Raw genomic sequence first — 144179 nt, 5'->3', positions numbered from 1 at the left:
CTCAGCATTCGGGGGGAAAATAATTGTGGATTCTAACTTAGAATCTCAGAATTCTGAAAAAAAAGAGTAAGAATTCTAACTTAAATCTGAGAATTCATGGGAAAATAGTCGTGAATTCTAACAAATCTAAGAATTCTGAGAAGAAGATTCAGGATTTGGACTTGAATCTTGGAATTCAGGGGAAAATAATTGTGTATTCTAACTTGAATCTAAGAATTCTGAGAAAAGGTTCAGGATTTGGACTTGAATCTCAGAATTCTTAGAAAAAGACTCAAGATTCTGACTTAAATCTCAGCATTCAGGGGAAAATAACTTTGGATTCTTACTTAAATCTCAGAATTCTGAAAAAAAGAGTAAGAATTCTAACTTAAATCTGAGAATTCATGGGAAAATAGTCGTGAATTCTAACAAGTCTAAGAATTCTGAGAAGAAGATTCAGGATTTGGACTTAAATCTTAGAATTCAGGGGGAAATTGAGTTTTATTCAGTTATTCAGAAATCGAGGCTTCTGTTCGTCCTCACTATGACTAGATAGATTATGACTATCTCACTTTTCACCATTTCTCACTTTTGTTGCTGTGTTTTTTCTGCGACTAATCTTTTTTTTGTAAATAAAGTTGTAAATAAAATACCTGCGGTTGCCAGAGTCCCGTGGTTTTATTGAATCAATTCCATTCATTGTCATTTCGGACTTTTCCTGGTTTAAAAAGCTGACGTTCCCGTCTTTGTTCTCTTGCGTCTGTGGAGGAAATCAATCTCATCTCATCTCTGCTTAAGCTCCTGCTTTCACAAACGTGAGAGCGACTCATTTTCATCTCTGAAAAACGTCGTTTTCAACAAAAGTTCACGAGGTGCCACACTTCCTGTCTGACAGCCGCGCTGTAATCCCAGGGATTATTCTTGCAGATGATCAGAGGGAACGGACCTGAAGCATGAGAATATGTTTGTCTTTGTCCTCGTCTCAGTGAGACACTCCACTTCAAGTATGATTACACTTTAAGAGTTTTTTGTTGTCATCTGCACTTGTGTGAGATTACTGTGCTCCAGGGGAAATGACTGTCAGTCTGAGTCCACTTCACGCCGTCGTCAAACTGTGAATCGTCATGGTTTTAATTTGTCTGTGCGTTTCCTTTCCGTAAACGACCGAGGCTTTTGTTAAAGTGTTTTCATGTGTTTTAATACTGCTTTGCACTTCCAGGCCACCGTAGTGGGACAGTGGTGACGTAAATAGATTTTGGAACTTTAAGTAGATTTCGGAATATAAGTAAATTTTAAGGAAGTTTAAGTAGATTTTGGAATTATAGATTTTGGAACGATAAGTAGACTTTGGATTTGTAAATAGATTTTGGAATTTTAAGTAGATGTTGGAAATTTAAGTAGATTTTGGAATATAAGTACATTTTGGAAGTTTAAGTGGATTTTGGAACTATAAGTCGATTTTGGAACGATAAATAGATTTTGGATTTGTATATAGATTTTGGAATTATACGTAGATTTTGGAACTTTAAGTAGATTTTGGAACTTTGAGTAGATTTTGGAATTATAGATTTTGGAACGATAAGTAGACTTTGGATTTGTAAATAGATTTTGGAAATTTAAGTAGATTTTGGAATACAAGTACATTTTGGAAGTTTAAGTGGATTTTGGAACTATAAGTCGATTTTGGAACGATAAATAGATTTTGGATTTGTAAATAGATTTTGGAATTTTAAGTAGATGTTGGAACTATAAGTCGATTTTGGAACTTTAAGTAGATTTTGGAATTTTAAGTAGATTTTGGAACTTTAAGTAGATTTCGGAATATAAGTAAATTTTGGAAGTTTAAGTAGATTTTGGAATTATAGATTTTGGAACTATAAGTCGATTTTGGAACTTTAGGTAGTTTTTGGAATTTTAAGGAGATTTTGGAACTATTAGATTTATAAGTTAGAATTATAAGTAGAATTTGGAATTATAAATACATTTTTGAATTTTAAATAGATTTTGGAACTTTAAGTAGATTTCAGAATATAAGTACATTTTGGAAGTTTAAGTAGATTTTGGAATTATAGATTTTGGAACGATAAGTAGATTTTGGATTTGTAAATTTAGAATAATAAGATTTTGGAATTTTAAGAAGATGTTGGAAATTTAAGTAGATTTTGGAACTATAAGTCGATTTTGGAACGATAAGTAGATTTTGGATTTGTAATTAGATTTTGGAATCGTAAGTAGATTTTGGAACTTTAAGTAGATTTTGGAATTTTAAGGAGATTTCGGAATATAAGTACATTTTGGAAATTTAAGTAGATTTTGGAATTATAGATTTTGGAACGATAAGTAGATTTTGGATTTGTAAATTTAGAATAATAAGATTTTGGAATTTTAAGTAGATGTTGGAAATTTAAGTAGATTTTGGAACTATAAGTCGATTTTGGAACGATAAGTAGATTTTGGATTTGTAATTAGATTTTGGAATCATAAGTAGATTTTGGAACTTTAAGTAGATTTTGGAATTTTAAGGAGATTTTGGAACTATTAGATTTATAAGTTAGAATTATAAGTAGAATTTGGAATTATAAATACATTTTTGAATTTTAAGTAGATTTTGCGTAGATGTCGGTGTAAAAAATGTAAACATGAACTGAAAGAAAATGGATGAAGAAGAAGAAGAAAAACATGTGAGGCTCATAGAAAATGCATGAATCACACGACCTCATGGGTCAGTAAATATTTAGAGAAGAATGTCGTCTGTATATGTTTGCGTTTTTTTTTCTCTTTCTCTTTCCTGGAAACGACTGCGTTGTCGACTCCTTTGTTACCGCGTTATTTCTGTGAATCTGAGGTTCACGAGCAAGAAGGTCAGCGAGAGGACGAGGACAAAGGGAGGAGGATGCTGAGGGTGGAGGACGGAGACAAAGGTGACACATGATTGACGGACGGATGGACGGACAGTAAACAACAGTCACGTCTGTGTGTGTGTGTGTGTGTGTGTGTGTGTGTGTGTGTGTGTGTGTGTGTGTGTGTGTGTGTGTGTGTTTGATGTGATTAATATTTGAATCACTAAACGTGGCCTTTGACGTTTCCTGTGGGAGCCGGACGCAGAGATCCTGAGAGGAGACAAAAGGTGAGTGAGTGTGTGCATGAATATGTATGAATATGTTTGTGTTCATGTGTTGACAGAGAGACTCACGTGTGAGGACATGACAGTGACAGAGACAGACAGAGATTATTACCACACAATACAAATTAGTAAATTATCTCTCACAAGTCTTTTTCTTAGGATTCTGAGATTTAATTTAAAATCTTGTCTTTTTCTTAGAATTCAAGGAAAAGGACTCAGGATTTTGACTCAAATCTCAGACTTCAGAGAAAAAGACTCAGGATTTTAACTTAAATCTCAGAATTCTAAGAAAAAGACTCAGGATTTTAACTGAAATCTCAGAATTTAGAGAAAAAAGAGTCAGGATTTTAACTGAAATCTCAGAATTTAGAGAAAAAAGAGTCAGGATTTTAACTGAAATCTCAGAATTCTGAGTCTTTTTCTTTGAATTCTGAGATTTTAACTTAAAATCCTGAGTCTTTTTCTCTGAAGTCTGAGATTTGAGTCAAAATCCTGAGTCCTTTTCCTTGAATTCTAAGAAAAAGACAAGATTTTAAATTAAATCTCAGAATCCTAAGAAAAAGACTTCTTTCTTTGAATTGTGAGATTAAAATTAAAATCCTGAGTCTTTTTTATCTGAATTCTCAGATTTAAGTTAAAATCTTGTCTTTTTCTTAAAATTCCAAAAATTAAGTTAATATCGTGAGTCTTTTTCTCTGAATTCTGAGATTTAAGTTAAAATCCTGAGTCTTTTTCTTAGGATTCTGAGATTGAAATTAAAATCCTGAGTCTTTTTCTTTAAATTCTCAGATTTAAGTTAAAATCCTGAGTCTTTTCATTATATTTTGTGACCCTAATCCTTTTTCGTACTTAAAGAAAACCAAAATAATCTCAAATTATTGTACCATAACCCATATATCAGGTATGGAATGACGAGCATTTTACATCTTAAACTAATAAACTAGATAAACTCAGTGGATCACAGAGATCCTGGTGTTTTGAGGACATATGAGGATTAACACAGTCTCTGTCCATTTATCTTCTCTCTCTCTCTCTCTCTGTGGTGTTTTGTACATCTGAATGTAAAGGGACACAGCAGAGAAGAAGAAGAAGACGAGGAGGAGGAGGACGAACCATCTGTTGCTGTTTTAAAAAGCCCACACACACACACAGAGAGAGGCACAGGTGGCACAGCTTCATGGCCAAACAAGTCTGGCGTCTCTGGCAGGAGGAGACGTGGACGCTCTCGTCCTTCACAGCGAACCACCAACATATTTCATTAGAGTGGACTTTGTCTCACATGCAGCACAAACAGCTGCTCCGCTCTCCACAGGCTCTTCACGTGTCATTTACAGAGCACTTCTTCTTTACCGAGCTGTAAATGTGGAAAATGAGATGTGCGCAAGGAGCAGAGCGAGGTGTTTTTTTTAATTCTCTGACGGATCTGAACGTCCTCCTTGAACACGCCTGCTGGCAGACGTGTTCAAGGAGGACACGGACAAAATAAAAAAACTGTCAAGTTTTGGTTGACATTGTATAGCATGAAGTTTTTTTTCAATAAAATTGTCAGATTTTGGACAAAGTCGTGTAGTATGACATTGAGGTCGACGACATAGTATAGTATGACGTTTATATCAAATTTTGGACCAAAAATTTTTTTCAAAAAAATTGTCAGATTTATAATGGAATAGTGTAGTATGACATTGAGGTCGACGACATAGTATAGTATGACGTTTTGGTCACATTTTGGGCTAAAAAATTATTAAAATAAAAAATTCCCATTTTGGACGACATAGTATAGTATGATGTTTTGGTCCAATTTTGGACCAAATTTTTTTTTCAAAAAAATGGTCAGATTTTGGACGAAGTAGTGTAGTATGACATTGAGGTCGAGGACATAGTATAGTATGACGTTTTGGTCACATTTTGGGCAAAAAAAATTTTTTTAATAAAAAATTCCCATTTTGGACGACATAGTATAGTATGATGTTTTTGTCAAATATTGGACCAAAAATTTTTTTCAAAAAAATGTTCAGATTTTGGACGAAGTAGTGTAGTATGACATTGAGGTCGACGACATAGTATAGTATGACGTTTATATCAAATTTTGGACCAAAATTTTTTTTCAAAAAAATTGTCAGATTTATAATGGAATAGTGTAGTATGACATTGAGGTCGACGACATAGTATAGTATGACGTTTTGGTCACATTTTGGGCTAAAAAATTATTAAAATAAAAAATTCCCATTTTGGACGACATAGTATAGTATGATGTTTTGGTCCAATTTTGGACCAAATTTTTTTTTTCAAAAAAATGGTCAGATTTTGGACGAAGTAGTGTAGTATGACATTGAGGTCGAGGACATAGTATAGTATGACGTTTTGGTCACATTTTGGGCAAAAAAATTTTTTTTAATAAAAAATTCCCATTTTGGACGACATAGTATAGTATGATGTTTTTGTCAAATATTGGACCAAAAATTTTTTTTCAATAAAATGTTCAGATTTTGGACGAAGTAGTGTAGTATGACATTGAGGTCGACGACATAGTATAGTATGACGTTTTGGTCACATTTTGGGCTAAAAAAATAATTAAAATAAAAAATTCCCATTTTGGACGACATAGTATAGTATGATGTTTTTGTCAAATTTTGGACCAAAAGTTTTTTTCAAAAAAATGGTCAGATTTTGGATGAAGTAGTGTAGTATGACATTGAGGTCGACGACATAGTATAGTATGACGTTTTGGACACATTTTGGGCAACATTTATTTTATTTTTTTTATATTCCGATTTTGGATGACATAGTATAGTATGATGTTTTTGTCAAATTTTGGACCAAATTTTTTTTTTCAAAAAAATTGTCAGATTTTGGACGACATAGTATAGTAGGACGTACTACATAGTATAGTATGATGTTTTTGTCAGATTTTGGACCAAAAGTTTTTTTTAAACTTAGTTAAATTTGACGACATAGTATAGTATGATGTTTTTGTCAAATATTGGACCAAAAGTTTTTTTTCAATAAAATGGTCAGATTTTGGACGAAGTAGTGTAGTATGACATTGAGGTCGACGACATAGTTTTGTATGACGTTTTGGTCACATTTTGGGCTAAAAAAATAATTAAAATGAAAAATTCCCATTTTGGACGACATAGTATAGTATGACGTTTTGGTCAAATTTTGGACCAAATTTTTTTTTTCCAAAAAATTGTCCGATTTTGGACGAAGTCGTGTAGTATGACATTGAGGTTGACGACATAGTATAGTATGACGTTTTGGTCACATTTTGGGCAAAAAAAAAAATTTAAATAAAAAATTCCCATTTTGGACGACATAGTATAGTATGATGTTTTTGTCAAATATTGGAACAAAAGTTTTTTTTCAATAAAATGGTCAGATTTTGGACGAAGTAGTGTAGTATGACATTGAGGTCGACGACATAGTATAGTATGACGTTTTGGTCACATTTTGGGCAAAAAAATTTTTTTAAATAAAAAATTCCCATTTTGGACGACATAGTATAGTATGATGTTTTTGTCAAATATTGGACCAAAAATTTTTTTTCAATAAAATGGTCAGATTTTGGACGAAGTAGTGTAGTATGACATTGAGGTCGACGACATAGTATAGTATGACGTTTTGGTCACATTTTGGGGTAAAAAAATAATTAAAATAAAAAATTCCCATTTTGGACGACATAGTATAGTATGATGTTTTGGTCAAATTTTGGACCAAATTTTTTTTTTCATAAAAATGGTCAGATTTTGGACAAAGTAGTGTAGTATGACATTGAGGTCGACGACATAGTATAGTATGACGTTTTGGTCACATTTTGGGCAACATTTATTTTATTTTTTTTATATTCCGATTTTGGATGACATAGTATAGTATGATGTTTTTGTCAAATTTTGGACCAAATTTTTTTTTTCAAAAAAATTGTCAGATTTTGGACGACATAGTATAGTAGGACGTACTACATAGTATAGTATGATGTTTTTGTCAGATTTTGGACCAAAAGTTTTTTTTAAACTTAGTTAAATTTGACGACATAGTATAGTATGATGTTTTTGTCAAATATTGGACCAAAAGTTTTTTTTCAATAAAATGGTCAGATTTTGGACGAAGTAGTGTAGTATGACATTGAGGTCGACGACATAGTTTTGTATGACGTTTTGGTCACATTTTGGGCTAAAAAAATAATTAAAATGAAAAATTCCCATTTTGGACGACATAGTATAGTATGACGTTTTGGTCAAATTTTGGACCAAATTTTTTTTTTCCAAAAAATTGTCCGATTTTGGACGAAGTCGTGTAGTATGACATTGAGGTTGACGACATAGTATAGTATGACGTTTTGGTCACATTTTGGGCAAAAAAAAAAATTTAAATAAAAAATTCCCATTTTGGACGACATAGTATAGTATGATGTTTTTGTCAAATATTGGACCAAAAGTTTTTTTTCAATAAAATGGTCAGATTTTGGACGAAGTAGTGTAGTATGACATTGAGGTCGACGACATAGTATAGTATGACGTTTTGGTCACATTTTGGGCAAAAAAAAAATTTTAAATAAAAAATTCCCATTTTGGACGACATAGTATAGTATGATGTTTTTGTCAAATATTGGACCAAAAAATTTTTTTCAATAAAATGGTCAGATTTTGGACGAAGTAGTGTAGTATGACATTGAGGTCGACGACATAGTATAGTATGACGTTTTGGTCACATTTTGGGGTAAAAAAATAATTAAAATAAAAAATTCCCATTTTGGACGACATAGTATAGTATGATGTTTTGGTCAAATTTTGGAACAAATTTTTTTTTTCATAAAAATGGTCAGATTTTGGACAAAGTAGTGTAGTATGACATTGAGGTCGACGACATAGTATAGTATGACGTTTTGGTCACATTTTGGGCTAAAAAAGAAATTTCAAAAAAAAATTCAAATTTTGGACGACATAGTATAGTATGACGTATTTGTCCAATTTTGGACCAAAACATTTTTTCAAAAAAATTGTCCGATTTTGGACGAAGTCGTGTAGTATGACATTGAGGTCGACGACACAGTATAGTATGACGTTTTGGTCACATTTTGGGCTAAAAAAAATTTTAAAATAAAAAATTCCCATTTTGGACGACATAGTATAGTATGATGTTTTGGTCAAATTTTGTACCAAATTCTTTTTTTTCAAAATAATGGTCAGATTTTGGACGAAGTAGTGTAGTATGACATTGAGGTCGACGACATAGTATAGTATGACGTTTTGGTCACATTTTGGGCAAAAAAAAAAATTTAAAAAAAAAATTCCCATTTTGGACGACATAGTATAGTATGATGTTTTTGTCAAATATTGGACCAAAAGTTTTTTTTCAATAAAATGGTCAGATTTTGGACGAAGTAGTGTAGTATGACATTGAGGTCGACGACATAGTATAGTATGACGTTTTGGTCACATCTTGGGCAAAAAAAAAAATTTAAATAAAAAATTCCCATTTTGGACGACATAGTATAGTATGATGTTTTTGTCAAATATTGGACCAAAATTTTTTTTTCAATAAAATGGTCAGATTTTGGACGAAGTAGTGTAGTATGACATTGAGGTCGACGACATAGTATAGTATGACGTTTTGGTCACATTTTTGGCTAAAAAAGAAATTTAAAAAAAAAATTCAAATTTTGGACGACATAGTATAGTATGACGTATTTGTCCAATTTTGGACCAAAAAGTTTTTTTCAAAAAAATTGTCCGATTTTGGACGAAGTCGTGTAGTATGACATTGAGGTCGACGACATAGTATAGTATGACGTTTTGGTCACATTTTGGGCTAAAAAAATTATTAAAATAAAAAATTCCCATTTTGGACGACATAGTATAGTTTGATGTTTTGGTCAAATTTTGGATCAAATTTTTTTTTTCAAAAAAATGGTCAGATTTTGGACGAAGTAGTGTAGTATGACATTGAGGTCGACGACATAGTATAGTATGACGTTTTGGTCACATTTTGGGCAAAAAAAAAAATTTAAATAAAAAATTCCCATTTTGGACGACATAGTATAGTATGATGTTTTTGTCAAATATTGGACCAAAATCTTTTTTTTCAATAAAATGGTCAGATTTTGGACGAAGTAGTGTAGTATGACATTGAGGTCGACGACATAGTATAGTATGACGTTTTGGTCACATTTTGGGCTAAAAAAGAAAATTCAAAAAAAAATTCAAATTTTGGACGACATAGTATAGTATGACGTTTTGGTCACATTTTGGGCTAAAAAAGAAATTTCAAAAAAAATTCAAATTTTGGACGACATAGTATAGTATGACGTATTTGTCCAATTTTGGACCAAAAAGTTTTTTTCAAAAAAATTGTCCGATTTTGGACGAAGTCGTGTAGTATGACATTGAGGTCGACGACATAGTATAGTATGACGTTTTGGTCACATTTTGGGCTAAAAAAATTATTAAAATAAAAAATTCCCATTTTGGACGACATAGTATAGTATGATGTTTTGGTCAAATTTTGGACCAAATTTTGTTTTTTCAAAAAAATGGTCAGATTTTGGACGAAATAGTGTAGTATGACATTGAGGTCGACGACATAGTATAGTATGACGTTTTGGTCACATTTTGGGCAAAAAAAAAATTTTAAATAAAAAATTCCCATTTTGGACGACATAGTATAGTATGATGTTTTTGTCAAATATTGGACCAAAATTTTTTTTTCAATAAAATGGTCAGATTTTGGACGAAGTAGTGTAGTATGACATTGAGGTCGACGACATAGTATAGTATGACGTTTTGGTCACATTTTGGGGTAAAAAAATAATTAAAATAAAAAATTCCCATTTTGGACGACATAGTATAGTATGATGTTTTGGTCAAATTTTGGACCAAATTTTTTTTTTCATAAAAATGGTCAGATTTTGGACAAAGTAGTGTAGTATGACATTGAGGTCGACGACATAGTATAGTATGACGTTTTGGTCACATTTTGGGCTAAAAAAGAAATTTAAAAAAAAAATTCAAATTTTGGACGACATAGTATAGTATGACGTATTTGTCCAATTTTGGACCAAAACATTTTTTCAAAAAAATTGTCCGATTTTGGACGAAGTCGTGTAGTATGACATTGAGGTCGACGACACAGTATAGTATGACGTTTTGGTCACATTTTGGGCTAAAAAAAATTTTAAAATAAAAAATTCCCATTTTGGACGACATAGTATAGTATGATGTTTTGGTCAAATTTTGTACCAAATTCTTTTTTTTCAAAATAATGGTCAGATTTTGGACGAAGTAGTGTAGTATGACATTGAGGTCGACGACATAGTATAGTATGACGTTTTGGTCACATTTTGGGCAAAAAAAAAAATTAAAATAAAAAATTCCCATTTTGGACGACATAGTATAGTATGATGTTTTTGTCAAATATTGGACCAAAAGTTTTTTTTCAATAAAATGGTCAGATTTTGGACGAAGTAGTGTAGTATGACATTGAGGTCGACGACATAGTATAGTATGACGTTTTGGTCACATCTTGGGCAAAAAAAAAAATTTAAATAAAAAATTCCCATTTTGGACGACATAGTATAGTATGATGTTTTTGTCAAATATTGGACCAAAATTTTTTTTTCAATAAAATGGTCAGATTTTGGACGAAGTAGTGTAGTATGACATTGAGGTCGACGACATAGTATAGTATGACGTTTTGGTCACATTTTGGGCTAAAAAAGAAATTTTAAAAAAAAATTCAAATTTTGGACGACATAGTATAGTATGACGTATTTGTCCAATTTTGGACCAAAAAGATTTTTCAAAAAAATTGTCCGATTTTGGACGAAGTCGTGTAGTATGACATTGAGGTCGACGACATAGTATAGTATGACGTTTTGGTCACATTTTGGGCTAAAAAAATTATTAAAATAAAAAATTCCCATTTTGGACGACATAGTATAGTTTGATGTTTTGGTCAAATTTTGGATCAAATTTTTTTTTTCAAAAAAATGGTCAGATTTTGGACGAAGTAGTGTAGTATGACATTGAGGTCGACGACATAGTATAGTATGACGTTTTGGTCACATTTTGGGCAAAAAAAAAAATTTAAATAAAAAATTCCCATTTTGGACGACATAGTATAGTATGATGTTTTTGTCAAATATTGGACCAAAATCTTTTTTTTCAATAAAATGGTCAGATTTTGGACGAAGTAGTGTAGTATGACATTGAGGTCGACGACATAGTATAGTATGACGTTTTGGTCACATTTTGGGCTAAAAAAGAAAATTCAAAAAAAAATTCAAATTTTGGACGACATAGTATAGTATGACGTTTTGGTCACATTTTGGGCTAAAAAAGAAATTTCAAAAAAAATTCAAATTTTGGACGACATAGTATAGTATGACGTATTTGTCCAATTTTGGACCAAAAAGTTTTTTTCAAAAAAATTGTCCGATTTTGGACGAAGTCGTGTAGTATGACATTGAGGTCGACGACATAGTATAGTATGACGTTTTGGTCACATTTTGGGCTAAAAAAATTATCAAAATAAAAAATTCCCATTTTGGACGACATAGTATAGTATGATGTTTTGGTCAAATTTTGGACCAAATTTTATTTTTCAAAAAAATGGTCAGATTTTGGATGAAGTAGTGTAGTATGACATTGAGGGCGACGACATAGTATAGTATGACGTTTTGGTCACATTTTGGGCTAAAAAAGAAATTTCAAAAAGAAATTCAAATTTTGGACGACATAGTATAGTATGATGTTTTGGTCAAATTTTGGACCAAATTTCTTTTTTCAAAAAATGGTCAGATTTTGGACGAAGTAGTGTAGTATGACATTGAGGTCGACGACATAGTATAGTATGACGTTTTGGTCACATTTTGGGCAAAAAAAAAAATTTAAATAAAAAATTCCCATTTTGGACGACATAGTATAGTATGATGTTTTTGTCAAATTTTGGACCAAAAGTTTTTTTCAAAAAAATGGTCAGATTTTGGATGAAGTAGTGTAGTATGACATTGAGGGCGACGACATAGTATAGTATGACGTTTTGGACACATTTTGGGCAACATTTATTTTATTTTTTTTATATTCCGATTTTGGATGACATAGTATAGTATGATGTTTTTGTCAAATTTTGGACCGAATTCTTTTTTTTCAAAAAAATTGTCAGATTTTGGACGAAGTCTTGTAGTATGACATTGAGGTCGACAACATAGTATAGTATGACGTTTTGGTCACATTTTGGGCCAAAAGTTTTTTTCCAATAAAATGGTCAGATTTTGGACGAAATAGTGTAGTATGAGATTCAGGTCGACAACAATGATAGTATGACATTATGTTTAGCTCAGATGGTAGAGCACCCAACCTGATCATGTGTTAATATTATAGTCCTTCCTACTGGTGACCCTGGTTCAAAGCCCCCATCATGCGGTCTTTTCTGCATGTCATTCCCCACCTCTCTGCCTCAGGTTGCTCTCCACTATACTATCCATTTAAAAGGCAAAAATGCCCCCCAAAAAATATGACCCAATTTTGGACGGCATAGTATAGTATGATGTTTTTGTCAAATTTTGGACCAAAATCTTTTTTTTCAAAAAAATGGTCACATTTTGGACGAAGTAGTGTAGTATGACATTGAGGTCGACAACATAGTATAGTATGACGTACTACATAGTATAGTATGACGTTTTGGTCACATTTTGGGCTAAAAAAATACATTTCTATTTTTTTTTCGGATTTTGGACGACATAGTATAGTATGATGTTTTTGTCAAATTTTGGACCAAATTTTTTTTTTCAGAAAAAATGGTCAGATTTTGGACGGAGTCGTGCAGTATGAGATTGAGGTCGACGACGATGATAGTATGACAACATGTTTAGCTCAGATGGTAAAGCACCCAACCTGATCATGTGTTAGTATTGTAATCCTTCCTACTGGTGACCCTGGTTCAAATCCCCCACCATGCAGTTTTTTCTGCATGTCATTCCCCACCTCTCTGCCTCAGGTTGCTCTCCACTATACTATCCATTTAAAAAGCAAAAACGCCCCCCAAAAAATATTACCCAATTTTGGAAGACATAGTATAGTATGATGTTTTTGTCAAATTTTGGACCAAAAGTTTTTTTTCAAAAAAATGGTCAGATTTTGGACGTAGTAGTGTAGTATGACATTGAGGTCGACGACATAGTATATCATGACGTTTTGGTCACATTTTGGGCACAAAAAAAAAAAATACGATTTTGGACAACATAGTATAGTATGACGTTTTTGTCAAATTTTGGACCAAAAGTTTTCTTCAACAAAATGGTCAGATTTTGGACGTAGTAGTGTAGTATGACATTGAGGTCGACGACATAGTATAGTATGATGTTTTTGTCAGTTTTGGATCAAAAGTTTTTTTTTCAATAAAATGGTCAGATTTTGGACGAAGTCGTGTAGTATGACATTGAGGTCGACGACATAGTATAGTATGACGTTTTGGTCACATTATAGACTAAAAAAACTTTTCAACATTTTTTTCGGATTTTGGACGACATAGTATAGTATGATGTTTTTGTCAAATTTTGGACCAAACGTTTTTTTTCAAAAAAATGGTCAGATTTTGGACGAAGTAGTGTAGTATGACATTGAGGTCGACGACATAGTATAGTAGGACGTACTACATAGTATAGTATGACGTTTTTGTCAAGTTTTGCACCAAAAAAAGATTTTCAAAAAAATGGTGAGATTCTGGACGACATGGTATAGTATGACGTACTACATAGTATAGTATGACGTTTTTGTCAAGTTTTGGACCAAAAAAACGTTTTTCAAAAAAATGGTGAGATTCTGGACGACATTGTATAGTATGTCGTTTTTGTCAAATTTTGGACCAATTTTTTTTTTCAAAAAATGGTCACATTATGGACAACATAGTATAGTAGGAGGTACTACATAGTATATTATGATGTTTTTGTCAAGTTTTGGACCAAAAAAAGTTTTTCAAAAAAATGGTGAGATTCTGGACGACATAGTATAGTATGTCGTTTTTGTCAAATTTTGGACCAATTATTTTTTCAAAAAATGGACACATTATGGACGACATAGTATAGTAGGACGTACTACATAGTATAGTATGACGTTTTTGTCAAGTTTTGGACCAAAAAAGGTTTTTCAAAAAAATTGTCAGATTTTGGACGACATAGTATAGTATGTCGTTTTTGTCAAATTTTGGACCAATTTTTTTTTCAAAAAATTGTCACATTATGGACGACATAGTATAGTAGGAGGTACTACATAGTATAGTATGATGTTTTTGTCAAGTTTTGGACCAAAAAAGGTTTTTCAAAAAAATGGTCAGATTCTGGACGACATAGTATAGTATGTCGTTTTTGTCAAATTTTGGACCAATTCTTTTTTCCAAAAAATGGTCACATTATGGACGACATAGTATAGTAGGAGGTACTACATAGTATAGTATGACGTTTTTGTCAAGTTTGGACCAAAATAACGATTTTCAAAAAAATGGTGAGATTCTGGACAACATAGTATAGTATGTCGTTTTTGTCAAATTTTGGACCAATTCTTTTTTTCAAAAAATGGTCACATTATGGACGACATAGTATAGTAGGAGGTACTACATAGTATAGTATGACGTTTTTGTCAAGTTTGGACCAAAATAACGATTTTCAAAAAAATGGTCAGATTCTGGACGACATAGTATAGTATGTCGTTTTTGTCAAATTTTGGACCAATTCTTTTTTTCAAAAAATGGTCACATTATGGACGACATAGTATAGTAGGAGGTACTACATAGTATAGTATGATGTTTTTGTCAAGTTTTGGACCAAAAAAGGTTTTTCAAAAAATGGTCAGATTCTGGACGACATAGTATAGTATGTCGTTTTTGTCAAATTTTGGACCAATTTTTTTTTTTCCAAAAATGGTCACATTATGGACGACATAGTATAGTAGGACGTACTACATAGTATAGTATGACGTTTTTGTCAAGTTTTGGACCAAAAAAGGTTTTTCAAAAAAATGGTGAGATCTGGACGACATAGTTTGGTATGTCGTTTTTGTCAAATTTTGGACCAATTATTTTTTCAAAAAATGGACACATTATGGACGACATAGTATAGTAGGACGTACTACATAGTATAGTATGACGTTTTTGTCAAGTTTTGGACCAAAAAAGGTTTTTCAAAAAAATTGTCAGATTCTGGACGACATAGTATAGTATGTCGTTTTTGTCAAATTTTGGACCAATTATTTTTTCAAAAAATGGACACATTATGGACGACATAGTATAGTAGGACGTACTACATAGTATAGTATGACGTTTTTGTCAAGTTTTGGACCAAAAAAGGTTTTTCAAAAAAATGGTCAGATTCTGGACGACATAGTATAGTATGTCGTTTTTGTCAAATTTTGGACCAATTCTTTTTTTCAAAAAATGGTCACATTATGGACGACATAGTATAGTAGGAGGTACTACATAGTATAGTATGATGTTTTTGTCAAGTTTTGGACCAAAAAAGGTTTTTCAAAAAAATGGTCAGATTCTGGACGACATAGTATAGTATGTCGTTTTTGTCAAATTTTGGACCAATTTTTTTTTTCCAAAAATGGTCACATTATGGACGACATAGTATAGTAGGACGTACTACATAGTATAGTATGACGTTTTTGTCAAGTTTTGGACCAAAAAAGGTTTTTCAAAAAAATGGTGAGATTCTGGACGACATAGTTTGGTATGTCGTTTTTGTCAAATTTTGGACCAATTATTTTTTCAAAAAATGGACACATTATGGACGACATAGTATAGTAGGACGTACTACATAGTATAGTATGACGTTTTTGTCAAGTTTTGGACCAAAAAAGGTTTTTCAAAAAAATTGTCAGATTCTGGACGACATAGTATAGTATGTCGTTTTTGTCAAATTTTGGACCAATTTTTTTTTTCCAAAAATGGTCACATTATGGACAACATAGTATAGTAGGAGGTACTACATAGTATATTATAATGTTTTTGTCAAGTTTTGGACCAAAAAAACGTTTTTCAAAAAAATGATGAGATTCTGGACGACATAGTATAGTATGTCGTATTTGTCAAATTTTGGACCAATTTTTTTTTTCCAAAAATGGTCACATTATGGACGACATAGTATAGTAGGACGTACTACATAGTATAGTATGACGTTTTTGTCAAGTTTTGGACCAAAAAAACATTTTTCAAAAAAATGGTGAGATTTTGGACGACATAGTATAGTATGTCGTTTTTGTCAAATTTTGGACCAATTTTTTTTTCTCCAAAAATGGTCACATTATGGACGACATAGTATAGTAGGACGTACTACATAGTATAGTATGACGTTTTTGTCAAGTTTTGGACCAGAAAAGGTTTTTCAAAAAAATGGTCAGATTCTGGACGACATAGTATAGTATGTCGTTTTTGTCAAATTTTGGACCAATTCTTTTTTCCAAAAAATGGTCACATTATGGACGACATAGTATAGTAGGAGGTACTACATAGTATAGTATGACGTTTTTGTCAAGTTTGGACCAAAATAACGATTTTCAAAAAAATGGTGAGATTCTGGACGACATAGTATAGTATGTCGTTTTTGTCAAATTTTGGACCAATTTTTTTTTTCAAAAAATGGTCACATTATGGACGACAAAGTATAGTAGGAGGTACTACATAGTATAGTATGACGTTTTTGTCAAGTTTTGGACCAAAAAAGGTTTTTCAAAAAAATGGTCAGATTCTGGACGACATAGTATAGTATGTCGTTTTTGTAAAATTTTGGACCAATTCTTTTTTTCAAAAAATGGTCACATTATGGACGACATAGTATAGTAGGAGGTACTACATAGTATAGTATGACGTTTTTGTCAAGTTTGGACCAAAATAACGTTTTTCAAAAAAATGGTGAGATTCTGGACGACATAGTATAGTATGTCGTTTTTGTCAAATTTTGGACCAATTTCTTTTTTTCAAAAAATTGTCACATTATGGACGACATAGTATAGTAGGAGGTACTACATAGTATAGTATGACGTTTTTGTCAAGTTTTGGACCAAAAAAGGTTTTTCAAAAAAATGGTGAGATTCTGGACGACATAGTGTGGTATGTCGTTTTTGTCAAATTTTGGACCAATTATTTTTTCAAAAAATGGACACATTATGGACGACATAGTATAGTAGGACGTACTACATAGTATAGTATGACGTTTTTGTCAAGTTTTGGACCAAAAAAGGTTTTTCAAAAAAATGGTCAGATTCTGGACGACATAGTATAGTATGTCGTTTTTGTCAAATTTTGGACCAATTCTTTTTTTCAAAAAATGGTCACATTATGGACGACATAGTATAGTAGGAGGTACTACATAGTATAGTATGACGTTTTTGTCAAGTTTTGGACCAAAAAAGGTTTTTCAAAAAAATGGTGAGATTCTGGACGACATAGTTTGGTATGTCGTTTTTGTCAAATTTTGGACCAATTATTTTTTCAAAAAATGGACACATTATGGACGACATAGTATAGTAGGACGTACTACATAGTATAGTATGACGTTTTTGTCAAGTTTTGGACCAAAAAAGGTTTTTCAAAAAAATTGTCCGATTCTGGACGACATAGTATAGTATGTCGTTTTTGTCAAATTTTGGACCAATTTTTTTTTTCAAAAAATGGTCACATTATGGACAACATAGTCTTGTATGACTTTTTTGTCAAGTTTTGGACCAAAAAAACGTTTTTCAAATAAATGGTCAGAATTTGGACGACATAGTATAGTATGTCGTTTTTGTCAAATTTTGGACCAATTTTTTTTTCAAAAAATGGTCACATTATGGAGGACATAGTATAGTAGGACGTACTACATAGTATAGTATGACATTTTTGTCAAGTTTTGGACCAAAAAACTTGTTCAAAAAAATGGTGAGATTCTGGACGACATAGTATAGTATGTCGTATTTGTCAAATTTTGGACCAATTTTTTTTTTCAAAAAATGGTCACATTATGGAGGACATAGTATAGTAGGACGTACTACATAGTATAGTATGACGTTTTTGTCAAGTTTTGGACCAAAAAAACGTTTTTCAAAAAAATGGTCAGATTCTGGACGACATAGTATAGTATGTCGTTTTTGTCAAATTTTGGACCAATTCTTTTTTTCAAAAAATGGTCACATTATGGACGACATAGTATAGTAGGAGGTACTACATAGTATAGTATGACGTTTTTGTCAAGTTTGGACCAAAATAACGATTTTCAAAAAAATGGTGAGATTCTGGACGACATAGTATAGTATGTCGTTTTTGTCAAATTTTGGACCAATTTTTTTTTTCAAAAAATGGTCACATTATGGACGACATAGTATAGTAGGACGTACTACATAGTATAGTATGACGTTTTTGTCAAGTTTTGGACCAAAAAAACGTTTTTCAAAAAAATGGTCAGATTTTGGACGACATAGTATAGTATGTCGTTTTTGTCAAATTTTGGACCAATTTTTTTTTCAAAAAATTGTCACATTATGGACGACATAGTATAGTAGGAGGTACTACATAGTATAGTATGACGTTTTTGTCAAGTTTTGGACCAAAAAAGGTTTTTCAAAAAAATGGTGAGATTCTGGACGACATAGTATAGTATGTCGTTTTTGTCAAATTTTGGACCAATTCTTTTTTTCAAAAAATGGTCACATTATGGACGACATAGTATAGTAGGAGGTACTACATAGTATAGTATGACGTTTTTGTCAAGTTTGGACCAAAATAACGATTTTCAAAAAATTGGTGAGATTCTGGACGACATAGTATAGTATGTCGTTTTTGTCAAATTTTGGACCAATTTTTTTTTTCAAAAAATGGTCACATTATGGACGACATAGTATAGTAGGACGTACTACATAGTATAGTATGACGTTTTTGTCAAGTTTTGGACCAAAAAAACGTTTTTCAAAAAAATTGTCAGATTTTGGACGACATAGTATAGTATGTCTTTTTGTCAAATTTTGGACCACATTTTTTTTTTCAAAAAATGGTCACATTATGGACGACATAGTATAGTAGGACGTACTACATAGTATAGTATGATGTTTTTGTCAGATTTTGGACCAAAAGTTTTTTTTTCAAAAAAATGGTCAGATTTTGGACAAAGTCGTGTAGTATGACATTGAGGTCGACGACATAGTATAGTATGACGTTTTGGTCACATTTTGGGCTATGACATAGTATGACGTTCTTGTCAAATTTAGGACCAACATTTTTTCCCAAAAAATTTTCAGATTTTGGATAAAATAGTGTAGTATGACATTGAGATCGAAGACATACTATAGTATGACGGTTTTATCAAAATTGGGATCACATAGTACAGTATGACGTTTTGGTCAATTTTTATAAATTTGACCTTTTTTTTGTCACAAACAAAACATATCAGCTAGCTCTTTTGAGGCTTTTACAAGCCTCAAACCTGATCACAACATGAATAAAGAGACTCCCTCCTCCCAACTTCCAAGAAACCACCAGCAACACACAAACAGAAACCATGTTAAAGGTTTATTAAAACCAAGCACAAAATGTCTGCTGGCAGTCTGGCTGTGGGCTGTTTGAGGAAGTCCACTGCAGCTGGGATGTTCAGGCCTCTTATTCGAGGACCAATCAGCTCCCAGGATCCACCTAGACTCGTTCACTCAAACACACACACACACCTGCAACCCATCTCACACTCACATGCAGACACATACACACAAAGAAAAAGCGGTCACGACCCTGGGGTCGTAACAAGATGCGACGTCCTTGTCCACTGATCCATCTTCAGCGCTGGTGATTCTCATAGGAAATAAGTGAAGTGATGAAGGATCAAAGAGTTTGTATGATGTTTTTGTCAAATTTTGGCGTCAAAATTTTTTCCCAGAAAAATGTCACATTTTGGACGACATAGTATAGTATGACGTTTTTGTCAAATTTTGGACGACATAGTATAGTATGACGTTTTTGTCAAATTTTGGACGACATAGTATAGTATTACGTTTTTGTCAAATGTTGGATCAAAAACCTTTTTCCAATTTTTCTTCAAATTTTTAACGACATAGTATAGTATGACGCTTTTGTCAAATTTTGGACAAAAAATGTTCTTTGAAAAAAATGGTCAAATTTTGAACGACATTTTAGACGTTTTTGTCAAATTTTGGATCTAAAAACTTTTCCCAAATTTTTTTTCAAATTTTAGACGAGATAGTATAGTATGACATTTTTGTCAAATTTTGGATCAAAAAAATTTAGTAGAAAAAAATGATTACATTTTGGACGACATAGTATAGTAAGACGTTTTTGTCAAATTTTGAATATAAAAACTTTTCCCAATTTTTTTTTCAAATTTTAGACGAGATAGTATAGTAAGACGTTTTTGTCAAATTTTGGATCAAAAACCTTTTTCCAATTTTTTTAAAATTTTGGACGACATAGTATAGTATGACATTTTTGTCAAATTTTGGATCAAAAAAATTTAGTAGAAAAAAATGATTACATTTTGGACGACATAGTATAGTATGACGTTTTTGTCAAGTTTTGGACAAAAAATGTTCTTTGAAAAAAATGGTCAAATTTTGAACGACATAGTATAGTATGACATTTTTGTCAAATTTTGGACAAAAAATGTTCTTTGAAAAAAATGGTCAAATTTTGAACGACAGTATAGTAAGACGTTTTTGTCAAATTTTGGATCTAAAAACTTTTCCCAAATTTTTTTTAAAATTTTAGACGAGATAGTATAGTAAGACGTTTTTGTCAAATTTTGGATCAAAAACCTTTTTCCAATTTTTTTTTTACATTTTGGACGATATAGTATAGTATGACATTTTTGTCAAATTTTGGATCAAAAAAATTTAGTAGAAATTTTTTTTTATATTTTGGATGACATAGTATAGTATGACGTTTTTGTCAAATTTTGGACAAAAAATGTTCTTTGAAAAAAATGGTCAAATTTTGGACGACATAGTATAGTATGACATTTTTGTCAAATTTTGGATCAAAAAAATTTAGTAGAAAAAAATGATTACATTTTGGACGACATAGTATAGTATGACGTTTTTGTCAAATTTTGGACAAAAAATGTTCTTTGAAAAAAATGGTCAAATTTTGGACGACATAGTATAGTATGACATTTTTGTCAAATTTTGGATCAAAAAAATTTAGTAGAAAAAAATGATTACATTTTGGACGACATAGTATAGTATGACGTTTTTGTCAAATGTTGGATCAAAAAATGTTCTTTGAAAAAAATGGTCAAATTTTGGACGACATAGTATAGTATGACATTTTTGTCAAATTTTGGATCAAAAAAATTTAGTAGAAAAAAATGATTACATTTTGGACGACATAGTATAGTATGACGTTTTTGTCAAATGTTGGATCAAAAACCTTTTTCCAATTTTTCTTCAAATTTTTAACGACATAGTATAGTATGACGCTTTTGTCAAATTTTGGACAAAAAATGTTCTTTGAAAAAAATGGTCAAATTTTGAACGACATTTTAGACGTTTTTGTCAAATTTTGGATCTAAAAACTTTTCCCAAATTTTTTTTCAAATTTTAGACGAGATAGTATAGTAAGACATTTTTGTCAAATTTTGGATCAAAAAAATTTAGTAGAAAAAAATGATTACATTTTGGACGACATAGTATAGTAAGACGTTTTTGTCAAATTTTGGATCTAAAAAATTTAGTAGAAAAAAATGATTACATTTTGGACGACATAGTATAGTATGACGTTTTTGTCAAATTTTGGACAAAAAATGTTCTTTGAAAAAAATGGTCAAATTTTGAACGACATAGTATAGTAAGACGTTTTTGTCAAATTTTGGATCTAAAAACTTTTCCCAAATTTTTTTTAAAATTTTAGACGAGATAGTATAGTTAGACGTTTTTGTCAAATTTTGGATCAAAAACCTTTTTCCAATTTTTTTTTAAAATTTTGGACGATATAGTATAGTATGACATTTTTGTCAAATTTTGGATCAAAAAAATTTAGTAGAAAAAAATGATTACATTTTGGATGACATAGTATAGTATGACGTTTTTGTCAAATTTTGGACAAAAAATGTTCTTTGAAAAAAATGGTCAAATTTTGAACGACATTTTAGACGTTTTTGTCAAATTTTGGATCTAAAAACTTTTCCCAAATTTTTTTTCAAATTTTAGACGAGATAGTATAGTATGACATTTTTGTCAAATTTTGGATCAAAAAAATTTAGTAGAAAAAAATGATTACATTTTGGACGACATAGTATAGTAAGACGTTTTTGTCAAATTTTGAATATAAAAACTTTTCCCAATTTTTTTTTAAAATTTTAGACGAGATAGTATAGTAAGACGTTTTTGTCAAATTTTGGATCAAAAACCTTTTTCCAATTTTTTTTTTAAATTTTGGACGATATAGTATAGTATGACATTTTTGTCAAATTTTGGATCAAAAAAATTTAGTAGAAATTTTTTTTTATATTTTGGATGACATAGTATAGTATGACGTTTTTGTCAAATTTTGGACAAAAAATGTTCTTTGAAAAAAATGGTCAAATTTTGGACGACATAGTATAGTATGACATTTTTGTCAAATTTTGGATCAAAAAAATTTAGTAGAAAAAAATGATTACATTTTGGACGACATAGTATAGTAAGACGTTTTTGTCAAATTTTGGATCTAAAAAATTTAGTAGAAAAAAATGATTACATTTTGGACGACATAGTATAGTATGACGTTTTTGTCAAATTTTGGACAAAAAATGTTCTTTGAAAAAAATGGTCAAATTTTGAACGACATAGTATAGTAAGACGTTTTTGTCAAATTTTGGATCTAAAAACTTTTCCCAAATTTTTTTTAAAATTTTAGACGAGATAGTATAGTATGACATTTTTGTCAAATTTTGGATCAAAAAAATTTAGTAGAAAAAAATGATTACATTTTGGACGACATAGTATAGTAAGACGTTTTTGTCAAATTTTGGATCTAAAAAATTTAGTAGAAAAAAATGATTACATTTTGGACGACATAGTATAGTATGACGTTTTTGTCAAATTTTGGACAAAAAATGTTCTTTGAAAAAAATGGTCAAATTTTGAACGACATAGTATAGTAAGACGTTTTTGTCAAATTTTGGATCTAAAAACTTTTCCCAAATTTTTTTTAAAATTTTAGACGAGATAGTATAGTATGACGTTTTTGTCAAATTTTGGACAAAAAATGTTCTTTGAAAAAAATGGTCAAATTTTGGACGACATAGTATAGTATGACATTTTTGTCAAATTTTGGATCAAAAAAATTTAGTAGAAAAAAATGATTACATTTTGGATGACATAGTATAGTATGACGTTTTTGTCAAATTTTGGACAAAAAATGTTCTTTGAAAAAAATGGTCAAATTTTGAACGACATAGTAAAGTAAGACGTTTTTGTCAAATTTTGGATCTAAAAACTTCCCAATTTTTTTTTCAAATTTTAGACGAGATAGTATAGTAAGACGTTTTTGTCAAATTTTGGATCAAAAACCTTTTTCCAATTTTTTTTTTACATTTTGGACGACATAGTATAGTATGACATTTTTGTCAAATTTTGGATCAAAAAAATTTAGTAGAAAAAAATGATTACATTTTGGATGACATAGTATAGTATGACGTTTTTGTCAAATTTTGGACAGAAAATGTTCTTTGAAAAAAATGGTCAAATTTTGAACGACATAGTATAGTAAGACGTTTTTGTCAAATTTTGGATCTAAAAACTTCCCAATTTTTTTTTCAAATTTTAGACGAGATAGTACAGTAAGACGTTTTTGTCAAATTTTGGATCAAAAACCTTTTTCCAATTTTTTTTTTAAATTTTGGACGACATAGTATAGTATGACATTTTTGTCAAATTTTGGATCAAAAAAATTTAGTAGAAAGAAATGATTACATTTTGGACGACATAGTACAGTATGACATTTTTGTCAAATTTTGGACAAAAAATGTTCTTTGAAAAAAATGGTCAAATTTTGAACGACATAGTATAGTAAGACGTTTTTGTCAAATTTTGGATCTAAAAACTTTTCCCACATTTTTTTTCAAATTTTAGACGAGATAGTACAGTAAGACGTTTTTGTCAAATTTTGGATCAAAAACCTTTTTCCAATTTTTTTTTAAAATTTTGGACGACAGTATAGTATGACATTTTTGTCAAATTTTGGATCAAAAAAATTTAGTAGAAAAAAATGATTACATTTTGGACGACAGTATAGTATGACGTTTTTGTCAAATTTTGGACAAAAAATGTTCTTTGAAAAAAATGGTCAAATTTTGAACGACATAGTATAGTAAGACGTTTTTGTCAAATTTTGGATCTAAAAACTTTTCCCATATTTTTTTTCAAATTTTAGACGAGATAGTACAGTAAGACGTTTTTGTCAAATCTTGGATCAAAAACCTTTTTCCAATTTTTTTTTTACATTTTGGACGACATAGTATAGTATGACATTTTTGTCAAATTTTGGATCAAAAAAATTTAGTAGAAAAAAATGATTAATTTTGGACAACATAGTATAGTATGACGTTTTTGTCAAATTTTGGACAAAAAATGTTCTTTGAAAAAAATGGTCAAATTTTGAACGACATAGTATAGTAAGACGTTTTTGTCAAATTTTGGATCTAAAAACTTTTCCCAATTTTTTTTTCAAATTTTAGACGAGATAGTACAGTAAGACGTTTTTGTCAAATTTTGGATCAAAAACCTTTTTCCAATTTTTTTTTAAAATTTTGGACGACATAGTATAGTATGACATTTTTGTCAAATTTTGGATCAAAAAAATTTAGTAGAAAAAAATGATTACATTTTGGACGACATAGTACAGTATGACATTTTTGTCAAATTTTGGCGTCAAAATTTTTTCCCAGAAAAATGTCACATTTGGACGACATAGTATAGTATGACGTTTTTGTCAAATTTTGGACGACATAGTATAGTATTACGTTTTTGTCAAATGTTGGATCAAAAACCTTTTTCCAATTTTTCTTCAAATTTTTAACGACATAGTATAGTATGACGTTTTTGTCAAATTTTGGATCTAAAAACTTTTCCCAAATTTGTTTTCAAATTTTAGACGAGATAGTATAGTATGACATTTTTGTCAAATTTTGGATCAAAAAAATTTAGTAGAAAAAAATGATTACATTTTGGACGACATAGTATAGTAAGACGTTTTTGTCAAATTTTGGATCTAAAAACTTTTCCCAAATTTTTTTTCAAATTTTAGACGAGATAGTATAGTAAGATGTTTTTGTCAAATTTTGGATCAAAAACCTTTTTCCAATTTTTTTTTTAAATTTTGGACGACATAGTATAGTATGACATTTTTGTCAAATTTTGGATCAAAAAAATTTAGTAGAAAAAAATGATTACATTTTGGACAACATAGTATAGTATGACGTTTTTGTCAAATTTTGGACAAAAAATGTTCTTTGAAAAAAATGGTCAAATTTTGAACGACATAGTATAGTAAGACGTTTTTGTCAAATTTTGGATCTAAAAACTTTTCCCAATTTTTTTTTCAAATTTTAGACGAGATAGTACAGTAAGACGTTTTTGTCAAATTTTGGATCAAAAACCTTTTTCCAATTTTTTTTTTAAATTTTGGACGACAGTATAGTATGACATTTTTGTCAAATTTTGGATCAAAAAATTTAGTAGAAAAAAATGATTACATTTTGGACGACATAGTACAGTATGACGTTTTTGTCAAATTTTGGACAAAAAATGTTCTTTGAAAAAAATGGTCAAATTTTGAACGACATAGTATAGTAAGACGTTTTTGTCAAATTTTGGATCTAAAAACTTTTCCCAAATTTTTTTTCAAATTTTAGACGACATAGTACAGTAAGACGTTTTTGTCAAATTTTGGATCAAAAACCTTTTTCCAATTTTTTTTTTAAATTTTGGACGACAGTATAGTATGACATTTTTGTCAAATTTTGGATCAAAAAAATTTAGTAGAAAAAAATGATTACATTTTGGACGACATAGTACAGTATGTTTTTGTCAAATTTTGGACAAAAAATGTTCTTTGAAAAAAATGGTCAAATTTTGAACGACATAGTATAGTAAGACGTTTTTGTCCAATTTTGGATCTAAAAACTTTTCCCAAATTTTTTTTCAAATTTTAGACGCGATAGTACAGTAAGACGTTTTTGTCAAATTTTGGATCAAAAACCTTTTTCCAATTTTGTTTTTAAATTTTGGACGACATAGTATAGTATGACATTTTTGTCAAATTTTGGATCAAAAAAATTTAGTAGAAAAAAATGATTACATTTTGGACAACATAGTATAGTATGACGTTTTTGTCAAATTTTGGACAAAAAACTTTTCCCAAATTTTTTTTCAAATTTTAGACGAGATAGTACAGTAAGACGTTTTTGTCAAATTTTGGATCAAAAACCTTTTTCCAATTTTTTTTTAAAATTTTGGACGACATAGTATAGTATGACATTTTTGTCAAATTTTGGATCAAAAAAATTTAGTAGAAAAAAATGATTACATTTTGGACGACATAGTACAGTATGACATTTTTGTCAAATTTTGGCGTCAAAATTTTTTCCCAGAAAAATGTCACATTTGGACGACATAGTATAGTATGACGTTTTTGTCAAATTTTGGACGACATAGTATAGTATTACGTTTTTGTCAAATGTTGGATCAAAAACCTTTTTCCAATTTTTCTTCAAATTTTTAACGACATAGTATAGTATGACGTTTTTGTCAAATTTTGGATCTAAAAACTTTTCCCAAATTTGTTTTCAAATTTTAGACGAGATAGTATAGTATGACATTTTTGTCAAATTTTGGATCAAAAAAATTTAGTAGAAAAAAATGATTACATTTTGGACGACATAGTATAGTAAGACGTTTTTGTCAAATTTTGGATCTAAAAACTTTTCCCAAATTTTTTTTCAAATTTTAGACGAGATAGTATAGTAAGATGTTTTTGTCAAATTTTGGATCAAAAACCTTTTTCCAATTTTTTTTTTAAATTTTGGACGACATAGTATAGTATGACATTTTTGTCAAATTTTGGATCAAAAAAATTTAGTAGAAAAAAATGATTACATTTTGGACAACATAGTATAGTATGACGTTTTTGTCAAATTTTGGACAAAAAATGTTCTTTGAAAAAAATGGTCAAATTTTGAACGACATAGTATAGTAAGACGTTTTTGTCAAATTTTGGATCTAAAAACTTTTCCCAATTTTTTTTTCAAATTTTAGACGAGATAGTACAGTAAGACGTTTTTGTCAAATTTTGGATCAAAAACCTTTTTCCAATTTTTTTTTTAAATTTTGGACGACAGTATAGTATGACATTTTTGTCAAATTTTGGATCAAAAAATTTAGTAGAAAAAAATGATTACATTTTGGACGACATAGTACAGTATGACGTTTTTGTCAAATTTTGGACAAAAAATGTTCTTTGAAAAAAATGGTCAAATTTTGAACGACATAGTATAGTAAGACGTTTTTGTCAAATTTTGGATCTAAAAACTTTTCCCAAATTTTTTTTCAAATTTTAGACGACATAGTACAGTAAGACGTTTTTGTCAAATTTTGGATCAAAAACCTTTTTCCAATTTTTTTTTTAAATTTTGGACGACAGTATAGTATGACATTTTTGTCAAATTTTGGATCAAAAAAATTTAGTAGAAAAAAATGATTACATTTTGGACGACATAGTACAGTATGTTTTTGTCAAATTTTGGACAAAAAATGTTCTTTGAAAAAAATGGTCAAATTTTGAACGACATAGTATAGTAAGACGTTTTTGTCCAATTTTGGATCTAAAAACTTTTCCCAAATTTTTTTTCAAATTTTAGACGCGATAGTACAGTAAGACGTTTTTGTCAAATTTTGGATCAAAAACCTTTTTCCAATTTTGTTTTTAAATTTTGGACGACATAGTATAGTATGACATTTTTGTCAAATTTTGGATCAAAAAAATTTAGTAGAAAAAAATGATTACATTTTGGACAACATAGTATAGTATGACGTTTTTGTCAAATTTTGGACAAAAAACTTTTCCCAAATTTTTTTTCAAATTTTAGACGAGATAGTACAGTAAGACGTTTTTGTCAAATTTTGGATCAAAAACCTTTTTCCAATTTTTTTTTTAAATTTTGGACGACATAGTATAGTATGACATTTTTGTCAAATTTTGGATCAAAAAAATTTAGTAGAAAAAAATGATTACATTTTGGACAACATAGTATAGTATGACGTTTTTGTCAAATTTTGGACAAAAAATGTTCTTTGAAAAAAATGGTCAAATTTTGAACGACATAGTATAGTAAGACGTTTTTGTCAAATTTTGGATCTAAAAACTTTTCCCAATTTTTTTTTCAAATTTTAGACGAGATAGTACAGTAAGACGTTTTTGTCAAATTTTGGATCAAAAACCTTTTTCCAATTTTTTTTTTAAATTTTGGACGACAGTATAGTATGACATTTTTGTCAAATTTTGGATCAAAAAAATTTAGTAGAAAAAAATGATTACATTTTGGACGACATAGTACAGTATGTTTTTGTCAAATTTTGGACAAAAAATGTTCTTTGAAAAAAATGGTCAAATTTTGAACGACATAGTATAGTAAGACGTTTTTGTCCAATTTTGGATCTAAAAACTTTTCCCAAATTTTTTTTCAAATTTTAGACGCGATAGTACAGTAAGACGTTTTTGTCAAATTTTGGATCAAAAACCTTTTTCCAATTTTGTTTTTAAATTTTGGACGACATAGTATAGTATGACATTTTTGTCAAATTTTGGATCAAAAAAATTTAGTAGAAAAAAATGATAACATTTTGGACAACATAGTATAGTATGACGTTTTTGTCAAATTTTGGACAAAAAACTTTTCCCAAATTTTTTTTCAAATTTTAGACGAGATAGTACAGTAAGACGTTTTTGTCAAATTTTGGATCAAAAACCTTTTTCCAATTTTTTTTTTACATTTTGGACGACATAGTATAGTATGACATTTTTGTCAAATTTTGGATCAAAAAAATTTAGTAGAAAAAAATGATTACATTTTGGACGACATAGTATAGTAAGACGTTTTTGTCAAATTTTGGATCTAAAAACTTTTCCCAAATTTTTTTTCAAATTTTAGACGAGATAGTATAGTAAGACGTTTTTGTCAAATTTTGGATCAAAAACCTTTTTCCAATTTTTTTTTTAAATTTTGGACGACAGTATGACATTTTTGTCAAATTTTGGATCAAAAAAATTTAGTAGAAAAAAATGATTACATTTTGGACAACATAGTATAGTATGACGTTTTTGTCAAATTTTGGACAAAAAATGTTCTTTGAAAAAAATGGTCAAATTTTGAACGACATAGTATTGTAAGACGTTTTTGTCAAATTTTGGATCTAAAAACTTTTCCCAAATTTTTTTTCAAATTTTAGACGAGATAGTACAGTAAGACGTTTTTGTCAAATTTTGGATCAAAAACCTTTTTCCAATTTTTTTTTCAAATTTTGGACGACAGTATAGTATGACATTTTTGTCAAATTTTGGATCAAAAAAATTTAGTAGAAAAAAATGATTACATTTTGGACGACATAGTACAGTATGTTTTTGTCACATTTTGGACAAAAAATGTTCTTTGAAAAAAATGGTCAAATTTTGAACGACATAGTATAGTAAGACGTTTTTGTCAAATTTTGGATCAAAAACCTTTTTCCAATTTTGTTTTTAAATTTTGGACGACATAGTATAGTATGACATTTTTGTCAAATTTTGGATCAAAAAAATTTAGTAGAAAAAAATGATTACATTTTGGACAACATAGTATAGTATGACGTTTTTGTCAAATTTTGGACAAAAAACTTTTCCCAAATTTCTTTTCAAATTTTAGACGAGATAGTACAGTAAGACGTTTTTGTCAAATTTTGGATCAAAAACCTTTTTCCAATTTTTTTTTTACATTTTGGACGACATAGTATAGTATGACATTTTTGTCAAATTTTGGATCAAAAAAATTTAGTAGAAAAAAATGATTACATTTTGGACGACATAGTATAGTATGACGTTTTTGTCAAATTTTGGAACAAACATTTTTTCCCCAAAAAATTGTCCAATTTTGGACATCATAGTATAGAGTATGATATTTTTGTAAAAAAAAAAAAATTCAAAATTTTTTTGGACAACACAGTGGTGAAACAGAAAGTAGAAACAACAGAATTTAAATGAGAACTTACGTGAGTGAGAGCTTATGTTAGTTTAGTTTGAATATTGGCGCGCGAGTGGTCAAACCAGTCAGGAAGTAGGGGACGTGAACGCCAGAAATTGTTGGGCGGGGCCTATTATTGATACCCAATGAAAAACCAAAGGCGGGCTGTGACCTTTTTTTCTTCCAGAACCAACAAAAAAAGATTTTTCTGGGCTTTTTATGGCCTTTAGGAAGGTTTAATATGAAATAAATATGAAACTCCAAGAATGAAAAATCTAGAAAAGCCAGTGTCCATGTCTCTACACTTTTACAGGCGCCTCCTTTACTATTGTGGTCAATGGGAAAATTGGGCCCAATGAGAATTTTGTGTTGCAGTACCCAGAGTGGCCACCGTGACACAATTCTCTTCAAGGCAGAGGGCAGAGGGAGCGGAGCTCTATCCAGTTATTATAATATATCCATGAGTTGAGCCCATAGTTGCAATAAATTTTTTTGTTTTGGAAATTTTGGCGGTTACTTTTCAGTAAATTAAACACATAAAAAACCTGTTTATGCCTTAGAGCAGCAAGTCCCACAGTGAGGGGAAAATAACTCAGTTTGAATAGACGTCAACGAGCTTCTACTTTGAGCTCGATTTAACATTTTCTTGAGGAGTTAATGGTCTTTATTGCTCGTTGAAATGAGTCAAATGTAAAGATTCAGTCAATAAAATGCAAAAAGAGCTTTCGACAGCTTTTTATTAGAACATCCAAAATGGAAAAAAAAAACAAAAACAACTTTACATAATCCATCACTGACAAAAAAGCGACTTTTCTTTGGAGCTGCAGATAAAGACGAGTGAAAAACCAGAGTCATCACACATTCGAGTGGACTGAGGAGGTAAAAGCTGAGGAAAAAAGCGCGAAACGGACGTGAAGATGGAACACCATGAGGTTTCTGATCATGTTCCTTCGTGTGTGCGTTTTACTCGTGTGTCCCTGATCTGCTGCTGTTCACTGTGTTTTCATGTCCATCCGCACACACACACGCATACACGTGTGTGTTATCGCGCGTTTATTTCTTGCGGTAGTCGTCTGCGTACGCTCTGTGATCGCCCTGCTCTGGGCTCTGGTCTCCGTAGAGCCTCAGGATGTCCTGCAGCGAGGGGATCCCCTGTGGCATGGACTGGTAGGACATGTGAGGCTCCTCCTGGCCGCTCTGGTAAGGCTCCGCCTCGTACTGATCCTGCTCCTGCTGCTGCTGCTCCGGGTGACGCTGGCTCTCCGCCGCCCCCTGGTCGTTGTGGTCGTCCTCGACGCGACGCTCCGGCTCGGGAACGTGGCCCTGCTCGGGCTCGTAGCGACGCAGGCGGCAGTCTCTGTCGTACTCGGGGTCACAGTCCAGGTTGGCGGGCTCGAGGACTCCGTTGCGCGAGCCGTCGACGTTCAGGTGGGGCTCGTAGGCCTCGGCGGGGTGCGGGAGGCGGCGGTGGGCGCCGGCGCCGGCGCGGGGCTCGCTGGGCTTCACGGGGTAGCACTCGCGGTCGTAGCCGATGAAGCAGTCGTAGCCCTCCTTGGTTTTGCCCGGGGGCCCCAGAGGGTGGCGATCCTCCTGAGCAGGCTCCTCATAACTCGGGCTGGAGAACGGGAACTGCTGCCTGGCGCCGGCATGCCCGCGGCGGTGCATCGCAGCCGCCGCCGCCTCGCGCATCGCAGAGAAAGGATCGTTGGGGTTCGTCTCCGGTGCAGCCTCCATACGCGGCGCGTACGGGTCGCTCGCCGGAGCCTGGGACATGAACCGGCGCAGCATGGCGTACGGGTCATTGGCAGGAGGAGACGGCGGAGCGCTAGCCTGGTGGTACATGGCGTACGGGTCGTTGGCTCTGTTAGCCTGAGCGTAAGCGTCTCTGAACATGGCGTAGGGGTCGCTGTTGTGCTCGGCAGCAGCAGCAGCAGGAGGAGGAGCGCGCATGGCGGCCGCCTCGTCCGCCTCGTCGCGTGCGTACGACTCTGGGGGCGTGGCGAACCTGGTGGCGGTGAGCGGGTTGCAGCCTTCCTCGTAGAGAGGGTTGCAGGATCCAGGGCCAGCGGGGGCAGGAGGGTTAGGAGCACGAGGAGCCTGGAGGAGGAAGAGGTAAAACCAGCTTCAGCATCGATTTACAGGATTTTGGATGCTTTTAGGTACAGTTGCACATTTTGGACGACATAGTATAGTGTGACGATTTTGTCAAATTTTGGACCAAAATAAATTGTCAAAAAAAATCTTAACATTTTGGACGACATAGTATAGTATGACGATTTTTGTCAAATTTTGGACCAAAACAAGATGGTCAAAAATGTTTTAAAATTTTGGACGACATAGTATAGTATGATGTTTTTATCAAATCTTGGACAAAAAAATGTTTTTCAAAGAAATTGTCAAATGTGGACGACATTTTTTTTCGAAAAAATATTTTTCAAAAAATGTTTTTTCAAAAAAATGTTTTTCAAAAAAAATGTCACATTTTGGACGACATAGTACAGTATGACGATTTTGTCAAATTTTGGACCAAAAAAAATTGTCCAAAAAAATCTTAACATTTTGGACGACATAGTATAGTATGACAATTTTATCGAATTTTGGACAAAAAAAGTTTTCAAAAAAAATTACAAATTTGGACAACATACTTTAGTATGACATTTTTGTCAAATTCTGGACCAAAAAACATTTCCCAAAAAATTTCTAGTTTTGGACGACATAGTACAGTATGACGATTTTGTCAAATTTTGGACCGAAAAAAATTGTCAAAAAAAATCGTAACATTTTGGACGACATATTATAGTATAAAAATGTTTTTATAAAAGTTTGGACAAAAATTTTTTACAGAAAAATTTTCAAATTTGGACAACATAGTACAGTATGACGATTTTGTCAAATTTTGGGCCAAAAAAAAAATTTCCAAAAAAAATTCTAATTTTGGACGATATAGTATAGTATGACGATTTTTGTCAAATTTTGGACCAAAACAAGATGGTCAAAAATGTTTTAAAATTTTGGACGACATAGTATAGTATGATGTTTTTATCAAATCTTGGACAAAAAAATGTTTTTCAAAAAAATTGTCAAATTTGGACGACATTTTTTTTCGAAAAAATGTTTTTCAAAAAATGTTTTTTCAAAAAAATGTTTTTCAAAAAATGTTTTTTCAAAAAAATGTTTTTCAAAAAAAATGTCACATTTTGGACGACATAGTACAGTATGACGATTTTGTCAAATTTTGGACAAAAAAAAATTGTCCAAAAAAATCTTAACATTTTGGACGACATAGTATAGTATGACAATTTTATCGAATTTTTTTTACAGTACAGTATGACGATTTTGTCAAATTTTGGACCAAAAAAAATTGTCAAAAAAAATCGTAACAATTTGGACGACATATAGTATAAAAATGTTTTTATAAAATTTTGGACAAAAATTATTTTCAGAAAAATTTTCAAATTTGGACGACATAGTACAGTATGACGATTTTGTCAAATTTTGGACCAAAAAAAAAATTTCCAAAAAAAATTCTAATTTTGTACGATATAGTATAGTATGACGTTTTTGTCACTTTTTTTAAAAAGTCAATTTTGGACGACACAGTATAGTATGACTAGTATAGTTTGTGTTTACAGTTTCTAAAGGTTTGGGGACAAACAAAGACCAGGATGTGGTTCTTACCACCAGAGAGGCAGCGTAGGCGCAGTACGGATCCCGGAGCGGATCACAGTTTGGATACTGCATGTAGCGACCGGACGGAGCTTTCTGCACCAGCTTGGGTTTGCAGGACGGGTCTTTCTTGGGGTCGCAGCCGAGGTGAGCGTACGACGGCAGGGGGCCAGCAGAGGGCGCTTGTCCGTACGCAGCCTTCACGTGGTACTGCAGACACTCCACGTCGTCGGCCGAGCAGATCCTCAGCAGCTCGGCTTTCTGCTCCTGAAAAGGTGAGAAAAGACGGAGGACGATGACGACGTCGTAAAGGTTAAGATGGATTCCCGTGAATTTAAACGAGTTCTGTGACCCCGAAAGTAAAAAAAAAAAAAAAAAAATCCAGAACTGACATTTAGATTCGTACCATACCGAGTTAGAGCTGAAATACAAGTCAACTAATCAATTTTAAAATAGTTATCTGGCAGCCATCTTGAGCAGAGACATTATTTACTTAACCCACCAATTTTCTTGAATTTATTTATGGAAAATCTCTGAATTTCTTCAGTAAAACTATATCTAATCTCAATTTCTGTTCTTTCGAATCTAAAAAAATAGTCGTAGTGAGGAGAAGTGAAAATAAAACTGAAATGTGAATAACATTATAATTTATTAAAGGGTTATTTAACAGCTTTTAATTCACATTTCCTCCCCTAACAAAATTAAAGGCGCCATATGTAAGAATGTGGCCAAAAACGGTTACTACGCTCAAATTCAAAATACCGAGGTCTTTTCGGTTTCTGACGTAACTGGCAACCCGTGGTTGAGACTCTACTGACTGCAATGATTGGTAGGTGGCGCCACATGAAGCCAAAACACGATTTTAAAACATACACATGATTTTAAAACATAAACATGATTTGCAGTCTGCAAAATATTTATTTTTAATGCAAATATTTTGTCTGTACTGTTGTTGTTGGTGAGTTCAGTTTGTTATATGAACATTATTCCTGAGTCTCTGTGACATATTAGGAGGATTTTGCTTTAGATTTATTACGTAATGCACCTTTAACTTTATACTATACGCCCACCTGCAATACTACCGATGCCCACCAGGGGGGCCCAAGCACTGATTTAAAAAAAACTATTCACATCAAAGTCTGTTTCTTTTCTCGTAATTATTAACGGACACAGCAGCTGTAGCTTCTCTAGAACTACCAAAAATCAAGTGTTTCGATTGCTAACCTTGGAGAGGAACGGTGTGGACGACGGAGCGTAGTAGTAGTACCCGGACTGTGGGTCTTTAGCTGGAGCAGCAGAGCGGACGTACTGAGGAGCCGGAGCTTTGACTGGAGCCGGAGCCGGAGCCGGAGCGGCGGCAGCAGGAAGAACCAGCGGCAGGTACGGACTCTTCCCCTGCATCAGCGCCGCGTACAGGCAGTACGTGTCCTTGGTGGGGTCGCAGGTCTTCACCGGCGCGGGTTTGGGCGCTTCGGGCTTGGGCTTGGGTCTGCTGGTGTGGGAGGCCACGCAGGTGGGGTCGTCGGAGTCGGCGCAGGACTTGTAGACCTCCCCCAGGTGGCGCAGGTAAGCCTTGTAGGAGCGACGGCCCTCGGCGCGGTTCTTGTTCTGCAGGTAGGCCAGGTAGATCTTGTCCATCTCGTGAACCTGAGAGGGGAAGAGGAGGCCGGAGTGAAAGTGAGGAGCTAGGATTGAGCCGCTGTGTCTCAGCGGTACGGCGAGTTGCCTTTCAATTGGAAGGCTGTGGGTTCGATTCCTGGCTCTGGTAGTCTACTGTATACGAGTCCTTGAGCAAGACAATTGACCCCATGTTGCAGCGTGTGAATGGGTGAAGACTAGAGAAGCTCTATAGCGTAAAAGTACAAGTTGCTAGAACAACTAGTTAGAAGTACAGTAACAAAGTATTTGTACTTTGTTAAATGACAACACTGATAAAACACTGTCAGTTGTAGAACAGCCAACAGGTGGCGCCCCCTCTCTCTCTGAATTGTACTGTGATTGGTTAAAATCTCCCGTCATGAGCCAGATTTTCTACACAACTGAAAATAGAGCCGGAAAAACGTCTTTTACGGGAGAAGAAATGTGATTATTTTAGTGCTGGACGCGTTAACGGCGGTTAATGCTGTCAACGTTAACGCACAACGCGTTTCCGTGACGACTGAGCAGAAAAAGACGCGCGTGACGCCATGTTTACGCGACCCCGATTGTTAAAATGAGTCTCTAAAGTTAACGCTAAAGTTTAAAAACAGGGGCACACATACGCAGTACACAGGTACGCTAACGTTATTTGTTAGCGCTGCTCTTTTCCTTTCATAAACAGAGCGCTCCAGTTCAACTGTAGGCTAACGCTAACGGCGTTAAATAAACGTGCGTTAGCGCGTCCAGCACTAGTTTATACGAGAATTTTTTTCCAGGGTGTGTTTTAACAAGATTTTTTTTTCGGGGTGTGTTTTTACGATAGTTTTTTAAAGGTTTGTTTTTACGCAAACTTTTTTTCGTGGTTTGTTTTTACGAGATTATTTTTCAGGGTGTGTTTTTTTTTACAAGATTCTTTTTTTAGGGTGTGTTTTTACAAGATTCTTTTTTCAGGGTGTGTTTTTACGAGATTATTTTTCAGGGTGTGTTTTTACAAGATTCTTTTTTCAGGGTGTGTTTTTACACAAACATTTTTTCGAGCTGTATTTTTACGAGATTTTATTTTCAGGTTGTGTTTTTTTACGAGATTATTTTTCAGGGTGTGTTTTTACGAGATTTTTTTTAAGGTGTGTTTTTACAAGATTCTTTTTTCAGGGTGTGTTTTTACGCAAAAAAATTTTTGAGCTGTGTTTTTACGAGATTATTTTTCAGGGTGTGTTTTTACAAGATTCTTTTTTCAGGGTGTGTTTTTACTAGAGTTTTTGGGGGTTTGTTTTTTTACGAGATTTTTTTTTCAGGGTGTGTTTTTACGAGATTTTTTTTTCAGGGTGTGTTTTTACGAGATTATTTTTCATGTTGTGTTCTTTACGAGATTTTTTTCCCCCCGGGATCCGTTTCTTAATTTTAAATTTTTACAGATTTTTTTCACTTTTTAAAATATATAAAAACGCTTAAAATGTGTCGTTTCAAATTAAAACAAAACAAATTAGGTCATGACTGATTTAAATGCATGTATCGTCTGCGTTAACGTTCCCACCGCTACTAAACTGATAACTGTCCTTTCACCCCCACCTGTCTTGGCAGATGGTCTGGTCCTGTCAGAGAGTTCCTCCACTGATGACTCATGAGATCATTTATATGTTTTTTGATTTTATACAAATCGAATCAAACGAAATAAATGTGTTTTTCCACTCACTGCCTCCTGGTTGCCGTTGTCCGTGAAGAACTTGTACCAGTTCCAGAAGTCGGAATGCTGCTTGTACCAGCTGATGTTCCTGCGGTGACGGACCAGCTTCCTCTGCTCGGCCGCAGCAGCAGATTTCTCCTGGATGCTTTGACCCACTGAAAGAGAGGGAGATAGAGGGAGAGAGAGAGAGGGAAATAAAAGACGCTGCTTCCTCCAAACTTACTCACACAAGTCATCATCAAAACCAAGGACTTTGCAGCGATAACAAAACGCCCAAGGTTATATTTCCAGGTGCATCATTACAGCGTTAGGTTAGCGTTAGATTATCAATCACAGACAGTAAAAGTGATTAAGTGCTGGAGCAGGAGAGGAGCGAGGGTGTTCCTCTTAAATCAAAATAATAGCTTTAATAATAAACTCATTTTTCAACAACTTTCATGGTCTTTTCACCTCTGACAAAACAGAGAAAACCACTGAGGACAAACACTCTCACAAATCTGTGTTAGGGCTGCAACTAATGATCATTCTGGATTAAGTGATTAGGAATTTGGTCCCAAACCTGGGAATGTCTCCACAAACCAAACATTATATATACCATTGTTATGATAATATATATAAATATATGTTGTTATATGGAACAACAATAAATCATTTTCTTCATTCGTCAAATCCATTCATTCACATCCCGCTGTACTGATGTAAGGCAGTGCTTTGTTTTGTGCTCATTTTGACATATAACTTTACTACGACGGTGTCGTTGATTGTTGTTGTTTTGTATATCATGTCATACATGTAAACAACAATATATTTACCATCTCGTTTGGTCTTTTGTCCGATTGGTCCAGCAGACGTGAAAACTGCAGAGAAAACACAGAAGAAGAAGAAGTAAAAAAAAAAATAGAGTCGTTGAAAACACTTTCTCCAGCTGGTCTGACTTTGCTAATTCGAACAACAACACACACACACACATACATTCTTGTACTTGCTGCATACTGAGGACTGTGTTGCTGACAAAGTGAGGACCAGCATTTCCACTTTATAAATCAACACAATTACAAATATCTACAAAGAACTAGTGGTTGCAGTACCATAAGATGTCTGCAGGTGGAGCCCCAGAGCAAAATGGGCTGGAAAACTTTTTCGATGTTTTTTTTTTTTTTTTGTAATTTTTGGTCCAAAATTTGACAAAAAAGTCATACTATACTGTCTTCCAAAATTCGAAATTTTAAAAAAATTGGAAAAAAAATTTGAACTTTTTTTTGAAAAAAAAACATTTAAAAAACATTTGAACTTTTTTTTGAAAAAAAAACATTTAAAAAACATTTGAAAAAAAAAACAAAAAAAAAATGTTGGTCCAAAATTTGAAAAAAAAGTCATACTATACTGTCTTCCAAAATTTGAAATTTTAAAAAAATTGGAAAAAAAATTTGAACTTTTTTTTGAAAAAAAAACATTTAAAAAACATTTGAACTTTTTTTTGAAAAAAAAACATTTAAAAAACATTTGAAAAAAAAAACAAAAAAAAAATGTTGGTCCAAAATTTGAAAAAAAGTCATACTATACTGTCTTCCAAAATTTGAAAAATAAATTGAAAAAAACATTTGAATTTTTTTTTTGAAAAAAAGATTTAAAAAACATTTGAAAAAAAAAATTGAAAAAAAATGTTGGTCTAAAATTTGACAAAAAAGTCATACAATACTATGTCGTCCGAAATTTTATTTTTTTTACAAATTAAAGTATAGCATGTTATAGCAACATGCTAAGGAAGTGATTTTAATGAATACAAAGTGAGGACCGGCCAAAATGTCCTCACTCCGTAAAAATGACCTCACTTTGTTGGTTAAAAGCCCTCACTGGTCCTCAGTATGCTGCAAGTACAAGGACACACAGACACACAGACACACAGACACACAGACACACAGACACACAGACACACAGACACACAGACACACACACACACAGGTATTATTCATTAAACTCAGGTAATTGGCTGAACCCGAGGCGCCGGCGACTGCAGAGCTTTGTAGATGTTTTACAGGAGAACCTGAAACGTCCGAGCTCACGCTGTGTTTCCACAGAGCTGCGTGTGTGTGTGTGTGCATTTACTGTTAGTCTGTGTGTGTTTGTGTGTACGTGTGTGTGTGTAAATGTGTGTAAATGTGTGTAGTGTTGTTGTTTAAGAGCAGACAGAGCTCTGCTGCTGCTTTCTTTCATCACCACGGGGAAAAGGTGTTAATGCCTCACAGGAGGAGGAGGAAGAGGAAGAGGAGGAACTAAAGACAGCATCCAGGGGGGTGGGGGGGGGCATAATTCATGGTCGCACAGCAGCACGCGTCATAATACTCTGATGGAGAGTGATTTAAGGTCACAGAGGTTTTTAAAGTGCACAAATATGAATTAATATAAAGAATTAAACAACGTCTGACTGTAACATCTCACAAAAATAAACAACTCAAACTAAGGACGAGGCGTTAACGCAGAGAATGTGAATTAAATATTCATAATATATAATATAAGACTAGAACTGGGAAGAGGAAGAAATGTGTTGATTTCAACGTGTAAATGTATATTTAATGTGTGACTTAAAACTAAACCAAACTCTTTTTTAGTCATTTATTTCTTCTCGTTTCTTGCTTGTTCTGCCATGTTTTGTTTTTATTTAGGGCCTGAGCATTAAGTGAAGCAACAACCATATCGATTGTGTTTACGTTGAGAATGATATTTTCTTTATTAGAATTATTTTTCTCACAATATCGTCCTACACGTTTCTCCCTTTGCACGAAAATTCACAAAAATTCGCCCAAAACGACCAAACCAGGTCATTAAAATACAAACGATGCGTAAAAATGTACAACAATACAATTATAATACACTAAAAACAAACAAATGCTACAAGATTAATAAAAGTATATTTGTAAAAAATGCTGTGAATCAACATAAATGCTGTCAAAATTGTACATTTTCTTTATTTATTCTTAAAATATATAACTACAACTCTATTTGTTAGGTCACACGATCCGTTCATGTGCTGTGTTTATGTTTGTTTGTTAAAGGGCTTTTAAAAGTAATAGTTAAAGGAGTGATGATGAGGAGGAGGAGGAGGAGGAGGAGGAGGAGGAGGTGAGTGCGTGTTAAACGATGCTGCCTCAGTTTCCGCTGCACTCTTTTTTTTTTTTTTTTTTAATTTACGAGCCTGTGAAAAGAGCGTGTGGCAACATCTGGAAACAGAAGCTGAGCTGGGTTTGTTTTTGTTAAACGGTTCAGTGCAGGAGGTGGATGCTGACAGACCATAATATTTTACTCGGAGCAGCGATGATGAAAGGGACGAGGAGGAGGAAAACATAAAAAAAAACCAGCGTTCTCTTTGAACCGTCGGACAGTAACGCTGTTTAAAGACGAGGAGGTGATACAGGTATATATATATATGTATATATATATGTATATATATATGTATGTGTAACACATATATATATCATCAGAGTGGGATTATGACGATTATAAGGTTTAGAAGACGCTAATAAGAGCTTCAGAGAAGATGAATGTGTTCTGCTGCAGGAGGTTTGAGGTGAAGAAACTATACATATATATATATATATGTATATGTATATATATACACACATATATATAAACAACAGGCGAGCTGCTATAGACCAGCGTGACTCAGCTTTTTCCTCCACATCTTTGATTTGAGAGATTAACTGAGTTTAGAGGAGATACAGAGACGTTACGATAAAACACCAGATATTAAAAACATGATAATTAAGATACTATAAGATGAGTAAGATATGATAAAGTAAGATCTGTGGAGTGTTGAAGGAAAAAGATTTTTTTTTTAAAAGGTGTTTAAAGTAACAACTTCTCCTAAATTTAAATATTCCAGACTTGATTTAAATAATATTAAACATAAAATGTCATAAAATCTACTCTGAAGTGCTATTTTTTTTATTATTGTATATATTTTCGCTGGAGTGTCTAGCTGTCTGTTGGCAACATAACTCGAAAAGTCACGGATGGATTTGGATGAAATTTTCAGGAGGCGTGATCCGTAGACGATATCACTATTTTTATTGCTATTTTGTGGGGGGGGGGTTGAACTGCCTTTGCAGAGGTCTGCGCTCTCAGAGTGCTTCTAGTTTTGTTTTTTTTTATTGGTTAATTCGTGGAAAAAGAGAAACTTCTTTTAAACCTTCTTTAAAATACCTTTAACATCTTCTATTTAAGGTCCGTCAGAGTGGCAAAAACCTGCAGTTTTGGTCTCAGCTTTAAAAATGCAGCCTTATATGACTTTAATATGAGTTTTCCCTGTTTTGCATCACAATAAACTGAATATGTTTGCGGTTTTCTTTACTCAATCATGGACAGTTTTTGCACTCTTTCCAGTCAATTTAAACGCCAAAACCATGTTTTCATCTTCATTATTTTTAGAAATTTTTTGTTCCCAAATTCCTAATTTTCCCGTCATTTCGGAGAATTTTTATATTTGTCCCCTCGTGACGCTTTTTCTATCATTTTGTCAGACATGACACAGTTTAAAATAAAAGAACACCACTCAAATGTGTCATGTATTGTCATGTTTTGATATATTTTGATGACGAGCACTTTTTATTGGGTGTATTTATTATCTCGGGTTAATTTGAATTTGAGCGATAATAGTGTTCTAGGGTTAAATCTCTACTTTGGCCCATGTTGTGCTTCACATTATACAATTTAAACACTACTTTTACAGCTGGCGATGACACGACGAGTCAAAGGTTATTGGTTTATTCAGAGGCGATTCTAGAGTCTGTAGGGGCCCTAAGGGGGGCCCTTCCTTCAGACCAGTGTTCATCACCATTATGTTATAATAAAATACTGTAAATAGCTTTTAAAAAACTACACTACACTGTAAAGAACCCACATTATAAAACAATATAAATATATAGAACAATAAAATACTGTAAAGAAATGAAAAAAAACATAGATAAACTGAGTAAAAAAACATATGCATTACACTGTAAATAATCCTCTTCATTTTCAAACTTGCAGAACGATAACTTCACACAGGTTAACGTGAGGTGGGGCCCCTTTAGGGAGGTGGGGCCCCTTTAGGGGGGGGGTTTCCTACTGAAGTGTCATTGCAAATCGCCCCAGTGTTGTTTAAGGGGGACGGGGAGGCGGCTGCTCACTGCACATTTCAGTAAAAACAGCCCTCAGGCTCCCAGTGTCGGGGGGGGGGGGGGCCCGCTATCGGCTCGGGGGCCCCAAGCAGTTGCCTGCCCTGCCCGTTCACAAGCTGCGCCCCCGGGCGTGTATTGACAGACGACACGATAAACTGAGATTAACTCACCAGGCAGCAGCAGCATCACAGCCAGAGCGGCCGCGATGAAGACGGCGGACAAACTGGTCGTCCCTCGTCCGGCCATGACGTCTCACAGCTTCTCCTCCTCTGTCCCTGCAAACACCGGTTGGTTAGTTAGTTAGAGATGGAGCGTGGCGTTACTACAACAACAACAACAACAACAACAAGACACAAACCTGTTGAATTACAGTTAGAAGCCGATTAAATGTTTCCTCCCGAAACCTCAGAGTGGAGCTGGAGCCGGTCGTTCATCAGCAGCGCTGCTCAAGTGACCCCCGGCAGCTCTGAAGGTGAACGTTTTAAACAAACACGTAGGCCACGCCTCCAGCTCCGGCTGCTTTGTCGTCGTAAAAAACACAGAAGCAGCTGTTTTTTCTTGTTTTTTTTTTTGTCGTTGCCAAACTTGACTTCGACCTGAACTTGAATCCACAGGTTTGTTTTTTTGTCTCACCTGTGGTTATCTTCCTCTTCCTCCTCCTCCTCGTCCTCGTCTTCGTCGCGGCTGCCTGCAGATCCAGACGTGGTCTACAGAGAAGATGACCAGATACGTGTGTGTGTGTGTGTGTGTGTGTGTGTGTGTGTGTGTGTGAGACTTCCTCCTGATGTGGACCTTCTGACAAAGACTGCGCCGGTGAAGGGATCCCGCAAGGTTTTAAACCCGGGGCACCTTTTCATTCTCTGACGCGCACAGCGGCGAGCTGTTCATTAACGACGACCGCCTGAGGGGGGCGCCGCAACCCGATTGGCTGCGACTTCGCTGCGACTCTGGACCAATGGTCGGCACCGCAATTAAGAACAGGAACAGAGAAAGAGGGAGGAGAAGTGTTTTTACTGTTAATGTGAAAAACATGATCTTTGGCCGGACGCATGAGTTTGTGTCCGCAATGAAGTAACTTAAAAGTTAAGTATTTTTTACTTTTATTTTGACTCTTTTATGCGCGTTTTATTTTTTTGTTGGTTATCCTGGGCTCATAACTACAAATTAACATATCAAATGAACACTTTGTCATTGATTTCTATATTGACAACACTTTAAAATCATATTATATTCACTATATTCGATTCAAACGATTCTCGATTAAAAAATTGATACAGTGCATAGTGTGTTGAGTCAAATTACGGCATCAAAACAATAAGAGTTTGTATAAGATAATGTGATAATGTGATCACACAAAGGCAAACTTAAGACAAAAGTTGACATTTATTCATTCAAAACAAATAAAAACTTACTTACTGTACAACAAAAATAACTTTAGCATAAATAAAAGCTTAGACTAGCTGCCTTTTTCTCCCAGAAGCTACAAAAATAAACTGTAAAATAACACAAACTGGTGTTTTGTGTGGTTTCTCAAAATAGAAACTTCAAAAGAAATTAATAAAAAAATAAAAACTAGGACATTATTATTAATTATTAATTATGATTATTAATTATGAAAGACGTTAACGGCGCTAAAAGGAGCTAATGCAGCTAACGGAGCTCCCGTGTCGTGGAACGTAAACATGACGTCACGTGCGTCTTTTTCCGGTCAGTCGTCATGGAAATGCATTAACGCGCTAACGTGTTTCCATGATGACTGACCGGAAAAAAGACGCGAATGGCGTCATGTTTACGTGCCGCGGCACCGGAGTCCAGGCACTGTTTACCAGTTAGCTCCGTTAGCTGCATTAGCTCCTTTTAGCGCCGTTAACGTCTTTCATTATCAGCAATTTGCGCGTCCGTGGTCGGCGTCTTTAAGTCGCCAAAGTGTAAACCTCTCTTTAAAAAGCCACTACACTTCATTTTATTCACGTTTCGCGCCTACCTAAATATTATCCACGCGATATTTCCCGTGACTTTTCCAAACCTTTACAAGGAAATGTTGTTTTTCATGAACTTTTCAAGGACCTAGAAAATGCATTTTCAATTTCAAGAAACTTTTTTACGACCGTAGGAACCCTGCAAAACAAAGAGTAAGAGACTCTCCTCTTTCATCAAACGTCATTGGCAGCCAATGAGTGAAAAGACAGAGTCTCAGGTGAGAGATCGGAGCGTGGACGGCGTTTACCGACGCAGCGCCGACTCTCGATGGAAAGAGCGAGCGAGCGAAACCGCGACAGACGCAGCGGGGGATCGTGAAAACGTGATGTGGTGATGAAGGCGAGAGCCGAGCTGCCACATAAGCACTTTCCACCGCAGCCCAGCTCCTGTGTCTCAGCCTACAAGAGGACACAGCTGGTCCACACATGAGGAATCTGATAATCTACAGTTTCCTCCTCGTTTTTAACTGTGTTCAGACATGCCAGCCTCGTAACACACACACACACACATTCTTGTACTTGCTGCATACTGAGGACCAGCATTTCCACTTTATAAATCAACACAATTACAAATATCTACTTCATGAATGACATCTATATAGAACTACTGGTTGCGGTACCATAAAATGTCTGCAGGTGGAGCCCCAGAGCAAAAAGGGCTGGAAAACTGTTTAAATTTTTTTTTTACATTTTTGGTCAAAATTTTTACAAAAACATCATACTTATACTATGTTGACCAAAATGTAAAAAAAAAATTTGACCAAATATTTTTGGTCCAAAATTTGACAGAAACGTCCTACTATACTATGTCATCCAAAAAATTTAAAAAAGAAAAAAAAAGAGGACATTTTGACCCAAACATTGACAAAAAAAATTTGGTCCAAAATTTGACAAAAAAAAATTGTCCAAAATTTGACTAAAACAATTTGGTCCAAAATGTTACCCAAAAATTTTTCTCCAAAATTTTACCCAAAATTGTTGGTCCAAAATTTTACCCAAAATTTTTGGTCCAAAATTTTACCCAAAATTAGATTTTTTTTTTTTTGGACAAATTGAGTATAGCATGTTTTAGCAACCTAAGGAAGTGATTTCAATGAAAACAAAGTGAGGACTGTCCAAAATGTCCTCACTCTGTAAAAATGACCTCACTTTGTTGGTTAAAAACCCTCACTGGTCCTCAGTATGTCGCAAGTACAAGAACACACACACACACACACACACACACACAGGCAGCCAGTTTTAGTGTCTCTGAAAAAGTCATTCACTGGAGCTGAAACTGTGGATACACCTGATATTCAGAGGGATAATCAATGGTTTTATGAGGTTAAGCTTCAAGATGTTTTATTAGTTTATTAGCAGAAAATATTTTTCTTTTTTTTTTCCAGGCTCTGTTCTAAGCTCCTCCCACCAGAAGATGACGGACAGAGCTCCGTGTTTGTGTCGTTAAAGCGACACCAAAACCACAGCGTTGAACGTTTATATTCTGTTCTGTACAAAGACTGATAAACAGTGACGTTCAGATGATTTGGTCCACACTAAGGCGTAAATATGCTAATTTTGTGGTTGGGAACATTTTTCTGCAGGGTGGGAGGAGTCAGGAGAGATATTTTTATGACTTTATTCAGACTTAAAGCAGAAGGATACAGCATCTTTACCCTGGATTAAACAGCTTTCGGATTCTTAAAGGCACCATATGTAAGAATGTGGCCAAAAGCGGTTACTACACTCAAATTCAAAATACCGAGGTCTTTTAGGTTTCTGACGTAACTGGCAACCCGTGCCTTGCTCGGCAGCTGAGACTCTACCGACTGCAATGATTGGTAGACGGCGGTAGGTGGCGCCACATGACACCAAAACATGATTTCAAAACATAAACATGATTTGCAGTCTGCAAAATATTTGTTTTTAATGCAAATATTTTGTCTGTACTGTTGTTGTTGGTGAGTTCAGTTTGTTATATGAACATTATCCCTGAGTCTCTGTGACATATTAGGAGGAGTTTATGATTCATTACATAATGCACCTTTAAATGTCATTGTTGTCGTAATCTAACGTCTCCACTGCCCCCTACTGTCTTTTAGCAGGGGAAAAAACAGCCTTGCAAGATCGGCGCCGCTGACCTGGAGTCCTCAGAATCAGGAGAAGGAATCGCGAGGAACACAAATTGCGTCACAACACACACCCTAGCCGGGTTATATTAGACGTATAAGCGGATAAAAGTGTTGTCGGAGGAATCGAGGAGGTGGAAATGACGCGCGTAGACAACGGAAATGTACAAACGTGTTGCAAATGCGTGCGGTTGAAAAAGAGCGGAGTGACAGTGAGGAGAAAGCGGTAGACGACGGATCGACGTTTACGTTGGCGTCGTAAAAATATGCACTCCGAAACTGTAGGGGGAGCTCCACAGAGGAAAAAAGTTCTGCTTTACTGCAACTGCATGTGACGTTTTCTAGACGAGGTTTGAGGAACTTTGTGAAAAACACCGTCGCAGACACAGAAACCTCGGGGACTTTCAGAATCTATGTTGACAGTTTGGTGAGAGTCTCGACTCCTTCCACTTCCTCTGTGACAGTGAGAGTGTTCTTCTTTAATCACATCAGCTCTAATGAGCATTTTCTCGCCCTTTTGTCTTCGACACCTACACATGCAGCTGCTCCACGTCGAGCTGGAAACAGACAAATAAAGAAGTCTTCTCTGATCTGACTTTTTTTTACGGCCGCAGTCTCCTTCCTGTCGCGGGCCGAACATGTTTTTCGCGGTCGTGTTAGCACTGTACGTCGTATGTAATTATGTTTTCAAACAGGTGTTCGGCAGAGCCGGCAAACCTGCAATCCAGCGGCGAGCGGATTCAAACACGACGGCGGCCAAAACCATACTCATAATTTTCTCTGCGGCAGGAATGCGAGGGGTTCTCAGATATTCACAGACACCTGGTTCACCGTGTTTCTGTAAAAACAAAACAGGCTTTATTTCAGAATGTTTTCGGGGGGAGGTTGACATGTAGGAGGAGGAGGAGGAGGAGCTGTACAAGATAAGAGACGGCGATAAAGAGAGGCTCCTCTCCGGTCAGAAAAAGCCCATTTTCACTATTTCTCTATACACACGAGGATCACACAGGTGTTCAGGTCACTGCAGGTCGTCGTCGTCGAAAAGATCCTCAAAGTCTGAGGAGAGAGAGGGTTAGAATTAGTCCAGCTGTTTCCAAAAAAAACTCCCACATTCACAGCTATAATCACTTTGAAAACTTTTTCTGACACAAATCTCCTGACGCTTTATCGCAACCCGGCGAACGCATCGTCCACATTTTCCTCAAACTTTAGACGGTTTTAATTCTATTGTCGACGTTTAACTTCACGTTTTAGCACTTTTTCATGAATTAATGAATGATCGAGTGCTTTATTGGTCCCACAACGGACATAAATAAAGTATAAATGGTGATTTTTATAGTCAAAGTTAATACTGATAGAATTGAGATTAAAAACAGGACATTGTCTGAGATTTTAAACTAGTTTACACGTTATTATTTAGCATTTTCAGCTGCACAAAATGTCTGCTTTTACTGCGACACGTTTAGATTTTATCAGAAATTTGATTTTGAGAATCAGTCTTTAACTCGCATCGACTCATATCGGCGAAGAACTGATGCATTAAATCAGGAGGAATAATGGAACGGCCCAATCAATGACGAAAATAATTGCTGGTTGCAGTAATTAACATTGATCACCAGATGTGATCAATGTTAATTATCTTCTAACCTGGAGTGATTTGTGTTTGTGGTTAAAGATCGGGCTCCAGAGAGGAGTTTTCCTTTGGTAAACGTTCACGCTCAAGTGTGATTTTACGATAATCTGAGTAAAAATCTTTATTAGTATGAAGGAGGATCGAGTTCCCTAGTGCCATTCTGCACCGGGCGTCGCTTACGACGTCCGCTAAAACATAAACCAGCTCCTTAACTTCCTGTCTCTTGCGTGGGAAACTTTACAGACGCTGACAGGAGAACATCTCTGCATCTTTGTCTGACAGATTATTGATTACTACTCAGGCTGGATTATGGGAAAAACCAGGAGGTGAACGTGCATAAAGTCAACCGACGCGGTCATGACGAGGCGATTTTAAGGGAATTTTCAAAAAGAAAATGCGAATTAACGGGATTAGGACGCGATTATACTTCAATGTCAATACGGTTTGGTCAATAATATCCTGTAGCATAATCAAAACCCTCAGATTTGACGCAAATACTGCAGAATATCGATGCTAACACTCATGCGCGGATGATTTCTGGACAATATTGAACTACTGAAGCCACACATTTGAGCCCAAATAAGACAGAAAGCTTTTGACGATATGATGAGGTACGTATTTGATTAAATCAAAAAATGTATTACGAGCACTATTTACAGTCAATGTTCAATAATTGCCATAAATTCCGGCCCTTTTCAAACCTATTTGGCCGACGCAAATACCAATCTTTAGGAATCAGAGCAGCCGATGGTCAATATATAATATAGTAGGATGTCAGTTTTCTTTTATGTGTCGGGTGTTTGTTTAGTCCAGGCTTTGAGTCTGATCTGTGTTGGATTGAGTCAATATTCTCTCAGAAAAATCACTCTCGATTCCACACACACAGAATTCCCTGAATGTCAGTTTCAGTTGTGCCAACACCCTACATTATTTAAAGCAGCGATTGTCAACCCGCGTGTGTGTGTGTGTGTGTGTGTGTGTGTGTTCTAAAGCAGCTGACTGGCGAGGCGTCCCGCTGGGTCTCGGTCTCACAGCGGCAATAAACTCAATTTACCGTCTTCTCCTCCTCTTTTGCTTCCCATAGCGCTCTTTTTAACAATCAGCTCTTTCCTTTCTGGGTCGTGTGCATGTGTGTGTGTGTGTGTGTGTGTGTGTGTGTGTGTATGTGTGTGTGTTGCTGCTGCTGAGGCTGAATTGTTTCGCCCGCAGTGAACGAGACTGCTGCGAGATACAAAACACATTAGCTCGGTGCTTTTCTGTGCGTGTTCCGGCACATTAGCCGCTGTTTAACAGGGGAACGGCTGCATCTCTCTGGGTTAATTTGAGCAGTTGTGTCGATGCGGTTAAAGTAATAATAGTAATAATAATAATAATAATAATAATAATAATCTGTGTTTACACTAACGCTCCAGTTTCCACGCAGCTTGTGGGTAATCTGGTTTCTCTCCTTCATCCTTTCACACTACTGAACCAATATTGGGTTACTTTGAATTTACACGTTAGTTCACGTTTCTCTAACAAATCGTGCGTTAGTGCGTTTCCTGGGGGTTTAATTAAAGATGTTAATTAAAGCTACCGTGCGCAACTTCTGCAAAACCTCGGCTTCACCCCCACGACTCAGGTGAGCCTGTAGAACTTCCTGAAAGGTCGTATCGTACGTATCGACATACGAAAGTCGCCGTCCATCTAAATTTTAAAATATCTAACGTTTGTCAGATTATAGACGTTAGAGATTTACAATTATTTTGTCGGATGTCAACGGGGAAAACCCGGGGAACGAGTTCCAGACGGACAGCGACTCCAAGCCCGTGACTACTTCCTGTCCGTTGAGCCGTCGTTGCTCCAGTAGCCAATCAGCAGGCAGCTTCCTAAGCCCCGCCCCATGGTCAGAATCGCAAACAAAAAAACGACGGTGCAAAGAACAGGTGAGCGAGCGCAAGAGCAAAAGAGTCAGGACTCAAACAAAAAGTGTATTTGTAGAAATAAAATACAATATTTTTTTGAATGATTAAATTCATAGTTTGAATTGTGTATTTTTGAATTTGTGGTTCATTTGTGTTTGAAAATATTGACACAAATCTCACTCCTTTCATTCCTGAAACTATCGTTCTCTTTCAACAATAGTTTCAGTATTTACAACATTAGTCTCACCTCACTCGGGTCTCAGAGAACCCGGGTTAATTTCTTAACCTAAAGTTCTATTTCAACATTCATTTCATCCTCACCCATTCTTAAGAGAACCCGAGATTTTATTTCTTTACTTAAAGTTTGCTGGCGTCTCACTTTAATCAGCATAGTCCTCCATCACGATGTGTCTCCACAGACACGAAACCAAAGTATACCGAGAAACACCAGACGGTTTCGTGGAGCCGACGATCGACACCTAAGGTTAGTATACAAACTACATTACGTGACACACTACAGCTTTCAAAGGCTTGTGTTCCCGTCTTCACAATTAAACCAATCTTGTTTTCATTTTATTTTTTAAAGCTCTGGTGTCGAGTTACAAGTTTGCATGACAACCACAAAGTGTGGCGACAACACAGGAAAAGTTGTAATTAAACAGATACGATCATTAAAACAGGATTAGTTTGTTGACAGTGCGGTTCACGCCGTGTCATTTAGATTTTTATTTATTTTTTTCTCCATCCTGCAATTATTTTCTGTCACGGTACAAATCCAGAACTTGCGAAGCTGTTTTCACAGCAGATTAATCGAGCCAGATTTATGTTTCAATAAAAGCCAATTTAATTTTGTTCTGCTGAACTCTGCACACATTTATGCTGACATTAATAAGGAACAGATGAGTGAAGTGCTGACATGCTGTATTAAGAAAAGTGTCAACATCAAAAAAAAAAAAAACAGTTGTGAACAGATGAGCTGTGGGAAAGAATCAGAGAAAGAGAGAGAGAGACTTACCATTAAAAAAGTCAGAGTGAACTGCTTTTTCATTGGCTGCCAGGTCCATCAGCAGACCACTGCTGCCCCCTGCCTGTAAACACACAACAATACAAGTAGTGAGAACAGAACACACGCACAATGACAGTGTCACAAAACGAGGAAAAAACAAGCTACAGCTTCGTTTAATCTTGTCCACAAGCCAAAATAATTTATATATTTATAAATATAAATAAATATATATATTATATATATATAAATAATAATTTAAAATAATATTTATTTTCTCATTTATTTGTCATATAGGGCAAAAACCAGCCAGAAAATATTAATATTTCAGGAACTGGAAAAAATAGAGAGCGTGTTCTAATTTTATATATATATATATAATATATACAGATTATTCAATCATCAAAAAGGTTTGTGATTAATTTACATATGTATATGTTTACACACATAACAGTATTAATACTGAAGCAATTACACGATTAAAGTACTAAATTAACCACAATATCCTTATACGAGGTTATATTTCGCCGTTAATCCAATACGCGACATTACTGCTCTGAAGTAAAAAACTGTCAGACTTTAAGTGGCAATAATGACGCAAACGTGTTCTCCATGAAACGTAAACACAAAAAATTGATAAACAAGACGATGTAAAACGTCTTTAAACTATTTCTTCCCACCCCAGAGTGTCTATAAATCCACTCTTTTACGGAATATTATTAGCATCGCTCTCGTTCACTCCTTGACGTTAGCGGGCTAGTTAGCATTAGCCTGAACTACGAGTGATAATAATGTCGTCATTTGGACTGAACTCACTTCGTCCAGATCCACATACGGACCCGCTCCTTCCGGGAACATCTCGTCCACTGCAGGTTTCATCTTGTTTAAATGTTTAGCTCCAGTTAAGAGTTTCGTTTCCAAAAAAACGTTACGGCGTTAAAGCTTTGTTGCTACTCGAGCTTAGCTTGTTATCGGAAACAACAAAAACAGACGCGTGTCCGTCTCTGAAATGTGTCCGGCTGTCGCTGCTGGCGTGGTGTGCAACAGGTCCGCTCTTTGATAGAGCGTGTTCCTGAAATAAATGTGGACATTACAGTAATAAAACAATCATATAAATAAGTCTGTTGTTTTACTTAAATATTTAAAAGTCAATTTAATTTAAATTTCAGTCAATTAGTTGCACGTTATTTGAGCAATTGGTAGCTAACAAGGATAAATCAATAACTATTAGTGTAAAATCTCAAGTACTCTTATTTATAAATCTTATTTGCTAGTTACACTGTTAATAAAAAGTGCATAAAATCATAATGAAAAAGTTCATTCTATATTGATGAGTGATTAATGTAATTATTCTATGAATCTTTAAAGTAGATTTTTCTAAAATAATTTTCAAAAAATATTTACACAGTACAGCCCTTATACAATCAAATTACAATGAGGCATCAAGGTTATACAGTTTAATAGAAATCATTACATACTTGAAACATTTATTTGTTTCATATTACAGTACATGAATATATTATACAGTATAATTATAATTCTACTACTTTTGGATTCTGTATATTATGCTACAACAATAAACACAGTGTTAGAGAAAAGCACTTTATTTAAATGCCTGAAAAGGTGAATTTCGTTTATTTTCCTTCTCTACTCATCCTGTAACCATTCTGTTAAAACTAACAAATACATGAATTCTTCTATTTTTATCGTAACGTTAAACGCTCCTTTTCTACACTTTGGGCCTTTGTCCCGATTCCTTTTCCACCGTCTTCAGTGTTCGTGTCCCTGGTTGCTCTCGTAGCCCAGCGTGTCTCCGATGGGCTGGTGGGCAAAGAAGGCGCGGGCCATCTCGTTGATGTGGTTGTAGGCGCCGATGGATTTGAAGTATTCCACGTAGTTCCAGAAGTCAGAGGTGGAGTACGGCCAGTAGGGGACAGCTGGTGGTTGGTCGTACGGCACTGCCCACGCAAAACAAGTCAAATCACAAGCAATCGCATTCCATTATTTATCATTTTAACCCTTTAAGGTATTATTTTATTTCCTTATGGTAACCATAATGACAATCAATATTTATTTATTTATTTGTATTTTTTTTTTACCCTACAGTATTTCAGATGAACCGGGTTTGCAGTACAACATTCACAACATTCACAAGTCACATTAAGTGTTAGTGAGTTCAGCTTGATGCATGTTTCAAATCCTCCTAATATGTCACAGAGACTCAGGAATAATGTTCATATAACAAACTGAACTCACCAACAACAACAACAGTACAGACAAAATATTTGCATTTGTTTTGGTGGTTGGCATAACTGGCAACCCGTGGCATGACGCGTTTCCACGACGACTGACCCGGAAAAAGACGTGCCTGACGTCATGTTTACGTGCCACGACACCGGAGTCCAGGCACAGTTTACCAGTTAGCTCCGTTAGCTCCTTTAGCGCCGTTAGCGTTAGCCTAAACTGAATTTTTTTTCAGGGTGTGTTTTTACAAGATTTTTTTTAGGGTGTGTTTTTGAGGGAATTTTTTTTCTGGGTGTTTTTACGAGAATTTTTTTTCAGGGTGTGTTTTAACAAGATTTTTTTTTCAGGGTGTGTTTTTACAAGATTTTTTTTTTGGTTGTGTTTTTACGAGATTTTTTTTTCGGTTGTGTTTTTACGAAAAAAATGTCAGGGTGTGTTTTCACAAAAAAAAATTTTCAGGGTGTGTTTTTACGAGATTTTTTTTCAAGGTGTGTTTTCACAAGATTTTTTTTTCAGGATGTTTTTTTATAAAAAAAATTTTCAATGTGTCTTTTTACGAGAATTTTTTTAGGTTGTGTTTTAACGAGATTTTTTTTCGGGGTGTGTTTTTACGAGATTTTTTTCCGGGTGTGTTTTTACGAGGTTTTTTTTCCGGGTGTGTTTTTACAATATTTTTTTTTCAGGGTGTGTTTTTGCTAGATTTTATTTTCAGGGTGTGTTTTTACGAGATTTTTTTCCAGGGTGTGTTTTTTTTACGCAATTTTTTTTCGGTTGTGTTTTTACGAAATTGTTTTCAGGGTGTGTTTTTACAAGATTTTTATTTCGATTGTGTTTTTACGAGATTTTTTTTTCAATTGTGTTTTTAAGAAAAGAATTTCAGGGTGTGTTTTTACGAGATTTTTTTTTCAGGGTGTGTTTTTACGAGATTAATTTTTTCAGGGTGTTTTTACAAGATTTTTTTTCAGGTTGTGTTTTTACGAGATTTTTTTTTTAGGGTGTCTTTTTACGAGATTTTTTTTTTTCGGTTGTGTTTTTACGAAAAAAATGTCAGGGTGTGTTTTCACAAAAAAAAATTTTCAGGGTGTGTTTTTACGAGATTTTTTTTCAAGGTGTGTTTTCACAAGATTTTTTTTTCAGGATGTTTTTTTATAAAAAATTTTTTCAAGGTGTCTTTTTACGAGAATTTTTTTTAGGTTGTGTTTTAACGAGATTTTTTTTCGGGGTGTGTTTTTACGAGATTTTTTTCCGGGTGTGTTTTTACGAGGTTTTTTTTCCGGGTGTGTTTTTACAATATTTTTTTTTCAGGGTGTGTTTTTGCTAGATTTTATTTTCAGGGTGTGTTTTTACGAGATTTTTTTCCAGGGTGTGTTTTTTTTACGCAATTTTTTTTCGGTTGTGTTTTTACGAAATTGTTTTCAGGGTGTGTTTTTACAAGATTTTTATTTCGATTGTGTTTTTACGAGATTTTTTTTTCAATTGTGTTTTTAAGAAATTTCAGGGTGTGTTTTTACGAGATTTTTTTTTCAGGGTGTGTTTTTACGAGATTAATTTTTTCAGGGTGTTTTTACAAGATTTTTTTTCAGGTTGTGTTTTTACGAGATTTTTTTTTTAGGGTGTCTTTTTACGAGATTATTTTTTTTCGGTTGTGTTTTTACGAAAAAAATGTCAGGGTGTGTTTTCACAAAAAAAAATTTTCAGGGTGTGTTTTTACGAGATTTTTTTTCAAGGTGTGTTTTCACAAGATTTTTTTTTCAGGATGTTTTTTTATAAAAAAAAATTTCAAGGTGTCTTTTTACGAGAATTTTTTTTAGGTTGTGTTTTAACGAGATTTTTTTTCGGGGTGTGTTTTTACGAGATTTTTTTCCGGGTGTGTTTTTACGAGGTTTTTTTTCCGGGTGTGTTTTTACAATATTTTTTTTTCAAGGTGTGTTTTTGCTAGATTTTATTTTCAGGGTGTGTTTTTACGAGATTTTTTTCCAGGGTGTGTTTTTTTTACGCAATTTTTTTTCGGTTGTGTTTTTACGAAATTGTTTCCAGGGTGTGTTTTTACAAGATTTTTATTTCGATTGTGTTTTTACGAGATTTTTTTTTCAATTGTGTTTTTAAGAAAAGAATTTCAGGGTGTGTTTTTACGAGATTTTTTTTTCAGGGTGTGTTTTTACGAGATTAATTTTTTCAACGTGTTTTTACAAGATTTTTTTTCAGGTTGTGTTTTTACGAGATTTTTTTTTTAGGGTGTCTTTTTACGAGATTTTTTTTTTTCGGTTGTGTTTTTACGAGAATTTTTTTTCGGGGTGTGTTTTTACGAGATTATTTTTCCGGGATCCGTTTTTTTTTTTTTTTTAAAGACACGAGTCTCACGTCCACTAAAGCTGCGTTAAAGTTCACGTTCATAATAGTTTGGTCCTTCCATTGTTTTGTTCCTCTGAATTCTTTAGATAACGCCTGAGAACGTGGAGATGAAAAGATGTAAAGAACCAGTTTTTCCTCTCATGAGAGAGTGAGAGAGAGCGTTACCACACCTTCACAACAAAGCACCGCCTCACGCTTCTTTATGTCCACTTTCACAATATAGTTCAGTGAAACTAAATCCCTTAAACACCTTATTTTTCTCAGGTGAAACCAGCCTTTTTTTTGGTGTCTACTATTTCAAACTTCACATTTAAGGACTAAATATTGGTGGGAAACCCATGGAAAAGAGGGAAGGAATTGGGCTGGTCTAAATGGAGGGTCGCTGGTTCTAATCCCAGGAAGGGGAAAGAGGCATCCAATCGCACATTTCTCCCTAGTTGCATAATCAAACAAAATTAAAATAAAATCATAATACAATAAAAGTTTCTACAACATTATACAGAATAAATGGTTGAAAATAGAATGTTTTTGTGAGGGACAATCACCAAAGATCTAGACCAGTTAAATTTAACTCTGCTTATTTATTTACTCAGATTTAACTATTTTATTATTGTTATTATTATTATTTATATATATATATATATATATATACAACTGGTGTGATAGAAATTCCTCTCTTTTGTGATATAAATGTTTAAAATTATAAAATAAGATTGGAAATTCAATCTTCAGAAAGACGTGAAATCCGAGGCCTCGCTGTAGGTTTGTGTTCTGATTTTGTGGAAAATGATGAATGAGAGGAGGAGGAGGAGGAGGAGGAAGAGGAGGAGGAGGAGGAGGAGGAGGAGGAGGAGGAAGAGGAGGAGGAGGAACATGTGGGTGAGGAATGTTGCAGCGAGCAGAGGTTTCTTTGTGTCTTTGTTTGCTTTCAGACATAGTGACAGTTTTTGCGTTTAGCTGCAAACGTCCAAAAAACCTACAAACTAAACTGAGACGTTTCACCTCCTTCTCTTCTTGGACGAGAAGGAGGTGAAACGTCTCCGTAAATAAGTCCACGAGCTGCTGGTTCAACGATCAAAGAGGATTTACACAAATCCTAGGTATTATTTTACAGATTTAGGTTAAATAAAAACTCTGCATTTTAACCTCTTTTACTTTGCAACACAGTCACTGAATTCTAAACTGAACTCACCAACAACAACAGTACAGACAACATACATATATATACACACAAAAAATACATATGCAAAACATAAACGTGTTCATCGATTTGTGATATTTTGTCAGTATTTTTCGGGTCGGTCTGAACAAAAGAAATGTTCAGGTCTGTTTTTAAGGGAAAACATATTTACAGGTGTGTTTATACCAGCGCTGGGCACTAGGTTAACGCGCATTGACGCATGACGCGTTTCCATGACGACTGACCCGGAAAAAGACGTGCATGACGTCATGTTTACGTGCCACGACACCGGAGTCCAGGCACAGTTTACCAGTTAGCTCTTTTAGCGCCGTTAGCGTTAGCCTAAAGTGAATTTTGGGGTGTGTTTTTAAGAGATTTTTTTTTTCAGGGTGTGTTTTTACGAGATTTTTTTTTCAGGGTGTGTTTTTACGAGATTTTTTTTTCGGTTGTGTTTTTACGATCATTTTTTTCAGGGTGTGTTTTTACGAGATTTTTTTTTTCAGGGTGTTTATACGAGATTTTTTTTCCGGGGTGTGTTTTTACAATATTTTTTTTCGGTTGTGTTTTTACAAGATTTTTTTTTCAGGGTGTGTTTATACAAGATTTTTTTTTCCGGGTGTGTTTTGAAAATATATTTTTCTGGGTGTGGTTTTACGAGATTTTTTTTTCGGTTGTGTTTTCCGAGATTTTTTTTTCGGTTGTGTTTTTACGATAATTTTTTTCAGGGTGTGTTTTTCCGAGATTTTTTTTTCGGTTGTGTTTTTCCGAGATTTTTTTTTCGGTTGTTTTTTTTACGATAATTTTTTTCCGGGTGTGTTTTTACGAGATTTTTTTTTCAGGGTGTGTTTATACAAGATTTTTTTTTCCGGGTGTGTTTTGAAAATATTTTTTTTCTGGGTGTGATTTTACGAGATTTTTTTTTCGGTTGTGTTTTTACGAGAAATTTTTTCAGGGTGTGTTTTTACAAGATTTTTTTTTCTCTTTTACTTTGCGTTTACAAAACAACACAGACACTGAATTCTAATAAGAATCAATAAAAAGTTAAAGATTTTAATCCATAACACATTCATTTGTTAAAAGAAGAAGACGTAAAAGATGTTAAAAGCAAATAAATGTATTTTTTTTGTAGAGGATTTTTATTCTGCTTATTTTTTGACCTCTGTTTGATTTGTTGATGTTGTGAAGCACTTTGTGCTCCATCATTTTAAACATTAACTTAAAATGATCCATATATTACACGTGTTTTTAAGATGAAGACGTTAATGTTGCTGCAGCTCTGTGTACTTTACCTCCTTCTGGGACGACTCTGGCCTCTGTGAGGAAGACGGAGAGGAGAGAAAAACAACATTAACATTCCGTGGCTTTCTACGTACAAAGACAGGATTCAGGTCCTGGAATATTACTGCTGACACGCACACACACACACACACACACACACAGTCTTCTTTGTACACACGTCGAAGCCTCAGTGTCACACACTTTTTTAAAATAAAACATCTGCACGTCGTACACGTATCAAACCCTGTTCTTATGTCACGTTTTCACTGTAATCGATAAACCAATGAGTGCAGTTTAAAGCATTTAAAAATGAATCACAACATAATCTCACCTGAGAAGTGACACGCGATGAGGCAGAGGACGAACCCGGCGCACGCCAACAGCTTCATCTCGTCCTGAATGCACAAAAAAAAAAATGCACATCATCATCATCATCATCATCATCAAATCAGCAACATTAACATAAAGTTTACGAAAGACTTTTGTTATTGTTGCATGTTTTTAAAAGATGTAAATTTACCTGTAAATAAAGTTGTGAAGCTGCTGCAGAGAAGAGCTGCTGTTCTGTTCCTCTGCTGGTCCACTGTGGTCTGTGTGTGTGTGTGTGTGTGTGTGTGCGCTCTCCTCTGGACCCCTGGACCCCTGGACCCCCACCCCATTTCACATACACATACACAGGCTTGCACAGCTACCCATTGAAAGACTTAATCTGGACAGCCCTAAACCCAGTGTTATCGATAAAATTAACCATAACTAGTTAATCCTAACCTCACACACACACACACACACACACACACACACACACACACACACACACACACACACACACCTGTGGGATTAAGTAAATGAACAACAGCTGCTGTGTTGACATTAAAAAATCTTTAATAAACTGAGAACTAAAAAAGATGTAAATAACTTCATGTTAACCTGTTACGGAGCCACGGACATGACATGACATTAAATTGTGGCCACAATATAGCTATAACGTGCGCACGAAATAGTATTTTAAGGCCACCAAATAGTAAATTGTGGCCACGAAATAGTATTTAAGGCCACAAAATAGTATTTTGAGGTGAACGAAATACTATTTTGAGGCCATAGAATAGTATTTTGAGGTAACAAAATAGCAAATTGTGGCCACGAAATAGTATTTTGAGGCCATGAAATTGTCAATTGTGGCCACAAAATAAGTACAACGTGGCCACAAAATGCTATTTTGTGGCCACGAAATTGTAAATTGTGGCCACGAAATATTATTTTGAGGCCATGAAATAGTATTTTGAGGCAACGAAATAGTAAATTGTGGCCACAAAATAAGTACAATGTGCACACGAAATGCTATTTCGTACTACGAAATAGTATTTTGAGGCCACAAAATAGTCAATTGTGGCCACGAAATAGTATTTTGAGGTGAATGAAATACTATTTTGAGGCCATGAAATAGTATTTTGAGGCAACAAAATAGTCAATTGTGGCCACGAAATAGTATTTTGAGGTGAATGAAATACTATTTTGAGGCCATGAAATACTATTTTGAGGCAACAAAATAGTCAATTGTGGCCACAGAATAGTATTTTGAGGCCATGAAATTGTAAATTGTGGCCACGAAATAAGTACAACGTGCGCACAAAATGCTATTTATTATGCAGATACATACAGAGGATATACGCATACAAATGTTTGGATATAATCGAATATTATGTTTACTCCCCATAAAACCAATTTTACTGATTGTTTTCCCCTAAAATGCAGATATAATAATAGTATAAAAACTCATGTGTGCACAGCTCAGGCACAAACGCCGGGAGTTCAGTCGTCTTTGCAGCCCGTCTGATCCGTGGCCTTCATCGGAGAGAGGTCGATGCCCTCGCTGAGGAGAACGTGTTTGGCGTAATTCACGGTCTGCCGAGGCAGGAAGCGCGAGCGGCCGAGGATCCAGGCGAACTCCACGTGGAATATACGCAGGATGTCGGTGCAGGAGTAGACCACGGACACGCTGGTGTAGTCCGTGGTCAGGATCCAGTACGGCCCATAGGGGGAAACTGGGAGGTAAAGGAAGAAGAAATCACATTTCTTTAGCTAAATGTGTTCATCGATTCGTGATATTTTGTCAGTCTGTGTCAGTGTTTACGGGAAAAAACATATTTACAGGTGTGTTTATACTAGTGGTAAGGGTTAGCTAGGTTAACGCACGCTTAACGCATGGCACGTTTCCATGACGACTGACCGGAAAAAAGTGACCGCTAATGCTCCGTTAGCTGCATTAGCTCCTTTTAGCGCCGTTAGCGCGCCTACAGTGGAACTGGAGCGGTCTGTTTATTAAAGGAAAAGAGCAGCGCTACAAATAACGTTAGCGTACCTGTGTTACTGCGTATGTGTGCCTCTGTTTTTAAAGTTTAGCGTTACTTTAGAGACTCGTTTAAACAATCGGGAGTCGCGTAAACAATGGCGTCACGCGCGTCTTTTTCCGGTTATTAGATATAGGCCATGTTTACATTACATTTTTTAAAGCAGAATTAATTTCTTTGGTTCAGAATTAAAACTCTCATGTAAAACACAGCCATAGTCACATCTCAACCTTTGCCTGATGGACTCACATGATGATTGTTGTTTCGTTGTCTAAATGCTGACACATTTCCTTCCTGTCCTGTTTTGTTGCAAAGTCCGAGTCTAGTCTTGATTAATATTGATTACCACTGTTGGAAAGACTAGAATGATGTAATGTTCATTGTATAAATATCTGTGTAAATCTAACTATTGTTGTTGTTCTGACTGAGCTCATGCAGGAGCGACGTCAGAGCAGACCATCGCTGAATACCATTACCTGTGATAGATAGAATAAAAGCTTATTGTTTAACTGTTCTTCATAGTTTAAGTCTCATCATTGAACCGTTGTGAGTTGAGCCAAAGAATTGGGGTGAGGTAGCATAGGCTAACCTTAACACGGTCAGTCGTCATGGAAACGCGTCATGTGTTAACGTTGACGCGTCCAGCACTAGTTTATACAATAATTTTTTTTAAGGTGTGTTTTTACGATAGTTTTTTAGGGTGTGTTTATACTAGATTTTTCTTAGGGTGTGTTTTTACACAAAACATTTTTCGGAGTGTGTTTTTACAATTTTTTTTCAGGGTGTGTTTTTATGAGATTCTTTAGGTTGTGTTTTTAAGATATTTTTTTTGGGGTATGTATTTACGAGAATTTTTTTTTCATGTTGTGTTTTTACAATATTTTTTATTCCAGGGTGTGTTTATCCCCAAAAAAATTTCGGGGTGTGTTTTTACGAGATTTTTCTTTCGGAGTGCGTTTTTACGAGATTTTTTTTTCGGGTAGTGTTTTTACGAGATTTTTCTTTCGGAGTGCGTTTTTATGAGATTTTTTTTCCGGGTAGTGTTTTTACGAGATTTTTTTTCGGGGTAGTGTTTTTACGAGATTTTTTTTCGGGGTGCGTTTTTACGAGATTTTTTTTCCGGGTAGTGTTTTTACGAATTTTTTTTCGGGGTAGTGTTTTTACGAGATTTTTTTTCGGGGTGCGTTTTTACGAGATTTTTTTTCCGGGTAGTGTTTTTACGAGGTTTTTTTTCGGGTAGTGTTTTTACGAGATTTTTTTAGGGTGTGTTTTTATGAGATTTTTTTTCGGGTGTATTTTTATGATATATTTTTCAGGGTTTTTTTTACGAGATTTTTTTTCAGGGTGTGTTTTTACGAGATTATTTTTTTTCGGCTGTGTTTTTTACGAGATTTTTTTTCGGGTAGTGCTTTTACGAGTTTTTTTTTCGGGTAGTGTTTTTACGAGATTTTATTTTCGGGGAGTGTTTTTATGAGATTTTTTTTCGGGTGTATTTTTATGATATATTTTTCAGGGTTTTTTTTACAAGATTTTTTTTCAGGGTGTGTTTTTACGAGATTATTTTTTTTCGGCTGTGTTTTTTACGAGATTTTTTTTCGGGTAGTGTTTTTACGAGTTTTTTTTTTCGGGTAGTGTTTTTACGAGATTTTATTTTCGGGGAGTGTTTTTATGAGATTTTTTCTCGGGTGTATTTTTATGATATATTTTTCAGGGTTTTTTTTTACAAGATTTTTTTTCAGGGTGTGTTTTTACGAGATTATTTTTTTTCGGCTGTGTTTTTACGAGATTTTTTTTTTCCGGGATCCGTTTTTAAATTAAAACAAAACAAATTAGGTCATGACTGATATAAATGCATGTATCGTCTGCATGTGATGTGACACATCAGCAGCAAACTCTGCACTCTGTAGAGTTGGTCTCTAATTCTTCGGTGGGAAAACGAGGACACGAGCGTTTACGTAGAGTAGAAGCATGAGGACGAAGAAGAAATACTGATGCAAAGACTGACGACAGACAGACTCATTGTCGAGGACATTACAAAGAAAATGAGGCTGTCGTCGTCGTGTCATGTATCAGACGGTCGTACTGTCATTCATGAGGTATGTGCGCTCATCACCAGGATGATCTCAGATCATGTGAGTGAAGCCTGGAAAATAACATAAAAACATCTCTTCTGACTTTGTCTCCACACAGGATTTGAAATTCGAACGATTAAAACGGTTAAAAAGTGTTTTAAAAAATTAAGTTTCAGAACATGCTAACACTCTTTTCACTGGCCTATGGCAGTTAATTTTTTACCCATGTTTTGTCTTATAATTTACTTTAGTTGCTTTTTTTTCCTGATGCATTTTATTCAGGCTTAACTCTTGCAGTTGTAATTTCTTTTTTTCCACATGTTCGTTGCCACAATTGTCAGATTAAAATTATTATTATGGAAGGGTTTATCAAAGAAAGTTTTATTTATATTTAATTCGTATCCTGGTATGGGAGCAATTTTATTAGAAAAAGGTCACTACTTCTGGCACAGACACCTCCAGGTGTTTCATTATTATTATTATTATTATTGTTCAGATATAGGAGAATATCGTCTGCATAGCATGTGATTTTATGTTCCCAAATTTGAGTAAAACTTTATAAAGATACTGACCTTTTCTGCATCAGAACTCAAAATTCCAGCCTCCATTTGTATGTTGTTTAATGCGTTGTTAGCCACAGTTATGAATAAAAACATGTATATACATATAATGGGGGGCGAGGAGGAGGAGCAATGTTCAGAAGACGCTGACAAATATAAAAAACACATTTTTCTTACAAAATGAGAAGCTGACTCCGAGTTGAGCAGGTTCTCTGATGTCCGGGACAATGGCCGTCCCCTCAATGGGTCTGATTTTGTCTTTACTGAAAGAGACAAAGAAAGACACGTAAACACAACAACACTGGTTCATGTGTACATGTCTACAGTTACATGACGTTGCCACGCCTACGACACTTGTGTAAGCTGTTTTTGTCAGGAAGTCTTTCCACTGTTGAGACATGTGACTCCACAGGTTGTGTGTTATATGATCAGCTTTTTTTTTCTTTTCTTTTTTTTTACTTTCACATCGATGCAAAAGCGTTTCATATCTTTGATTTTGACAAAATTAACCCTCAGTGTTTTGAAGCTGCCGAGCACTGTTTTGATTTTATACATACACTCTTAGAAACAAGGGTTCCACAAGGGTTCTTCTACAAGGGCTGAGGTTCTACCTGGAACCATTTGCTTCTGAAAAACCCTTTCCAGAAAAAAGGGTTTTTCAAGGGTTCTTGGTAACACTAATGGTTCCAGTAAGAACCATTTTGATCCAGAGAACCCTTTAAAACCCCTTTCCTGAATAAAGGGTTTCAAAATGGTTCTTGGTGGAACCCTCTAAAAACCTTATATGGTTCTATTTAGCACTTTTATTTCTAAGAGTGTACATACAAATACAGGATGTCCTGTACACTGCAAAAACAGCCCTACTATTTTCATGGTTTTAAGACATTTCGCTTTGCCTGGAAAAGTTAAAATAAGTAAAAACTCGACCAAAATTTAAGAAATTGTTTCTTTTCTTGATTAATCAGATTTTAAGAATTTATAGCTCAGAATCTCTTATTTGCGCGCGCACGCACACACACACACACACACACACACACACACACACACACACACACACACACACACACACACACACACATCCTTGTACTTGCTGCATACTGGGGACCAGCATTTCCACTTTATAAATCAACACAATTACAAATATCTACTTCATGAATGACATCTACAAAGAACTACTGGTTGCAGTACCATAACATGTCTGCAGGTGGAGCCCCAGAGCAAAAAGGGCTGGAAAACTTTTTAGATTTTTTAGATTTTTTGGTCCAAAATTTTATAAAAACATCATACTCTATTATGTAAACCAAAATCTTTTTTTAAAATCGACCAAAAAATTTTGGTCTAAAATTTTACAAAAACGTCATACTAAACTGTCGTCCAAAATTTTGAAAAAAAAATTGACCCAATAATGTTTGTACAAAATTTTACAAAAAAACGTCATACTATACTATGTCGTCCAAAATAAAAAAAATTAAAATTTGACCCAAAATTTTTGGTCCAAAATTACCAAAAATTGAGTATAGCATGTTATAGCAACCTAAGGAAGTGATTTTGATGAATACAAAGTGAGGAACGGCCAAAATGTCCTCACTCCGAAAAAATGACCTCACTTTGTTGGTTAAAAACCCTCACTGGTCCTCAGTATGCTGCAAGTACAAGAACACACACACACACACACACACACACCAATAATATCACGATGCGATCAATATTTGCAATCGGTGAAGAAAACCAAAAAGTTAACGTGAAAAGTTATCAACACAGAGAACAAAGGTCAAAGGTCATAAAGTCTATGTGTTGAACGTTGATGGCAGCGACGGTTTACTGTAGATTTGCTCCTCAATACACACACACACACAATGCGTTACTTTACTTGCGTGACTATTTCTTGAAAAATCCCGTTCCGTACTCACTAGAACTGACGGTTGATCACGCGGATGGTTCCGTCCTCCCTCACGTCGTAGTTTGCCTCGATGCACTTTCCTCTTTCAAAGGAGGCGGGAAGTTTCTCAATCTCGTACCAGCGACCCAGATACTGTGAAGACACAAAACAACGCACGTACATCAGTGTGTGTTTGTGTGTGTGTTTGTGTGTGTGTGCGTGTGTGTGTGTGTGTGTGTGTGTGTGTGTGTGTGTGTTACCTGTGGGAGGTTAAAGTTGGGCTGTACTTTGGGAGTCGGACACGGACCCCAGCGATAAGTCTGTGCCGACACCAGAGGAACCAGCAGCAGGACGAGGAGATACATGGCGGCCATTTTCCCTTCAACAACATTTATGTTAATAACACTGTGTAGCATGTTCTAAATAGGGAGCGTACAACAGCAAAACTACACTTTTTAAGCTACAACAGCAGTAGTTTAGTCCTGCACCCACAATATAACTCATCTAGCGTTAGCTTGAGGGTTAAAAGGTATGTTCCACTTTATGCCACAACAATAATTCATAGATTTAGTTGTATTTGAGGTTAATTAATGGTTAATTGTTTGCTGTTGATAAGCTCTAGGGGTTAGCAATAACATACGGGTTAGCATTGTTAAGTTCTAGCATTAGGTTGAGGGTTAGTTTTACCACTTTAGATCATAACAATAATTCATAGGTTTTGTTGTATACGTGGCTGATACAGTCGTGGTTGTTTCCTAACATTTAGCTCTAGGGGTTAGCAACATAACAAACATTAGCATTAGTATTAGCATTTAAAATAATTCAATAATAGGTTTTGTTGTATTTGTGGTCAGTAGCTAGCTGTTTTCCAATAATTAGCTCTAAACGTTAGCTACAACAAAGGTTGGCCTTATTGTTAGCATCTATATTGTTAGCTTGAGGGTTAAATGGTGTGTTCCACTTGAGGTCACAGCAATAATTCATAGGTATTGTTGTATTTGTGGTCAGTAAATGGTTGTTTTCCAATAATTAGCTCTAAATGTTAGCTATACCAAGGGCTGGCCTTAGTGTTAGCACCTAGTGTTAGCTTGAGGGTTAAATTGTGTCTTTCGCTTTAGGTCACAGCAATAATTCATAGGTTTTGTTGTATTTGTGGTTATTTTCCAATAATTAGCTCTGAAACGTTAGCTATAACAAGGGTTGGCCTTAATGTTAGCATCTAGTGTTAGCTTGAGGGTTAAATGGTGTGTTCCACTTTAGGTCACAGCAATAATTCATAGGTTTTGTTGTACTTGTGGTAGTTTTCCCATATTTAGCTCTAAACGCTAGCTATAACAAGGGTTGGCCTTAGTGTTAGCTTAAGGGTTAGATGGTGTGTTCCACTTTAGGTCACAGTAATAATTCATAGGTTTTGTTGTATTTGTGGTTATTTCCCAATAATTAGCTCTGAAACGTTAGCTATAACAAGGGTTGGCCTTAGTGTTAGCATCTAGTGTTAGCTTGAGGGTTAAATGGTGTGTTCCACTTTAGGTCACAGCAATAATTCCTAGGTTTTGTTGTATTTGTGGTTAGTAAATGATTGTTTTCCAATAATTAGCTCTAAGGGTTAGCTATAACAAGGATTAGCATTAGTGTTAGCATCTGGCGTTAGCTTGAGTGTTAAATGTGTGTTCGGTCACAGCAATAATTCATAGGTTTTGTTGTACTTGTGGTTAGTAAATTATTGTTTTCCAATAATTAGCTATAAGGGTTAGCTATAACACGGGTTGGCCTTAGTGTTAGCATCTAGTGTTAGCTTGGGGGTTAAATGCTGTGATCCAGGTTAGTAAATGGAAATACAGGAATGTATAATTGTTGACCAAAATACATACATTCAAAATGGTCACGTGATATAACATATATATTAATTATAAACATTTATGAATTCTTATGAGTTGCTCTAGAAATAGACATTTTGGGTAAACTTATTCCAAGTTTTTGTTTCATTGTGTTGGAGTTTGCTGGTGTGCCAACTTACAGATATAAATACATATATTTGACATTATACTCATTCTTATTTACCAGGAAACCAGCATTCAAGAACAGTTATTGTGTATATATATATATTTGTGAGTGTGGTTTTTGAATGTAACTGCTGAATAATCTCAAAAATCTGTCGCGCAGACGAAATTATATACATTTCATCTTGGATTGTTCCTTTACAAATGTAAACATAGACTAGAAGGAGTTAAAAAAAATCTAAACATTTTTCACCTTTGGTCTCGTCTTCACAGGTCACACACACACACACACACACACACACACACACACACACACACACACACACACACACACACACACACACACACACACCTGTTCTGCTGGTTTCACGTAACACTTACACAGCACATACATAACGACCGACGACAAGCGCTTTTCAAACAATAACATCAAGAAAGAGTCATTTCATTTTAAACAGAATACAGAAGCCAGTGATGATATAATAAAATAGAATCAAAGTGTCTCACCTCAGGAGTATGCAGGGTTGAAAGTGCCCGGTGTTGAGTCTAAGGCTGCAGCCCAGTGTGTGTGTGTGTGTGTGTGTGAAGAGCTGGAAAGTGACTGACTGGCAGTTTATATCACAGTGTGTTTTTGCTGAGTCACTGCAGAGGCACGACACCATGCAACTCATTATGAGGTAATTGTCATCATGTGCATACACACACACACAATAGTGACACAAACTGAATGAAAGGGTGAAGTGTTTTCATTCATTCATTCACGTCCGACTGTACTTTTACCCGGTTCCTTTCAACAGAGCACACTTTATTTTACTTTATTTATTTATTCATTTATTTACTCATTTACTTCTTCATCTTCAGAGAAACAATTGATATTAAATGAAATATTATTCAAGTTTCTGTATCTCTGACAATATTTGGCGCAAATTACAATTTTGAGTTATTTTTAATATTTTCGATTAGATTTAAAATTCTACATCTATCTATCTATCTATCTATCTATCTATCTATCTATCTATCTATCTATCTATCTATCTATCTATCTATCTATCTATCTATCTATCTATCTATCTATCTATCTAGCATGCGTGCTAACTTACGAGCTATCTATCTATCTATCTATCTATCTATCTATCTATCTATCTATCTATCTATCTATCTATCTATCTATCTATCTATCTATCTATCTATCTATCTAACCGGTTATCTATCACTCTATCAAAACGTATCTATCTTGCTAGTTAGCGTGTTAATTAGCTTACGATCTATCTATCTATCTATCTATCTATCTATCTATCTATCTATCTATCTATCTATCTATCTATCTATCTATCTATCTATCTATCTATCTAGCAAGCTAGCAAGCTAGCAAGCTAGCAAGCTAGCTTACGAGCTATCTATCACTCTATCAACTTATCAATCTTGGTAGTTTGCGTGTTAATTAGCTTACGATCGATCTATCTATCTATCTATCTATCTATCTATCTATCTATCTATCTATCTATCTATCTATCTATCATCCATCTAGCATGCTAGCTAGCTTACGAGATATCTATCACTCTATCAACTTATCTATCTTGGTAGTTTGCGTGTTAATTAGCTTACGATCTATCTATCTATCTATCTATCTATCTATCTATCTATCTATCTATCTATCTATCTATCTATCTATCTAGCATGCTAGCTAGCTTACGAGCTATCTATCACTCTATCAACTTATCTATCTTGCTAGTTAGCGTGTTAATTAGCTTACTATCTATCCATCCATCCATCTAGCTTACGAGCTATCTATCACTCTATCAACCTATCTATTTAGCATGTTAATTAGCTTACGATCTATCTATCTATCTATCTATCTATCTATCTATCTATCTATCTATCTATCTATCTATCTATCTATCTATCTATCTATCTATCTATCTATCTATCTATCTATCTATCTAACCGGTTATCTATCACTCTATCAAAACGTATCTATCTTGCTAGTTAGCGTGTTAATTAGCTTACGATCTATCTATCTATCTATCTATCTATCTATCTATCTATCTATCTATCTATCTATCTATCTATCCATCCATCCATCCATCCATCCATCCATCCATCCATCCATCCATCCATCCATCCATCCATCTATCTATCTATCTATCTATCTATCTAACCGGTTATCTATCACTCTATCAAAACGTATCTATCTTGCTAGTTAGCGTGTTAATTAGCTTACGATCTATCTATCTATCTATCTATCTATCTATCTATCTATCTATCTATCTATCTATCTATCTATCTATCTATCTATCTATCTATCTATCTATCTATCTATCTATCCATCCATCCATCCATCCATCCATCCATCCATCCATCCATCCATCCATCTATCTATCTATCTATCTATCCTCACATTTCCCTTTAAGTCGAATTAAAGATGCAGTCGTGAACAAAGCGTCGATTGATCGTCGATCAGTTTGTGTTTGTGTGTTTTCTTCAGTCTCCAGAGTCAGAGCTGCAGTTTTTGTATCATGTGAATATTTACTTTTTAAAATAAACAACAGAGGAAACGTGACTGAGATCTGATGATGACGACGGAACGCGAAATAAGCCGAGAGAACAGAGACTCTAATAAAGATGATTTATTTCCAGTGTTTGTTGAGGGAGGCCATCGCACAGACGTTCACAAACGTCGTCTCATGCACTTTTCAACCGTAACTTTATCCTTCATTCATTTTCCTTTTTTTCCTTCTTCTATTTAACTCCATTATTTCTCCAGGTTTTTTAAAAAGCGCTCATGCATTTGAAAAACAAAAAAGAGAGAGGGATGAAGAAGCAAAAACAAACAAACAAACAAACAAACACTGACATTCATTTGAATTGAACTAAAAAAAAAAAAACCACGGGAATGACTGTGAAATAATCTCCAGATTATCGCGGATTCTGTCGACTGTCGGTGATTTAAAAACAGATTTAAAAACAAAGAGGCACTTTTTTCAGTTTTCAGATAAAAACACGTGTAAAAACTTCTTTTTTTTGGGATAAAATTTTGGAAATAAAAAAAAAAACTACTGTACCAAGCATTACATACTGCAGTAACAGTACTGTTTTTCAGTCTTTATTTGATAAAACTATAATAATAATTATTATAATAATAATAATAACCTTCCAGTCCCTCCAGCTAATATCTGGCTGTTGTGACTGTGCCGTGAAACACAAACTTCCCACAGCACACAGCTCAGAAAGCAGCCGTCGACGACGACAAACTTCAAGTACAGGCGAAAAAAAAACAACAACAACAACAACAACAATAAAAAAAACAAAACAAAAACATCGTTGACAAAATTTGTCACAAGCACAAACGAGTGTTAGTCCAAAAACCGGAGCGAGTAATACATTCTTCATACCGTTTATAATCGCAAGAACTCAACCGTAATTCTTCTAATAGAGCGGGTTTTCCTCTTCGCTTTGACGTCCGCTAACGTCGCACATTCTCGCATTAGCAGGGAATCGATCGTAAAAATGTTCCAGAAAACTTCCTCTTCGGCGTAATTCCGCTAACAATCGCGTGCGTCTATATACACAATAGTCTGTACAATACATAAAGTTTTACTTCTGTAGAAAAAATATTATTGTGCAGTAACCTTCGTCCTAAAAACCACAACATTCGTACGCGTTTTTTTTGTTGTTTTTTTTCCACTCGCCGCTTCACAGATACTGGTAGAACCGCGAGCGGACGACCTGCGCTCCAGAGAGTTTGTGCGGGTGAGCGTCGCCCCCTAGTGGAGCCCTGTTTTTGCCCTGCGGTGCGCTTCCGTTGACATGCTCCCCCGGTGGCGGCGGCGGCGGTGGTGGCGGCGTTGCGTCTGGGGTCGCGGAAGGCGGAGGTCTTTCGGGAGCGACCGCCGCCGCGCGCTCCTCCTCGGGGACGGCTTTCGTCGCGACGCTCGTTTCCGATCGCCCGCGCTGCTCTTTGGAGATCCGGTCCTGGACCGAGAAGTCCTCGGAGGCGCGCCGGGTTTCGCCGCGGTCCGCCGCCGGGTCGACTCCGCCCCGCTCCCTCCAGCCGTCGACGACCGCGAGCTCCGCGAAGTCCCGCTGCCCGCCCATGGTGTGCCGCCGCCGGATGCTCCTCTTCTTCGGACCCCGCGCTTCCGCCGTCCGGCCCTTCTGCGCGAACATGTCGTCGGCCGACGCTCGCGGGCGGCACTTGAACCGCTCGGTGATCCTCAGGTGCCACGCCGGCTCCTGGCGCTCCGACTCGCTGCGCGACGACGAGCTGAGGCTGCTCGTGGACCGGCCTTTCTTCATCACCTCGAGCACCCGAGACAACCGCGTGGAGGACGTCTCCTCCGCCCTCCCCGCGCCGCCGGCCACGCCCTCCACCGACGACTCGCTGTCGGTCTTCTGCCTCAGCGACCACCTCCTGGAGAGCGTGTCGCCCTCGATCATCCTGTGCGCGGGGAACAGGCGGCGCGCTTCCAGTTTGGGCGCGGCGTTGACCTCGGCTGCTCCTCCGCCGCCGCCGCCGCCTCCGGCTTCAGGTTCGTCCTGGCTCGGGTGTGGACGCGGCGTGGACTGACTGTTTCCGCCTCCCGGCGCAAACACCGGGAAGTCGCCCTCGCTGTCCGTCTCCGTCGGCCGCCCCTCGCTGATGAGCTCGCTGCGCTCGTCGTCGGCCTCCTCGCCGCCCTGCAGCTCCGGACTGAGCGCGCCGGACTCCGCTCCGGTCGGGAAGGTGATGGAGGACGTGGTGGAGTAGTCCGAGGTGATGGAACTTACTTCCGCGCCGGCAGACGCTCCGGCTCCCGCTCCCGCGCTCCACTTCTTTGGTCTGGACCTCGGCACCGACGCTCCGGAGCTCATGGTCCCGAGATCCGAGGTGTTTTCGTCCGGCTGAGACGGAGGATCTGACAGCGAGGACTTCCCCCGATGAGGAGCGGTTTGGTAGGCGACGAGCGGAGAGCCGGAGGTCTTCGGGGACGGCGACGGCGACGGCGTCGAGTGCCTCGTCGGAACCTTCTCCTTCGGGAACAGAGAGTTCCTGTGGTCCCGCTTGGCTTTGGGCGTCAGCTCCGCGGTCCTGCCGTTCTCCTTCCTCTCCTCGGCCCGTCCCTGCTGCTTCGCCTCGCTCTGCTCCTCCGCCGGGAGATGACCGGAGATCTCCGTCTCGGAGAACACGGCGTCCAGGTCATCGTCCGAGCTGCTGGGCTGCGGCTTCTCCTTGGGCTTCTTTCTTTTGCGGCTGGCTGCAGCAAAGATGGAGGAGACCAGGAGGTCTCGGTCCTTCCCTGAGCCCCAGGAACCCTGAGGGCGAGAAAAGGAAACGAGAGGAAGTGAGGATCTTTTTCCCGATGAGGGAGCGCCACAAAAAGAAGAACCGCTTCACCCCCCCCCCCCCCCCCCCCCCCCCGCATCTGGAGACGTAAACCTGTTCTCCAGCTGCTCCCATGAAGCTCCACAAACCAGAGAGAGTGGACAGAGAGAGGAACGTTAGCCAGTTTTCGTTAAAGGGGAGAGCAGATTTACTGTCGTTTTCCATGCTCGAGTCAAAGCAGCAGCGTTAGCAGCAGCGTTAGCATCGGCATTAGCATTAGCATCGGCAGCAGGATGAACCTGAAGCTCTGCGGTGATGAAGCTGAAGAGAAGCAGCCACGAAAGAGCAGCACGGCGATGGAAGGAAGAATCAGAATCAGGTCACGTGTGTTTCACCCAAAAACTACTCGACTTAAAGCTGTAGTACGTAACATGTACACGCTAACAAATTGCACGTCGATGCGCAGGAAGTGATTTGTTTGATTTACGTCAAGATAGACGGGAGGCGACGGAAAAACATTGCGGTAGTAAAGCGAGACAGCAGCAAACACAAAGGAACTGAAGCTAATTTTTGACATCATCTCCGTTCAGGAAGACCAAACAGTAGAAGTTACAGACTGCAGCTTTAACGCTGCTCCACATCCTTGCATCAGGAAAATTAGTGAAGTAGAATCTTCATTATCGCGCTAAAGGCCACACAGTGTTCGTTATACCTTCTAAATTCTGCTTCTGCGGTTTGTTTTCAGGATTTTATTCACATATTTATAGTATAGTTATTAGTGCTGGGCACGCTAACGTACATGTTAACGCTAACGTACATTAACGCACGTCGCGTGACTGAGCGTGACGTCGTGTTTGCGTGCCGCGGCATCGGAGTCCAGGCACCGTTTACCGTTTAGCTCTGTTAGCGTTAGCCTACAGTGGAACTGGAGCGATCTATTTATTAAAGGAAAAGAGCAGCGCTAAAAATAACTAGCGTACCTGTGTAACTGCGTATTTGTGCCTCTGTTTTTAAAGGTTAGCGTTACATTAGAGACTCATTTTAACAAATCAGGAGTCACGTAAACATGACGTCACGCGCTAACGTGCCCAGCGCTAATGGTTATTTATCTCTTTGTCTACTTGTAGTGTTTCCTCAGGCCTGGCCTTCATGTTTACTCATTATATTCACACACACACACACATATATAACCTCGCGTTAGCAGGAAAATGTGTTTGTTGTTGTCATTTTGGGTGAAATCAACCTTTAAAGAGTGTTTGTTATACCTTCTAAATTCTGCTTCTGCAGTTTGCTTTCAGAATTTAAATCACATATTTATTTTATAATTATTAGTGCTGGGCAAGCTAACGTACATGTTAACGCTAACGTATATGTTAACGCTAACGTACATTAGCGCATGTCGCTTGACGACTGACCAGGAAAAGACGAGCGTGACGTCATCTTTGCGTGCCGCGGCACCGAAGTCCAGGCACCATTTACCGGTTAGCTCCTTTAGCGCCGTTAGCATTAGCCTACAGTGGAACTGGAGCGGTCTGTTTATAAAAGGAAAAGAGCAGCGCTACAAATAACTTGCATACCCGTATAACTGCGTATTTGTGCCTCTGTTTTTAAAGGTTAGCGTTACTTTTAGAGACTCATTTTAAGAAATCGGGAGTCACGTAAAACACGACGTCACGCGCTAACTCGCCCAGCGTTAATGGTTATTTATCTCGTGACGTCTTGTTTACGTGCTGCGGCACCGGAGTCCAGGCACCGTTTACCGGTTAGCTCTGTTAGCTCCTTTCAGCGCCGTTAGCGTTAGCCTACAGTGGAACTGGAGCGTGTAATTTTGGGTGAAATCAACCTTTAAAGTGTCCGTCTGATGCTGATCTTGACTCAGCAGATGCAGACGCTTGTCAACACACACACACACACACACACACACACACACTCACCTTTGATTTAGCCGAGTCACTGGTCGGTGAATCTGCAGGAGAGAAAAGAAACAAAGAGAAAGAGATGACTCGGGTGTTTTTTAAACAACAACAACAACAACAACAATAACAACAACAACGACGACAACAACAACAACGACATGGGGAAAATGATTCAGGCTAAAGAGGAGTGAGTTGATGAGAAAGAGCGGGAAAAAGAAAGCGGGAAAATGGTTTCATGCTGCACAGGGAGTGGACGTTACACTCAGGTCCACCTGTAGGGGGCGGCAGTGACCTGGATTCATGAGTGCAACTGGAACACGTGATGAACACGCGACAAACACGGTCAACATGTGCCATGCAACACAAACATGAGCAAACACAACTGTGGCATTTGTGGATGAATATGAAGTCAAATTGAAGTGTTTTTATTCGCCCTCTGGTGGAGAAAGACAACGTTGTTTTTCATTTTTCGTCTTTTATTTTCGGATGAGTTTCCCCTCACGCCGCCAAGCAACACAAACTCCTCCAGATTATTTTAAGTTGAGATATTAAAATAATAATATATATATTACTGTTATATACTGTATATTACTGTTATATACTGTATATATACCATTTATATACTGTATATTACTGTTTATATACTGCATATTACTGCTATATACTGTATATTACTGTTTATATACTGCATATTACTGTTTATATACTACATATTACTGTTATATACTGTATATGTACCATTTATATACTGTATATCACTGTTTATTTACTGCATATTACTGTTATATACTGTATATTACTGCTATATACTGTATATTACTGTTTATATACTGTATATGTACCATTTATATACTGTATATTACTGTTTATATATTGCATATTACTGTTATATACTGTATATTACTGTTATATACTGCATATTACAATTAATAAGATGTATATTATTGTTATATACTATATATATACTGTTTATCATAGATTATATACCATATATGAGTATTTAATGTTTTTAAGAGTTTTGCATATTGTTACACAAATGTATAGATTTCCGTTTCTGTTGCATAAAAGTCTTATTTTTCTCTTCATAAATTACAGTAAACTTCATGTCTACAGGTTGTGGTTAAAAACGTAGAATAGATAAGATAATATATAATATATAAGACACAGATGAGCTAAGTTTAGCGGCGCTGGTGAAGCAGGTGTGTGTGGAGGTGACGTGAGTCGCCATGACAACAGTGACAACAGTGACAACAGTGACGACGAAACGACACGGAAGGAAACCAAAAATAAAAGAGAAATAAATGAGTGAATGAGAAGTGACGGGGGTCACAGAGGGGCATGAGAGAGAGACAGGGTCTATAATCTGTCAATAATCTGTGAATAATCTGTGCATAATCTGTGAATAATCTGTGCATAATCTGTGAATAATCTGCATAATCTGTGAATAATCTGTGAATAATCTGTGAATAATCTGTGAATAATCTGTGCATAATCTGTGAATAATCCTTGCATAATCTTTAAATAATCTGTGCATAATCTGTGAATAATCGGTGAATAACCTGTGCATAATCTGTGAATAATCCGTGCATAATCTGTGAATAATCTGTAAATAATCTGTGCATAATCTGTGAATAATTGGTGAATAACCTGTGCATAATCTGTGAATAATCGGTGAATAATCTGTGCATAATCTGTGAATAATCTGTGCATAATCTGCGAATAATCGGTGAATAATCTGTGCATAATCTGTTAATAATCTGTGCATAATCTGCGAATAATCGGTGAATAATCTGTGCATAATATGTGTATAATCTGTGAATAATCTGTCAATAATCTGTGAATAATCAGTGAATAATCTGTACATAATCTGTGCATAATCTGTGAATAATATGTGTATAATCTGTGAATAATCTGTCAATAATCTGTGAATAATCTGTGAATAATCCTGCCGTCTCCTCACCAAGAATTTTTTTCTTTTCTTTTGTTTGGTGTGACACAGCCCAGCCCCCCTGAACACCCCATACAACACATGACGACGGCACAATGTTCAGGCGCGACGTAGAAACCGTACCATGCCGTCTCTCCTGTGGACGTGAGCTTGTAGGACAGTGAGGAGAGACAGCGCAGAGAGACACAGCCTTTGAGACAGCAGCACCGGCCCGAGTCAGATTAACCCACAACACTGCACAGTTTACCCTCTTTACCAGCGCCTTCCTTCCTTCCCTCCTTCCCTCCTTGCTTCCTTGCTTCCTTGCTCTGTCTCAGTTAACAGACCTGAGGGTTCCTGCAGACTAGGCAGCTACACTGCGGGCAACAATCCTCCTTCTTCCTACAGTTCCAGCTGTCCACGGCGGACATTAAAGAGTCCATGAGTGACATCACGGCGCGATAGACTCCTCCTCCCACTTGGCCTGTGTCAAGATCAGTATGTGTGAATGCTGAGGAAAGCCTTTAGGACACTTTAGGACAGCCTTTAGGACACCCGACAGAGCCTCACTACAGACAGAGGAATCACAGTCGCCTTTCACTGTCAACACAACATGTCTGTCTCTGACCAAGGGAAACAACATGGACCACGTGTTAGTGCAGCAGCAGCGGGGGGGGGGAGGGGGGGGAGACAGTGGAACAGCCCGGAGAGCAAGTATTAAGAGTCTATTAAAGCTGCAGTAAGTGATAGTGACGTCACGGGATTCAATCAGTCTGTGGATGGAACTCATGTTATTGAGATTAAAGTCAGAATTTTGACTTTTTTTTTCTGGATTTAATCTCAGAATTCTGACTTTTATCCCAGAATGCAGACCTTTTTTTTTTTTTTTTAACTTTAATCTCAGAATTTAGAACTTTTTTTTTCCTTAGAATTCTAACTTTAATCTGAGAATTCTGACTTTTTTTGGACTTTAATCTGAGAACTAATTCAGAATTTTTTTTCTGACTTTAATCTCAGAATTCAGAATTTTTTTTCTGACTTTAATCTCAGAATTCAGAATTTTTTTTTCTGACTTTAATCTCAGAATTCTTTTTTCTGACTTTAATCTCAGAATTCAGACCTTTTTTTTCCCTTAGAATTCTAACTTTAATTTGAGCATTCTGACATTTTTTTTCTGAGTTTAATCTGAGAATTCTGACTTTTTCTTAGAATTCTTCTTTAATCTCAGAATTCGTGCTGTTTTATTAATTTATTTTTTACTTACTTTGAAAAAACTGTTTATTACATGTGGCACTAATACTCCTCCGTAATAATATAATATATAATATTATAATATCTATGCAAAAAGTAAAAGTAACATGTTTTTTTTCCAGTGTAAAATACAGATTACCAAGTATTGTAATCCAGAAAACGAGGTTTCTCAAAGCTCCAAATTTAACATAAATTGTGACATTTACTGATTAATATAATATAACGTATATGTGGTCGTATTACAAAACCTCTCGAGTCCCACTTGATGGCGCTGTTGTTCACATAAAAACATCTGAAAAACATATTTGTGGAGTTCTGGCTCCTGATTGGACAACAGCTTGTCGGATATTAGAGAAGTTTCTTTTAGATTTAATTCTCCTGAGACTGAAAATAGAGCAAATTAACAATAAAAGCATCACTAACAGCAGCTTTAATTCTTTAAAAAGACAAAAATACTGAGGAGTTTTTTTGGGGAAAGTTTCGCTGAAAGAAAAAAAAAAAAAAACCTGACAATTTATTTTGCTTCCTGTAAAAGACGCAAATAAATTGTCGGCTCGAAAGAAGCAAAAAAAAAAAAAAGGCGGGAAAAGCTTGGCCTGAGGGAAGAAGCAGAGACACCGGTCGCGAGTTGAAACACCCGCCGGCGTGTCTTTGAGCACAGCAGCGACAGCAGAGGAAAAGGTTAGAAACCCTGGCACTTTGGCCTCGTTCTGCCAAAGACGGCGCGTTACCTGACACTTCGCCCTGAGACGCCGCCGCCGCCGTGCGGCCGATGTTTGGCAGCAGGTGGTCGATGTTTGGGACGGGCTGAGACTCCACGGCGCTGTCCTCGCGGGACACGGTCTGCGGGGACACAAACGTACAGCGCTTATCCACCGCGTTTCACCACAGTGGTCAGTATAAAGACGCAGTTTGGGCAGAGTTTATGAACGTATCCCAGGGATTTGGTCTTGAAAACGGCTGAAAAATGTATATTACAAGCAAAAAATAAGTAATAAGAGGAGACTTTATTAAATAAATCCTTTTTTTCGGACTTTTTTTTTACTTTAATCGCAGAATTTTTTTTTCTGTCTTTAATCTCAAAATGTTGACTTTTTTCTGACTTTGATTTCAGAATTCTGACTTTTTTCTGACTTTAATCTCAGAATTTTGACTTTTTTAAAATGACTTTAATCTCAGAATTTATACTTTTTTCTGACTTTAATTTCAGAATTCAGACTTTATTCTGACTTTAATCTCAGTATTCTGACTATTTTCTGTCTTTAATCTCAGAATTTTCTTTTTTTTCTGTCTTTAATATCAAAAGTCTGACTTTTTTTCTGACTTTAATCCCAAAATTCAGACTTTTTTTCTGATTAATCCAATAATTCAGACTGTTTTCTGACTTTAATCTCAGAATTCTGACTATTTTCTGTCTTTAATCTCAGAATATTTTTTTTTGTCTTTAATATCAAAATTCAGAATTTTTTTTTCCTGACTTTAATCTCAGAATTTTTACTTTTTTTTAAATGACTTTAATCACAGAATTCAGACTTTTTTCAGATTTTAATCTCAGAATTCAAACTTTTTTCTGACTTTAATCTCAGAATTCTGACTTTTTTCTGACTTTAATCTCAGAATATTTTTTTTTGTCTTTGATATCAAAATTCAGACTTTTTTTTCCCTGACTTTAATCTCAGAATTTTGACTTTTTTTAATGACTTAAATCACAAAATTCTGACTTTTTTTCTGACTTTAATCTCAGAATTCTGACTTTTTTCTGACTTTAATCTCAGGAAAAAGTGATAACAATTATTCTGTAGACATCTTTAATTATGCAATTTTCACACAACACATTTATTGATTAAAATGCCGTATTTTTAGATTATTTCTTGTGTGAGTGATTCATTTGTGAATCAGAATCAAATTTTTTGTCATTGTAAGTTCATACTGTGACATAAAAAAGACGGTCCAAACATATGGGACTGGAAATAAAACTATTATTAAACTATTACTAACAGTTTAAAAATACACTTTTAGTTGTTAAACCAGTCAAAAATGACAGGAAATACATGGAATAATAATAATAATGTGAAATAAAGTTCCTCATTAAATTTGCCCTGAATCTGTGTTAAATGAAGTATTTTGAATGAAAGTGAAGACACTGGTGTTTCCTGTACCCACCACTGGATCTCCGTTTCCATCTTCTGTGAAAAACCAGTCGTACTAAAAGTGAAAAAAGAAAAACTTTACGTTACGATCTTATGTTGTTTATTGTTTTTTATATGTGCGATAATCTACGTGTAAAAAGATCTACGACGCACGTTCTGAATGAGCGTCTCCACGATCTTGTACTGGTCCGGCATGTGTGTCACCATGTGGGTCATGTTGTCCTCGGTGGTACGGACCAGCGTCGGACCGAAGACGATGGCCAGGTTCCTCGGCTCCATCTGGAAAAAAAAAAAAACAACTCGCTCAGTTCTGATTTTCTCATTAAAACGAATAAAATGTTGAATAAATAAATAAATAAAGGTTAATTTTCTTACTTTATTCTTCTCAGAGTTTACCGCCACAGTTTTCAGATGAGCCGAGAGGAACTTGAGGGTCTCGTAGTGATGATCTGGAAGCTCGTGGAGCTGTGAGGGACATTTAAAGGGACACTTTAGCACGAGATCAAAGACTACATTACCCACAATGCTCTAGGCGATAAAGCAGAAAGTGTCACCACATGTTTTAAAACTCCATTTTAGTTCACTGTTGACATTCAGGGTCAGATATTTCACTTCCTCTTATTTTTGATGATTTATAAATACATTAAAACTAGATCTTTTACTGGTAGATATCTGATTAAAAGACGGTTTTACAGACGTATAAAAGTTGACAGGTGTCAAATACACACAGTGTGATGCAGTTTATTAGCAGGGAAAAAAGGAGGGAAATCCACATTCACAGTGACTCACCAGCCTTTTCAGCACTTTGAGTCGTTCCACTGGGTCAAATATTCTGTTAGCGTCGATGAAATCTGTGTATCGATCTGAGGATAATAATGATAAAAAAAATTAATAACGATAAAAAAGAGAAGAAAACACGAAAATCAGTCAGCTCACACCTCAGTTTCTTAAGTATATACGTATATATACACATACTTATATACATGTATAAATACACACATACTTATATACATGTATGCACACATACATATACGTATTTATATACATATGTGTATACATATATATATGAATACTTATATACATATATATGTATATACATATATGTACCGGCATATATGTACACATATATACATACATATGTTCATATATTTGTACATATATACATGTATATACATACATATATACATACATACATACATGTATATACATACATATATACATACATACATATGTACACATATATACACATAAATACATACATATGTACACATATATACATACATATGTACACATATATACATACATGCACACATATATGTACACATGTATACATACATATGCACACATATATGTACACATGTATACATACATATACATACATATATGTACACATGTACAGATATATACATATATGTATATATGTGTGCACATATGTATATATATGTACACATATATATACATATATACATGTATATATGTGTGTACATACATATATGTACACATATATACATGTATAGATGTATATATATATATATATATATATATATATGTACACATATATACATATATATATATACATATATATACGCAGACACATACACATATTTTTTTTGTAAAGTTTGTAAAGGAGGTGTAGGTAACACTTTTGGCCACTAGATACATATATATACATATATGTACACATATACATGTGCACATATATGTATATATATATGCACATGTATACATATATATGTGTATATATATATATATATATATATATATACATATATATACATATGTACACATACATGTATAGATGTATATATATGCATACATGTATAGATATATACATACACATATACATATACTGTATATATCCACACACATACACACAAAGTTTGTAGAGGAGGTGTAGGTAACACTTTTGGCCACCAGATGGCAGCCACAACCCTTTTGAAAAACAACAGCTTACCGTTGGTGAATAAGGGATCGGGAAGTTTACGGAAGAAGGACTTGAGCAGACTGCTGATCACGTTCAGGTCTCTCCATTTCTGTCAAAGACGGGGAAACGCAAACGGAAATCAGATTATCGTCAGAATCCTCGGCGTTTATCCACAGACGCGGCGGCGCAGCACTCACGTCGTCCTGGACGTCGATGTCGCTCATGCCCTTGTTGTTGAGCTCGTCCTGCATGTTGGAGATGGCGGCGTTGTTGCCGGGGACGCGGTAGATGCCCGTGTACTCCAGACCTCTGTCCTCCACCAGGTGGCAGCACACCTCCACGATCAGAGGCACAAACTGTGGACGACGACGACGACGACGACAGAACGTTAGCGAAGAAGATAACGGTGGGAAAAATGAATTGAATATGAACTTGAACCCTGGTGAGACCTTGTTGGTCAGTGCGGGAGGACAGTCGTCCAGCCTCACACCAAACGTGACGCCAGGAGACGGTTTCCTCTCGAAGGGTTTCCTCATCAGACCCGGGATTCCCTTCCTCCACGTGCCTTTATCCTTAGGAGGCGTCAGGGTGTCGTCTGTGGGAACATTTGAGAGGATTGAACTAGAGCTGAATCGACTACTAAATTAATCGCCGACTATTTTGATAATCGATTATCGTTTTTTTTCGTGATTAAAAACGCGATTTCTGATCGTTTCAGCTTCTTAAACGTGAATATTTTCTTGGTTTATTTGAAAGAAGAGAAGAAAACACGAAAATTAAAGTCAGCTCACACCTCAGTTTCTTACATATATACATATATATATATACACATACTTATATACATGTATAAATACACACATACATATAAGTATTTATATACATATGTGTATACATATATAAATACTTATATACATATATATGTACAAATATACATACATATGTACATATATACATACATATATACATACATATGTACACATATATACCTACATATACATACATATGTACACATATATACATACATATATGTACACATATATACATACATACATATGTTCACATATATACATATATGTATATATATATGTGCACATATAATATATATAGATGTATATATATACACAATCGGCAGATTAATCGATTACGGAAATAATCGTTAGTTGCAGCTCTAGATTGAACCTTTAAAAGCTGGTTGCACAAGCCCCGCCCCCCTCTCTGATCCCGCCCCCCTCTCTGATCCCGCCCCTTCCAAGCACCTGTTTCTAACCTTCCGAAACCGGTGAAAAACAGAGAAAACATTGTGTTTTAAAGTCGTCGTATTTCCAGAACGGTCGATGATACGGATTAAATGTTTGGTGTGTGAGTTTCAGGAGGTTTTCAGGAGCTCCCACATTTAAATTAGTTAAAAAACGGGTGTGAATTGACAGAAAAATGACAGTTTTAAAATCACCCTCGTCGTCATTTTTGCTGAGTTTTAACATGGGAGTCAATGGGAGCTTTGAGCAGAACTCTCTGCGCTTTAAGGTGATTTTAAGAAAAACTGCAAGTCGTATGAGAATGAAAACAACACACAGGGTTAGACGACAACCAGAGCAACGTTTTGATGTAAAGATTGTCTGTGTAGGTTGGAAATTGTGAGCAGGAGAAGAGTTTGTTTAGAAGGTTTTTGTCATTATTTTCATGGACCTCAGCTAGAGTGAGCCACACTAACGGCGCAATACACACTCATTAAAAAATGTGATAACGTCCAGAAAAAAAATACAAAACTTAAACTGGGATTGTGTCAAAACCGTAATATATATAAAAGCGTGGCTTTCGATGAAAACAGTCTCAAGTCTCGTGACCCGTTTAAAGTTTCAACCACGCCTCTACTTTAAAGTATGACGACACCGTGACGCTCCAAAATGGGCTCATTTTTTTTATTTTCCTCCATTCATTTCCTATGAGCAACTCACAGTTTTTTGCGATTTTTGTCGCCATGGTTACTGGAAACAGGCTGAACATCTGCGTATTTCTCGTACCTTTGAGCATGTTCTTCCTCTCCGGCTCAGGTTTCGGCGAGTGTTGACTCGTCGCTTTGGCGTCTCCTTTCCCGCCGCGCAGCGTCTGCCTGATGCTCAGCGTCTGGCGAGAGGATCTGGGCGACGGCTCCGTCTTGCCGCCCGTGGGACTGCGTAACGAAGAAGGACAAGAAGGACGTGAACGTGGTCCTCAGAGTCTACGACACAAGTGCAGCTACACTCTCTCCTTCCTCTTCCTCTTCCTCTTCCTCTTACCTCATCAAGGTGTTGTACTCCTTGATCTTCCTGCTGATGAGGTCATGGCTGGTGAAGACCGCGTTCTAAAGGGAGGACAGAAGGAGAGGACAGAAGGAAAGGACAGAAGGAGAGGACAGAAATCACAAAACATCAAATAATAAGAAGGAAGTGAGGTAGTGAGGACTTAAGTGTCTTAAATAGATGAATATTGCACCTTTAATATTGTTGTTTTGATTATTTATTTATTATTTATTTTTGACATTTTCAATTCCAGAATTTTTACTTTTAAAATCCCAAAATTCTGACATTTTAAATCCCAAATTCTGATTTTTTTTTTAAATCTCAGAATTCTGTTTTTTTTTAAATCCCAGAATTCCCACTTGTTTAATCCCAGAATTCAAACTTTTTAAATTCCAGAATTCTGACTTTTATAATCCCAGAATTTTGACTTTTTATATCCCAAAATTCTGACCTTTTTAATTCCAGAATTCAGATTTTTTTTAATCTCAAAATTCTGACTTGTTTAATCCCAAAATTCTGACTTGTTTAATCCCAGAATTCTGACTTTTTAAATCCCAGAATTCTGACTTTTTAAATCCCAGAATTCTGATTTTTTTTAAATCCCAGAATTCTGACTTTTTGAATCCCAAAATTCTGACTTTTTTTTTTTTTTAATCCCAGAATTCCCTCTTGTTTAATCCGAAAATTCAAACTTTTGAAATTCCAAAATTCTGACTTTTTTAATCCCAAAATTCAGACTTTTTTTTTTAAACACATGAGGTGAAACACACTCATGTTTCCACAGGTTAAATTTTACAATCGTCCTCTGTGATTATCGTGCAGTTACCACGGGAAAAAGGTCCCACCACTCACTGGTGCTTCAGTGCTCAGTGAGCCATAATTCATGTGAAGTTACACAGGAAAAATCAATAAACTGAAATAGCACTGAGGCACAGAGCTTTTATGGGACTTTTCCATGGGTTAATTTAACTTAAATGACATTTTATTGACCTCTTACCATAAATATGAACACACTTTTCATTTCTACATCTATTTAAAAACACATTTAATTGCATTTTAAATCTCTTCTTACCGCCTCGTCCAGGTTACTGTTCTCCTGAATGACCCTGATCCAGGCCAGCATGTCCTCCCGGTCCTCGGCCTGGAACAGGAACTCGCAGTCGGACGTGGTGAGTCGCAGCACGTTCTTCCTCTTGGTGTCGCTGTAGGAGATGTCCACCAGACACGCTCTGATGCTGATGGGCAGCGGCTCGTCCGTCGTCTGGCAGTTGGCGTGAGTCTGTCCGTCCTTCCTGTCCTTGTACAGACACAGGAAGTTTCCCCGCAGCACGGCGAACATCTGCTTCCATTGACGCGCGCCGCCGCCGCCGACCACGCGCTGCCGAGACAGTCGTTTAAAATAATACTTTAAAAACAATCAAGTCACAATGAGAGACTTGAGAGACAAAGACATCAAACAAGGTCATTCTTCTGGAGAAATCAGTATGGATTCAACTTCCAGAGAAGAAGCAGAAGCTTCTATAGTTTAGCCATTTATTTCCAGTGTTTCAGGATCACAGTGTTCCTGAAAATCCCCTGATGGTGAAACTGAAACCGAGACTTGGTGATGTTGAACTCTCAGGCTGTTGCTTCACTCTAAATCTGCCTTTAAGTTTTTCCACTTCATGGCCCAACATGACTCCACTCTTTGCTTGGTTTTTGCATTACATTACATCAGAATTCTCACTTTCTTAATCCCAGAACTCTGATTTCTTAAATCCCCAAATTCTGACTTTTTAAATCCCAGAATTCTGACTTTTTTTAATCCCAGAATTCTGACTTTTTTTTAATACCAGAATTCTGATGTTTTAAATCCCTGAATTCTGACTTTTTTAATCCCAGAATTCTGACTTTTTTAATCCCAGAATTCTGACTCCTTAAATCTGAGAATTCTGACTTTTTAAATCCTTGAATTCTGACTTTCTTAATGCCAGAATTTTGTCTTTTAAAATCCCCAAATTCTGAATTTTTTTAATTACCAGAATTCTGATGTTTTAAATCCCTGAATTCTGACTTTTTTAATGCCAGAATTCTGACTCCTTAAATCTGAGAATTCTGACTTTTTAAATACCAGAATTCTGACTTTTTTAATTACAGAATTCAGAGTTTTTATATCCCAGAATTCTGACTTTTTTAATTCCAGAATTCTGACTTTTTATATCCCAGATTTCTGACTTCTTAAATCCCAGAATTCAGATTTTTTTTTTTTAAATCCCAGAACTCTGACTTTCTTAATGCCAGAATTCTGTATTTTTAAATCCCAGAATTATGACTTCTTAAATCTTAGAATTCTGACTTCTTAAATCCCAGAATTCTGCCTTTTTTAATCCCAACATTCTGACTTTTTTTAATACCATAATTCTCACTTGTTTATTCCCAGAATTCTGATTTTTTAAATCCCAGAATTCTGACCTTTTTTTTGAGTGTTACTTCTAAGAAGTCAGAGTTATGATCACATCATCATTCTGTCTGAACACACTCATGTTCCCACAGGTTAAATTTCACAATCCTTCTCCGAGATTATTGTTCATTACACACTCGTTACTCAGGAATCAAGGGGATTAAAAGCTGTTGTCAGATAATCTACCTTTCCCTTGTCTGTGTTCAGCTGCTTGAACTGAAGAAAACCTTCCCTGGTGGCGTCGCAGAAGACGTCTGAGGACGAGTCCCTTCTGGACCCGGAGTCTTCGGAGGACCGGTCCACTGCCTGAGTCACAGGATCAGGGAAACGAGGGTTTAACTCAGGTCAGAGTCACACGTGTGAATCAATCATTAATCCTAAAGTCCTGATCTGTGGTTATGTAACTTCTGTGGAAGCTGTTTTATCCTCAGGGTGTGACCTACATGAGCTGATAAGACACAGTCAACTTAAACTCACCTTCCTCAGACTTTTCAGACCAGGTATTAACGACCTCCTAAACGTCAGGGAGAGAGAATAATAATAAACACATTAAATGAAGTCTATTTCCTCGCCCTCTCTCCATCGTGATAAGTTTCATTCTTCCAGAGAAAAACGCACCCTCCTCGGTTCTCCTCTCTGTAATTATCCAGACCCTCGTCACACGACTTGGATCGCTCCGATTTGGGACCAGAATCCGACTCGATAATCGTGAGGTGAAGAGAATCTGTGAAGATGACGAGGTCGTTAAGAAAGAGCCCAAAAACATCACCTATATACGGGATTAAGAGGATTAGGGCCACATGTTAAAAGATGTTTTTGAAAGAAAGTAAGAATTCTGAGAATTCTGAGATTAAAGAGTCACAACTCTATTTCTTTACTCTCTGAATTTAATATTTGAGAATTATTACTTTTTTCCCTCAGAATTATGACTTTAATCCCGTAATTCTGACTTTAATCTTGAATTCTTTAATCTTAAAATTCTGATTTTTTTCTTAGAATTCTGATTTTTCTCAGAATTCTGACTTTAATCCTGGAGTTCAGACTTTAATCCCACAATACTGACTTTAATCTTGAATTCTTTCATTTTAGAATACTGACGTTAATCTAATATTAAAGAATTCTGACTTCCTTTAATCTTAGACTTGTGACTTTTTCTTTAATTGTAGAATTCTGACTTTAATCCTGGAGTTCAGACTTTAATCTTGAATTCTTTAATCTTAGAATTCTGATTTTTTTCTTAGAATTCTGACTTTTTTTCTCAGAATTCTGACATAATCCTGGAGTTCTGACTTTAATCTTGAATTCTTTAGAATACTGACTTTAATCTCAGAATTCTGACTCTTTAAACGTAGTCTGCTGACTTTTTCTTTAATCTCAGAAGTCAGACTTTTTTCTAAGAATTTAGACTTTTTCTTTAATCTCAGAATTCAGACTTTTTTTAAAATCTCAGACTTTTTCTTTAATATCAGAATTCAGACTTTTTCTTTAATCTCAGAATTCAGACTTTTTCTTCAATCACAGACTTTTTCTTTAATCTCAGACTTTTTCTTTGATTTCAGAATTCAGACTTTTTCTTTAATCTCAGACTTTTTCTTTAATCTCAGAATTCAGACTTTTTCTTTAATCTCAGAATTCATGCAGTTTTTTTCTCTCTTTTAAAAATATCTTTTCATATGTGCTTCACTTCACTTCCTGAATTAAAAAGCTCACCTTGATCGTGTGAAAGGTGTCGTCTGAAGAGCGGCGACGGTGACGGAGGACTGGGCGGGACGACGGTGGTGATGATGATGGGAGTCGAGGAAATGAGAGCAGAGGCCGGAATGTGGACGCTGTCCTGGTCGAGGCTGGGACTGGACGGTTCATCTGAGGACAGAGGAGGACGATTATTATTATCATCATCATTATTATTATTATAGTAATAATACACAAAACCCTGAAATAACAGAGGCGAATATTTCCTTCACTGTAAAACTTGACAGCGTTGATTTTATGGCGGTCGAGCGTCAACTAGAGCATAAAAACATCACCACAGTAAAAAGTCTAATCTCAGGACGACGAATCGTGTGACAGACGGCTGTAAAAGTGCTGAGATAAGCAGCAGCGAACAGAGACGCAGTCAAAACGCAAGATATGAGGTTCTGTGTTGATAAACCGGTTCTCTGTCTGTGGGCAAACATGACATCATCATCATCATCATCATCATCATCATCACAGACAGCTGTGTGTCATCTTAACGTCTGTTATCGGCAGAAAAACAAATCAACAGTCGCTCACGAGTGGGAAATGAATGATATCTGTGAGCGCAGGTGAGAACAGAGGGAGATTATGTTGTGTTATATCATACAGATTATGTTCATTTGTTCATTTACCCTCAAACAAGGAGACGCATTCAAGTGCACACACATCATCGCCAAAGAATTCAGACTTTTTTATGTCTTTAATCCCTGAATTCAGACTTTTTTTTCACAACTTCAGTCTCGAATTAGAATTCAGAATTTTTATCTAAGAATTCTGACTTTTTCTTTAATGCCATAATTCAGACTTTAATCCCACAATTCAGAATTTTCTGTCTTTAATCTCAAAATTCAGACTCTTTTTCTGACTCTAATCCTAGGGTTCGGACTTTCTTTCTCGGATTTCTGACTTTCTTTAATCTCAGAATTCAGAATTTGTCTTTAATCTCATAATTCGCCAAAGACAGAAAAGGAACACTTTTTAAACCCAGAATTCAGACTTTTTTTCTGTCTTTAATGCCAGAATTCAGACTTTTTTCACAACTTCAGTCTTGAATTCGAAGAATTCTGACTTTTTCTTTAATCCCATAATTCAGACTTTAATCTCAAAATTCAGACTTTTTTTCTGACTTTAATGTTAGAATTCTGACTTTCTTTCTCGGATTTCTGACTTTCTTTAATCTCAGAATTCAGAATTTTTTCTTTAATCTCAGAATTTCTTTTTTCTGTCTTTAATCCTAGAATTCAGATTTTTTTATATCCCCAGCTTCAATCTTGAATTCTTTAATCTTAAGATTCAAATTTTTTTTCTCTAAGAAGAATTCTGACTTTTTCTTTAATCCCAGAATTCAGAATTTTCTGACTTCAATCTTACAATGCTGACTTTCTTACTCGGATTTCTGACTTTCTTTCATCTCAGAATTCAGATTTTTTTTCTTTAGTCTCAGAATTCTGACCTTTTTTATGTGGCACTAATCCTCTTCCGTATGTAACATCAGTTCCTTAATAAAAAAAAAAATCACCTTGATGGTGTCAAAGGTGTCGTTCTGTTGTGAAACTGTCAAAACTAGGACTTCACTCCTTAATCCAACAATCCTTGTAGGTGAATTCCCCCTCGTTACTTGTGATCGCAGCACAGTTCATGAGCGTCGACATTTGGACGTGATCCACTTCCTTGTGTTAAGGACGCACGAAAAAGCTCACTCGTGATTTTCTGAGGAGAACGTTTAAGGGTTCATGTGCACACACACACAATCACCAAAGAGTTGAATTATGGGGGAATTCGGGGGAATTATGTTTCATCAAATCTAACCATGGACCTAGGACAACCCACTTATCAACTTTGACTCGGACTTGGCTGCGTCGTCCTCCTGCATCGTGGTCTTTGCACAATACATCGACATCGATTCAAGACACAAGAAAAGACAGAGAATGAGAACTCTTACCGATAAAAGGGATGGAGTCCAGGGAGACGTCCAGCCTGTCTCCGAGCCTCCTCAGGTGTTCGTCGTCAGACCTCCAGCACATGGCTCCGTCGGCAGAGCCCGCCTTCAGCAGCGGCGGCGGCGCCGGCGCCGGCGACTTGTGGATCGCTCTCTCGCGGCCTTCGTTCACGGCGAGCACGTGCGACGGCGGGCGGATGCGCGGGGTCTTTTCCGATTTCCTGTCTCGCCTGAGGACCACGACCGTGGCGTCGGGCCCTTCTACGCCGTCGGCGACGCCTTCCACGCCGTTAACCCGGGTCGCGGCTCCTCCTCCGTTGCTCTGTTGTCTCGGCGCGAGCAGCTTAGAGGACGGCGCGGAGCAGGAGGAGGACCTGGCCGCCAACCCGGCCTCCGTCCTGTTCTCCGCCTTCAGGCTGTCGGCCCTGGCCCTCAGCTGCAGATGCAGAGGCGAGGAGAAGCCCAGATGGTTCCCCGTCGTGACGGCAGCTCTTTGGTCTTTGGGAGGCTCTGCGGTTTTATTACCGAGCAAAGCGGGCAAAGAGTCCGACATGGCGTTTTTGACGGGCAGTCGCGACGGTCTCGCGACGGGGCCGTCGGACCGCCGCGGTGAATCTGCGCTAGCTTTGGCGAGCGCGGAAGCAGCAGCCGCAGGTGAGGAGTCAGACGATCTCCGTCCTCCGTCCTCCTGTCCTCCAGCGGGAGTCCTGTTCAGGTGAGGTAAAACTCCCGCTCGGATTTCTTCAGACTCCGCCCCCTGAGCGACACCTGGCTCCGCGGGCGACTGGCCCAGGAAGTCGCACGACCGCGCCCGCGCTTTGGTAACTCCCGCCGGAGAGGAGAAGGTCAGGGCGTCCTGGGAAGCGCTGCGAGGCCACTCCCTCGCCGTCCGGTCGCCTCCGCCTTCGAGCCGCTCCTGGGAGGCGCTACGCGGCGGAGCCGGCGCCGCGCCCCGACCGCTAGCATCTGCGCCGCGATCGCTGGACGCGCTCCTCTGCCTGAACTGCTCGCTCGGCGACGGCGGCGGCGGCAGCGTGCGCTGTTGGGCGTAGGCGGAGGTGGAGTTCGAAGCGGCGCGCAAACTGTCCAGGCGCTCCTGGATGGTGCGGCAGCCGTACGTGTGCAGCCTCTTGGCGTCGATGTAGTCCTTGTACGTGGTGTAAGTTTTCCAGTCGATGTTTCGGTGCGGCGAGGCGGCCGGGGCGCTGGGGGACGGCGAGCAGCGGTGGGCGCCGGGCGAGACGGCGGAGGAAAACGCGTCGGGCGACGCAGCAGCAGCGACGGCGGCTCCCGGACGCATCGCGGCAGGTCTGGAGCCCGACGACGGGGAGTATACCGAGGGCTCCGAGGACGACGGGTGCTGTAATTTTGCACCGCCGGGTACCGAGGGGATAAGAGGTCTGGGTCGAGCCGATCCAGAATCCGCCGGAGGGGAGCTGTGCCGGTTCTCCTCCGTGCGATGGCTCGGGCCGGACCGAGCCACCCAGGGCCCGCGGTCCACCGGGTCGGGAGGCATCGCCGCCGCCGCCGTCCTCTCGTTGCAGACGCACGCCGGCGTCTGTTGGGGAGGCGCGGGGATCTCCGCGCGATAACTCCTCCCCGGTCCCTGAGCCGACCCCCGGGAGGCCTCGCAGACGGGGGAGGCCTCCGACGACGACGCCGCCACAGATTTGACTTCTATGCGCGGGTAGCAGATGGGAGGAGGCTCCGGGATGTTCTGGGCATTTCCGCTGTACGCCTCGTTCCCCTTGAGGTATGCGTCCTGGGAGTAGGCCTGCAAGAGAGGATGATGATGATGATGATGATGATGATGATGATGATGATGATGATGATGATGATGGTGATGATGATGTCAGTCAATGTGTGAAGCTTCTCTCTGTGTCTCAGGCTCATGAAATAACTGCCATGAATACAAACTCTGTTCTGTTTTAAGAGTTTTCTTTGAGAAGAGGGGAGAGAGAAGAGAGGAGATAGAAGAGAAGATAGAAGAGATGAAGACGGAAGAGAGGAAAAGATGGAAGAGAAGATAAAAGAGAAGAGAGAAGAGAGGAGAAGACAGAAGAGAGGACAAGATAGAAGAGAAGATAAAAGAGAAAAGAGAAGAGAGAAGACAGAAGAGAAGATAGAAGAGAAAAGAAGAGAAGATGAGAGAGAAGAGACGATAGAAGAGAAGAGAGAAAAAGAAGATACGAGAAGAGAGAGAGCAGATAGAAGATAGAAGAGAAAAGAAGAGGATAGAGAAGAGAAATGATAGAAGAGAAGAGGATAGAGAAGAGATGAAGAGAGACGATAGAAGAGGAGAGAGGAGATAGAAGAGAAAAGAAGAGAAGATGAGAGAGAAGAGACGATAGAAGAGAAGAGAGAAAAAGAAGATACGAGAAGAGAGAGAGAAGATAGAAGAGAAAAGAAGAGGATAGAGAAGAGAAATGATAGAAGAGAAGAGAGAAGAGATGAAGAGAGACGATAGAAGAGGAGAGAGGAGATAGAAGACAAGAGAGGAGAGAAGAGAAGAGATGAAGAGAAACGATAGAAAAGAAGAGAGGACAGAAAAGAAGAGAAGAGAGAAGGTAGAATAGAAGAGAGAGACGATAGAAAAGAAGATAGAATAGAAGGGAAGAGGAGATAGAAGAGAAGAGAGAGAATAGAAGAGAAAAAAGAGAATAGAAGAGAGAGAAGAGAAGATAGAAGAGAAGATAGAATAGAAGAGAGAGAAGATAGAAGAGAGGAGAGAAGAGAAGATAGAATAGAATGGAAGAGAGGAGAGAAGAGAAAAAAAGAGAAGATAGAAGAAAGAGAAAAGAAGAAAAAAGAGAAGAGAAGAGAGACGATAAAAGAAAAGAGAGACAATAGAAGAGAAGATAGAAGAGAGAAAAAGAGAAAGAGAAAAAGATAGAAGAGAGAAAAAGAGAAGAGTGATCCACAGTGTGATTTATTGACGTAGCATTTGTTTAAAATGATGAGATCATGAAGACAAACAGATTCACTGAACTGAACTCACTGAATTCTTCTTTTACAGAACGACAAACTAACTCTACGTTTATAACTTCTCTCTGTTTTCCTCACGAGGAGGAAAAACAAATGTCAAACACAGTTAGTGGAGGAAAGAGAGAGAGAGAGAGAGCTGTAGAACAGAAGAATAAATAAATAAAGACAGACGCTGACTCACCTTGAGAAGAAGAGAGTGAGAGTGAGCTCTGAGGCAGGATGCTAACGCTACTTCTGTTAGCATGGCTTCAGCCGCTCTGCTGTGTTTAACTCAAACTTTAATAACTGTATCTCCACAGACTGTGTTATTATAAAGTAAGTTCCTCATCGTGACGCTCCAGAGACAATGAAAGGGAGAGAGTTACAGAGCTGGACTTTAATCGTCTGATAACGACTGCACTGAGATCAGCAGCAGTCAGTCTAACTCTCTTGGCCCCGCCCCCTTTTTTTTAATCAGGGAAAGTACAGAGCTGCTGACGACTCAGACGTCTTTATTTATTTATTTATTTATTTATTTCCAGGGAACAAAGCTTCACGTTCACCTGCCAAATAAAACATCACCTGCACTCGAAAGAAAGAAGGTGGAAAATAACACGGGTCATTTCTGGTGTTTTCGTGTAAACGTGAGCTCAGAAAAGAAGAAGAAGAAGAAGAAGAAGAAGAAGAAGAAGAAGAAGTAAAAAGGAGAAGTGATGGAGGTTAAGTATCACAGTTTCCCTTCTTACCAGAGCAGTGATATCCCTGGAAAACTGCAGATCCACAGATTACAGAGAAAGAAAGAGAGAGAGAGAGACAGAGAGAGAGAGAGAGAGAGAGATGGGGGAAAATAAAGAGAAGAATGGAAAGAGTTTTTCACACTTTCAGTTGCATTTGTACGACTTTAAAGGTGCAAAATCCTCCTAATGTGTCACAGAGACTCAGGAATAATGTTCATATAACAAACTGAACTCACCAACAACAACAGTACAGACAAAATATTTGCATTAAATCATGTTTACGTAGAATTATTACTTTTTCCCCCTCAGAATTCTGACTTTAATCTTAGAATTCTGACTTATTTTCCCTCAGAATTCCAACTTTAATCCTGGAGTTCTGACTTTAATCTTGAATTCTTTCATTTTAGAAAACTGACTTTAATCATAGAATTCTGACTTCCTTTAATCTTAGACTTCTGACTTTTTTTTTAATTGTTGAATTCACATGTTTTTACTCAGAATTCTGACTTTAATCCTGGAGTTCTGATGTTAATCTTGAATTCTTTAATCTCAGAATTCTGACTCTTTAATCATAGACTGCTGACTTTTTCATTAAAGGTGTATTGTGTAATAAATCCTAGTCAGTAGAGTCTCAGCTGCCGAGCAACCATGGGTTGCCAGTTAGGTCAGAAAACCAAACCTAAAAGACCTCTGTATTTAGAATTTGAGTGTAGTAACCGTTTTTGGCCACATTCTTACATATGGCGCCTTTAATTAAATCACATGATTAGATCAGTTATTCATATATTTATGATGTTGTTCCCCAACCTTTTTGTCATGATTTATTCACAGGACGTTGAGGTAAAATAATAAGCAGAACCAGACATTTGAAGGTAAAATAAATAACGTTATTTAATATAAATAAACGGGAGCCTCACCAGTTGCAGAATGTCCTCGTCCTTTGGCATCACGCAGAGATCCAGGGCGGCGTCGCTGAGGGAAGAAGAAGGATGTGATGATGATGATGATGATGATGAATATTCCTTTTAATTTGAAGGTTTCCCATTAATTATCTGCTGTTGACCCCGAAACTGCTGAGTCTTGTTGACTCAGCAGTTTCGGGGTCAACAGCAGATAATTAATGGGAAACCTTCAACTTCAACACAAACGTTATCGCATGACGCGTCTCCATGACGACTGACCGAAATAAAAAAGACGCGCATGACGTCGTGTTTTACGTGCCGCGGCACCGTTTACCAGTTAGCTCCGTTAGCTCCTTTAAGCGCCGTTAGCGTTAGCCTACAGTGGAAGTGGAGCGCTCTGTTTATTAAAGGAAAAGAGCAGCGCTAACAAATAACGTTAGCGTACCTGTGTCACTGCGTATGTGCGCCTCTGTTTTTGAAGATTAGCGTTAACTTTAGAGACTCGTTTTAACAATCGGGAGTCAAGGAAACGCGTCATGCGCTAACGTTGAGCACAAACGTTATCGCATGACACGTTTCCATGACGACTGACCGAAAAAAAAGACGAGCATAACGTCGCGGTTTACGCGCCGCGGCGCCGGAGTCCAGGCACCGTTTACCAGTTAGCTCCGTTAGCTCCTTTTAGCGCCGTTAGCGTTAGCCTACAGTGGAAGTGGAGCGCTCTGTTTATTAAAGGAAAAGAGCAGCGCTTACAAATAACGTTAGCGTACCTGTGTTGCTGCGTATGTGCGCCTCTGTTTTTGAAGATTAGCGTTAACTTTAGAGACTCGTTTTAACAATCGGGAGTCAAGGAAACGCGTCATTCGCTAACGTTGGCGCCGTTAACTGCCCCTATTGCGCTAACGCGCCCAAAAATAAGTACTGAAAATGAGCAAAACTACTGGAAACTAATAGAATTTCTCATATAAGGACTGGTTATTATTCTCACATCTGTGCCACGACGTCGGGTTTACGCGCCGTGGCACCCGAGACCAGGCACCGTTTACCAGTTAGCTCCGTTAGCTCCTTTTAGCGCCGTTAGCGTTAGCCTACAGTGGAAGTGGAGCGCTCTGTTTATTAAAGGAAAAGAGCAGCGCTAACAAATAACGTTAGCGTACCTGTGTCGCTGCGTATGTGCGCCTCTGTTTTTGAAGATTAGCGTTAACTTTAGAGACTCGTTTTAACAATCGGGAAGTCAAGGAAACGCGTCATGCGCTAACGTTGACGCCGTTAACTGCCCCTATTGCGCTAACGCGCCCAAAAATAAGTACTGAAAATGAGCAAAACTACTGGAAACTAATAGAATTTCTCATATAAGGACTTGTTATTATTCTCACATCTGTGCCACGACGTCGGGTTTACGCGCCGTGGCACCCGAGACCAGGCACCGTATACCAGTTAACTCCGTTAGCTCCTTTTAGCGCCGTTAGCATTGACTTGCGCTAGCCATAGCATCAGCGAACTCGGCAACTAGAAGAACTGAATTCTTGAAAACGTCTCCAGACGTCTCCATCACACCGGCTGAGTTGGAAAATAGGTCTTATATTCCAATTTTCCGAACTATCCCTTTAAGAAGAAGAAGAAGAAGAAGAAGGACTAAAATCAAACACTCAAAACTGCCCTGACCTGTTTTAACAGGAAGTAGGTCAGTTATTCCTTCATGTGAAGGGATAAAGGTCATTTCCTTCACACGAACATTCGATGGAGGAAGCGAAAATTCCACGGTTACGCGAAGAGAAAACCACAGACTTTACCTGTTCTGGATCAAAGCGATGACCTGCGAGTACGTCTTCCCGATGATGCTCTCCCCGTTCACCTTCACGATTCGATCGCCTGAAAGAAGGCGGAGCAGAGAAAAATCACGACGCTGCACTTTTATTCATTACTGCTTTGTTTACAACTCGACACAGACCTCGCGTAACGACAACAACAACGGAGCAGACGTTAAAATGGGTCAATTACGTTATATTCTTTATGTTTTCATATTATTGATCCACACACGCCACTCGCTAACCGCAGGCACGTTACTGGTGCGTTCAAGGTGTCCCTCCAGCATAGGAATTTACATACACGATCAACAACAAAGGGCTTGTGAAGCTTGGGAAGCTTTTTTTCATAAATAAAATATATACACTGGACACAAAAATCTTCTGAGGCTGGAAGTTTGTGTAAAACACTGTGCAGCCGCTCTTCCTCCCTCGCCTGCACTCTCGTATTTCACAGGGACAAGGAGGAGCTACGGTGGAGCTGTGAAGTACTCTGTGAAGTACTCTGTGAAGTACTCTGTGAAGTACTCTGTGAAGTACTCTGTGAAGTACTCTGCCTGGCGAGGTGCCAACATTCATGGTGAAATGTCCGCACTGTCGTCACTTGGTCGGGAGGTGTAAACATCTCGTGTTTTATCGCCTATACTTAAGGCCACATTATACTTCTCCGACTGCGTATGCGTTATCCGTCTGCGTCACCACGGAGACGCCTCGAGCATTTATACTTCTGCGTCGTGGTGACGGACACTCGCTACAATTTCCCGCCCGATCAGTAGGGGTCGCTGCGCAAGGTTGTTGTGCTTCTGGCTACAGTGAGCAATGGCGTCCGAGAAAGAAAGAGAGAGAAAGTCTGTTGTTGTTGAAACAGTGGCCGTTTCTCACTTTTCTGTGTGACGGAACGCAGTTTTAAGATAATTTGAGGCGAGAAATTGGCCATTTAGGGTCTAAACATGTGCTGTGTGTGTTAAGATATGACGTATTTATAGTTCGGCAGCGGCGTTATCGGCGGGGATCAGCTCCGCCTCTGTCAGGACGCCCGGAGCGCACTGAGAGCCGGCACAGAGCAGCTTCGCTCAGCCTGTCCTGAGGACCAATCGCAGCTCTTGCCGTCTCCGTTGTCCCTTGACGGAGTGACGGACACTTAAAAAATATTTCGTGCACCCGGAGACGACGCAGAGGCTCTTCGACAGGTTCTGCGTCGACGCAGAGTCTCTACCTAGCCTACGCAGAGCACTTTACGCAGAAGTATAAATTGGGCTTTACACAAAGTGGAACCACTAAAACATGACTGAGTCTTGTTTTTTCACATTTTGGGGATTGGTATGGCCCACTGAGTCCCAAATATAAGTACTAAAATGATTAAAAAGTTGATTTTGCACAATAGGGGACCTTTAAAAAGACATCGACGATTTACACAATCTAATCCAGTCATTGCTATTACTGAGCAGGTGAACCAGCACAAAAAAAAGGGAGAAAATATTAAGATCCACGTCCACGTCAGGGGGGGGGTTTTCTGAGGACGGACGTCTCAGAAGACGGGAGGTGAGCGGAGGAGAGGAAACGAGATAATTGCGGGAAAACGTTTACAGTTTCTTCTCATCCTCAGGAGAGGAAAGCGGAGCGATCGTCAGATTAGAGACTCGGGGATTAGAGAGGTTTGTGCTGACATTTACAGAGAAGCAGTCACGAGTCGTTTCAATGTCTGCAGAAATGACCCTTTAAATTAAAGATAGATAGATAGATAGATACTTTATTCATCTCACAGAGAAATTCACAGTTCAGCAGCTCCAGAATATGTTACAAGATAGAAACATAAGAGGCATGCAATTATATGTACAGTCTAAATATAAACTGAACCATATGTTTAAAAAGAAATAATCAAAAAGATATAAAAAATATAAAGACGTTAAAAAGAATGAGATGAACATGTACATGTGTGCGTGCGTGTATGTGTCATGTATGAAGTAGATTGAAGAGTCTGATGGCATGGGGGAGGAATGATCTCCTCAGTCTTTCTGTGGAACATGTGTGCTTGTGTGTATATGTCATGTATGATGCAGATTGAAGAGTCTGATGGCATGGGGGAGGAATGATCTCCTCAGTCTATCTGTGGAGCAGGACATTGACAGCAGTCTGTCACTGAAGCTGCTCCTCTGTTTGTGTATGGTGCTGTGTAGTGGATGGTGTGGATTGTCTATGATGGACAGGAGCCTGTTGAGTGTGCGTCGCTCAGCTATGGATGTCAGACTGTCCAGTTCTGTGCCTACGACAGAGCCTGCCTTCCTTATTAGTTTGTCCAGGCGTGAAGCGTCCTTCTTCTTTAGGCTGCCCCCCCAGCACACCACTGAGTACAGGAGGGCACTCGCTACCACAGACTGGTAGAAGGTCTGTAGCAGCTTCCTGCAGACGTTGAAGGATGCCAGCCTTCTGAGGAAGTACAAACGACTCTGTCCTTTCCTGCACAGAGCATCTGTGTTGGTGGTCCAGTCCAGCCTGTCATCCAGCTGTACTCCCAGGTATTTGTAGGTGTGCACCACCTCCACACAGTCCCCCTTGATGAGAACTGGTTCTGGGTGCACCCTGGATCTCCGGAAATCTACAACCATCTCCCTGGTCTTGGTGGTGTTTAGGAGCAGATGATTGGTGTCACACCATTTGACAAAGTCCTGGATGAGCTCCCTGTACTCATCCTCCTTTCCGCTCTTGATACAGCCAACAATGGCTGTGTCGTCCGCAAATCTCTGCACATGGCAGAGCTCTGAGTTGTGCTGAAAGTCAGATGTGTACAGGGTAAACAAGACAGGAGAGAGCACAGTCCCCTGTGGCGCCCCCGTGTTGCTGACCACCGTGTCAGACCTGCATTCCCCCAGTCTCACATACTGGGGTCGGCCGGTCAGGTAGTCACTTATCCAGGAAACTAGGTGTGAGCCCACTCCCATCCCAGACAGCTTGTCCCTCAGGAGCAGAGGCTGGATGGTGTTGAAGGCGCTGGAGAAATCCAAAAATGTAATTCTCACAGCACCGTTGCCTCTGTCCAGGTGAGAGAGAGATCGGTGTAGCAGGAAGATGATGGCATCTTCCACTCCCACCTTTTCCCGGTAAGCAAACTGTAGGGGGTCAAGGGCGTGGCAGGTCTGTGGCCTGAGGTGATGAAGCACCAGTCTTTCCATGGTCTTCATCACGTGCGATGTCAGGGCCACAGGTCTGAAGTCGTTCATCTCTCCAGGATGGGGTTTCTTTGGGACTGGGATGATGCACGATGTCTTCCACTGCTGGGGAACCTTCCCCAGTCCCAGGCTCAGGTTGAAGATGTGCTGAAGCGGGTGACCCAGTTCCCGCGCGCAGGCCTTCAGTAGTCGAGGCGACACTCCATCTGGACCTGCAGCTTTGTTAGGGCGCAGCCTCCTCAGCTCTCCATATACCTGAGCTGCTGTGATCGTTGGTGGTGTGGTGGGGGGTTGGGAGTTGTCCTCATCTGTGTTTGTGGAGGCTTGTGTGAGTTGGGGGGTGAGGTGATGGGTGAGGGCAGCTGCATTCAGATGTGTGAATGGGATGGGGTGATCAAACCTGTTAAAGAACTGGTTTAACTGGTTTGCCCTTCCCACATCGCTCTCCATGGGGGTTTTTCTCTTGGAGCTGCAGCCAGTGATTGTCTTCATGCCCTCCCACACCTCCCTCATGTTGTTTTCCTGCATCTTTTGTTCTATCTTCCTCCTGTACTGCTCCTTCGCCTCTCTGAGCTGGACTCTGAGTTCCTTCTGTATCCGCTTGAGCTCCTGGGTGTCACCATCCTTGAAGGCCCTCTTTTTCTGGTTCAGAAGACCCTTGATGTTGCTTGTAATCCAGGGCTTGTTGTTAGCAAAGCAGCGTACAGTTCTTACTGGAACAACAACGTCCATACAGAAGTTGATATACTCAGTTGTGCAGTCAACCACCGCCTCAATGTTCTCATTGTGGGATCCATGCAAAGCATCCCAGTCTGTGGTCTCAAAGCAGTCCTGTAGGGCCAGTTCAGCCTCCGGAGACCACTTCCTGAATGAGCGTGTGACTGTAGGCAGCCTCCTCACTCTTTGGATGTAGTGAGGTTTTAACAGGACCAGATTGTGATCAGCTTTCCCCAGTGCAGGCAGGGGGGTGGTTGTGTATGCATCCTTCACGTTTGCATACATCAGATCTAAAGTCCTATTCCCCCTGGTGTTACAGTCCACGTACTGGTGGAAAGCAGTCAGTGTTTTGTCCAGAGTAACATGATTAAAGTCCCCAGAGATTAACACAAGAGCCTCTGGATGCTGTGTTTGTAGTTTAGCCACAGCGCTGTGGATGACGTCACGCGCAGCCTCCGCGTCTGCCCGTGGAGGAATGTAAACAATGACCACGATGGCGTGGCTGAACTCTCTGGGCAGGTAATATGGTCTTAAACTTACCACCAGGAGTTCAACGTCCCTGCAGCAGGTGGAGATTTTAATCCTCACATGTCCAGGATTGCACCAGCGTTTGTTTACATACAGCGCGAGTCCCCCTCCTTTGCGCTTTCCACAGGCTCTTGTGTCTCTGTCCGCTCTGACTGTGCTGAACTCCGGTAGCTCCACGTTAGCGTCTGGGATGCTGTCCGTTAGCCACGTTTCAGTTAAGCACAGTAAACTGCACTCCCTGTAGATCTTGATGTTCTTTGTCAGCGCAGCCAGTTCGTCAATCTTATTCGGTAGTGAGTTCACATTCCCCATGATCATAGAAGGTACCGGAGGCTTGAATCTCCACTTCTTAGCTAGCCGCCTAGCTTTTAGCCTAGCGCCGGCTCTGCAGCCTCGGTACGGCTTCCTCACGTCCACAGGTAAACACGGAGTCACACCGATGCGGGACTTTGCTCTCAGAGTGTGTAAAAAGTTGCTCGAATACACGAGTCTCGGCGTAGAATAGTCCGTATCCATGGGATATACTAATACAAGTTTCAGTAGAAACCAAGAAAATTACCTTCAAGGTAGAAATAAAGAAATTTAAAGTGAGAACACCCGGAGCTGCTAAATTTTAAATTAAGAGCTGAGTCATGGATTAATGAGGTTGGATTAACAGCCTCCCACAGTTATTCTCTAACTTTGTTTTGTTTTGGCTGGCAGGTTCAAGGAGGAAGTGGAACTCTGTGTGTGTGTGTTCTTGTACTTGCGGCACACTGAGGACCAGGGAGGGTTTATAACCAACAAAGTGAGGTCATTTTTACGAAGTGAGGACATTTTGGTCGGTCCTCACTTTGCTTTCATTGAAATCACTTCCTTAGGTTGTAAACATGCTATACTGCTATAAAAAAAACCCGTTTTCCAGCCCTGGTGTTTCACACACGTTTTGCTCTGGGGCTCCACCTGCAGACATGTTATGGTACTGCACCCAGTAGTTCTTTATAGATGTCATTCATGAAGTAGATATTGTGATAATTGGGTTGATTTATAAAGTGGAAATGCTGGTCCTCACTTTGTCAGCACTTTTACCTGGTCATCAGTATGCATCAAGTACAAGAATGTGTGTGTGTGTGTGTGTGTGTTCTTGTACTTGCAGCATACTGAGGACCAGGGAGGGTTTATAACCAACAAAGTGAGGTAATTTTTACGAAGTGAGGACATTTCGGCCGGTCCACACTTTGTATTCGATGAAATCAAGTTGTGAACATGCTATACTCTGATTTTTTTGGTACAATTTGGTACAAATACCCATTTTCCAGCCCTGGTGTTTCACACACTGTTTGCTCTGGGGCTCCACCTGCAGACATTTTATGGTACTGCACCCAGTAGTTCTTTATCAATGTCATACATGAACTAGATATTGTGATAATTGTGTTGATTTATAAAGTGGAAATGCTGGTCCTCACTTTGTCAAGTACAAGAAGGTGTGTGTGTGTGTGTGTGTGTGTTTGTGTACCTGTACAGAGTCCAGCTCCGTGGGCGGGGCCTCCCTCCTTCACTTGCTTGACGAAAATAGTGTCCATTGGCTCCAGACGGTTTCGCTGTCTCCCTGGTAACGAGAGAGAGAGAGGACATGGTTACACAGTGATGAAGAAGAAGAAGAAGAAGAAGAAGCAGCAGCATCAGCAGCAGTGACGTGAGTAAGTAGGACACCCTGCACTGGGACAGCACACATTTCCTTCAGTGGTTCACTTCTTATTTGTGCTACTGATCCAGATTTACTGAACAAAGGACTATAAATGTATTACATAACAATCCTGACAATAACTTAACTATTAAACGAATAATTTGAGTCCTTAAAACGCATCTTAAATCCCATTTTTACTCTTTCAACTTCATTTTAATGGTTTTGTTTGTGTGTTTTTTTTACTTTTATACAGTATTTTGTTGTTTTATTGTTTGTTTTTAGGAGTTATTTCTCATTATTTTATTTGTTTTTATTAAGCACAGTTTCAGCTGTTATTGTTTATGAATAAAGTTGGATTAGTAGAAATGTGATTCAGGAATAAATGAATGAATGAATGAATCTTAATCGCGGTTACATTCATGTAAAGGAAAGTAAACATAAAGTGAGATCAGATCAGGCTTTTTTTTGCCTCTCGGGTACAAAACAAGGGAAAAACCAAGAAAATCACAAATGTAATTATTGTATAAATTATAAAATTATAGTTCTGGACTTTCAATCTGCATTGTAAACTGGGATTATTTTGCATTTCCTACTTTTTCTGAACCTCAAATGAGTTTTACACAATTTAAGTAGCGTCTTCAAAGTTGTTCCGGTTCTGGTTGTCAAATAACCTGTTTTCTAATAATGGTTGTAGGCTTCACTTTAATGCAGTAGGGGGCACTAGAGGACATGACATGTCTTCACTCAAACTGTGCAGGACAACACTGTGTGTTTCCACTCATACTGGACGATGATGTTGGAGATAACAGGACACACACAGAGACCGACTGATGCTGGACAGAAGACCTCAGGAGTCCTCGTGGAGGCCAAAAACCTGGTCCGAATGAGGCAGAACCTCTTTTCTGAGGAACTCAAGAGTCTGGGGATGACACTTTGTTTAGGTTGCGAGTTCTTAAAAGATAAACCTGTTTATGTCTCTTACATCTTTGAAAGTGAGGACAGTTTGGCAGTTGGCTATTTACGGATTAAGACTTGGTTTTAGGGTTAGAGTTATAGAATTTAGGGTTCAGGATTTGGGGTTAGGTATTTCGTTGTGAAGGTCAAGGTTGGGGGGCCCCACGGTTGGTGTAGTGGTTAGCACTCTTGCCTTTGCAGCAAGAATATAGACCCGGGTTTCTGGGTTCGAGCCCCGTTTGGGACAACTTCGGAACAAGGGCCTTTCTGCAAGAAGTTTCTGCATGTTTCTTCAGGTTCTTCCTCCCACAGTCCAAAAACATGCACTATGATTAGGTGAATTGATCACTCTAAGTTTGACTGAAAACAGGCTGAAAACAGGCTGAAGTTTGACTGAAAACAGGCTGAAGTTTGACTGAAAACAGGCTGAAGTTTGACTGAAAACAGACTGAAGTTTGCCTGAAAACAGACTGAAGTTTGACTGAAAACAGGCTGAAGTTTGACTGAAAACAGGCTGAAGTTTGACTGAAAACAGACTGGTTTGACTGAAAACAGGCTGAAGTTTGACTGAAAACAGACTGAAGTTTGACTGAAAACAGGCTGAAGTTTGACTGAAAACAGACTGAAGTTTGACTGAAAACAGACTGAAGTTTGACTGAAAACAGACTGAAGTTTGACTGAAAACAGGCTGAAGTTTGACTGAAAACAGACTGAAAACAGACTGAAGTTTGACTGAAAACAGACTGAAAACAGACTGAAGTTTGACTGAAAACAGACTGAAGTTTGACTGAAAACAGGCTGAAGTTTGACTGAAAACAGACTGAAGTTTGCCTGAAAACAGACTGAAGTTTGACTGAAAACAGACTGGTTTGACTGAAAACAGGCTGAAGTTTGACTGAAAACAGGCTGAAGTTTGACTGAAAACAGACTGAAGTTTGACTGAAAACAGACTGAAGTTTGACTGAAAACAGGCTGAAGTTTGACTGAAAGCAGACTGAAGTTTGACTGAAAACAGACTGGTTTGACTGAAAATAGACTGAAGTTTGACTGAAAACAGGCTGAAGTTTGACTGAAAACAGACTGAAGTTTGACTGAAAACAGGCTGAAGTTTGACTGAAAACAGGCTGAAGTTTGCCTGAAAACAGACTGAAAACAGACTGAAGTTTGACTGAAAACAGACTGAAGTTTGACTGAAAACAGACTGAAGTGTGTCGTAGGTGTGGGAGTGTGAGTGATTGGTTGTTTGTCTCTATATGTGGCCCTGTGATGGACTGTCCAGGGTGTACCCCGCCTATCGCCCAATGTCAACACCCCCCTCGACCCTCTGGTGGAGGATAAAGCGGTAGATGATGGATGGATGGATGGATGGATGGGTTAAGGTTGGTGTTGCGGTTTCTTTCGGTTTCCTCCCACAGTCCAAAGACATCTAGATTGAGGGATTAGGTAAATTGGACCCTGTGATGGACTGGCGATCTATCCAGGGTTTAGCTCTCCTATGTCAGCTGAGTGACCCTCATGGGGAGGATGAAGCCTTAGAAGATGGATGGTTAAGGTTGGAGCAGAGGGTCAGGGAATGCTTTATGTATATGACTGTTCTCGCAAAGTGTGTGTTCCAGGTATTACTCTTGTTGTGGGGACCTGAATGTGATTATATTTAAGGGTGAAGACGTGGTTAGGGTTAAGTTAGATTAGGTCAGTCGTAGGTGTAGGAAATGAATGTAAGTCAATGTCCTCGTGAAGTCATGGAAACCATACTGTGTGTGTGTGTGTGTATGTGTGTGTGTGTGTGTACCAGGCAGACTCCCATCTCCAGAGCCAATCTTTCTGAGCCTCCAACTCCGCAGTGGCACCAAATTGGATTTCTGCAAGTTTCCAACTGCGCTACAGCTGGATGAACAGGATTTACGGTGGAAATCTAAAAGCTTGGGACATTTTTAATGCTCCCAATCGTCTTATCAAAAACCATAAACTACTGTGTGGATTAACCAAAACACACACACACACACACACACACACGCCCGCCTACATGGACACGACTTTGGCTGTTGAATAATAAACGTAGCCGTCGGAGCAAATGTCACGGACACGGCAGTGACGTAACGTTTGTCATTTCTCGCTCACACATGAAGCAAAAATCGGTCTCTCTCTACTGGCACGGTGGACCGTCAGCTCTGCTCTTTGGCCTCAACAAGCCCCGGCTTTGGCTGCCATCCCTGGCTGCACAGCTGGGCCTGGTTGTGTGGGCCTGCTCCCCCTCGCTCCCCTCTCTCCCCCTGTTGTTTTGGGTTAGATAATGTTATTCTACACTGCCCACTCCCTGCATTAACCCCCCCGGCGTAATGCCTTCACTTCACGTCCAACATCTTAGGCGTTTATCCGGCTCTCACACCCGAACACAAATGTGCCGGTAAACAAAAACTCACTGACGTCCACTCGCATTTGTGTCGTTTGCGCTGATTTGTTTCCAGATCTTTACCACAGAAAACACGGCGTCCACCCTCCACCACACTGGATGGCGATATGGCCCATTTCATCCGATAAGTGTTGGTTGGAACCATGTCGACCATCACTATGGGCCTGATTTACTAAAGCTTTGCGCAAACTGGATTGCACACGCAAATTTGCGCTGATGCTGATCTACCAACAGGGCGCAACGAGGATTGCGCCTCTCAGACGGGCAAATTCGCACTCGCAATCCATTTAGCGGTCTTGCCTTAATGAAGGCGGCAATCTAAGTAGGTCACCCGCAAAACGCAAAACCAGCAGCAGTCGCAACCTTTAGGCTTGCGCACGCAATTTAGCGCTCTCTATTTGGGATCTTGGTAAATCAGGCCCTATGAGTCTATTATTCCATTGACCTCAAGATATTTAAATGCTTGAGTCTGGATTACCTCATCCTTGATCCGCCACCTTATTGTGGTGGAGGAGTTTAAGGTGCCCTAATGATCCTAGGAGCTAGGAGCATTTTGCCCCTGGTCGGGTCTCCCTGGACAACTTGGTCCTGGGTGAAGAGCCAGAAAACGAGGGGGTTCAGACCCGACATGAACAGTGTACCCGGTCTGGAGGGTTACCGGGGTCGCACCATGTAGCCAGGTGCGAGCGCCTGGAGGAACGTGAAAGGTCCGGTGCAATGTGGATCAGGTAGCAGACCACCTTGGCGGTGAAGTCCTCGGTTTACAGAAAAACTGGCAATCGGGACACGAAATGTCACCTCTCTCAAGCTGGAGGAGCTTGTGGAGGAGGTTGTGAGTTACCGGCTGGATACAGTCAGCCTCACCTCAACACGTAGCGAACCCGGAAGACAAAGGAACGTAACGGTTTCAGAGGCCAGAGGTTAACAAATGTGGACCGTGGGTAGAACGAACCCACCTATGCTAATGTGAGTCCATACGCATGCAGTCGTTACGGTAAGACCGGCTCCGCCCACGACCGTTTCCATTCGGAATCCTACCAAAATAACCGGGGCCCCAACCGTTCCGTTCTTTGGTAGTCTTTCCTCGAGGTACCAGAGTACAAGGGTACGTTACGGTAAGACCGGCTCCACCCACGACCGTCAGCTGAAAAACAAAACTCCCTTGCAAACAAAGTGTTGACGTCGGCCACAAACCGAGGGTGGACGTCGTCCATTGCCGTCTGTTGTGTGGTCGCACTGGTGCCAAGTTCCAAACCGTACCATGATGGAAACACATCATTAGTCAGACTATCGTCTGTTCTAACACATAAATGATCTTTTTTAGGTCTTTTGAGGTGACTTACTAAGGACACCAAGGAACATCTGTCCATCAGTGACCTTTCAAACACACACTCACTGTAGAGGAAGCTCTTCTACTTTCTCAACATTTCAAACAGAGATGAAGAGGAGGAGGAGCAGGACTGTGAGTGTGTTTAGATAGTCGTCTTTATCAGGTCTCTTCCAGCAAAGCAATATGAAAATGTGAGGCATCCGATCCCCGTACGAGAATCCTCTGCCCTCCCACACATAGCGAGGGAAGGTCAAAGCACAAGCACACTTCACATAAAACCCATAAACTCCAGCTTCCTTCGGAGAGCGCGGCGCGTTTGATCGTCAAACCTCCGGGGGGCCGCTTCAAAGACGGCACACACGGAAAAACAAATACGTGTCGTGTAATTCTGCCTTTTCTTCTTCCAGATTCCCACGAATTCCGAGTCCATTTGCACACGGACGTGTCCAAACACAACAAGCCGAGCTCCGGAAAACCTAAACCTGCGCTAAAAACACCTGCGTACCCGACCTCGCGACAAGCCCGCGTCCTCGTGAACCGAGTCGACAGACGCCAGTCGCGCGACGTCGGGGCTTTCTACGGTCTGCAAACACACAGGTCGCGTTACGCTAATCGCCGCGCTCTGTAAACAGTGGCGGGGCAGCTTTTGCGTCGGGGCACCTCGGCACACACCGGAGGAGGGAAGGTCAATACGCCTGTAAAGCCTCTGTCATCAGAGGTTTTAAACACACCAGTAAACTTTATTTACGCGGCACATTTCTAAGACGCTGCTCCTGAAACATAAACGGGGGAAAAGATCAAGCTCACCGCTGCATTTGTGTGTGAGTGACTTTATGTTCCATTAGAACGACATTGTTTCTTTATTATTCTAATGTCAATAATGAACTACCTCAGATTGCATTTGTTTTTTTTGTTTTTGTTTTTTGGGGTTATTAGAAGAGTTAGTTTTAAGGATACTGAGCAAAAAAAAAAGTACATTTAAATTTGTTTTTTTCAGCGCGAACAAAGTTAAATCCACCTGTAGCATCGTTAGCTTCTTTAGCATTGAATAATATCTGGGAAAAAATGTCTTTATTTACTGTTTTTGATGTAAAAACAGATACCACCACAGTAGATGTTGGCGATTATTGGGGATTGGGGATATATATATATATATATATATATATTTATACTGTCTTTTTACACGTGCATTATAAACATATATCCCATGCTAGTCTAATGTAAATATCTAATCCATACTGTATATATTCTGGAAATTGTTTACTATGTACAAATATACATTCTACTCTATTGAATTTTTTTAAAAATATAGTCTTAGTGTTAATATCTTTTTATTTTGTACTTTTCTTGTTAATGCATGTTTATTATCTATTATCCTTATCTTTGCTGTCTTGCTGCTGTAACACTGCGGGACGAATAAAAGACTATCTCATCTTATTAATACATATATCGTATATATCTCTACACTAAAAAACAGCCTTAATTGGAACTTCCGGTCTAGGTCCGCTTTAAACATGAATATTTTGTGATTTAAAGGTGCATTATGTAATAAATCTAAAGCAACTGGTCATAAAATCAACAACAGTACAGACATAATATTTGCATTAAAAATTATATTTTGCAGACTGCAAATCATGTTTTGGCATGTGGCGCCACCTACCGCCGTCTACCAATCATTGCAGTCAGTAGAGTCTCAGCTGCCGAGCAACCACGGGTTGCCAGTTAGGTCTGAAAACGAAACCTAAAAAGACCATCGGTGTTTTGAATTTGAGCGTAGTAACCGCTTTTGGCCACATTCTTACATGTGGCGCCTTGCAGCCAGTCATAGTAATTCAGTGTATATTTAAATGCAGGCGTACGTTTATGGGATCCGGGCTCATTTCACTATAACTCACTTTCATGAGCGTAGCATTCTTTCACTGTGGAGCGAGAGAGACGCACACACACACACACACACACACACACACACACACACACACACACACACACACACACACACACACACACACACACACACACCTGGTGTTTTTTCCACCACACACAGGAAGGTGGTGGAGGACTTTCCATCACTTTTTTTTTTTCTAGGAATTGCAAATACCAAAACCCACCCAGGGGAAAGAGGATATGCACTGACCGCATTTCAACAAAAAGACAGAGAGAGAGAGAGAGAGAGAGAGAGAGAGAGAGAGAGAGAGAGAGAGAGAGAGAGAAAAGAGTTGATTCGGTGTTTTGTTTTCTTTCTGTAAAACAAGCCAAACTATCTAACGAGGCAATTACGTTTCAAACCGAGGGAACAAGTGACAAACATCTGGAAACAGATGGGTTGATTTTTAAAATACTTTCTCATGCTTGGAGAAAAATGTGTTAAATGAGCCAACTGGCCGCGATTCTCTTCAAAAACAGAGTGAGAGAAGAAGGGTGGAGTGTGTTTACTCTGATCCCGACACGACCAAAAAAACACACCAGCAGAATGAAAGAAGAAAAAAAAGTGTAAGGAAAGAATTAACCGGTGCGTTTATTTGCTCTGCAATGTCGAGTTTGTCGAGACGAAACTGCACCAAAACAAACAAGTAAATACATGTAACAGTCGTTATATTACAAAACGTAACGTTTAGTTGATAAATTGAAGTCATAAAACAAACGTACACTGTAAAAAATGGAGATGTTACATATGGGCATTTTTGCCTGGGGGTCTGTAGCTTTAGGCTAACGCTGCTAAAGCTTAGCATATCTCGTCATCCGGTTGAAACGTCGAGGCAAAGGCGTTTTAACGGAATATAATTGATCAAATCGTGATGTGAATATACAGTTATCCCCTTTCAAGACTATTATTTAGAAACAAACGAGACAGACACATTTATAAAGTTAGTCACTTCTGTCTGCTGCTACAGCTAAACCTTTAGCCTTTCGGGTTTAGTCGGCTATAACGTACCAAAACCGTGAATTGAAATATTACCTCTTTACAAAAAAAACTCTTTATTTAAAAACAAATGAGTCAGACACATTTATAAAGTCACTCAGACAAAGCTCTGTCCCTTTTCTGTCATGAAGCAGACGTTAGCTGGATTAGCTAGATAAGCTCTACATTAGCAAAGTTGTTTTAGCTAATCTGCTGCTGTCTCATTTGTAGCACTTTGACCAAATTGCTTTTATTTTTTTGCCTTCTGTTACAAATGGAAGTCATCAACAACAACAAAAAAAATCCAACTTTAAAGCATTTAAAGTGAATTTACAAGACTATTATGTGAATATAAATGAGACAGAAAGACGTACGAAGACGCAGATCAGACTAAACCAGGAACGCTAACGGCGCTAAAAGGAGCTAATGCAGCTAACGGAGCTAACTGGAAAACGGTGCCCTGGACTCCGGTGTCGCGTCACGTAAACATGACGTCACGCTCGTCTTTTTTTCCGGTCAGTCGTCATGGAAACGCACCAAGCGTTAGCGCGCTAACATGCGCGTAAACCTAGTGCCGACTACATTAATCGTTAAAAAAAACAAAAAAACAACAACAACAACAACAGTCTTTCTCTCTCGGACGCCATCGCTCGCTGCAGCCAGAAGCACAACAACCTTGCGTAGCGACCCCTGCTGACCGTGCGGGGAAATTGCAGCGCGTGTCCGGCACCGCGGCGCAGTCGGAGAAGTACGCTGTGGACCTTTGGAAAAAGGAGAAGACAAAGCTTAAGACGCGGCTTTGTTGAAGAAGGTGTGGCGTTTAAAAAGAAGCGGCCCACGGGAGAATTCCGGGGAATTCTGTTTGCTCGCGCTGCTCGGCGTTCCCTCTGCAGACTTTCGTGGGAACAAACCAAGTCCTGACGCACAGAAAAGAGAGAGGGAGGGAAATAAAAGTGGTATCTGCAGAGGAAAGTGTTTCACGTCGAATGAAAAAACAAATATTTGAACAGATGGCCGCATTTTTTATGTCGCTTCTCTGGCTGCGGCGAGGTGCAAAGAAAAGAAGAAGAAAATAATGACTCAATCGGATTTTTTGCCCTTTGATAACTCGCTAAAACACACAGCTGAAGAGAGAGGAAGTGAGGATTTTTGGGATATGTGCACGACCGCTGTGAAAGGAAATAAACACTCGGTCCCCGTGCGACGACGACGACGACACACCGCGGATCCACGTTGACCTTTGTTTGTCCTTCGTATCCACGTCGCTGTCTGTTTGTGTTTTCTAAAGGTTTAAAAACACCCAGCTCGTCAACCGCCACCGCCGCTTCTCTTTCCCTTGTTCCAAACACCAACAGCCTCATCACACACTGGCGCAGAGTCAAACAAATAAACCGCTCTGCAGCGACAGCGAGAGCGAGATCCAGGGGGGGGGGGGCGGCTGCAGAGAACGTCGCACGGCCTCGACGCGGACGCACGACGCACAACGCAAACGTTCCCTTTCCTTCAAGAGCGTTTGAATGAGCAAACACATGGGATCCATTAATCGTCCGCCTGTGCGACCGCGTTTCACGTGGTTGTGCGATGATGTCATGTTACGGGGTGTGTGTGTGTGTGTGTGTGTGTGTGTGTCGCTCTGATTGTGACCAGCAGCGAGCTTCATTCTGAGCTCGCAGCGTCGACAAATGCGTGCGAGGGCACGAGAGGGAAACGGGAATCGGAGCTCGTCGGCGACCGTCATTAAAGGCGCCGTATGTAAGAATGTGGCCGAAAACGGTTACTGCGCTCAAATTCAAAACGCAGAGGTCTTTTAGGGTTTCGTTTTTTTTTGTTTGACGTAACTGGCAACCCGTGGTTGCTCGGCAGCTGAGACTCTACCGATGTGCAATGATTGGTAGACGGGCGGTAGGTGGCGCCACATGACGCCAAAACGTGATTTCAAAACATAAACATGATTTGCAGTCTGCAAAATATTTTTTTTAATGCAAATATTTTGTCTATACTGTTGTTGTTGGTGAGTTCAGTTTGTTATATGAACATTATTCCTGAGTCTCTGTGACATATTAGGAGGATTTTATGATTTATTACATAATGCACCTTTAAGTAGAATATTCTAAATCAGGAATTTTCAACTTAAATTTCAGCTTTTCTGAAGGCCCCTGTATTACTATTTTGTGTTGCATGTACAGTAAACGTATACAAATGGATACAAAATGTTTTTAATTATTTAGCACTTATTTATTGAAATGGCTGCTAGTTTTGTGCTAAATAGGTAAGTAGCAAAACCGCCAACATTCAGGTACGATACAATTTGCGTAAAGTGCAAAAAGGTTAAAGTTACAGTAAAACCAACATTTGGAATAACTCTCACAAAATTAGAGGTAACAATATAAACAACATTAAGGTGCAATGGCCACAATAGGCTAGTTTCACAGAAATATAAGTATCAGTATCAATAATATTAAGGTACAATTGCTACAGTTGGCTCTTAGTGCAAAATATTTTTGTAGAATAGAATGCTTTTATTGTCATTATACAAGTTGTACAACGAGATTTACTTGACTTCACCTTGAAAGTGCATACAGCTAAAAACAAAGAACAACAACAACAACAACAACAACAACCAGAGTATGGGTCAAAAAGGACATAAGAAAATAGTACATACATGGGATGCCTACAATTACAGCTGTACTAGTATTTGCCAAAAAGTGTCGCAAAGTGTCAGAAATAGGGCGAAGCTACGGTTTTATTGGCTTTTTAATAATACATTCATTATTTATCGGTTAATGGTGTCGGTCCAAATTGCTTGAAGGGCCTGATCTGGCATGGACTGGACCAGAAAAACGACACTCATTTAAATCTCGCCTGTCCGAAAACGTTTCTTCAGATTATACGCGTATCGCAGCGTCACGGACGCCAAGGTTCCCCCGCTACCGATTTCAAAGCACGAGCTGCTCGTCGACATTTTCCCGCAAACGACGGCAAACTCCTGCGTTTGAGAAAGACGGCGATGACGCAACGCAGTCGACAAAAATCACCTTATTAAGGACAGGCTGGCTGGTTGCGGGGAGAAAAATATAATATTCACATAACTGTAGGGAGTGATGATTCAGACGTGTGTTATAATACAATGTGACATTTGTTGGAATCTGTCAACAAACAAAGATGTTTTTAATGTGAAAAACAACCATTCTGGGCCAAGGAATCTCTCTCTCTCTCTCTCTCTCTCTCTCTCTCTCTCTCTCTCTCTCTCTCTCTCTCTCTCTCTCTCTCTCTCTGCGCTGTGCAATAAATCATCTTCACGATGATTCTGTTTTATTACATTTATTACAATAACAGTGTCTTTTCATTCATTCAGCATCAGCACCACGCGAGTATGAATTCTACCAGCCCTTCTACAACGTGAAAAGAAGCACCCAAACCCTTCCATATACAGCCTGGAAGCACAGCAGACACTTTTGTTTAGACCACAGTGACGCTACGTTGCTGCTTTGACACAAACAAACTAAAATGTCTCGGTTTTAATCGTGAAAAAAAACGATAAATCCAGTAATTGTTTCAGCTCGACATCAAATCCTATCGTTTTTACGTGAACTTACGACACATATTACACACGCTGCAGCACTGGGCTCGGACATTGGTTGCGTTTACCCACAATGCCCTGCGTTGTAATCCACTTCCTGCATTTGGTTCACCTGAAGCTAACATAGACCTACGTTTTAGGCGGAACCAGAAGCAAACGGACCAGGGATGGATTCAGAAGGAGCTGCTGTGAATGAATGCACCCGTAAACGTAGCTCGGCATGCTAACGGCGTCAACGCTAACGACCGAGTCTCTAAAGTAACGCTAAACTTTGAAAACAGAGGCACACATACGCAGTACACGGGTACAATTGTTAGCGCTGCTCTTTTCCTCTAATAAACAGGCCGCTCCAGTTCCACCGTAGGCTAACGCTAACGGCGCTAAAAGGAGCTAATGCATCTAACGGAGCTAACTGGAAAACGGTGCCTGGACTCCGGTGTCGCGGCACGTAAAACATGACGTCGGCGCGCCGCGTCTTTTTCCAGGTCAGTCGTCATGGAAACGCGCCGAGCGTTAGCATGCGTTAAGCTAGTGCCCAGCGCTACTAAATGTCCTGCACGTTTCTGCTTTAAATGGTCAAAACAACAACGGTTCCTTACATAAGACCCAAAGACATCGCGGTAGAGAATCAGAGGAGTTTTAAATGACGTCTTTCAGGTAAAAGTTACATTAAGAAGTCGAAATGAGTTCATAAAAAGTGTGTCCACACCGACTCCCTCAAGGCTCCTCTTCCTCCTCCTCCTCCTCCTCCTCCTCCTCCTCCTCCTCCTCCTCCTCCCACCACAGCAGGGCCCCATGTGTTTAATGTTGTGAGGCCTGTGTTGAATGAAGCGTGTGGATGTGTAGAGGCTGAACTGGGTGGAGAGGGTTTGGGTTTGGGTTTGGGGAAGTGTGAGGAATGTGACACCGAGAGCCAAGAGGGGGACGATGAGGGACACTTTCAGGAATCTCTCAATTTCCTGCTGCGGGATGCGTTTTTCACAGTCGGGGGATTTATGACTCACAAAAACTGAGGATAGGGTTCACCTGATATTTATATTGTGTATCGTCACACGGAGGTCATTGCTACGACACAACAATAACACCGACCAACAAAACTGCACTGCAACAACTGAATTCACACTAATGTCAAAGGATCTAAATGGTGCTTTTCCAAAACCCACTTAAATTTTCAAAATCTAATTATAGTTCCAAAATCTACTTAAAGTTCCAAAATCTACTTTAAGTTCCAAAATCTACTTAAAATTCCAAAATCTTCTTAAAGTTCCAAAATCTACTTAACGTTCCAAAATCTACTTAACGTTCCAAAATCTACTTAAAGTTCCAAAATCTACTTAAAATTCCAAAATCTACTTAAAATTCCAAAATCGACTTAAGGTTCCAAAATCGACTGATAGTTCCAAAATGTACTTATAGTTCCAAAATCTTCTTAAAGTTCCAAAATCTTTTTAAAGTTCCAAAATCAACTTATAATTCCAAAATCTACTTAAAGTTCCAAAATCTACTTAAAGTTCCAAAATCTACTTAAAATTCCAAAATCGACTTAAGGTTCCAAAATCGACTGATAGTTCCAAAATGTACTTATAGTTCCAAAATCTTCTTAAAGTTCCAAAATCAACTTATAATTCCAAAATCTATGTATAGTTTCAAAATCTACTTATATTCCAAAATCTACTTTAAGTTCCAAAATCTAGACGTAAAATTCCAAAATCTTCTTAAAGTTCCAAAATCTACTTAAAGTTCCAAAATCTTCTTAAATTTCCAAAATCTACTTAAAATTCCAAAAACGACTTAAAGTTCCAAAATCTAGACGTAAAATTCCAAAATCTTAAAGTTCCAAAATCTACTTTAAGTTCCAAAATCTACTTAAAGTTCCAAAATCTACTTAAAATTCCAAAATCGACTTAAGGTTCCAAAATCGACTGATAGTTCCAAAATGTACTTATAGTTCCAAAATCTTCTTAAAGTTCCAAAATCTTTTTAAAGTTCCAAAATCAACTTATAATTCCAAAATCTATGTATAGTTTCAAAATCTACTTATATTCCAAAATCTACTTTAAGTTCCAAAATCTAGACGTAAAATTCCAAAATCTTCTTAAAGTTCCAAAATCTACTTAAAGTTCCAAAATCTTCTTAAATTTCCAAAATCTACTTAAAATTCCAAAAACGACTTAAAGTTCCAAAATCTAGACGTAAAATTCCAAAATCTTAAAGTTCCAAAATCTACTTTAAGTTCCAAAATCTACTTAAAGTTCCAAAATCTAGACGTAAAATTCCAAAATCTTAAAGTTCCAAAATCTACTTTAAGTTCCAAAATCTACTTAAAGTTCCAAAATCTAGACGTAAAATTCCAAAATCTTAAAGTTCCAAAATCTTCTTAAAGTTCCAAAATCTTCTTAAAGTTCCAAAATCTACTTATAATTCCAAAATCTATGTATACTTTCAAAATCTACTTATATTCCAAAATCTACTTTAAGTTCCAAAATCTAGACGTAAAATTCCAAAATCTTCTTAAAGTTCCAAAATCTACTTAAAGTTCCAAAATCTTCTTAAATTTCCAAAATCTACTTAAAATTCCAAAAACGACTTAAAGTTCCAAAATCTAGACGTAAAATTCCAAAATCTTAAAGTTCCAAAATCTACTTTAAGTTCCAAAATCTACTTAAAGTTCCAAAATCTACTTAAAATTCCAAAATCGACTTAAGGTTCCAAAATCGACTGATAGTTCCAAAATGTACTTATAGTTCCAAAATCTTCTTAAAGTTCCAAAATCTTTTTAAAGTTCCAAAATCAACTTATAATTCCAAAATCTATGTATAGTTTCAAAATCTACTTATATTCCAAAATCTACTTTAAGTTCCAAAATCTAGACGTAAAATTCCAAAATCTTCTTAAAGTTCCAAAATCTACTTAAAGTTCCAAAATCTTCTTAAATTTCCAAAATCTACTTAAAATTCCAAAAACGACTTAAAGTTCCAAAATCTAGACGTAAAATTCCAAAATCTTAAAGTTCCAAAATCTACTTTAAGTTCCAAAATCTACTTAAAGTTCCAAAATCTAGACGTAAAATTCCAAAATCTTAAAGTTCCAAAATCTACTTTAAGTTCCAAAATCTACTTAAAGTTCCAAAATCTAGACGTAAAATTCCAAAATCTTAAAGTTCCAAAATCTTCTTAAAGTTCCAAAATCTTCTTAAAGTTCCAAAATCTACTTATAATTCCCTATTCCACTTAAAGTTCCAAAATTTACTTTTTAAAAGTCGATTATTTCTTCAGAAGTGAAGACACACGTTCATCAAAATGCATCTATTTCAGTTATGGGATGTCAATCGTCATTAAATCCTAATTCTGCGCATGGACCGACAAACTGCTGAGACTAAACACACACACACACACACACACACAGGAAGAGGTCAGTGTTTACTCACCTCTGCTGCCGTTCTCTTCATCCTGGAGAAGAAGAAGAAGAAGAATTAGAGTCATTTCATTAATTACTCGTCTAAAACGTTTTGTAATCCGTTGACAAAGAGGTTCATTGATGTTCAGGTGAATTAGCTTCAGGCCCCGACATCAGAGAAGAAAGCTTTAATTAAACAATCAGCTGTTTAACATTAAATCTTCTCATGGTCCAGAGCCACTGCTGTAATAGTTTAGCACTTTTCTTCATTTCCTCATCACATAAAAGTTTAATTTATCTCCGAGCTGCAGTTAAAAATCCACACATTCCAGCTTTAATCCACATCCCCTCAGCGACACATGTGTGTGTGTGTGTGTTCTCCATGGACCTCGACGTTCACGCTCCACTCAGACTGTGATCGGTCGAGTGTGTGCGTCAGCGTCCAAAACACCAAGAGTCAGCGCTTCGAAATGTGACCAACGTACACAGATTTTTCACAAGTTTACGTCACAGGAGTTAAAGATTACAGACACTGAGTGATGGACTGAGATTATTTACGAGGATTAACCACAATCACACGTAAAGATAAGAAAACTAAATGGTGCTTTTCCAAAACCCACTTAAAGTTTCAAAATCTACTTATAATTTCAAATTCTACTTTAAGTTCCAAAATCTACTTACAGTTTCAAAATCAACTTAAAGTTCCAAAATCTACTTACAGTTTCAAAATCAACTTAAAGTTCCAAAATCGATGTATAATTCCAAAATCTACTTAAAGTTCCAAAACTTCCAAAATCGCCTTAAGTTCCAAAATCTACTTAAAGTTCCAAAATCTACTTAAAGCTCCAAAATCTAGTTAAAGCTCCAAAATCGACGTATAATTCCAAAATCTACTTAAAGCTCCAAAATCTACTTACAGTTTCAAAATCAACCTAAAGTTCCAAAATCGACGTATAATTCCAAAATCACCTTAAAGTTCCAAAAGTTCCAAAATCTACTTAAAATTCCAAAATCGACGTATAGTTCCAAAATCTACTTAAAATTCCAAAATCTACTTAAAATTCCAAAATCGACGTATAGTTCCAAAATCTACTTAAAATTCCAAAATCGACTTAAAATTTCAAAATCGACTTAAAATTACAAAATCGACTTAAAATTTCAAAATCGACTTAAAATTCCAAAATCTACTTAAAGTTCCAAATTCCACTGATCAAACCAAAGGAGATCAAAGTGAACAATGTTGAACTGCAGATTAAAATTAAAAACTGATTAATAATCCCTGAAAACGTGCGTGAATCTCCAACATTTAGCAAAGCAAATGTCAAATCATAACAGAATCTCACGTTGACCCACGTCAAAAACAAAACTCTGACACTCAGAGAGTGAAGCTGTCCGTGTCTTTGCTTCCACACAGTTCTCAAAGTCTCCGTCTCTCGACTGCGGCCAAAAGCTATAAACTTAACGTACGATGTGAGCTTTGAGCTTCGTAGGAAATCCCTCTGTGCAAAGACAGGAGGTCGTCAAGATACACTTCAGAGCTAAGCTAACGCTAACTTCTCCTGAATTATCACCGAGGAAAACTCATGTGAGCGAGACCTTGATAAGAGGCCACATTCAAGAAGTCCTGTGGTTTAAGCTAAGCCCTTTAGTCTGCATCAGTCTGCTTTAGTCTGCTTTAGTCTGCATCAGTCTGCTTTAGTCTGCATCAGTCTGCTTTAGTCTGCTTTAGTCTGCATCAGTCTGCTTTAGTCTGCTTTAGTCTGCATCAGTCTGCTTTAGTCTGTATCAGTCTGCTTTAGTCTGCTTCAGTCTGCTTTAGTCTGCTTTAGTCTGCTTTAGTCTGTATCAGTCTGCTTTAGTCTGCTTTAGTCTGCTTTAGTCTACTTTAGTCTGCATCAGTCTGCTTTAGTCTGCATCAGTCTGCTTTAGTCTGCTTCAGTCTGCATCAGTCTGCTTTAGTCTGCTTTAGTCTGCATCAGTCTGCTTTAGTCTGCATCAGTCTGCTTTAGTCTGCATCAGTCTGCATTAGTGTGCTTCAGTCTGCTTTAGTCTGCATCAGTCTGCTTTAGTCTGCTTCAGTCTGCTTCAATCTGCATCAGTCTGCTTTAGTCTGCATCAGTCTGCTTTAGTCTGCATCAGTCTGCGTTAGTCTGCATCAGTCTGCTTTATTCTGCTTCAGTCTGCATTAGTGTGCATCAGTCTGCTTTAGTCTGCATCAGTCTGCTTTAGTCTGCATCAGCCTGCTTTAGTCTGCTCCAGTGTGCTTTAGTCTGCTTTAGTCTGCATCAGTGTGCTTTAGTCGTATCAGTCTGCTTAAGTCTGCATCAGTCTGCTTCAGTCTGCATTAGTCTGCTTCAGTCTGCATTAGTCTGCAGCTGTCTGCTTTAGTCTGCTTCAGTCTACTTTAGTCTGCATCTGTCTGCTTAAGTCTGCATCAGTCTGCATTAGTCTGCTTCAGTCTGCATTAGTCTGCAGCTGTCTGCTTTAGTCTGCTTCAGTCTGCATTAGTCTGCATCTGTCTGCTTTAGTCTGCACCAGTCTGCAGCTGTCTGCTTTAGTCTGCTTCAGTCTACTTTAGTCTGCATCTGTCTGCTTAAGTCTGCATCAGTCTGCATTAGTCTGCATCTGTCTGCTTAAGTCTGCATCAGTCTGCATTAGTCTGCTTCAGTCTGCATTAGTCTGCAGCTGTCTGCTTTAGTCTGCTTCAGTCTGCATTAGTCTGCATCTGTCTGCTTTAGTCTGCACCAGTCTGCAGCTGTCTGCTTTAGTCTGCTTCAGTCTACTTTAGTCTGCATCTGTCTGCTTAAGTCTGCATCAGTCTGCTTCAGTCTGCATTAGTCTGCAGCTGTCTGCTTTAGTCTGCTTCAGTCTGCAGCTGTCTGCTTTAGTCTGCTTCAGTCTGCAGCTGTCTGCTTTAGTCTGCTTCAGTCTACTTTAGTCTGCACCAGTCTGCATTAGTCTGCATCAGACTGCTTTACTCTGCTTTAGTTAGCTTCCGTCTGCATTAGTCTGCATCAGTCTGCTTTATTCTGCATCAGTCTGCACACACACACACACACACACACACACACACACACACACGCACACACACGCACCCACACGCACCCACACGCACACGCACACGCACACGCACACCCCCCCACACACACACACACCTTCAGACAGTTGTGTACAGCAGACTCTGGAGGGTAGACGATGAAGTGTCGCAGCGTGAAGCCAAATCCCTGCGATGTGCGTCGCAGGTGAAGCGTCTTTGGCCCCGGCCACGAGAAAGGCTCCTCCTCCTCCTCCTCCTCCTGTGACGGGAGCTTGGCCGACGCCTCGCTCTGATCGCGTCCATCCTTCTGCTTGGCCTGAGAAGAGGAAGCAAAGGAATAAAAAGGAATAAAAGGAATATCCACGTCAGCCGGTAAACTGGTGAAATGTTTGTGTAACAGGAACGTCCTGAAATCAGCATCGGCGTCTCTTTACAGGAGGCTGAAGCTCAACGTGGTTATGACAATAATGACGATGATAATGAGTGTTTTCACAGATGAAGCAGCTGTGGCTGAGCACACAGAGCCTGTTGAAGTTATACTGAATAAATACTTGATAAGAAGAAAAACAATAATAATCCAAAACTGCTTTTGTGGAGGTGTATGGAGGCTGATGAGGGCCAAAGCAAAAAAACAAACAAGATTTAAACCTAAAAAACAAGATTTAAACCTAAAAAACAAAATTTGAACCTGAAAAACAACAAGATTTAAAGCTCACATAGAGTGGTCCTGTTGCACATATATGTTAGTTATGGAGGTCTACTTACATACATTAACTTGTTTTTATGCTCAAAAACCTCCTAGTTGCTGTAAACGAGCCGATAGAAATCCTCTTCTGACGCTGTTTTTCTGCTGCGAGATTTCAGAGTGAACTTTCACCCCCAGAAGACAGAGTCTTGTGATTGGCCAGTACTATCCAGCACACCCGCTCTCAGAAGCGCAGCGCCCCCCTCTGGAACGGTGGATGCACTGCTCCTCATTATCAAAACATTGTTTTAACAGTGTTTAAAAATAGCTTCTTCACGACTCCCCGCCGCAGTCCCTTTGACGACCTTTGACCCGGAGTCAGACCCAGAGTCAGAAGACACTGTCGCTCGTGAAACACCTCCACAACGGACGTTATTCTTCTTCTGCGGTTCAACGTACGCAACCTGTATGTGCCCGGACTAGTGCCCGGAGCAGGAGGATCTGTTGTTCAGGAGAACCGCTGTTTACGTAACCGGACCGGGTTTTTTCAGAGATCTCGCTGAGCCCGAGATTACAATAAAACACAGCGTTCTCAGCAGTGGCTGAACTGTTTGTTTAGAACCTTCAGGGCTTCGTAAACAAGGTAACGACGCAGATACACACTAAAAAACAGCGTTGACCATGGCAAATTTGGACCATTTGCACCGATACAGGAAGTGCCCTATAAATTCGGCATAAATTGAGTTCCACCAAATTTCCCGAAACTTGGCGGGAAGACCATGGCCTCAACTCAACAGGAAGTTGGCCTTTTTGAATTTTGCCATCCATTTTGGCAATTTGCAGCCTACGTAAATGAGCTAGACACATCGAGAAGTTGTCGAAAGTTGTTGTCTTTTTCCCACTTTTTGGTCTCTAGGCCGGCCCCCTATTGACCACACTAGCCCTTCATTGACCCCCAGGTCATTTGACCTAGACACCCCTGCTATAGACCACGTACTGGAAAAGCAGCATTTCTTTGAAGCTTTTCAAACAACATCAAAAACCCCAACTTCAACGCACCTTTTTTTTTTGCCGTACAAAGCGTTTAAAAGTCAACATTTATCGCAAACCCAAACGCATAGAAGGAAATATCCTGTAACATCTCTGCGGTGGGGAAATAAAAAGCCACCCAGATCTCTGCTAACCGGGGCAGCCAGAAATCATGTCACATCCATCATCGACGTAGCGACGCAGCCTCGAAACCGCTACCGCACACCGCAGGGCGTGCGATAGCGGTCGTCGCTCGCGCTACCATCGTGAGCCAAGATGCCGGAGCCTCGGCCTTTCCGGGTTTTCTCTTCTCCCACCGAAAACACATCTTAGTTGTGGATCGGACGCAAAGACGTTCTCTGCCCACCTCTCTGCTCTGCCTCTGTGAGAGCAGCAGATGTGGAGGCCTCCAGAGAGCGGAGGATGGGCGTGGGCTTCATGGTACGACTGGTGAAATCACCACCACCAATACTCAGTGGAGCTGAACTGGAGCTGAGCCCCGGGTCCATCATGTAACCGAGAGAGAGAGAGAGAAGGAGCCGACACAGTCCAACTCAGCTGTTTGTTTTGATTTCATGCTGAAAATTTAATGTGGCTATTATGCAACAGCTGAGCCATCTGACTCAAAGAGCCCCGCGGCTGCAGAACACACACAAACACACACATTTTCCATCGCCCTCTCTCTCTCTCTCTCTCTCTCTCTCTGTGTCCATATAAAAACACTGTGAATTATACAGCAGTTTACATGACGTAAGAAACAAATCTAATTATTCTGTTAGCCCCGTTTAAACTAGACTTATGAATACATGTAAACACGCTGAAAACTGTATGAAATGGACGCTCTCAAGGTTGAACCAACACCCACATACTGCAGCCTTATTATGTTCAATTACTGTGCTGGTCTATGATGGTCAATGATGGTATGTGCTAGGCTATGATGGCCTATGCTGTTCCACCAGCATCATTATGCTGGTCTATGATGGTATATGCTGGTTCATGCTGGTCTATGATGGTCTTTGCTGGCCCATGATGGTCTATGATGCTGGTGGAACAGGTCTGGTCTATGATGGTATATGCTGGTTCATGCTGGGCTATGCTGGTCTGTGCTGGTGCATGATGGTCTATGATGGTCTATGCTGGTCTGTGCTGGTCTATGATGGCCTATGGTGGTCCACCAGCATCATTATGCTGGTCTATGATGGTATATGCTGGTTCATGATGGTCTATGATGGTCTTTGCTGGTCTGTGCTGGTCTATGATGGTCCCCCACCATCCTTATGCTGGACCATGATGGTCTATGATGGTATATGCTGGTCCATGCTGGTCTATGCTGGTTCACCACCATCATTATGCTGGTCTATGATGGTCTATGATGGCCTATGCTGGTCCACCACCATCATGCTGGTCTATGATGGTATATGCTGGTCTATGCTGGTCCATGCTGGTCTATGATGGTCTATGATGGCATATGCTGGTCCACCACCATCATAATGCTGGTCTCTGATGGTCTATGATGGCATATGCTGGTCCACCACCATCATAATGCTGGTCTATGCTGGTCTATGATCAGCATAAAAACAGCGCCAAAACAGCATAAACCCACATACTGCAGCCTTATTAAGTTCAATTACTGTGCTGGTCTGTGCTGGTCTGTGCTGTTCTATGCTGGTCCATAATGGTCCATGATCTATGATGTTCTTTGATGGTCCACCGGCATCATCATGCACAGACCAGCATAGATCGGCAAAAACCAACATAGACCAGCCTAGTGATGCTGGTGGAGCAGCTTAGACCATCATGGCAACTATGCTGTTCTGGTGCATCTGTGTGACTGACAATGACACAGACTTCAATATTTTGAGTTAACTACAGTAAATTCAGGATGAGCCGATGATACACGATAGTTTTGGTATCGTTATTATATACGATACTGGCCAAAAACCCATACTATACCCATACATACATATACTGCATACGCCACCAGTAAAAATGTCAATAAAAGTCATGTTGTGAGCTGTTTGTCTTCTTTATGGGAGAAGATACACAGTTGGTGAATTACCTGGAATAGTGTCAGTATTGGTTCTATCAATACTGGTCAAAAATCACAAATATCAGAACAAGACAATCCGACACAAACTAAAAACCATCTACTGTATATCGCACGCTTCACTTCGCACTGCGACTGTAAACATGTAAACAAAAATCGCCAATGGCATTTTCGCCGAGTCGTTGTTGCGTCGTGGGAGGTTTTATTTCCGAATATCTGGGGGAGTTTTGAGATTCAAGTCTTTGAAATTGCTCGAAATGGCTGAAGTGGTAAATACGACATAGTGATATCGAGCCCTTGACGCTGACGAGCTGGAATACAACATAGCGCCACCTAGTGTAGCAGAGTCGGCTCATTCAGTAAATTCATTCACAAACCAAGTGGGAAAAATCCAGTTTAACCACAACCTAACTTGCCCGGTGTTCAGGGGGAAAACCGCAGCTGCACTGAGCTTCTTTGAATTCCCCCACGATTCCCCAGTAAAAGACGAGCGTATTCAGGAGGGAACGATACTGTAAATGTGATCCGAACGAGCGCGAAAAACAATTACCTGATAAATGCTGCTGTTAAATTATGCATTTGCAATCTGTTCCTCCGTGAAAACGACGCCGGTGCGTTTGCACGAGCGCTACCTGTGTCTTTATGTACGCGAGTGGATTTGAACGTGGACTTTTTCTGTGAATCCGTGAGTCACCGGTGAGTCGTCCGACTTCACGACTCGACCTCGTTCACTCCCTCTGGTTCCACACATCTCTCCTTCTGTGACCACATTAGTCATCCTTTACTCAATAAATCATAGGGAAAAATGTGTCTTTCATTTCCCCTCCTCGGCCTCCTCTGGACAACGGCTTCACTCCAGGAAAACTCTGCTCCCCAAAAAAAGACAAAAAAGGGGCTAAAATATAGGTCTTTTTTTGGAGATTGAGGCTGCTCCAAGTGGAACGTAAACATATCTTCCTCTGACAAGCGTACAGCAAAGAGGCACTGCGAATCCACCGCGGGGACCGGCAATAACAATAAACAAAACTGCACACACACTCACTCATGTTACGAAAGGTACAAGCTCAGTGAAATGCTGCTCTTCACGCAAGGATGACGCAAACTGAATTCCTCAGACGGGACAACAAAGTGTAGCCGCCTCACACCTCGCTCCTCTCCTCCCCGATCGAAATCAAGTCAACGTGGAAAACAACAACATCGTCCTTACCCGAGATCGGACGCAATTCTTCTTGGACGCCTCCCGCAGCCGAGCCCAGGACACGCCGCGGTTGGGACTGGTGAGACCCAGCTCCACCTCGCCCCAGTAGGCTCTGGCCAAAAGCCGGAACCACAGGCAGTACGGCTCCGACAGGCAGCCGTCCACGCCGGCCAGGCGAGCCCAGGGACAACCTCCGGACGAGGACGAGGACGAGGAGGAGGGAGAAGGCGAGAGCGAGCAGCAGCCGACGTCCACGTCCACGTCCCGCAGGTCTGGGCGATCCTTCAGAGGAGCCGGCGGCTTACGGCCCGGGGGCAGCCCATTCCTCTGGGCCAGCATGGCATCGTCCGAGTCCGAGGTGTTTTGGGACGAGGGAAATGCACTAAAAAAAAAAACGTCGACGTCCGTTTTTTGAACTTCCACGTTCCTCTGAAGTCTACTCCAAGTTTGTGCCCGAGCTCATTTCCTTCCCTCGCTCTTCCTCCTCGTCCGCTGTGGTCTCAGCTCGGAGGGAAAACGGGGCTTTTCCTCTGGGCGTCCCGGCGCAGACACATGATATTTCCACTCAGCTGAGAGGAGAGCACAGTGGCTCAGTGCTCTGCTGAGAGCCCGGTCGGACCGACTGACGCACCCACCCACTCTCCACACACAGACCTCCCTCTGAAGTATGCACACACACACACACACACACCGTCTCCCTCTAACTCATCCCTTACTCTGCCAACCCTTTTAAAAAAAAGCCCGAGCGCTAACACTCGGTGACTCACGCCGAAGCTAATCAATAAATCATAACAAACGAGAGTAGAAGACGAGGGAAGAAAAAAAACAAAACAGACGACCACACGAGCCGCTATCTTCCAGGAGACGGGAATAACCCGGGAATGTTTTCACGGCCGTGGGGAAAACAAGTCGAGAGGGTCTAACGCAGATAATGTCCACGTATCGCTTGGCAATGGCGGCGGTCAGAGACACGACCGGGAACGTACGCGAACACGCGCGCTAACTCGTGAAAATACTTCGAGACGTGACCGATTCGCAGCCGATGCCTTTGGTTAACGTGATTAAGGCTGGCTTTACGCGACAACGCTCCCACGGGTGAAACGGACAAAATATTTGATCAGACGTTTAGACGGCGACGGCGTTTTTTTGGGGGGCTTAAAAACGCAAAAAAAATGAAGCCACCCTCCAGAGTGGAAATCTTAAAAAAACGCTCCACCGTGGCGTTCCCGTCTAAAGGGTTGAAAACGCAAAAAGTTTGCTCCGAGCTGCTCGCGCTGGCTATCCTCCCGTACGCGTCCACGACGTCAGATCCATGTGCGGGTACAGACAAACAACAACAACAAACATGTCGGATTATAATCCATCAGCCGGACATTCAAGTTGCCTTAGCTGCTACTTCGCGCTACTAGAAGTAGAAGGAAGTTTCAACGCTCCTGCGCTTCGGGTGTTGTTTTCAACGCTCCTGGTGCTGTTGTATGGCAGTGCTCTAAAATATTAAGGATATTAAGGATACGCAGGGTTTCCACGCCCTGGTTGACATCAAATTCAAGGAGTTTTCAATGACTTTAAAGGACCAATTCCATGAAATTCATGGACCGAACGTGCTGACCGAAGCATAAGATGGGAGGGCAATGCATGGAATCTGACATTATGCATCATTATGACCCCACATTTTCAAGAGCCTTGGAAATTTCGGTAACGCTTTCTTTTACAGTTCCCTAATTACCAGGTATTTACCTGGTAAATTCATAGTAACACAAAAGTGTTACTAGGTAATTACCAATGGTAATAAGAAAGTAAATACAGTGAAACCGTAGCCAAAATACTGGGTAATGCACAGTAATGTACTCAGTAAGTAAAGTAAAACTGTACTGTAAAAGAAAGTCAAGCTTGTTTCCATGTAATTACCATGTAATTACACACATAGTTAGGGTTAGGGTTAGGTTACCCCTAAGGTAAATAGCTAATAATTAGGAGACTGTAGGTACCTGCTTATTACCAGTTTATAACCCAATAATACACTAACATTTACCATATAGATACCAGGTGAATACCCAGCATTTAGGCCATAGTTTCGCTGTACATACCTTCTTATTAACAGCAGTAGTTACACAATAACACACTATAATTTACTATATAGTTACCAGGTAAATGCCCAGTATTTTGGGTAACAGTTTCACTGTATTTACTTTCTTATTACCATTGGTAATTACCTAGTAACACTTTTGTGTTACCATGAATTTACCAGGTAAATACATGGTAATTAGGGGACTGTAAAAGAAAGCTTTACCGAAATTTCTTTCAAATTCATATACTTTGAAGGATTTCAAGGACCCATGGGAACCCGGTCAAACTTAAGAGTGTAAATATCTTTAGTCCGTCTTAAAACATTACTCATCTACCTACCTTACCATGTGCATAATGCATATCTTAAATAGTTAAGTTAATCAAAATCAGAAATACTTTCAATCAAGTATAGAAAAACAAAAGATTCTGAATTTCTTTGGCATCGAATTCCCTCTTACAAACATTTGCAAACGTCTCCAACTCTGCTTCCCGTTTACGAGTGGACCTGTGAAGGCCTTGAGTCCGCGCTCAAAAACTTTAAAACCTGACGTGAGATCCAATTAGCCAGAGTGACTGAAAAACACAGGTCAAGCCGAACACGGTCCAAAACCATCCCTCACTCTGTGTCCAGGAGGAGATCGCGGCAACAGCGGGGAGGAAGCGTCGGCGTCTCCAGAAACAGCCGAGCGGCGTGACGGTCGTACCTCAACACTCGAATCAATCAATTTGCCTTAAACGCGTTACGTAAGAGGTTACACGAGGGAAACCTCCTCCTCCTCCTCCTCCTCCTCAATCCTTCAACATAAACAAACTCCACAACCGCCTTTATTTTAAGGAGCAGCGAGATGTTTGGGAGCTGGAACAGACTCGGGCTCCGATGCCTTTTAGCCAATCGTCGAGGGACGAGAGCCGGGGGCCAAAACATCCATTTAATATTTAATCACATTTTCATCTCAGGGCTCATCTCTGGAGCATTTCTGCTGCTCCAGTAGAAACATCGTTACACTGCGCTCCGGCCTCCTACTACGCGTTAAACACATCCCGTACATATCCATCTACTACTGCGTCTCCAGAGTGAGGACAGATTGTCCCATAATCTTTAAACGGTCGACTTCCAGTAACAGCTGATGCTGAGGCCCCGCTGCGGTTTTGGTAAAGTCGTGAAAATGCAAACACCAGACTATTTTCATTCTGAGGGATATTTGCCGTCCATGACAGCAGCAGCAGCAGCAGCAGCAGCAGCAGCAGCAGCAGCGACGGCAGCCGCCATCAAAACAACATCAGGAATCCAGTCGTGGAATGTTCCCTCTCGGCATTTGGGTTATGAGCATCTTGTTACCACATTGACTCGCCCCCGAAAATATAGCGTGTGGTGTTCTGTACGAAAAAAGACGGCAGAAAATAGACGTCGCAAATACGCGTCCAGACACTTGACCTGCGCGAGCCAAAACAAGGATTAAGCCGTTTACAAGAATAGTCCCGTGTGTGAGGCCGCGAGTGGATTTCGAGGAAAACGTCATTTATTTTGGAATCACGTTTTCCATTTTTTACGAGGCCGCGGTCGAACAACGCCGCTCGCCTCCGCTCTAGGGCGTCTGTGAGCGTCTCTAGCTCCGTCGCGTCGTGTCTCTAAATTCCTCTCAAGTCGAAAACACATGATAAGAAAAAAAAAGGACGTGTGATGGAATTTCTGTTGTCTAAGAAATGGACCCCCTTTTCCCTAAAAGAGACATACCACCCCGGAAATATTATGCCGTTGCCCGGGAAACGAAACAGACCGCAACGATGTCGGCCGACGTTGGCCTCGGGTCGTCCTCTTCGCGAACGCTCGTGCGTCTATTTGTGTTTGCGGACGCATCGGTGTACGTTCAGGCGTAATCAAGGACAGCAAACACTGTTTTAAGGTGATTTAAGGGTTTGAAAGTAAAGGGAGTTTCTCCAACTTTATCTGGCATTATACTACGTTCCATTCATTTGATTTGGTCACGGAGGCTGCTGGTGCCAATCCCAGGTGACGTAGGGTCAAAAGGTCAGGGGTCACGGCCCGGACAACACAGAGAGGGACAATCATTTACGGTCTTTTAAAGGGGAAGTAAGTAGTTTATAGTGACATCTAGAGGAGAGGCTGAAATTTACAACAAAAGAATTGCTCCTCTGCTCACCCCCTCCCTTCCCTGAGCGCTACGGTGTCCTCAGCCGGTCAAATGTCGTCCTCGTCGTCTTTCTCCGTGTCAGCAGGTGAGGTTCGTGAGGCGAGGGAGAGGGCGGAGCTACCGCGGCCGTAGCAGACGAAGCGGAGAGAGAGGAGGCGGGACTTCAGCTACAAGTAAAGCGACGCTTGATTTGTTCTCTCGCGTTTGTCCTTACAGGCTCCGGTAGAAACATGGCTGCTAACAGTGGCTATGCAACCGCGGCCCGCGACCATGTTATTTTACATGACTTTTTGAAACACTACGAAAATGAAACAAAGAATATTATACAGCGACTAGACAATGCAGGAGCACATAATATGTATAAAAAAGTGGATTTTGGGTCATATAAACCCATAAATAGTACACATTGTCCCTTTAAATGTCCCCGTTAACCTCTGTATGTTTTTGGCGGTGTGAAAAGAAATTTGGTACTGCCTGGGAACCTGGGTCTTCTTGCTGTAAAGGCAGCAGTGCTAGCCGTGCTAGCCGTGCTAGCCATGTGACAATAACAGAAATATTGTCGGTGAAACACCGCGCATGTCCACAGCAGCCCGACCACAGACTGGATATAGAAAATCCTGGGCAACGGTGTCAGCGTTAACGCACGCTAACGCACGTTAACGCATGACGTGTTTCCATAACGACTGACCGGAAAAAAAAACACGTGTGACGTCATGTTTGCGTGACTCCCGATTGTTAAAATGAGTCTTTAAAGTAACGCTACACATACGCAGTACACAGGTACGCTAGTTATTTGTAGCGCTGCTCTTTTCGTTGAATAAACGGACCGCTCCAGATCGACTGTAGGCGCGCTAAAGGAGCTAACACAGCTAATGGAGCTAACTGGTAAACAGTGCCTGTACTCTGCTGCGGCACGTAAACTAGAGCCGCAACTAACGATTATTTTCGTAACCGATTAATCTGTCGATTATTTTCTCGATTAATCGATGAATCGGTTGGTCCATAAAATGTCAGAAAATGTTCTCGAACGTCTTGTTTTGTCCACAAACCAAAATTATTCAGTTTTAATGATTTCTTTGTTTACGTGGAGCAAAGAAACAAAGAGAATATTCACATTTAAGAAGCTGAAACAATCAGAAATCTTGTTTTAATGATGAAAAAAGCTTCAAACCGATTATGGATGATCAAAATAGTTGACAATTAATTCATTAATCGATTAATAATCGATTCATCGTTTCAGCTCTAACGTAAACATGACACCATGCAGGTCTTTTTCCGGTCCCCCAAAAATCATGCATTTGTCGCCAAAGGAAATGTCTAAAATCTCAATATTTAACAGTGGAAAAGTGGCTGTAGATTTCCTCCTGAAGCCAACCAGGAAATGAGAGTATACTGAATAGCCACTAGAGGGCGACAAAAAACAAATCAGTTTGAATGGAAGTCGCCTTCCACTTCCCACTTGATTCACTGTATAATGTTGGTCAACGTTCTCCTGAGGAAGGTAATGTGCTAGGATTCAAACTCGATTTTGTTCATCATGTTCCCAGTTAGAGCAAAAACAGACGATAAAACGAGGCCCACGCGAGTCGATATTGACAACTTGAGCCTCAGAGGTTAGCGTCCGCGTTCAAAGATCGCAGCAGCAGCAGCAGCAGCTGATCTGAAACACCAAAAACAGGAAGAGACTTTGAAGACCTTTATGAGATTACACCCAGGTGCAAATTGTGAGTGTTGCTGCAACAACTAATGACACCAGTGGATAAAAGAGGCTGAAGTGTGGCCACAGAGGCTCGTGAAATTCTACCGATGGGTGCAGGAGGCGGTTGTGTGGGTTGTGTGTTTTGTGGTCGCCCCGCGTGGAGCCGCTCGTCGTTGTTGATGTTGTCGTCGTCGTCGTTGTCGTAGCTGGACTCCGTTCTCTCTCCCTGCTGATAATTCCACAAATGTCTCTGCGGCTTCGCACGACATCACATGCAGAAAACAAGGACACGGACGGGGCTATTTCAGGCTCGGTGTGGGTCTCTTAAGGCCATGGATCATGAGTCTTCACGCTGAGATGTGAAGAAAGATAGAGGTTTGTGGATTCAGAAAAAAACGCTAAAGAGCTGAGCTGTGAAACTTCTGTCAGATGTTTTCATTTATCTACGATGAAGATATTTTATGTTAAAGGAGACATATTATGCAAAATCAACTTTTTTTAAAAATCATTTTAATACTTATATTTGGGACTTAATTATTGTCTCGTGGAGCTCCGCTTTGTGCAGACGAGGTCAACAGAAGTGTGTCTGCTCAGTGCAGCACAGAGTTCTACACAAACTTCCAGCCTAAGAGGATTATTTACGTTTTAAATATATGACGGCAATAATAATAATGAAGGCTTTTCCAAATGCTAACTGCTGTTAGCCTCACTGATGTAGTTTCCTGTGTCTCATTTGCATTTAAAGAGACAGGCACTCAAAACCAAGTGTTCTTAAAAAGGGCTGTTTTGGCTATTGATGCACCGATACCTGAATTTGGATATCTGCCGATACCGATACTATTTCCGATATGGATCCTTATTGTTGATTTTACATAAGGCTTGTATGTATAAATATATATGTGTGTGTATGTACGACTTTACAGCTACTTTACAGACCCCCGGGGGATTTTTATTAATTTTTTAAAACAGTGACGCACGAGCGAGATCCATCTAACTTTATTTACTAGCCTGTATCGGATCAGAAATCTCGACAGTTTGATCGGAACCCGATACAGGTACTTGATTGGATCGGCCCAATCCCTAGTTTTGCAGGGTGATTGAACTGCTACGGTGCTTCATAAATACCTTAAGGTATTTTGACCAAAGCGTGTCACAGACATGTTCATTAGGACACCAGGGAACGAGGTTCACTATAGGGTATAACATGTCTTCTTTAAAGCGGACCTAGACCGGAAGTTCCAATTAAGGCTGTTTTTTAGTGTGTATCTGCGTCATTACCTTGTTTATGAAGCCCTGAAGGTTCTAAACAAACAGTTCAGTCACTGCTGAGAACGCTGTGTTTTATTGTAATCTCGGGCTCAGCGAGATCTCTGAAAAAACCCGGTCCGGTTACGTAAACAGCGGTTCTCCTGAACAGCAGATCCTCCTGCTCCGGGCACTAGTCCGGGCACATCCGGTTGCGTACATTGAACCGCAGAAGAAGAATAACGTCCGTTGTGGAGGTGTTTCACGAGCGACAGTGTCTTCTGACTCTGGGTCTGACTCCGGGTCAAAGGTCGTCAAAGGGACTGAGGCGGGGAGTCGTGAAGAAGCTATTTTTAAACACTGTTAAAACAATGTTTTGATAATGAGGAGCAGTGCATCCACCGTTCCAGAGGGGGGAGCTGCGCTTCTGAGAGAGGGTGTGCTAATTGTGTCACTTCCAGGTACTGGCCAATCACAACACAGTCTGTCTTCTGGGGGTGAGATTTCAGTCTGAAACAGCGCGGCTGACGAGAGCTTCAGTGAGGAGAGATTTTTATCGGCTCATTTACAGAAACTAGGAGGTTTTTGAGCATAAAAACAAGTTAATGTATGTAAGTAGACCTCCATAACTAACATAATATATGTGCAACAGGACCACTCTATGTGACCTTTAAACTACAGGGACTCAAAAGTGGCAAAAAGGCCTGCAGTCGTGCGAGGAGCAGCTGACGGGGATTAAAAACACACAAGGCTGCCAAAATGAGTGATTCTGAACTTGTGTGTGTGTGTGTGTGTGTGTGTGTGTGTGTGTGTGTGTGTGTGTGTGTGTGTGTGTGTGTGTGTGTGTGGCACAGAGAGCGAAAAAAGAAAAGAGAAAGTACTGCTGGAGGATTAGACGTGGAGTCCGGGGGTGGTGGCTTTTCAGGACTCGCGGTGGGTGTGAGATCTAATCTGGACATGCTGCATCTGGACTCCACACAGGACGGAGCTTTACTGTAACAAAAGGAGAGTGGCTAACGAGGGCCAGGGAAACAGAGCACGCAGCCACACCACTGCACAACCATAAAGCCCTGCTGCTGCTGCTGCTGCTTCACACCGACCAGAGAGAACCACAGTCCAGCCTGGAGAGGCCGATCAGGCAGATCTTACTCCAGCAGGTAGATCCTGTTTCATGGGAATGATCTGAGCGTGTCGAAGGCAAAAGTGGAGTCTGATATTGTCTAAAAAGCGCCTGTAATGTGATTTCACTGCACTCTCGTGCCTCACTGTAGCAGGAGGAGGGGCTTCGGGAAGCCGAGAGGGCGTTTTTGGACGGACACTTTCATTCCAGACGGTGAAAAAAAGAAAAAGAAAAAGAAAGTGAGCGGAGGAAGCTGGAATATTATAAACAGTTTTTAAAAGTCAAAGAGAGAAAAGAAAAGTCAAGCAGCGACAATTTCTAACGCGGTCAAAATTCCAAGATGGATTATCGTATATAATCTAAAAATATGAATAAATCCCCCAAAATATCCAGTAACATTTAGCAGTGTAAGAAAACATCAATACACAAAAATATTGTAGCGATTTAGCGATTCTTTGAAGAGCTGGATCAAAATGACAGATGTTTTGTGTCGTGTGTATAAGCCTCCGACCACTAGTTGGCAGCACACTTTCGGAAAATAAGGTTTCATTTTTGTTCACGAATGAAAGTTGAAGCAAACACTTAATAAGAAAATAATAAAAATAAAATAACCCTAACCCCTCGTCTACTAGTAATAATTAAACAGTTTTACTCTGAAACTAATACACGACAGAAGTACTATTAAGAGTAAAAGTCGCAGTTACACGCCATTCTCTTTCGTAAAAACATCAAACCGTGACCATGAAACATAAACGTGTGTTTTTTTTGTCGTGCTGGGCGCGTTAACGGCGTCAAGGTTAACGTACGAAAAAAGACGCGTGTGACGTCATGTTTACGTGACTCCCCGATTGTTAAAACGAGTCTCTGAAGTAACGCTAACCTTTAAAAACAGAGGCGCACATGCGCAAGTACACAGGTACGCTAACGTTATTTGTAGCGCTGCTCTTTTCCTTTAATAAACAGACCGCTCCAGTTCCACCGTGGGCTAACGCTAACGGCGCTAAAAGGAGCTAATGCAGCTAAAGGATCTAACAGGTAAACGGTGCTTGAACTGCTGTGTGTCGCGGCACCACGTAAACATGACGTGTCTTTTTCCGGTCAGTCGTCATGGAAACGCGTTAAAGGGATAGTTCGGAATTTTGGACATAAGACCTATTTTCCAACTCAGCCGGTGTGATGGAGACGTCTGGAGATGTTTTCAAGAAAGTTCATTCAGTTCTTCTAGTTGCCGAGTTCGCTGATGCTATGGCTAGCGCTAGTCAATGAAACATGCTAGCATGGCATTAAAAACACTCGTACCGACTCCACAGTGCACCCGAGGCAAATCGATTGTAACGGCAGACTATCGATGTACATATCTGTGTTGATAGAATAATATTTGAAACAAAACTAACGTCGCATCGCATGGATTTTTGAGGGACTACTTTCTCAGCACTATACTTCCGGCAGCGGCGGACTGATTCCGCTAAGTATGACGCGCTGCTGCTGCTGCTGAGACATAAATCCTTCAAATTGCAAGGTTGGTTTTATTTCAAACATTCTATCAACACAGATATGTACATCGATAGTCTGCCGTTACAACCGATTTGCCTCGGGTGCACTGTGGAGTCGCTATGAGTGTTTTTAATGCCATGCTAACTTGTACCATTGACTTGCGCTAGCCATAGCATCAGCGAACTCGGCAACTAGAAGAACTGAATGAAATTTCTTGAAAACGTCTCCAGACGTCTCCATCACACCGGCTGAGTTGGAAAATAGGTCTTATGTTCAAAATTCCGAACTATCACTTTAACCTAGCACAAAGCACTAGTTTCTGAACGGTTTACCCACACGTGGACAAATCACATGTTTCCTCAGCAAAGAAAGAGGTCGTGTTTCGATAAAAAACGTAAAAACAGTCACCTATAAAAGTTGTCACGGGGTCAAAAATCACAAAACAATGAAAAGAAAAAGAAAAAAAAGTATATATGCGCGTGTTCTCATGCGTGCTTTGGTCGTGAGGACGACGCTGGCACCGGCGCTGTTTTTTTTTTTGCTTTTTCAGACGCTCCAAATCAAACAAGAGTCGCGGTGACGCAACTCCTTAAGCTACCAGTTCAACTCCCAGTGAGTCACGTTTATGAGCCTCTGCTCCACTGGCAAAAACAACGCAGATAAATCCAGAATTCACATGTTTGCTATGGAGACCGTGTGTGTGTGTGTGTGTGTGTGTGTGTGTGTGTGTGTGTGTGTGTGTGTGTGTGTGTGTGTGTGCGGCAACAAAAGAAGAGAAACTCGGGGGATTTCCTTCCTTCAGGACGGAGCCGAGGCTGCAGCGAGGAGAAGCTTACGGGGTTTGGACAGAGGAAGACAAAAGCCGCGAGCCCAAAGGTGGGAGGAGGAGGAGGAGGAGGAGGAGGAGGAGGAGGAGGAGGAGGAGGAGGAGGAGGAGGCGGGGTTTGCATGTGCACATTAGCGCAGTGAAGGAGCTCCATTTGCGCAATTGTCTCCAGAAATCCCCGGACACCTTCAGACAAACGCCCGGGTGCCAATCAAGCATTCAGCAGGAGATTCATTCACTCCGTCTCTCTGCACAGCTGCTCTCAGGACGTGAGGAAGAGAGACAAATATGTTTGTGATGACGGGACGACCCCGCCCCATCACACACACACACACACACACACACACACACACACACACACACACACACACACACACACACACACACACACACACACACACACGCACACATTCTTGTAAATGCTGCATACTGAGGACCGGGTAAAAGTGCTGGCAAAGTGAGGACCGGCATTTCCACTTTATAAATCAACGCAATTACAAATATCTACTTCATGAAAGAACTACTGGGTGCAGTACCATAAACTGTCTGCAGGTGGAGCCCCAGAGCGTTTGTTTTTGGGTTATTGTACCAAATTGAGGAGCTGTGTAAAAAAACCAGAGCGTAGCATGTTTACAACCGAAGGAAGTGATTCTAATGAAAACAAAGTGAGGACCGGCCAAAATGTCCTCACTTCGTAAAAATGTCCTCACTTTGTTGGTCAAAAACCCTCACTGGTCCTCAGTATGCCACAAGTACAAGAACACACACACCTCCATTATTGTACATGCTTCATACTAAGGACTGGGTAAAAGTGCTGACAAAGTGAGGACCGGCATTTCCACTTTATAAATCAACACAATTACAAATATCTACTTCATGAATGACATAGATAAATAACTGCTGGGTGCAGTACCATAAACTGTCAGCAGGTGGAGCCCCAGAGCGAAAAGTGGGTTTTTCTACCGAATGGAGGAGCTCTGTTAAAAACAGAGTATAGCATGTTTACAACCTAAGGAAGTGATTTCAATGAAATCAAAGTGAGGACCGACCAAAATGTCCTCACTTTGTAAAAATGACCTCACTTTGTTGGTTAAAAACCCTCACTGGTCCTCAGTATGCCGCAAGTACAAGAACACACACACACACACACACACACAGGGACAAACCATGTGAGATGCTAACCTCACATCGTGAGGACGCACTAATGAAGACGCAGTTATTCTCCCGTCATCACTGACGCGGGGTGACGACAGGTCGTCTGACATCCGACCTCTGACCTCTGACCTCTGACCTGACTCTGTGACCCTGTGATAAACACGACAGTATAAAGTTTGACTGTAGAATCATCTGTTTGTTATGTAAAAGAACATCAAAATGTGCTTTTATATGAATATCTTGTGTATATATTTAGATTCTTCAACATGTAAAGGCAAAGATTAACTCCCATAATCCACCATTTGGTTTGTGTACAAAGAAAACAGATACATTGTTGTATCAGACACATACGTTGCTACAAAGTTAATAAAAAAACATTCTTTAGTGAACATATTTAATTGGAAAACAAGTATCTTAAACAAGATCGTTATAAATTTATTGCGATATTTATGTTATGGTACGATATAATCATGCTATTTAAGTCACAGTATTGTAACGATATTTAAGTGACTGTACGATATGTAGGTCATTATGCAAAATTATCATGATATTTAGGGATGCGATATCACCATATTTCAGTCACGTTCGATAATATCACGATATTTATGCCACAGTATGATATGACATTGCGGTATTTATGTCATGGCAAGATATCACAATATTTAAGTCACAGTACGATATTGTCACGATATTTAAGTCACAACACGATATGATATTGCAATATTTAAGTCATGGTACAATATGCTATTATTAAGATTACAACTCTGAAACTGATGCCGTTTACAAGTCACAATACGATAATATCACGATATTTATGTTATTGTGCGATATTATCATGATATTTAAGTCACGATATTATCAAGATATTTATGTTATGGTACGATAATATCATGATATTTAGGGACGCGATATCACCATATTTAAGTCACGGTACAATATTGCCACGATATTTAAGTCACAACACGATATGATATTGCAATATTTAAGTCATGGTACAATATGCTATTATCAAGATATTTAAATCACGGCACAATACTATCACAATATTTAGGTCACAATACGATATCATCACAATATCTAGGTTATGGTACAATATTGAAGTCACAACACGATATGATATTGTGATATTTATGTCATGGTAAGGTATCGCGATATTTAAGTTACGGTGCATAAAATATTTTGGTTTTTTTTCCACATTCACCTTTATAGAACGTAGAGCATTGGCAATTGGACACCTTGCTCATGGGCGCCCCCAGCCCTTGACCAGGTGAGGATTTGAACCAGCAACCTTCCGGTCACAACCTATTTTAACGCTTGTTATTTTTAACATAAAATCTTAATAAATGTTTGGTAAAAAATGTCTGCAGATTTGTTTTTTTGGGGGACCCAAAAACGACTCCCTGTGGCCCATCTGTGGGCCCCCGACCCAGTGTTTGGGAACCCCCCCGCTCTATAGGTTTGAAGGATTCACTTATTCTCTCCAGACTCCACCCAACGACCCAACGTCTCAGACGCTCGGACAAACGCTCGATTCACTCGGACAGTTCTGTCGACACAGGCTAACCTGTCCACCCTGAACGTAAACAAAGTCACTCGGCCTTTTCCAGACTCCCTTTTTTGTGAAAGGTTCCTTTAACAAGCCGCGACGCTGTTAGCGTTAGCGCGCGGCCCGCCGCGCTTCATAAAGAGCCCGTGTAGGAGCAGCGGTGTAAGACGATCCTGGAAATCCCAGGGCGGAGGTTTGAGGTCGGGTGGAGGGTCCACTCATTCCAGACACAGGCCTGATGGATATATACATATTTACGGCGTGATGGACGACAACACATCATGGAGTCAGTTGGATAAAGATAAATCACAGATTCAAACCTGCGGCGATCAAACAGTCGTTGAAACAGTCAAAAGATATTTAAAAAATGTCACTATGGTTATGGTGGTTTAAGTTGTTGAATATTTTTTGAAATATCTTTTCTGGGCGTTGCACTTTGCAGACGGTCCCTGAGCTCTGGTCACACCGGTGACTGCATGTGTGAGGTCATCTCTTCTGGTGTCAGAGTTAACCTCTTACTTCCAGCCAAAAGCATTAAAAAACGACATTGTTTCAAGATCGTTGTCTCGTGTGAAGCTCCTCCCCCTGTCACGGGTCAGGAGGGGGCGGGGCAATGTGTGACTGAACGGTCATGTGACATATAAGCAGAGGAGGGAAGATGCTCCGACGCCACCTGGTGGAGTACAACTCTGTAGATGCCGTTTACCAGTCACAATACGATAATATCACGATATTTAAGTCACGATATTTATGTTATGGTACGATATTATCATGATATTTAAGTCACGATATTATCAAGATATTTATGTTATGGTACGATAATATCATGATATTTAGGGATGCGATATCACCATATTTAAGTCCCGGTATGATAATATCACGATATTTAAGTCACAGTATGATATGATATTGCGATATTTACGTGACAGTGCGATATTATCACGATATTTTGGGCACGGTAGGACATTGTCACGATATTTAAGTGACTGTACGATATTAGCACGATATGTAGGTCATGATGTAATATTATCATGATATTTAGGGATGCCATAACACCATATTTAAGTCTCAGTACGATAATATCACAATATTCAAGTCACAGTATGATAATATCATAATATTTTAGTCACAGTATGATATAATATTGGGATATTTATGCGACAGTACAATATTATCACGATATTTAAGTCACGGTACGATATTGTCACGATATTGAAGTCATGGTACAATATGCTATTATCACGATTTAAGTCACGGTATGGTATTATCAATATATTTAAATCACAGTACAATACTATCACAATATTAAGGTCACAGTACGATATCACAATATTTAGGTTATGGTACAATATTATCGCAATATTTATGTCATGTAAGATATTACCACAATATTTAAGTCACTGTACGATATTGTCACAATATGATATGATATCACGATATTAATGTTATGGTAAGATATTATCGCAATATTTAAGTCACGGTACGATATTGTCACGATATTTAAGTCACAACACGATATGATATCACAACATTTATGTCATGTAAGATATTATCGCGATATTTAAGTCACGGTACGATATTATTACAATATTTAAGTCACAATAATATTGTCACGATATTTAAGTCACAATATGATATGATATCACGATATTTATGACATGGCAAGATATTATCGCGATATTTAAGTCACGGTGCGATATTGTCACGATATTTAATAAAGGCCCCTGTTCCAATGGGGTGGTGAAATCCGTTGTTTGAGTGTTTCTTGGAATAGAAGCAGAAAAAATAGCATATAAGGAACGTTTGTTTCCATGTGGATTGAGCCTGATTTAACACAATAAAGTCAAACTGGATTAAGACGTTCTTTCAGAGCTTTTAACGGCCGACATCAGAGGCTCTAAACAGCTACTAAACTCCGGCCTGTTCCATTCTCCGCTCTGTCGTGACGACACAGGCCAGAGCGGCACAGCAAAGCCGGTGTCGCAGCTGAGTCATTCTTCACGGGAATGTTTTCATCACATGTTTGTCCAGAGGGTCCGAGACCCCGAGGACGGACGACTGACAAACCGTTTGTACTTTGTTTGTTAATCTGGAGCTAATTAGCCGGCACCGTTTCCTGATGAGTAACCGCTCTTCCCATCAAACACAAAAACAACAACAAGCGCTTGCCGCCGCGTGACCAGCAACTCACGCCCTGTTTGTCTCTGAAAGAGCAACAGATCTTTACAGTTTTTAATCTGCTATCAATTCAAAACGACCGATGTGAAGGCCACCGGACCCTGAGGAACCCAGAGTTTATGTGTCAAGACTCATCAGGTAAACCCTGAACATCAATAATACATTTTATTTGAAAGTATCCGCCCATAAAAAGTGAATATTACGTGACGGCAAAAAGCTTCCCGTCTAAGGCCCTGTCCCAATCCCTCCCCTAACCCTACATTTTCCCCTTAACCCTACATTTTTCCCCTTAACCCTACATTTTTGCCCTAACCCTACATTTTTCCCTAACCCTACATTTTCCCTTAACCCTACATCTTCTCCTTAACCCTACATTTTTCCCTAACCCTACATTTTTCCCTTAACCCTACATTTTCCCCTTAACCCTACATTTTCCCCTTAACCCTACATTTTTCCCTAACCCTACATTTTTCCCCTTAACCCTACATTTTTCCCCTAACCCTACATTTTTCCCTTAACCCTACATCTTCTCCTTAACCCTACATTTTTCCCTAACCCTACATTTTCCCCTTAACCCTACATTTTTCCCCTTAACCCTACATTTTTCCCTAACCCTACATTTTTCCCTAAACCTACATTTTTCCCTAACCCTACATTTTTCCCTTAAACCTACATTTTCCCCTTAACCCTACATTTTTCCCCTTAACCCTACATTTTTCCCTTAACCCTACATTTTCCCCTTAACCCTACATTTTTCCCTAACCCTACATTTTTCCCCGAACCCTACATTTTTGCCCTAACCCTACATTTTGCGCGTTGACGTGTAGGGTGGATTAAGGGGAAATGTGATTGTCTCCTTATAATCAACCCTCAAAATGTAGTGAGCTCTGGTGCAGGCTTAAAAAGAAGTAGAAGAAGAAATTACCCACGATGCTTTGCGAATTCAGCGAGCCCACTGATAAATTTCAACAAAGATGGCGGCCACATCTACCGAGGAACATTTTCGTTGTGATATATTTTTTCCGCAAATAAGTGCGTTACAATGTCAAATCGTGTTGGAATATGTTGGTTTGATATACATCCAAAGTGACGATTTATGAAAGCGGCTAGCTAACTGGCTAGCGAGCGGCTACCCACCGAGCGCCCCGAGAGCGCACGGCAAGCGCAAACGCTCTCGAAGCACCCGGCAAACGCCGCCAGCTAGCTCTGCTACATCTGGGTAGTTTTGTCAGTGTTTTGGATGTGTGTACCGGCGTACCACTTGAACACGAATACCATGGACTTGTCAGATTTCAATCACATTCGTGATTTAGCGTTTTACGAGGATGGAGAAAAACGGGCGTTTTACGGAGAAAAACAAACCCTGAATGACAATAGTAGCACGCGCCACCGGTAGAATTGTCAACATGTGACGTAGGTTAGCACGTTCGTTACATTCACTACGCTAATTTGCATGTAGTGATGTCCCAATACCACTGCCCTCAACGAGAGGAATTTATGGTTGAGGGCGCTGAAAACCAAGGGGAAATATTAAGGGGGAGTTATTGGGACGGAGCCTTAAACTCGGCGTAAGTCAACGTGAAGGGAAACGGTGGCAGCGTGGAATTAGATGTAGGATAAGTATCGAGCGTTGGCTTCACATCCTGTGCTTTTTCGTCAAATTTGCAAATAAACGCCGACGAGTGAAGGACAGCTTGGCAGTCACAGACTAGACTAGAAAAGCATTTCAGAGTCCGTCTACCCTTCAGGTGAAAGCAGGGTAATCCTGTTAAGAGAGCAGAGATCAGCAGCTAAACTGAGCAACGCCGTCAAATCCCAACCACAGAACTGTTCAGCCACAGACGGCATCAGGGATGCAGCCTGAGGCCGTCAACGCAGTTAAATCTTCAGTTCAGTTAAGTTTACCGACAGCCTCCAGGTCCAAATGTGAGGAAAAGCAAACATAAAGCGTACTAGGAGGTTTGGTAAAGTACAAACAACAACAATTATGCATTAACTAGGTAAAATAAGGTTAAATTTAGAGTTGTGCCTGTATGTGTGTGTATGCGTATATATGTGTGTATATATATATGTGTAGCTATATGTATATGCGTATGTATATGTGTGTGTATACTGTTTATGTGTGCGTATTTGTACGTGTGCGTATATGTGTGCCTATATGTGTATGTGCACATATATGTATATGTGTGCGTATGTGTGCATATGTATATATGTGTGTGTATATGTGTGCTTATATGTGTATATGTGTATATGTGCGTATATGTATGCTTATATATGTGTATATGTATATGTATGCGTATATGTGTTTATATATATGTATATGCGTATGTATGTGTGCGTATATATGTGTGCCTATATGTGTATGTGCGCATATATGTATATGTGTGCGTATGTGTGCATATGTATATATGTGTATGTGTGCGTATATATGTTTATGCGTGTGTATATGTATATATGTGCGTATATGTATGTGTGCGTATATGTATTTATGTGTGTATATGTGTGCTTATATGTGTATATGTGTATATGTGCGTATATGTATGCTTATATATGTGTATATGTATGCGTATATGTGTTTATATATATGTATATGCGTATGTATGTGTGCGTATATATGTGTGCCTATATGTGTATGTGCGCATATATGTATATGTGTGCGTATGTGTGCATATGTATATATGTGTATGTGTGCGTATATATGTTTTGCATGTGTATATGTATGTGTATATGTATATATTTGTGAGTATATGTATGTTTGCGTATATGTATAAGTGTGCTTATATATGTGTATATGTATAAATGTGTGTGTATATGTATAAATATGTGTTGAGAGGATATAATGATAAGGGTTTTTTTTTTTGATCAAATATTTAGTGTAGAATATTATGAAAGCCTTATTTTATAGTATATATATAGTAAATATAGGTGAGGTAAGGGAGGTTGAAATGGGATTAAAAGAAGTCCATCTCCTCATCCTTCATCCCCATTAATCCCCTCAAATCCTCCTTTGCTCGTGTTAATTCATTCATCTACTTTGTCACGTCGGTGTAAACTGACCTCGTGTCGCTTGTTTTACGCTCACAGGGATTTAACCACCAGCAGCAGCAGCAGCTCCTCCTCCTCCACCTCCTCCTCCTCCTCCTCCTCCTCCTCCTCCTCCTCCTCCTCCTCCACCTCCGTGTTTTTGAAACCACCTCGTGTGGGAATCTCAGGACACCCTCGCTTGGCTCACGCCAAACCTTTGGAAACCTAAACCCCTGATGTCAGTGCGAGGACAGGAATCAGTCAGAGTGGTCTGAGTCAGAGTTTTTGAGGAACAACATTGGATCCCGTTGTGTTTTTTTTTTTGTTTTTTTTTAAAGAGCGTCGCAGGCGTTTCCTGCGGCGCGGATGTGTCGCGACCTTGGACAGATCTGTGCTGAGAACGAGGCGACGTCAGCCTCTGTAAGGCGAGACCCCAGAGAAGTAAAGAGGGAGGGGGGGGGGATTAGTAGTACGGTATCCAGGTTACGACTGTAAACACTGTCAAAGCAACACTGAACATGGAGCGAATCAAAGCAAAATAACGTGGTATAATGACGAGCTGACAAAGGGCCAGCTATTACGGGAGTTAAACAACAACGGGCGTGAAATTACACGTGAGCGCCGTTAGCCGTTTTGGCGAAGAAAAGAAAGTCAAAATTACACCTGAAGAAGAATCTTTAGCATCATGGTCTGTGGCTTTGGTCGTACTTTGACATTCACACAGCAGCTGTGTGAAACCTTTGTAT

The 144179-nt window shown here is 38.9% G+C and overlaps 4 protein-coding genes across 4 annotated transcripts; all 4 read right to left on the bottom strand.

Annotated features, from left to right (window-relative positions):
* Positions 1–47386: 47386 nt before the first annotated feature.
* cops9 (COP9 signalosome subunit 9) lies at positions 47387–52074 on the bottom strand. The gene is made up of 3 exons (XM_083901344.1): positions 51911–52074; positions 51107–51179; positions 47387–47610 (listed from the first exon to the last, which is right to left on the bottom strand). The coding sequence occupies exons 1-3, from the start codon at positions 51971–51973 to the stop codon at positions 47573–47575; spliced, it is 174 nt and encodes a 57-aa protein (XP_083757470.1). The 5' UTR covers positions 51974–52074; the 3' UTR covers positions 47387–47572.
* Positions 52075–52864: 790 nt separating this feature from the next.
* On the bottom strand, positions 52865–58712 carry otos (otospiralin; the record flags this gene model as incomplete). Its single annotated transcript, XM_083901730.1, has 4 exons — positions 58669–58712; positions 58480–58543; positions 58160–58183; positions 52865–53052 (listed from the first exon to the last, which is right to left on the bottom strand). The coding sequence occupies exons 2-4, from the start codon at positions 58535–58537 to the stop codon at positions 52865–52867; spliced, it is 270 nt and encodes an 89-aa protein (XP_083757856.1). The 5' UTR covers positions 58538–58543; positions 58669–58712.
* Positions 58713–59954: 1242 nt separating this feature from the next.
* On the bottom strand, positions 59955–65384 carry apodb (apolipoprotein Db). Its single transcript, XM_083901336.1, has 4 exons — positions 65268–65384; positions 65039–65160; positions 63306–63391; positions 59955–60190 (listed from the first exon to the last, which is right to left on the bottom strand). Exons 1-4 carry the CDS (start codon positions 65379–65381, stop codon positions 59958–59960), a joined length of 555 nt encoding a protein of 184 aa, XP_083757462.1. The 5' UTR covers positions 65382–65384; the 3' UTR covers positions 59955–59957.
* A 4404-nt stretch (positions 65385–69788) lies between these two features.
* arhgap21a (Rho GTPase activating protein 21a) lies at positions 69789–120223 on the bottom strand. Its single transcript, XM_083901910.1, has 24 exons — positions 120086–120223; positions 116962–116983; positions 102188–102280; positions 96269–96347; positions 94491–94545; positions 93583–93606; positions 89876–91646; positions 87907–88059; positions 86815–86920; positions 86674–86710; positions 86383–86502; positions 84829–85134; positions 83754–83818; positions 83499–83647; positions 81927–82072; positions 81675–81833; positions 81508–81586; positions 80343–80416; positions 79929–80018; positions 79707–79832; positions 79567–79608; positions 78135–78246; positions 74244–74275; positions 69789–72299 (listed from the first exon to the last, which is right to left on the bottom strand). Exons 3-24 carry the CDS (start codon positions 102252–102254, stop codon positions 70701–70703), a joined length of 5391 nt encoding a protein of 1796 aa, XP_083758036.1. The 5' UTR covers positions 102255–102280; positions 116962–116983; positions 120086–120223; the 3' UTR covers positions 69789–70700.
* Between the last annotated feature and the right edge of the window lie 23956 nt (positions 120224–144179).

The sequence above is a fragment of the Microchirus variegatus genome, assembly GCF_963457635.1.
Source record: "Microchirus variegatus genome assembly, chromosome: 15".
In the NCBI taxonomy this organism is placed as follows: Eukaryota; Metazoa; Chordata; class Actinopteri; order Pleuronectiformes; family Soleidae; genus Microchirus; species Microchirus variegatus.
Note: the sequence above shows the minus strand (reverse complement) of the source record. Positions and strands in the feature narration are given on the sequence as shown.

What these genes read in the sequence shown, in the direction of transcription:
- arhgap21a (XM_083901910.1), bottom strand. Translation starts at nt 102,254, where the DNA reads ATGGACACTATTTTCGTCAAGCAAGTGAAGGAGGGAGGCCCCGCCCAC. An exon ending in TGAACACAGACAAGGGAAAG is followed by an intron (nt 85,135 to 86,382) that starts GTAGATTATCTG and finishes CTGTCTCGGCAG; the next exon opens with CGCGTGGTCGGCGGCGGCGG. An exon ending in GAGGAAGAACATGCTCAAAG is followed by an intron (nt 82,073 to 83,498) that starts GTACGAGAAATA and finishes ATGTTCCCACAG; the next exon opens with ACGACACCCTGACGCCTCCT.
- cops9 (XM_083901344.1), bottom strand. Translation starts at nt 51,973, where the DNA reads ATGAAACCTGCAGTGGACGAGATGTTCCCGGAAGGAGCGGGTCCGTAT. An exon ending in CGTATGTGGATCTGGACGAA is followed by an intron (nt 51,180 to 51,910) that starts GTGAGTTCAGTC and finishes GTGTGTTTACAG; the next exon opens with GCAGGGGGCAGCAGTGGTCT. An exon ending in TCACTCTGACTTTTTTAATG is followed by an intron (nt 47,611 to 51,106) that starts GTAAGTCTCTCT and finishes CTCTCTCCTCAG; the next exon opens with ACTTTGAGGATCTTTTCGAC.
- apodb (XM_083901336.1), bottom strand. Translation starts at nt 65,381, where the DNA reads ATGGCCGCCATGTATCTCCTCGTCCTGCTGCTGGTTCCTCTGGTGTCG. An exon ending in CCAACTTTAACCTCCCACAG is followed by an intron (nt 65,161 to 65,267) that starts GTAACACACACA and finishes GTGTCTTCACAG; the next exon opens with TATCTGGGTCGCTGGTACGA. An exon ending in GTGATCAACCGTCAGTTCTA is followed by an intron (nt 63,392 to 65,038) that starts GTGAGTACGGAA and finishes TGTCTCTTTCAG; the next exon opens with TAAAGACAAAATCAGACCCA.